The sequence below is a fragment of the Phoenix dactylifera genome, chromosome 18 (assembly GCF_051530095.1).
Source record: "Phoenix dactylifera cultivar Ajwa chromosome 18, Ajwa_hap1_PhDact_Kaust_v1.1, whole genome shotgun sequence".
In the NCBI taxonomy this organism is placed as follows: Eukaryota; Viridiplantae; Streptophyta; class Magnoliopsida; order Arecales; family Arecaceae; genus Phoenix; species Phoenix dactylifera.
Window position 1 is genome coordinate 14,930,624 of NC_143207.1, and position 143,881 is coordinate 15,074,504.

General features: G+C 41.9%; 7 protein-coding genes and 1 pseudogene across 9 annotated transcripts; 5 read left to right on the forward strand and 3 right to left on the reverse strand.

The window, feature by feature from the left end:
* The first annotated feature begins 1,034 nt into the window (after window positions 1–1,034).
* Window positions 1,035–13,192, forward strand: IAR1 (ZIP metal ion transporter family). 2 transcript variants are annotated; one of them, XM_039131470.3, is made up of 12 exons: window positions 1,035–1,372; window positions 1,505–1,968; window positions 2,144–2,227; window positions 2,316–2,365; window positions 3,918–3,969; window positions 6,266–6,370; window positions 7,178–7,431; window positions 10,320–10,466; window positions 10,569–10,676; window positions 12,533–12,634; window positions 12,719–12,763; window positions 12,847–13,192. In XM_039131470.3, exons 2-12 carry the CDS (start codon window positions 1,509–1,511, stop codon window positions 12,997–12,999), a joined length of 1,560 nt encoding a protein of 519 aa, XP_038987398.3. In that variant the 5' UTR covers window positions 1,035–1,372; window positions 1,505–1,508; the 3' UTR covers window positions 13,000–13,192. The 2 variants fall into 2 exon arrangements, with proteins under 2 accessions (XP_038987398.3, XP_089784469.1); XM_089928343.1 differs by having other exon boundaries at window positions 1,035–1,968.
* Window positions 13,193–14,152: 960 nt separating this feature from the next.
* Window positions 14,153–21,221, reverse strand: LOC103706787 (uncharacterized). 2 transcript variants are annotated; one of them, XM_026804536.3, is made up of 3 exons: window positions 21,081–21,221; window positions 20,563–20,754; window positions 14,153–14,660 (listed from the first exon to the last, which is right to left on the reverse strand). In XM_026804536.3, the coding sequence occupies exons 1-3, from the start codon at window positions 21,138–21,140 to the stop codon at window positions 14,442–14,444; spliced, it is 471 nt and encodes a 156-aa protein (XP_026660337.2). In that variant the 5' UTR covers window positions 21,141–21,221; the 3' UTR covers window positions 14,153–14,441. The 2 variants fall into 2 exon arrangements, with proteins under 2 accessions (XP_026660337.2, XP_026660338.2); XM_026804537.4 differs by lacking the exon at window positions 21,081–21,221 and adding an exon at window positions 20,877–21,045 and having other exon boundaries at window positions 14,186–14,660.
* A 2,908-nt stretch (window positions 21,222–24,129) lies between these two features.
* LOC103706786 (flavonoid 3',5'-hydroxylase-like) lies at window positions 24,130–27,650 on the reverse strand. The gene is made up of 2 exons (XM_008791012.6): window positions 26,697–27,650; window positions 24,130–25,045 (listed from the first exon to the last, which is right to left on the reverse strand). Exons 1-2 carry the CDS (start codon window positions 27,591–27,593, stop codon window positions 24,419–24,421), a joined length of 1,524 nt encoding a protein of 507 aa, XP_008789234.2. The 5' UTR covers window positions 27,594–27,650; the 3' UTR covers window positions 24,130–24,418.
* Window positions 27,651–50,741: 23,091 nt separating this feature from the next.
* LOC103706785 (homeobox-leucine zipper protein ROC8-like) lies at window positions 50,742–54,971 on the forward strand. Its single transcript, XM_008791010.6, has 10 exons — window positions 50,742–51,448; window positions 51,536–51,653; window positions 51,793–51,981; window positions 52,256–52,714; window positions 52,795–52,896; window positions 52,984–53,193; window positions 53,282–53,462; window positions 53,538–53,806; window positions 53,899–53,988; window positions 54,083–54,971. Exons 1-10 carry the CDS (start codon window positions 51,354–51,356, stop codon window positions 54,461–54,463), a joined length of 2,094 nt encoding a protein of 697 aa, XP_008789232.4. The 5' UTR covers window positions 50,742–51,353; the 3' UTR covers window positions 54,464–54,971.
* A 9,366-nt stretch (window positions 54,972–64,337) lies between these two features.
* Window positions 64,338–66,820, forward strand: LOC149750951 (uncharacterized; annotated as a pseudogene).
* A 348-nt stretch (window positions 66,821–67,168) lies between these two features.
* On the forward strand, window positions 67,169–68,877 carry LOC103706784 (protein Barley B recombinant). The gene is made up of 2 exons (XM_008791008.6): window positions 67,169–67,282; window positions 67,656–68,877. Exon 2 carries the CDS (start codon window positions 67,772–67,774, stop codon window positions 68,585–68,587), a length of 816 nt encoding a protein of 271 aa, XP_008789230.3. The 5' UTR covers window positions 67,169–67,282; window positions 67,656–67,771; the 3' UTR covers window positions 68,588–68,877.
* Window positions 68,878–81,501: 12,624 nt separating this feature from the next.
* On the reverse strand, window positions 81,502–84,235 carry LOC103706783 (zinc finger protein SHOOT GRAVITROPISM 5). Its single transcript, XM_008791007.6, has 3 exons — window positions 83,655–84,235; window positions 83,146–83,545; window positions 81,502–82,493 (listed from the first exon to the last, which is right to left on the reverse strand). The coding sequence occupies exons 1-3, from the start codon at window positions 83,794–83,796 to the stop codon at window positions 81,761–81,763; spliced, it is 1,275 nt and encodes a 424-aa protein (XP_008789229.4). The 5' UTR covers window positions 83,797–84,235; the 3' UTR covers window positions 81,502–81,760.
* A 25,781-nt stretch (window positions 84,236–110,016) lies between these two features.
* LOC103706781 (non-functional NADPH-dependent codeinone reductase 2-like) lies at window positions 110,017–116,309 on the forward strand. Its single transcript, XM_008791005.6, has 4 exons — window positions 110,017–110,434; window positions 114,989–115,232; window positions 115,306–115,485; window positions 115,958–116,309. The coding sequence occupies exons 1-4, from the start codon at window positions 110,124–110,126 to the stop codon at window positions 116,180–116,182; spliced, it is 960 nt and encodes a 319-aa protein (XP_008789227.4). The 5' UTR covers window positions 110,017–110,123; the 3' UTR covers window positions 116,183–116,309.
* Window positions 116,310–143,881: the final 27,572 nt, after the last annotated feature.

Consider the following 143,881-nt stretch of genomic DNA (forward strand, 5'->3'; position numbering starts at 1 on the left):
CTCGTACAGCTAGGGTATCAACATGTAATGTTAGCTTAAATGCTAATGTATCCCTGTACCTGTTGATACCTGTCTTCTATGTGGCGGAATTGAAAGGCTAATATTAGCTTAATAAGGTGAGGTGGCTAAAGACTTAACTAAGTCACTTTCAATGGTCCCAAAAATAGGTGCAAAAATTGCTCAAGTATTGAAACCTTTTTTTTTTCTTTCTTTTTGCTTAGGCAGGCATATCACAGTACATGAGTACGGAGACACCCAATAAAGTCAGAATACAATATATCATGGAGAGTCATAGGCAGCTCTCCCTCCTGCATCCACAAAATGCCGCCTGAGTGACTGGCCACGTAAGAGGCCATCCAATCCTCGACCCCATTAGCCTCCCTATAAACATGTCTGGCCAGAAAGGCGTCCCCATCTCTACCCATGGCCCAAATGTCTCGGAGTAGGGGATTGTCCCATCTTAACACCCTCGGACTCTCTTGGATCTACCCTATAATAGTGGCCGAGTCACCTTCCATAATAATGGAGCGAGCCTGCAACACTGACCGCGCATATCGAAGGCTCTCCCATTTTCAAGCTGAGGGCTTGAAACTGGGGAGTATTGGAGCCTTTCAAATTATCCTACTTAAGACTAAAAATTTACCGGTCTTGGAATAAGTATATAAGAGAGTGATTGGTTAATATTTGAGCCAAACTGGATCTGGTTTGATCATAGTTTGACTAGAGTCAATTGACTGGTCAATAAGGCTAAACTTATAACTCGACGGGGTCACCTAATTTGAAAGCTATTTGCTTTAGTTGAGGTAATTCAGGTTGGGGGTGGTGTTTACATGATTCAACCTAGGGTTAGAGAAATGTTGGATGTAAGTGCTAGGTTTTTTTTTCCCTCGAAGTATATCTATCTAAGGGGACCCCCAAAAGCGAAAAATACTAGATAGATCTATCTCATAGTAAAGATGGGATAAATTTAACTCCTTGATCACTTTGTTTCTTTTGTTTTTGTATATCTTTCTCAATTTATCTCATTAATCTCCAAACTACAAGTCTACAACCAAACAAAATCTTCCATTGATACTGTAGATACCAACAAATCTTATGAGGTGTACAAGAGATAGCTAAAAGATGGTTCAGCAATTATTGAAGTATCCACTTTGGAGCAGAACGCCATTTCTGCTTTCCGCTCGCCCCACCAAAAGATGCTTCCTCCTCCTCTACTCCGCTCCGCTTCCGCACCTTCGCCGAGTGTTCATACCCTCACCTCCCCGGTGAGGCGGTAACCCCAAGACAGCGCCCCTTCGTCCCCGAGCCTCTGTCAGAATCTGAAGACGCGGAAAGATTCCGAAGCCCGAGGCTTCCGTCCTTCTGACTCATAGTACGAACCCTCGACAACAAGTCCTGCTCATATTTCTTTAATTCCTTGTTTTTTTTTTCCTTTTTTTTCTCCTCTCACAGAAAAATTAGAAAATAATTAATTTTCATTTCCATAAAACCCTAAATAAATGAGATGGATGTGGTCACCTTCGGAGTCATTGTGGGCATCGTCGTCCTCTTCTTCGTCGTGGTCTTCTTCGTCACCATCGAGGGCGTTTGCCGCCAGTCCTCCAGTTAAAACCCCTCCTAATCAAATGCTTTCCTCCTTTCCGTCCCGGCGGCGCTACCTCCTCCTTCTTCTCGTCATCTCCGCCGCCGCGGCCCCTCTCGTCGCCGCTCACGGGGAGCACTCGCCGGCCTGCCCCTTCTCCACCCCCGCCGGATCCGACCGCGAGGACCACCATCACCATCACAACCACGACCATGACCACCTTCACCTCCATGATCATCACTTTGAACACCGGCGGGAGATGCGGTCGGCCATGCTGCCGGAGGAGCTGGCTGAGGAGGAGGATCTGATGCTCGAGGGATTCGATCACCACCACCACCACCACCATCATGATCATGGTGATCGTCGTAACGAGCTGTCACCAATAGGTGAATTTCTGTGACTTTTATGATTCTAATTGATAGATTGAGTTGGTGGTTTTCTAAATTTTGTTCTTTTTAGGGGTTTTTTTTTTCAAATGTTGATTTTTATGGTTCTCTGGACTAATTGAGTCAGTAGTTTTTAATTGATATTTGTTTTATGATTCATGGGGCGGGGGCGAAGGTATATGGGTGCGGGCGATGGGGTGCTCGTTGCTGGTGAGCTTGGCGTCCCTGATCTGCCTCGCGATCTTGCCGGTGATATTACGTGAGTAGTCTGATACCAATTGATGTGTGTTTGGTGTTGTTCATTGTTAACGCCATTTTTGAAGAGTTTTGTTTCTGAGTTCTTGCAGTGCAGGGGAAGCCGTCCAAGAGTTTGGTGGATTCTCTGGCTGTTTTTGGGGTAATTAAATTGTCAAATTGTTTTCTGATTAGTCTGTGTTTTTTATTTTGTATCATGGAAAACCGATGCACATGAGCTACATTTTATCGTGGAAAACAACCCCTCTATGATTCAAAGAATTATTTTTCATTTGGATTTTGGAATTATTTGGTGGCAGCACGCTGAAGATTTTACTACATGCCAGTTGCATACTGTTAGCTGGAAAAATATTGGTTAATTTGAGATTTGATAGTAGGTCTTGTGTTCTTCTCCATTTTTTCAATATTATAGGAATGTTTCTGTCCATATTCTCAGTGTTTACGTCTAATGTTAACCTTGGAACAGAAAAACACATGTAAAATAGACATATTTCATTCTTTGGCTGTAGTACCCTAGTCAGTTTAAGTTTTTAGGCTGTCAACTTTCGGTATTAAGAGGCTAACACTTATTGATGAATTACATGCTCTTCTCTCATAATATTCACTACAAACAATGAGCTTAGTGATTTTGCAGTGTAGATGGTGTGTATATGTAGGAACTTATAAGTACAATACAAACATTTTGTGTTGGATTGTGGTCATTGAAAATGTGCCTTGGTATTATTAAAAATTAGTTCACTAATTTATAAATGGAAAGTTCATGGTTTGTGTGGACTTGAAATAAATTCTTGGTGATATATGTGATAATGTGAGGTACAGCTGTATAGCAATGAATCAGACCAGTGGACAATAGAGAGGAGAGAGAGCCTTAGATGCATGTTGGATGGATCAAGACTGGTTAGGGGGGCTTGAAGATGGAAACCAAGATTTTCCAGCTTGGTTGGTGGAGGACCAATTCGGTAGACTGAAGGCATGTGATGGGCTTCTATATCTTTGTTTTAGCTTTGTTTTAGAAATTAAGTACTTTTAACCTATGTGCATGTAAGTGCATTGTCATGGTTGGTCAGGATTTTTAGAGATCATTGAAAGGAAGGTATGGATTGATGATATTTAAATTTTTTACTTGAGCATGTCAAATTGTATTATGCAATACCAAGTCATTAGGTTTTTATCTTATCCAAATCAAAGAGCTTGTGTTTCTCCCCTTAATGGCCTTGTTCAAATGGCGTATTGAGAGTCTTGTGCGTTGTGCTGTCTTCTTTACCCATCTTAAGAGACACAATTCCATTATGCCTTTTTTCCCTAATAATGTTGATTTTGCTACCGATGTCAAATTTGATGTCTCACAGGTTCTATTTTTGAAAGAATAAAATTTGAAGAACTCTGATTACTTTAATGGTTTATGGCATCATCATAGTTAATAATAAAGCTCTGTTATAGTATTCAAAGACCTTTAGTTAATGCTGGAACAAATTCTCCAAGTGCTTGAAATAACAGAACTTACAGCAGATACTATCATGCTTCTGGGAAAAAAAGGCTCGGGTTGGTTAAGATTGATTTTGTGTACAATCAGAAGTTAAAGTCTTATTGTTTTGTGGAATGGTATGTTATAATATGTTTGAAGTTTTATTTGTAAGTAGTTTCCATGAGAACTAGTAGTTGCTTTCTTAGCTTTGAGTTATATTTTTTTTTAGGCAGGGGCAATGCTAGGCGATGCTTTTCTTCATCAGCTGCCACATGCTTTTGGTATGATATCTGATACGTATATTGTATACCAGATTTCTTGTTGAATTTCTTTTACTTCCCCTTTTAAAGTAGGATTTGTTATACTGCTTTATTTTGTGGTGCCCCCTCATTAAGATTTTATTGATCTGATTATATTCTCCTTGATATTTTATTGCTCTAGTGAGGGTTAAGAGAGTGAGAGGGTCAGTTAGCACATCTTCACTTGTAATAAATTAAAAGAAAAGAGTAAATCATGTTATATTGCTTGCTATATGCTGCACATACATCCACAAAATAAAATTCCTGAAGCTCAGATGGTACCTCATATTGTTTGTTTAGTTATTCCTCATACCTCTTTCAACATTTTGAAATACTTTTCTGATACTCATAACAGAATTCTACATTATGAATGTCCATCCTTAAGGTTTCATTATCCAATTATAAAATCCTTACATTAACATGTTGTAAGATATAGATCCAAAGTGGACTATCCAAAAAGTTAATTAGACTTAGACACTGTGATTAATCTTATCAGTATTAAGATAAATGCATCGAGGGTGACCTTTTTAAATGTGGCAAAGGAATTCTTCTATTAGGATTTTACACTAGTTTGATAGCCAGAAAGTATTGTTAAAATTTGTATCATTTTCAATTAGTAGATTAACTTCAATTCAACTAAATAGTATAGTTTATGGCTGTTATATTTTTAGGAATTGTATTTACTGCACTTGGCCATCTGAAAATTTCTTTTAATCAAAGCAAAAACACAAGGTCAAGGCTCTGGCAAATTGGACAACCAAAATATGCTAAAGAATCTCTATCGTTCAAGCTTAGAAAAAGAAGTTGCTTTTGTTTTCTTTTATTTATGCCTTTAGTAGAAGTATTATGCATAAGAATTATCATCTAAAATGTTTTTCATTGTTGACTAGTATTTCCAGAAATTACTATGCTTAGCATGAGGCATGTTGAGATGTTAGTTCATTAGAGCCTGTTTGGACAATGAGTACCACTGTCTCTGCTTGTCTACCAACAGATCTTTGACTTCCCTTTGTGGTAGGGAGTAAAAGGAAGAGTTGGAAGCATCTATGTGGAACCCTAATTTTTAAGGATACTGAAATGCTCTGAAAAGGTGACTTTCGCTGTCCTCAGGAATCTGCCAAACAGTCCCTTAAATATTGTGTAACACCTGATAATATAAGTAGATGAGTTAAAGTTAATTGACTTTTAGAATAAGTTACCTGAAACATTGCTGGGGCTTTTGAACAGTTTCCTGGATTAGATTAAGTTTGTTTCCTGGGTTACTTGGGCAGATTGACATGCAAGTTACACCAAGGCCCATCTCACTTTTATCAAATATAAGATCATCCAAATCGGTCAAATTCTTCAACAAGTCATGTACTAGCCAGTTTGCCTCCATGGTATTCTATCACATTGACATCCCTCCACAAACTCTTTTACCAAATAAATTATTTCATGGTCTCCAGAACTAATATGATTTTAGGATTCACGTCAACCATCTTACCTAAAGACTCCTTGACCACTTTACACTTTATTGCCCATTTCCGTGGATGGTACTCTTTGTCATTATTCCTTTTATCCCTTTCTAGATGGAATGCTTGTGAAATTTCGTGCGCTCGTTAGCCAACTGAGCTGTATAGGTCCTAAAAGATAATGAGGACTATGTGTTGGAAATCTAGCAGGAATTGTTTAGAAGCTTATCCTTCCTTGTTACTTGTGAAAAATAAAATTGAAATCAGAGATACTCCAGTTTAAAGCTAAATTTCACTTTACTTGGTAAAAGGATCATAAACCAGCAGGATAAGACTATTTCTTATGTGGTCTCATTACTCCTGGATTCTTATACAAGCTTGATGTATTGAAACCCATTTACCAATACATGATTATGCCCAGATAATTGGTTGGTACTTGTAGTAATCAATTGTATTATGTTAATATCTTCTGAAAGATTTCATCTAAGATTTATAGTTAAAAATACATTCATTTATTTGATTTCTATTTACCAGTTTCTTTCTCAAATTGCTTTTTGACAACATACCAAAATACCTAATTGCCTTTTTTACTGATATCAAAAAGAATACAAATGTCAATTAAAGTTTCTTTGCTTTTGTCTACCTCTTAATTATGCTACAGATTTTATCACGTCCGATTTATTGTTTATTGAATAAGTGCAGATCTATTTGTCGTACTTAATAAGTTTTGTAATGCTACTGCTATTGTGCAAATCTATGTTGTTTTTCTCTTGTGATCTGTTTATGGATGATCTATGTTCTAATCTGCTCTTGTGGCATTCTTTCAGGTGGACAGCATTCTCATTCACATGAGCATCATGAACATCATCTTGAACATGGGCATTCACATTCTCATTCTTTAGAAGATCTTTCTGTTGGATTATCCATTTTGTGTAAGTATAAAAGTATAAATTATGAATGCTTTTGATGTGTTTATTTGGTATCACAATTCTGTTTCAGTTTCTTCTGGTCTAGCAAGCATTCTCTTGTTGTAGTAATGAGATTTTGACCCTGAGAATTAGTGATTTTGACCTGTTTTGATGTGATAACTGAACTGCAACCTACTGAAAATGATAAACAAACTCAGACATAAAATTCTTTCACATTGAGGTCCTTTTTTAAATCTATTGGGTTCTGAATCTGACCATAAATTGTAACTATTGGATTAATTACTGTCATGGTTCATAGTACCATTTTCAATATCAATACTGATACTGTTCTGCTATAGTATCGGTGTGGGTCAGTTCGTGGTACTAACACCAAATATGTCCCCTGTATTGAGTGTCGGCTTGTTACTGATATAGTACAGTAATGCCCCATATGGAAGTATGGTCCAGACGGCGAGCCATGGTTACTGTACACACGAACTATTTGTGTTATTCTGAAAGATCCTCTTATAGCCATACTTGCTAAAATGTGCCCACTGGATGAAGGCAAGCCATCACATCTGTATGTGCTCTAATTTTCAGAGATGAACTCAATCCTGCCTTGCTATGTTACGGTGCTTATGCATTTTTTCTGATCTTTTAGAAGTTATTTCTATATTTATAATGTTCCTTGATTTAAAAGGAAACAAAGTTTCTGGCATTCGTTTCACAAACTTACTTTTGTCAGAAAAACATGAAATATCTTATGGTAGATTATTCTAGTTGACTATACATTCTAACAGTTATTGTCTCCATTGTATACTTGTATTGCAGGTGGAATTGTACTTTTTTTCCTCGTAGAAAAGGTCGTAAGATATGTGGAAGATAATTCTGTAAAAGGAGCTTATGGGATGGGGCATGGACACCACCACCACCACCATAAACACCATGACAAACTGAAAGATGACAGTGAGAATCATGATGACTCAAATTCGAAGCTTGATGAACCAAAGGACACATTAAATGATGCACATCATGGCTGCCAAAATGATGAAAATCACACCGAACATGAAACCCTTCTTCGGAAGGTATAACAGATACTGATGGAAAAACATCTTCATTTGTTCATGTCATGCATGACACTAACTCTTTAATGTTCCAAGCAAATAAGTTATGTTTTTCTATTTTCTTGAAATGTTGTTAGAACTACCATGCATGCTTTTTCTATTAGCTTGTGTAGGTATCTCTCACCTACTTGCAGGGTGAACCACGATTCCCTACCCCTTAATGCAGCGGCCCTACATACTGGCTGGCCCACTGTGGTGGACAAAGTCATGGTTCACACCACCTGTAGGTCTGGCACACATCTTAAAATAAATTTACTATACTTGTGGCATTTGTATTTAATTTTTGTGTTACTCGATAACTACATCAGCGCTGGAGTAACAGTTGTTGTAAATATCGATTTGTTTCCACGTTGTACTATACGCATGTCATTCTTATTTATATTTTTGTACATGTCTGTTACTTGATAACTACATCAGCACTAGAGTAGTGGTTGTTGTAAATATGGGTTTGTTTTCCACCCTTTAGAGTGCTCTTTTGCATCGTTGCAGCGCATTCAGCATACCCAAGGTCACTTGATGGTAGAACTTGAAATTGACTTTCTAGATTGAGCAAAATAGCTTCAAAGACGCTATCATCAATCTCCAGCATGCTAGATTTGAGCATTCAAGGGACATTTTGTATTGATCTCATTCTTGTGCAGCATCTATCAGATCATTCTTGAATTTTCACTAGTGATCGACTTGTCAATCCCCATGATAAATTAACTAGACCATTGAGTGTAGATCAGTAACTTATGAAGGGTCCAAGTCTAGAGTTAATTTGCCAAGTGTTGTCTTTTCTGTGAATCAAATCTTTGTCATCTTGCTGGTGACCAATGCTTGCTGAGGTTTCTCCTTATCTTCCTGTCAACTGACCAACCATTCAAGCCAACTTTATGATGGCTTGTTACTCCGATTGAAGATTCTTTGACCAGATTGTGGCCGCCCAAAAGTTGTTGTTAGCTTTGTAGCAAATCTAGTTTTTATTCTCCTATTATTTGGGTTCTGCTGCTCCAACTCAACTTCTTTGCGAACAAGATAATTTCCTCCCACATTTGCAAGCTTCGTACTTATATCACACAAATTTGTGAATTCTCATCACCTTGTTCCTTGCTCAAGTTCTTCTTTCTTTGGTATATTCGCTGGGCCATTTTCTTCTTTCTTTGGTACTTTTGCTGGACCATCAATTGCTCATTCATATTTTATTTAGTTTCTACATTCAGAGCTATCCTTGATGCTAATTGGATTGGGGATCGTACTAATTAGTGCCCTACTAATATTTTCTATCTTCTAAGGAAGTACCATCATCTCTTGAAAGCACACGAAAGCTTAACATTGGCAGTGGCTCACATCATTTGCTTCATTACCTCCTCGACTTTGATATCCCATTTGCTACTACTCATCTGCTCATTACCATGATAATGAGAGTTATGTAGATTCACGGCTATTTAATTTCCACAAAGGACTAAATCACATTGGGAGTGCCCGTCACTCTGTAACATTTATGTCTAGCTACATATAACTTCCCCACACTCAATCATCTGAGTACCTGACTACTTTTCATGAAATTGTACTGCCACACTTTTGAGAATCTAATGATAAACACTTGGGCATTGTTTCTTTAACATCAAAAGTGCTCACTTATAGTGGGGGTTAGTGTTGCATTGATAAAGATGTTACATCTATCCCCTGCTCTAATCAAGCATCTTTTATTGCTATATCTAGCAAGTAAGACAAAAATGCCATTATGCTATTTTTAGGTTCGTCACTTTCTAAATTTATGTTCTTTGTTTTTTTTACCCATGGAGCATAAACAGTTCATGAACATATGATGAAGCAAAGACAGCTACCCAATAACTAAATCTTAGTTATTGTATTATATTTGATGTTATTATATAAAAGCACTTCTTATGTTCTCCTCATCCCAATCTTTTGTCAAGAGCACTTCTTCCCTGCTCTTGCACCCTAGTCCCAGATACAGCGTAATTAATCTATACATTTTCTACATGTCCAGTACTCGTAACATGAGAGGGACAAGTTCATTATAGTTGTTATACAGGCTTCTCAGAGTTATGCATTTTGTACACATATATAGCACTTAAACACCACATGGGAGAGCCATAGCCCACTGTGACTTCTTAATATAGTTTATTTTCCCCTTAACTATATTTTATTGTTTCTCTGGTCCAATATCAGTGCTATTTATTTTAGTCTTCAAGTCATGTAGCACATACATCTTGCAGGTTGTATCATTCATGTGTCTTACCATTGAAAATGGAACCACTAAAAGCTTACTGTCAGCAAGGCTGTTACATAAACTCACAAATCAAAACTAAATTCCATTAGCAATTTTTATCTTCAAATAGTTTCACTTTAAACAGCAAACATTTTATTTCTAGTAAATGAAGACAGACTGAACTGAAAGCTGCAATACACGCTTTTTTTTAAAGAAAAATAGTGGAGTGCCACCTTCCAGGATTGAAACCTCTCCCCAGTGAATCTGAGAGTTGTGTCAGCTGATGAACTGAAGTCCCATTAGCTATTAAATAATTCGAATAATGAGCTATTTAGCATTTACTTGCAAAATTTGTCAACTGATGAACTGTTATATTATGAATTTTTCCTGGTAGCATATCTGCAAAACATTGACAAGCTGCCTTAAGTAATTATAAACCAAATGCTGCTGAAAGACATGTAAAATTGGTTTAAATTGTTAAATCATATGATGTTCTTTAAGATGTAGCATAAATGCATGACACAGGATTCTCTTAATGTATTTCTTTCATCATTTTTATATCTAGTACAGTTTAAATATTTAAATAAATAATCTTGATATATGCAAAGTGAATGTTTACTGCTTATCTGAACAGCGAGCCACGCGTAGTGGTGCTACAAATGATGATAAAGAGGATCTAAATGCTGGAAATGGTCTTACAACAAAGAAGTCATCCTTGAACAGTACAGCTCCACCATCAAATTTGGTGTTTGGCTACCTGAATCTTTTTTCTGATGGTGTTGTGAGTTTATGTTCTATATTAAGTCATCATATTGATAAAATATTCAGATCTTCGCTTGGGTATAATTTTAAAATTCAATCACAACCTATGTGAATACTCCAGCACAACTTTACCGATGGAATGGCTTTGGGAAGTGCATTTTTACTTCATGGCTCAGTTGGAGGGTGGTCTAGAACATTATTTCTGCTTGCACATGAGCTTCCTCAAGAGGTTTTTTCCTTCCTTATATTCCTTTACTTTTAACAACTTGTTGCAATGATTATGAGTTAATGCTTTGCAGATAATCTTAATGATAATTCAATTCGAAAGTTGCAATAATTTTTTTTGTGCCTTTATGGATAAAGAAAGAATAACCATGTGATAGTGACGATAGCAATTGGAATTATTACATGTTAGTATTCAAATGCATCTTGCTTTGTTGACAATTCACGTGACTGTAAATTTTGATTTCATTTGGAATGCTTGTTGCTTCTTAATGATGTTTCTTCAATTTTCTGTCCTTCACTTATATTTATGATTATGTGCAGTAATAAATGCTAGGATTTGGAATGCAAATTTCAGAATAGTGTTCCATTTTTTTTTTATAGCTGGTGCTAATTTTTTATGATATACCTATGTTGTGGGCATGAATTTGGGTACATGTAACTGTTGACAATGGAAATTTGACAAACATGTACTAAAATAAGCAACCAATCTGCTCATTATGGCAAGCTAGTATATGTGCAAATAGAGCATTCTTACCCAATTAAGTCACCGATATATTTAGAAATCCATGCACAGAAGCACAGCAGATAATTTAGAAATTTTGATATATTTGATGGTAACTGAACAAGCACACCACCAAAAGTGGGATTCACGTAAAAGAGAAAAGTTCAAGAAGTGATCCCTTTGTACTTAGTCAATCTTTATCAGCGAAAAGGAAATCAGCAAAGATTTAGTTTAAAACCTTATGTTTTTCAGTGCGCCTCAATCTGTCTCATCTAGAAAATAAATAAGATGGAAAATGCAAATCCAAAAGAAAACACAAGCTCATAGCCATAACCATATTCGTCAAGCCCAGTCCCGGCTATTTGGAATTGGCTTCGGGATCCTTATTCATCAAGTTCCTATTTAAGGCCACCTTTGGGGTTATTTCAAGATTTTTCATATATTTTTTCACTTCCATCCATGTTATACCTTAGGTCTTCTCCTCCGTTTTCTAAATCCTTAAATATAAATTAAAGTACCCTCCAACTAGAGCCCCTTGAATCTTTATTCTACATGCCCATACCATGTCAATTTATTCTTTGTCAATCTGTCCTTAATTTATGGTATTCCTATAGCTCCTCTAATATACTTGATTCACACAATCTTTCCTAATTTTACCATGAGCCCATTCTTGGCATTCTTATTTTCTGCTACACTCAACTTATTTTAGCCCTCTTAATTGCCCAGCTTTTGAGCCGTACAACGTTGCATTCCTTAATATCGTTCTATGGAATCTCTTTAAGTTGCCAAAATATACATCAATCACACGACATCCTAGCTCTATTTCTATACATATATTTTCATCCATTGCTCGTTTATTTCTTATTGCGGATCCTTGATAATGAGATTGATTATTTTGTGGTGTCATGTCTATCGATCTTAACTAGGACCTCATTTTGCATTTCTGTTCGTTTTAAAATTGCATTTCATCTACCATGTCTTTCTTCTACTAATATGTAAGCTCTTATACTCTAAAGTTTTATTCTAAAAATCTAATTTAGCATTCAATGTTCTTTTTATCCACCAACAATATATAATCTGCAAATAATGTACACTATGGTCCATTTTTCTGAATGATAGTAATAAGTTCATCTATGATTAGCATAAAAAATATGGATTTAGTGTTGATCCTTGGTGCAAGCCTGTGATTGTTGGAAATTCACTTAATGTAGCCCAAATTAGTGAATTCTCCATGCATATGTCCTTAATGATTTCAATGCGCCATCTATATGTTACATTCACAAATAGGGTATCCAAGTCATTAATCATGTTTATCCTATCGTGCTGAGGTTGATGTCAGCTTGCTTTCTTGTTGTAAGGTTGGTGACTTTGGAATCTTGGTGAGATCAGGATTCTCTGTGTCCAAAGCTCTCTTCTTCAATTTCCTCTCGGCATTAGTAGCACTGGCTGGAACTGCATTGGTGAGCTCACTATTTTCTTTTCGTTTTAGGAATAATGATTCATGTGAAACAAAATCTTACTTAATGTTTCTGAATTTTCTGCAGGCTCTGGTTTTGGGGAAAGATCCAGGACAGTCTTCTTTGATCGAGGTAAAATTTCCTGCCACTTCAACCGTACAGATTGTTTTGCTGCTGGACGTATATTAATAATGCCACTCGTTTGTCTTTTTCAGGGATTTACTGCTGGTGGTTTCATATATATAGCAGTTGCAGGCGTCCTCCCACAGATGAATGATGGAAAGACAACGTTCAGAAGCACTGCAACTCAGTTAACTTCTCTAATGTTGGGAATGGCCGTTGCCCTTTGTATCTCCCTCATCGAGTGATCGTGTTCCTCCATAGTTCTCATGTTAAAATCTAAAACTATTTAGTGTTATCATATTTTATTCGTACGAGATATAAAATGAATGGAAGTTTCCGTTGCCTTGATGCAATCATACAAGCTTCAGCTTTATGTAAAACTATTTAGTGTGATCATATTTTATTTGTGCAAGATATAAAATGAATAGAAGTTTCGGATGCCTGGATGCAAAAATTCTGGCTGGAGCAGAGGACACCTCTGGTTCTGTTTGTACTGAGGCTCTGTTGATGCTGGGTAGGATGCACTTCAACTGTTCTTTTGTAGGGATCCATCAGAGAATGCCAACTTCTGACTAAAAATCCGTTTGTAATCTTGCTTTGTCAGCATCCATGCTTTGTTTGCGTACAAAGTTATAACAGCAGCATGATTCAAGTTCAAGTTCTTGATTCTCTCACAGATTTACAAACATAAAAGCTGGATTTTTCCCTTTGTTTTGATTTGCAAAAACTGCCAAATAGGACCACCAAATATACCTTCTTTGCTTGCAATGGAAAGTTTAACTCCACTGTTTTCTTGCCCTATGCAATCTGCCGCGAGAGAGAGAGAGAGAGAGAGAGAGAGAGACCCTTTATTGGTATTAACATAGGGTGAATTAGACGTTTTGATATTTCTTTTGGGATTCCATTAACTTAAGAAACTCATGTTTCCTTAAGGCATGGGCAATAATAAAGTTTAGGTCAGCTTTTAACAGCCAATAATATCATCCATGGCGAGAAGGAAAAACTAATTCTTCAAACCTGCGCACCAAAGCTAACATCATGCCCAGTTCTGGGGTAACCCAGAAATCTTACACGAAAAGGTGAATTATTTATTATTATATAAATAATAACTCCCTTCTCTGTGACTGTTAAGTGCAAGATTGAAAATTCAAGTTTTCTAGCATTCATTATTTATGTATATAATTTTTTATTTTTATTAAAAATCAAATAACTTCACAGCTAATTGATCTAGTGTATGCATAATGTCTATAGCTAATTATTACAGCCACAATTGGAAGGTATGGTAGAGATTTTGATAAATTAATAATTAGACAAACTAAGGACCACACAGGACAGTAAAGAAGCAAGATGTCTATACAAAGAGGAAATCAGCCATGCTGCAGGTCCAACACCTAGACATCATCCCACAAGAAACGTTGGAAGCCAATTAAGTCATTATTTGAAGTTTAAACTGGGGCTTGTATCAACTATAGCAATACACTTCAGTAACCAATACAATGAGCTATAATGATTAATGCTTTACAAGTAGGCTGATTTTTCCCAAACAAGCCTTTTTGTCAATAATTTGTATTATTTATACACCAACACTGAAACCTTAGATGAATATATTCTGCCAGTACACAATATACTCAAAACTCCTTGTTGGGACCAATCATTTGTGGGCAAAAAGTCGACTGCATGCTCTTTGTCAAGCTTGAAACTCTTTACATTGTTGAAACACCTGAAAAATATTGGAGTGTGGACTCCTGAACGATGAGGGGAGAGCAGGATCTCGAGCAATGGAGTGATGCCTCTTGCGATCGGTTTCTGCTGGAGACTGTTCCGCTGTGCCTTCTTCATTTGCTGCTAATGATTCTGTTTTCTTCCATAAACTTTCTGCCGACGGCTGCTTCAATATGCCTCCAACCTTGAGAAGAAATATGCATTATTATTCAAATGTCAGCAAATATTAAGGTTTCAAAACTCAGTCTCCGTTTCAGTCTCCCAGGTAAAGTTAAGGTATTTTTAGCAGTTATGCTGAGTATTGGAGTTCTGCTCAAAAAAAAATATACATACATATATATATATATATAATCCAAAAAATAGAAAATAAGAGAAAATTAGAAGAAATTAAAGCAAGATACTTCACATCATCATTTTGGTATTTTAGTTATCGAGGAACATAAATTGTATAATTTGTTTAGTCAAGTCCCTTCAATACGCTTCATGTATTGCTTCAAGCTCAAACATGCGTGCCTGAAAATATTGTTATAAATTGAATAAGAGTTGGATATTTGCAGAACTTCTCCCCATTTTCAAATATTTAAGAAATAGGATGAATGAAGAGTATTCGCTAGAGTCTTCTTGGATAAGAATTTGGAACTCAAGTTATTTTGAAGCACAGCGTTGATGGAATCATGCCACTTAGAGATGATTGATCAGTCAACAAGAACAAAATTGATTTGGTAGCTCCTTGAGGTATAACTGTAAAACAATTCCATTCACTAACAAAATCCATTACAATGTTAAACTATAACCGTGCTTTCACTAGATACCATAAACACTAAAAACTATATAAGATAGTCAACCTTTTACTCAAATATATTAACTTCTTAATTGTCTTAGAGACAGATAATGAAACTTAGGATATTCGCGTACTTAGAGATAAGAATTTGGAACTCAAGTTATTTTGAAGCACAGCGTTGATGGAATCATGCCACTTAGAGATGATTGATCAGTCAACAAGAACAAAATTGATTTGGTAGCTCCTTGAGGTATAACTGTAAAACAATTCCATTCACTAACAAAATCCATTACAATGTTAAACTATAACCGTGCTTTCACTAGATACCATAAACACTAAAAACTATATAAGATAGTCAACCTTTTACTCAAATATATTAACTTCTTAATTGTCTTAGAGACAGATAATGAAACTTAGGATATTCGCGTACTTAGTACTGTAGCTCAACAAGACAGATTAGAAGTTGTCAAATGCCTAATATGCGCAAAGAATGTTTTTTTATTAGGAACATCCTTTGTTTAAAATTTGCTCATGATCCAATTAGAAGGATGTTTAAGATTTGCTCTTTCGTTCATAGAGAAAAATCGCATGCATCTTACTCTTTTGATGCCCTAAAAAGTCCATTATGTAAACTTATTAACTAACCTCTCCTAAACTTGAGTCCAATTAGGAGTCATGTATCTTGTTCCACACTTACTAACTGCATGTTTGGTATTGCTTCTGCTTTAGAAGCTAGGTTTTCTAGCTTCTCCAATAAGTGCTTTTTTGACATGTTCTTGAAGAAGCACTATTCAAATAATGTCAGCATACAATTATTTTCACTAGAAAGTTCTTTTTTGCTTTAAAAAATTGCAAAAGCACTTTTTTAAGCAATAGAAAGACACCAAATACCCCGCGGAATTGTAGCAAAAGCAGTTCATACTGCAGATCATGAACAGTAAGGAACCCCTTTATTTGATTCAAAATATTCTTCATAAAATACCCCTAAACTAAATTAAACCCACAGGAATACTGAATTGAATTTGAACCATTCAAGCAACTTTAGGCTTTGATTTGCCCCTCCAAAGCACCAATCGGATGGAAGTGGATCGGATGGAAGTGGTCGAGGTACACCTTCATAAATTGATGACAATGTGATTTCAGCCCTCCGTTGCTCGGATGAACGATCCGAAATCCTATTAGGCTGATTCTTCCATCTATTCATCTTCCATTAGGCCATAAAATCCTCTCTTCAACAGAAAATAAAATGTTAAGGTAATTAGCCCAATATAAAAAGTCGAGGTCATTTGTATAGAGTGGCACTCGACACATACATACATGGGACGCAAACTAGGCAGCAAATTGGTTAGCAGGTTTGGAAGTGCTAGAATAAAAGATGAAAATCATTTCGACCTATGATAATTTTATACACTTTCTAGTTCTAAAGGACTTTGGAAGAATTTAATCCAGAAAAAGAACTCTAGGATCTTGCTGATGCTGGAGCATGGGCTAATATCCAAGCCATGACACCACAGTTGGACATGATTTGGAGCCTAAGAGTTAATTAGATACTTCAAACTTTGTTTCATTATTGAGATCATGGTGTAAGAGACAATTTTACAGAGGGATGCAAAGGAAGTTATTTTGGCCTACTCTACAATTTAACGAATACGGTCGAGTGTTAGGAAAAGGATTCTCAAGTTCATAGTTGATCCTAAATTAAGATCCACTTTTGTTGTCAAAGGAAAATTAGATGAGGAAAGAAGTGAGAAATTAGAAAATAAAGAAAGAAGATCGAACAAAATAAGGCACGATAGAGGAGGGGATACAAAAAAAGGACAAGAGGCGTATTCTGACAAAAAAATATAATTCCTCAATTAACATATAAATAACTCATATAGTTCATAAATGTAAACCTTTTTTTTTAAATCTGTTCCCATTTTCTATTTACATGGCTCATTGTAACATAAGGACCAAACAACTAGAACTAAAAAGAGTAACATGAGGACCAAGTAACTTGTGGGCCTAGTACATTCTTGGCCAAGTAATTTAAAAACTAATTTAGTCACCAATTTACTCGAATCTTAGCTATATAAGGGCTAACCTAATGACTAGGACTTCGACTCAAGATTAAACAAATGTACTCTATAAAGAAATATATACAATCAAATGTATCATCAAATTGTTTTGATGTTCAAAACAATCCATTGATTCTATCATCAAAACAATTGATGCACCCCACAATTGGATGAGGGCTTAAATCATGATAATAGAGATTGTGACACACAATCCAGACCCATTGATTTACCATATGCTTCTATTGCATGAATCTCATCTTGAAGATATTAATGTCATTCAACACTTGATCCACCTTTGGATCTCCAAGATTTGACATTGGAATCCCACACAAAAATTCCTTGTGGTCATACCATTAGTTGGTTGTTTGTGTCCCCTTGAATGGCAACCATTTGATTGCTGATAAATTATGAATCTGGTATTCATGGATGTCAAGTCATTGTGAGTAAGCCCAAAGTCCTGCCACCCACATTGATGAAGAATCTTATGCTTGAAATCTAACTTGTATGATGACATCATGAAAAAAAGGATCAACCAAACGAGAAAAAAAAGGAGATCAAGGAAAAGAAAAGATGAATAAAGTAGTTTCGTGTGGCACAAGTTATATGATGCTGATTCAAGCCTTCATCAAAACTATTTCATGGACCAAATTTGTTCATGTATTAAGTCATTAGATTACTTAACCCTTAGGTAACTTAACCTCTAATTCAAGGTCTGGTATTTCAGTACCGGTTATCATGCCGGTTAGGGATCGATTGATATGATACCAGACCGCACCTATTGGTTCAGTACTTGTAAGACATTATTGGCTTTTTTATTTTTAAGGATTATTTTAAGATTTATGGATGGATAGGTCATGATTTTAAGGATGTTTTTAATAGTATTTTGTCATATTAGTCCTAAGAGACCATATAATTGCATAATGGATGCAATTGTCATAATTAACATAGATAATGCATATTTTCTAGTTTGAAAAATATATAAAATTGATTTGAATTATAACATACCTATCGATATATAGTTCCTAGTGGAGTGTCTATGCCGCTCATCGATATCAAGATCCCGTTCATAATTGAGGCCTTGGATGATTCCAACCATACATTGTGCCCACTCTTGTGGCGTGTCTCTACCTACACCCATAATTTGAACCTCCTCTAGATAGCCACCCTCCACCCTCATTCTACGTTGGCCATCCCAATTGAGGGAAGATTGCGGTAGCAAATCTGACCCATGATCTAGCTAAGACTATGAAGGATATCAGCTACTCGAATATAATATCACAAATATAGGATATGCATACGGACCATACCCTAATTGTGCAGAATAGGATCCAATATACAATGAAGATTTCGACATGGGGCCCCACTCCACATGCCATGTCATGAGCCACCTCAAGAAGCTCATCTCCTATATGTTGTTGTATCCTCATCGACCTTCTAACTTGCACTCTAGTGCATATCTTGTGCGGCATGAGTGAACCGTAACTTATCAGTGACTCGACAAAAATCAAGAAGCTGTGAGTAGATCCCCACCATGTACATTGCTACTTCACTGGCCACCAAATGCACCATTACTCAGACCATCATCATCATCATTTCTTGTGTCGTGAGACAATCTGCCCAACTCGTCATCCAAGACCGTAGTGGTCTTCAAATCCCAGTAAATAAGCTCCTCATCAACTCTCTCCAATAGATTTGCAATTTTCCTTTGATTTATTTTCGCTTTCTTGCTGCTCTAAGAAACTTTGTTTACTTTTCCTATTTGTCCTTGCCTGCCTGGTTGTACTAGGTGGCTCAACTAGGCCCACGACCCTGATATATCCTATGTTCTTACCATGATGACCTTTTCTTAGCATCTTCCTATCATATCTCAAGGAGGATGTTTAAGAAATGGAGCCTTATGATCTCGATTGGCTCCTCCCGATCTCTGTTATTGCTTTTACTACTAGGCATTGGTTGGTTGTGAGCACTCCAAGTGTCACTTTGCCCATTGCTTACATTCACCCCAGCCTCCTTTGCAATGATACTAGTTGGTCGAGAAGCAATCTTAGCTCGTCAAGCTTTGGCTGCTATTGCTAGTCCTCAAGCCAATCAATCATGGAATCCTAGCTTGCCCTTTCTAGATTGTAATTTAGAAACTTGAGATTCAATTCCAAGTGAGATTGTTTATGACAAACTACTCTTTGTTTCTCACTTAGATGCCCACATCTTATCTATTAAAGAAACATTTTGCTGGTTTAAAGTTCTTTCATCAAAATAGTATTCCTAGTTGGGGTCCACAATGCACCAAGTATAGCTTTGATACCACCAAGCAAAGGAATACATGGAATAGTGAAATAGAGAACATCATTGTCTTCTCCCTAGATAATTGCACCCTTAAGTCCAAAATCTCTCTCTCAAACTCCAAAAAAGATGAATAAAAATAGCAAAACTACTTGAAATTCTTAGGATAGTTGATATGAAAAATTGTAACATCTCATCATCATCCATGTTCGCATGCCTTCTTATGATTTTAGACTGAAATCGCAATATAATACCGATCCAAGCTTAATTGCAAGCTGTAGCAATCTATTACCAGCTTGCCAGTTTCCTAACTAACAGGACTCAACCTAGACCAGGGCCACTGAAACTAACAAGTCGATGTAGTATTAATTTTTTCCCCCTAATGTGCAGGACACACCTAAATTCCAAGCAAGAAAAATGATTCCAAGTAAATCCTAACCTCGACGGTCCCACATCATCATAATTCTAGACTCCATTCAAATTTTAGGTCCCCTGATTAAGAAAAGCCCAAGGCAAAGACTTTCCTGTTTGAGTACCCTTTATATTCTATAAAATCTTGAAAAATTTATGTGACAGTCTCGTATTTATCACTTCCAGATGAACATATACGAGTCCCAGTATCATTTGAATTCGCCATAATCCAAGTCTATTAAAAAAAAAAAAAAATTCAATATCTCATGCATACGGGGAAAGACTTTCCTGTTTGAGTACCCTTTATATTCTATAAAATCTTGAAAAATTTATTGGACAGTCTCATATTTATCACTTCCAGATGAACATATACGAGTCCCAGTATCATTTGAATTCGCCATAATCCAATTCTATTAAAAAAAATAAAAAAAAAAATCAATATCTCATGCATACGGGCAAACAACATGCCATCATACCATTAATCAGGGAATTTTATAGATAAATACAGTCACAAATAGCAAAAAAAAGGTCTCTATTAGGACACGTTAGCCGCTTACATTCAGAAGGGAAGAATCGGGCATTGGCCATTTCGCAGGTGGGTCCTCGTCCGGAGGCTCGAGCGGGTGATCTACCGGCTTGAACTCTGCATAGATCTCCACCACCACATCGTCTTCTTCCCTCCCAGCATCACCATGGACATCGATTTCATTGGTCCCAGCTTCCTCTGCAATCTGCCCTTCCTTCTTGTCCTAAAACTCAAAATAAACCCAAAACAGACTAAGAAACCCCATTTCTATCACTACAAATCCACGGGGAAAAACATCAAATGACAAGATAATAGAAGTCAACAACCCCAAAAGGGATCTCTTACTAAACCATCCTCACACGGATGCCCCATCAACACAAGCTACCAGCTTCATCAAAGCCCAAAGAAGTGAGAAGGGAAAGCAAATAAAAGAGAAAAACAGAACAGAAAACAAAAAAGAGAAGCAGAGAAATCAACGGAGGAATAGAGAACAGAGGAAAGCTTTTTGTTTTTATGCAGGAAGGAGAGCAAAAGGGAAAGAAGTGGTACCAGAAGAGAGGGTTGGGGTCTCGTCATATAGCCTTGGAAGCGTGCTACGATCCCTACCATTTCTCCTTCTCTTTTCCTCCTTTCTCTGCACCTCTCTGCAGGTCTCTCACCAACCACTGCCACCTTTTTTAAAGGAGGCCCAAGAGACGTTTGGCTTATTGATATCGAATTCACAACGGCTACTTTTTGTTTTTTTATTCTTGTTTTTTTTTTGGTCGTGGGATCCACTTAAAGGCCGGCTTTTTGTCTTTAACATCGCCGCCGTCCAAATCAATCAAATCGATCCGGCTACATTTGGCGCGGAAGCGAAAGATTTTAAGAACCTTTTTTGGTTGGTGCCTAATCTCGCGACGTTGAGACGCGTTTGCCCTCGCTTAATTTGCGGGTGATGCGTAGGTCACCAGGAAATAGACTCAACCAAGGACTTCTCGAAATGCGCAAAATGAGCCGCTTCAAAAGTTTTAAGGGTGCGTGCTTGGGTGTGGCTGTGAGAAGGGCGTAATTTATGCCAAATAATTGGTAATACCTTCCGCCCCCCGACATCTTTGGCAGGGAGGAGATAGCTTAGGTCGCAACCAGCTCAAGCACATCACAAATTCTGCTTATATTTGAATTTAATCAGAAAATAAAATGAAAGTCCAATCCACTAAGATATATCTCCAAAAGTAAAAATAATTTATTTAAAATATAAATATATTTAGTATCTTCAATTATTTTTATAAATATAAATATCGTGATGATGATGGTATTTTTATAAATATAAATATAGCGATGATGATGATGATGGCAAGTAGCAGCAGCACATGAGTGGTGGTAGGTAGCAGCAGCACGTGAGTGATGGTAGGTAGCAGCAGCACGTGAATGGTGGTAGCAATAACAATAATGATAGAGGCATCGAAAATATGGTGCTTGCGGCAAAATTAAGAGCGGTATTATGGCAAAAACAATGGTACCGTACAAGTCGCAATGACGTGGCAAGGTGGTGGGGTGGCTGTAGCAATAATTATAGCGAAGGTGGCGGCATTGTTTAGTTCTACATCAGTTGTGCACTGAGTAAATTTTACATACTTATACCAGACCAATGATCACAAATAACATCTTTTGGCTAACTTTTTTGGATGAGGTCCTAGATTGTTATAAGTAATATCATAGTAGATCCAATCAATAGCCCATGTGGATTTAGAAACACTACAGTACACACTCATTTGGATTGATCATAGATTAATTATAATATTTATGATTGGATTTGAATAGATTTGGATCTTTAGTCTGGCAAGAATACCAGAGCTTAAACGAAGGGATCGAGTATGTTAGACCTGTGCAGACATATGTTTAATTTTATATCGATTATGCACTACATAGATTTTGAATATTTATAATACAATATCAATGAGCCCAAATAACATCTTCTAGCTAGCTTTTTTTAGATGAGGTATTCCAATTCAGAAATACTTAAATGTCATGTTAGGGAGGCAAGGATACCATATGAATATGGATGCATGGCACTGCCTACACTCTTCCATCAAGCACGTCACTTGGTTGTAGCTTTCGGAAGATGCGACGGGATCATTAGCGTAAGGTATTTTGTCATTTTCTGAATTGTGGGCACGAAGATATGTCCTCACGGGAGCCTCACTTCCATTCTAATGAATGTTCCAAACCAACCAGTTCCAAATTTGACAACATGAAGCTTAATTTTCCAAACACAAGCGCATGATGATCAATTATGATTCTAAATTTGATGAGGTTAGCAATGATGGTGGTAGGTAGCAGCAGCACGTGAGTGGTGGTAGCAATAACAATAATAATGGGGCATCGAAAATAGGGTGCTAGCGGCAATAATAAAAGTGGTATTGTGGCAAAAGTAATGGAACCGTACAAGTCACAACGATGTGGCAAGGTGGTGGGATGGCAGTAGTAATAATTATAGCGAAGATGGCGGCAGTGTTTAGTTCTACATCGGCTATGCACTGAATCAATTTTGGATACTTATATAAGACCAATGATCACACATAACATCTTTTGGCTAATTTTTTTGGATGAGATCCTAGGTTGTTATAAATAGTATCATAGCAGATCCGATCAATAGCCCATGTGGACTAAAAAATACCACAGTACGCGCTCATTTGGATTGACCATAGATTAATTATGGTATTTATGATTGGATTTGAATAGATTTAGATTCTTAGTCTGGTAAAAATACTAGAGCTTAAACGAAGGAAGTATGTTAGGACCTATGCAGGCATATATTTAATCTTGCATCGGGTATGCACTAGGTAGATCTTAAATATTTATATAATATCAATGAATACAAATAATACCGTTCAAGTCGCTTTTTTGGATGGGGTAATTGAGTTGTCACGGCATCAATTTAAAAATATTTAAATTTCATATTAGAGAGACAAGGACACCAATTGAATATGGATGGCACTGCCTGCACTCTTCTATCAAGCACATGACACTTGGTTGCAGCTTTCGGAAGATGACATAGGGTCATTAATTAGCATAAGGTATTTTGTCAATTTCTGAATATTGGGCATGAAGATATGTCCTCACGTGAGCCTCACTCCCATTCTAATAAACGTTACAAACCAAGTAGTTCCAAATTTGATAACATGAAGCTTAATTCTCCAAACACAAGCGCATGATGATCAATTACGATTGTAAATTTGATCAGGTTAGCAATAATGGTGGTAGGTAGCAGCAGCACGTGAGTGATGGTAGCAATAACAATAATGATGGAGCATCGAAAATATGGTGCTGGCGACAATGATAGAAGTGGTATTGTGGCAAAAGCAATGGGGTCGTACAAGTCACAACAAGATGGGAAGGTGGTGGGGTGGCAGTGGCAATAATTATTAGCGAAGGTGGCGGCAGTGTTTAGTTCTACATTGACTATGTACTGAGTAAATTTTGGATACTTATATATCAGCAGTGTCTTATCTCACTCTCATTCTAATAAATGTTCCAAACCAAGCAGTTCCAAATTTGATAACACGAAGCTTAATTCTCCAAACACAAGCACATGATGATCAATTACAATTGCAAATTTGATGAGGTTTATGGTGACCATAAAACATAATTTATTTCTTTCACAACTCCATCTACATGATATGGTTGAAGCAGAAAGTAGATGGTAGGAGAGGTCCATACGTATGCAAAGAAGTCATACACGTATTTATTGTTCCATTTCACATTAATAGCAGCCAAAAGTGAGATAAGAGAGGCTCCATATCTGAATTCATATTTGCGAAGCCAATCACCATATCCTAATAATCCGAATACCATTGACGCTGACCCAGTACCTGCATCAAAAAGGTGATAACGTTATACCTTCGTCAATGGTATGCACTGGGTGCTAAACGCGGGGTAGCGAAAGCAGTGATCGGATTAGCTTTCTGAAGTGCAAGACCAGCAGACTCTTCCATGTCGACCTCCACTCCATCAGGCATCTTCCAATCAAATGCGTGTATCAACGTGCCCAAGATGGACTGCACAAAGAGCATCCCCAGATACTTTCCAGCACAAATCCTCCTCCCAGCTCCGAAAGGTATCAACTCAAAGTCAGTGCCTTTCACGTCTATTTTGGCAATATTGCCACTCAAGAACCTCTCGGGATTAAACTCGAGAGGGTTCTCCCATACATCAGGGTCCCTTCCAATGGCATATATATTAACTAAAAGCCTTGTTCCTTCAGGGATGTAGTAACCATCAATCTCGCAGGGTTGGTTGGATATATGAGGGAGGTTTAGTGGTGTAGTCGCGTGCTTCCGGAGAACTTCCTTGCATATTGCTTGAAGGTATGGGAGCTTTGGGATGTCAGATTCTTCGAGCATGCGGTCTCTGCCAATTACTTCGTCCAGCTCGAGCTGTGCACGCTTGAGCTTCGAAGGGTTCTTTAACAATTCAGTAAACGCCCACTCAATCGTTATCGAGGATGTATCCGTTCCCGCGATAAACATATCCTGATGGCAACGTAAATTGTCAGATGGGAACTCTGAAAACGTGCATGGACGTGCAGCCACAAAACATTATAAGCATGAAACAGTAGATAACATGATGATATATAATAATAACAAGGGTGCAGGCCGCTCGCTGCGAGGGCCTTGCAATTAGTGTGTTGTTTGCACCGTAGAGTACGATCGATGGCTATCAAATAAGATGCGCTGCATAACATATAAAAAAAATATAAATATATAAATAAATCTATCTCATCCTATTGGTTTAAGTTTTTGGAACAAGTGGTGATTTTAATATGGTATCAAAGCAGAGGCACTCTTTAACGCCATTATTAAAAATTCCATATGTTAGGCTCACCTATTAAAGAAAAGTCCGATCATATATGATAGGGAGTATAAGAAAATATAAAATATATAAATAAATCTATCTCATCCTATTAGTTTAAGTTTTTAGAACAAGTGGTAATTTTAATATGGTATCAGAGTAGAGACACTCTTTAACTCCATTATTAAAAATTTTACATGTTGGGCTCACCTATTAAAAAAAAGTCCAACCCATATATGAGAGAGAGTATAAGAAAATATAAAATATATAAATAAATTTATCTCATCCTATTAATTTAAGTTTTTGGAACAAGTGGTGATTTTAATATGATATTAGAGCAGAGGTTCTGAATTCGAACTCTGTGTCCGCACTCTTTAACTTTATTATTAAAAATTTCATATGTTGGGCTCACCCATTAAAGAAAAGTCCGACCCACATGTCAGGAGAAGTATAAAAAAATTAAAATATATAAATAATTCTATCTCATTCTATTGGTTTAAGTTTTTGGAACAAGTGGTGATTTTAATATGGTATCAAATCAGAGGCACTCTTTAACGCCATTATTAAAAATTCCACATGTTGGGCTCACCTATTAAAAAAAAGTCCGACTCATATATGAGAGAGAGAGTATAAGAAAATATAAAATATATAAATAAATCTATCTCATCCTATTGATTTAAGTTTTTGGAACAAGTGGTGATTTTAATATGGTATTAGAGCAGAGGTTCTGAATTCGAACTCTGTGTCCGCACTCTTTAACTTTATTATTAAAAATTTCATATGTTGGGCTCACCCATTAAAGAAAAGTCCGACCCACATGTCAGGAGAAGTATAAAAAAATTAAAATATATAAATAATTCTATCTCATCCTATTAGTTTAAGTTCTTGGAACAAGTGGTGATTTTAATATGGTATCAAAGCAGAGGCACTCTTTAACACCGCTATTAAAAATCCCACATGTTAGGCTCACCTATTAAACAAAAGTCTGACTCATATATGAGAGGAAGTATAAGAAAATATAAAATATATAAATAAATCTATCTCATCCTATTAGTTTAAGTTTTTGGGACAAGTGGTGATTTGAAGATGAAACAGTAGATAATATAATTATATATAATAATAACAAGGGTGCAGGCCACTCGCTACGAGTGGTTTTAGTGTGTTGTTTACATTGCAGAGTATTATTATATGATCGATGGCCATCAAACAAAATACGTTGTTTATGATATGTAAAGGTATCTTATTTGATGGTCATCTAGATTGTGACGGCGCTGTTTATCCAGCGCTGCACGGCACTCTAATGCTTAAGATTGGAGCAATTTCATATCATACCACAATAAGTCCCTTGATGTTGACATCTGACAGCATCTCCGCACCTTTCGAGGATTTGATATTGGCCAGGAGATGATCCACGAAATCCTGCTTCCCTTCACGCTGGCCGGCGGTCTCGGCGTGCTCCCTGAGCATCCGAGTCATGAGCGCGTCGAACTTTTTGTGCAGGGTCTTCAGGCGACGCTCTATACCATTCACGTCGAGCCACTTCATGGACGGTATGAAGTCCGCTATGTTGGTCAACCCCGACAGCTTCATCACCTCCAAGACCATGCTCTTGAACTCGCTCGACTCGGCCCCGTCCGAGTCGAACACCCGGCGGCTCAGTATGGCGAGCCCCAGTATGTTGGCCAGACCCTGCATGACCATCCCGTGGACCTCGACCGGCTTGCCGTGGCGGTTCAGGTTGAGGATGCCTTGGACCATGCGGTTCAACTCGGACCGGCGGGCGGAGGACCACTGGGAGACGGCGCCGGGGCCGAGGAGGTGGACGCTGGAGAGTCTGCGGAGGAGCTTCCAGCGAGGGCCGTAGTCGGCCCAGACGAGGTCTTCGCCGGCGTAGCCGACGTTGCGGGCGGCGTTGTTGATGGGCCGGTCGGCGAACTGGACGTCGAGGGTGTGCAGGAAGGCGCGGGCGACGGCCGGGGAGGAGGCGACGGCGAAGCCGCGAGTGCCGAGCTTGAGGTACATGATGGGGCCGTAGCGCTTGGCGAGGTTGGCGAGGGCGGAGTGGGGGAGGGGGCTGAGGAGGGGGAGTGCGCCGAGGAGAGGCCAGCCACGGGGGCCTGGGGGTAGCGGGAGGGGCGGTGCGGCGCGGAGCCGGCGGTGGACGAGGAAGAGGATAAGGACGAGGGGGAAGAGGAAGGTGGTCGCAATGGAGAGGATGTCCATGGTCATGGTGAAAGAAAGGAACAGGGTAGAAGAAGCGTGATGGGAGTGGGTTGAGAGAAGAGCAAGGGTAAGAATAAATAGGGACGCTATTGGGTCGGGTCGGGTCGGGTCAAATATCTTTTTAACTTGGATCCGGATCTACTAGGTGGTAGAGGTCTAGAATATAATCCAAATTCTATCCATCCAAGTTAGGATTCAACCCACGGCAAGATAGAATCTTAGTTGACTTTTGGGATGGGACCGAAAAGGTCCTAATTGGGGGGCATTGTTTGAAAAGCTTAATTTCATCAGCATCTAAAAATTATTTATGAGTAATGTAATTTTAAAATACAACCAATAAGTTTTGTAACAAAAAATACGGAAATTAAGATATGAAGATAAAACTGTACATTATTTTTTTTGCTGAAAACTATATATTATTTTCAGTAAAATTATAGGATTTAGATGTAGGTTGAGTTGGATACGTCAAATTCAAACATGTGTGTGGGCACGCGCTCATGCATAGTACATCAAATTGGAACTACAACTTGATTTAGTATTGTGCACCGGTGTGTACATGTGTGTGTGCATACGTGTGTGTGCATGTTTGTATGTTGGACATAGAAAGTTACATGACTGTGTCCTTTTCTTTTGTTAGTTCTAGCTGCCCATTTGTTCATCGACAACGTTGTTAACCAGTACAATTGTTTTAAAGACCAGCTATATCCGGTTTTAACTAGAAATACCCAATTTTATTATTAAAAAAAGAAATATCTAATGGCAAGTATAATAATCAACAAGAATAGAAGGATTTTTTGGTTTCTACTCTGTGTGCCACATGCCTATATATATAGTTCTACTTAATCAATATCGAAAAGGAAGTATTCCAACCCAGTTGTTGCACTACACTTTGTCCAACTCCAATTTTGCCATGCTGCACTCTATCCATCTCTCGCCCCTCTATAAGGATGGCAATTTACTCTACTCTATCAGATACTCGATCCAAACGGACCCTAATGGAGCAGGTTTTACCAGATCTACAGCTGATCCAAGTAACGGTAAAACTTATCTCAAATCTCAACTTAGATATATATAACTTTTTACAAATTGTCTCTCCATTATCTATCCAATTCGCTCCGCTAGACAGAAAGATTAAACAAATAAAAAAATTTCACGCTATGATGCTTAGTTGCTTATTTTTTATATCTCCGATACTTATTTTGTTTAATATTATGTGAAGTATTAAAATTTATTTTTATTTTTTCATTCATTAAATTTATATATTAAAAAAAATTAAGCTTTACTCAATCCAATCTATCTAACCCTTCTTGTTTTAACTGACCCAGGACCTGTTATCCATTCTGCAATAAGAACAAATATGGATATGAACAGTGGTCTATCCATTCTGTTGCCATTCCTGAATCGTCTCGAGAGACGCCGGTGCACGTAGCTATCATCTCATCTTCCTGAATCGGTCTTGGGGTTACGCACCGCCGTGACCGCGCGTGCACCACTTCAACCACGCAACCCCTCCATTGATGTCATCGCCTCCCGGGTCTAGTCTTGGTGGCCGCCGGCGACCGCCGCGGGAGATGCTCCATTTCGGATCGACCGCAGCAAAATTCTCAGTAAAGTAATGTTTTTTTTCCATCAAGATACGCGTGCATCAAATCAGCTAAAAAAAGCATTTAGCAAGCTGCTTACGGGAGTTACTTTTTCCTTATTAAATTATTCCAAGATATATGCATGCATGGCTTTCTCTAGTCAACTAGATTTTTTTGTAACTACTATAACGGTCAATAACGTGCAACATTCGGAGGGGACCGTCGTAAATAGATTGTGGCGGTCTTGGTCAAACCTTGGGATGATGCCGTTTCTGGGCTGGACTGATAAAATTCTGTCTTACTTACGTGAGGTGAAGTGAGCTTTGTAGAATATATATCGCTCCTTGAATTCTAGGTTTTGTTCTTCTTGAGCCCTGGTCAGAGTGGTGCAGTGGTCTATTCACGGGAGCCATGCTCTTCTTGCACCTGTGATCTCGGCATGCACTCTATTTTCAAGGCTTGTCTCTGATTTCAAAAGGATATGATGTTGGATGCATGGGATAAGTCAATAACTTAAGGGAATTGAGTTTGGAATTGGATTATAGTATTATGACAGTTTTTTTTTGGCGTCGAGTATGGTACTTTGGACATTTGGTGGTTCCCAAGTCCATGCGACCAAATGAATCAGGCATTGTGTAGCTACGTAAGTATATGAGACTCTTGGGGAAAACTTGATGAATAGGTGATTAAGATGGCTAAGCAAGTTATGATACAAAACAACCTCAATAAATAAATTACTATTTTGTATTGATTCAGGATCGGATGCATAGATCATTCCAAGAAAAGTATATCTGGTCATGTCTCGATTGGATCTAGAAGGCTATTGTTGCACTCGTGTCACACATGATATAACTTTTGTAGGGCATAACTTTCCAAAACAACTTTTGCTTTGAACAATCAAGGGGTCAAGGATATAACATACATAAGAAAACCTACATGAAAACAAGAAAGAAGACTTCCAAAAAAGTGATAGAAACATTGAGTTTGGATCCTATTTGATTACCAGACTGGTCTAGTTTGATCGCCTACTATTGCATTGCAATAAAGGCTTGCAATTAAATTGGACCTCTACAGTTTAAATATGAAGTGTATATATAGGATCCAAACTCAGATAAGTTTGATCCGTGCATAATGTGACAGTCAAAAAATGCAACAATCTATTATTTGTTTTAAGCATATTCAAAATACTGAAGTGGCAATTACAAAAAATATTGTGATACGGATAATAGGAGTTGTTCTATTAAAGTTTACAATAACTACACCAATATAAACCTCTAGCAGCAGAAAAAAATCTACCGCTAGAAATCCTAAAATTGCTGCTAAATAGTTATAGCGACAGAGTGCAAAAAAAAATTCAGCTCTTTCAGCTATTGCTACTAAAATTTTGGTATTACAAATTATTCGTTTATTTTTTATTACTACAAGTCTACGAATTCTTTTAGCACTAATTATTTTTGCCGCTATATGCAATTTATTGATTAAACCCAATAATTCATGCCGATGTATCTTCTTGCAAATAGGTCACTCATTTGACCAACCTACTTTTTCCTTAACATACGCATTGCATGGTACGCATAACAATGTCTACTCTTTCATGAACACCTTTTCTCTGCTATTGCTTGTACCAAACAATGTTGCGTAGATCATTGTTGCACTTGTATCACACATGATATAACTTTCGTAGGGAATAACTTTCCAAACAACTTTTGCTTTGAATAGTCAAGGTGCCAAGGATATAATATACATTAACTTAAGAAAACCTACATGAAAATAAGAAAGAAGGCTTCCCAAAAAGTGATAGTAGAGAATCAATATGCACAGAAAATTATAATCCATTATTGATTAAATAACTAATAGGGATTGCCTAGATAGTTCTAAACCAAGTAGATATCATTTTAGGAAGGCTTGGATTAGGTGTAGAAGGATGATAGAAACATATTGAGTCTGGATCCTATCGATTTACCAAACTAGTCTAGTTTGATCACCTACTATTGCCTTCAATAAAGGCTCACAATTAAATTGGACCTCTACAATTTAAATATGAAGTATATATATTGGATCCAAACTAAGATAAATTTGATCTGTACATAATGTGGCATTCAAAGAATGCAACATTCTATTATTTGTCTTAAGCATATTCAAGACACTGAAGTGACAATTACAACAAATATTGTGATATGGCTAATAGGAGTTGTTCTATTAAAGTTTACTATAACTACACTAGTATAAACTTCTAGCAGTAGAAAAAAATCTACCACCAGAAATCCTAAAATTGCTGCTAAATAGTTACAGCGACACGACAGAGTGGAAAAAAAGAAATTAGCCTTTTCAGCCATTGCCACTAAAATTTTGGTATTGCAAATTGTTCATTTATTTTTTACTGCTATAAGTCAACATATTCTTTTAGCCCTAATTATTTGCGCCGCTAAATGCAATTTATTGATCAAACCCAATAATTCATGCCGACGAATCTTCTTGCAAATAGGTCACTCACTTGACCAACCTACTTTTTCCTTAATATGCGCATTGCATGGTATGCATGACAATGTCTACTCTTTCATGAACACTTTTTTCTCTGCTATTGCTTATGCCAAACAATGTTGCACCAACATGACTATTGAGATTAACTTTCCACAAACAAGATAATGATGATTACGAGGACTGTAGAAGGTTCGATGTTCTGTAAATTTGTTATGACTTATGGTGACCATCATGCATCATCCACGTCTATCATTACTCTCGGGATATGATTTAGAAGGAAATAGATTCTAAGATAGCTCCATATTTATACAAAGGTCATACATGAATGTATGTAGATACATAGATCGTATTGTTGTAGTCAAACGTGACATAAGATATCCATGCAAGTTGACATATGAGGCTGCACGTCGCAATCCATATTGATAATACAAAGCCATATTTAATATCAGGAAGATCGAGCGATCGATGAGAAAGGTGATGAGTTAATGTTAGATTAGCAATTACCTAGACTGAAGAAAATGCGTATATCGTGAACTACATATTGCAGTGAGGAACTTAAATTAAGTACTGACTTGTTAACCAAAGCAGTAACGGGCACAATCTTCTGAAGCACAAGGCCTGGTGCCTTTTCCATGTCAACCTCCTTTCCATCAGGTATCATCCAATCAAATGAGTGCAACAATGTGCCTAAGATGTCCTGCACCAAGAGGATCCCCCGTCTTTTACCAACACAAATCCTTCTCCCAGCTCCCAATGGAATTAGCTCGAAGTCAGTGCCTTGTAGGTCTATATTGGCACCCTGACCACTTAAGAACCTGTCACTTAAGAAGCTTTCATATGTCAGGGTCCCTCCCAAAGGCCCAGAGTTCCTTTAGGAATGTAGAAACCATCAACTTTGAATGTAGTATATAGGGTGCATCAGAAGTACTTCTTCGCATATTGCTTGAAGGTATGGAAGCTTCGTGTAAATACCCGACCAGATGGGCCAACTGGGACCATAGCCGGCAGCCCACCTGAAGATCCAACCTTTGTATCCTAAGGAAGGAGGAGCCTGCGAGGCGGTTATAACCACCTAACAGCTGCGGATACGGCCGATCTTTCCCCCCTCTTTCCCAAAGCAGGCTATAAAAGCCAAAGGAATTCTTCACTAAGGCGTCGTTCCCTCCTCAATACCTCTTTTCTTCATGCTTTCAGCGGTGGCAGAGCTCTCCGAATCCACCGTCGAGCCGTCGGAGGAAGCGGCACAAGCCACCGGAAGAAGCTCCCCATCTCCTCCTTGGAGCTAGGTAAACCATAAACTCTCTCTCCTTTCAGGATTTATACCACATTTAGCTTAGAGCTAGGATATCGGTAAAATAACAAACAGAGAATGAAGGAATGAAAATAGAAGAAGAAAAGGAAGGGTAGGAATAAGATGCAGTGGAGGAAGGGGGGAGATCTCACTCGTGATCGGCCGTGATCTGACATTGGCCAAAGATCTTTCTCCTTCACCCAATCATGGCTTTTTCCTCTTCAATCAAAACCCTAGGTCTAAAATCCTAAAATGCATGCATACATACCATGGAAGGGTCCTCGGCTCATGCAAATCCGGTTTCCATGGGTGGAACCGGTTTGATCTCAGCCAGAGATGACTGGAGAAGAAGAAGGTGAAGAGGATTCTTCCATCCTCCGATCGTGGACGCCATCGGGTTGACCATGGGTGGCAGTCGTAGAGCCGGCCGTGGGCTGTGCGGGCATCATGGGTATGGTCGCACACCCTGCGTTCACCACCGGCTTCGGCCGGTTCCTTCTTCTCGATGGGTGCCGTGCCCCATCTCCTCCACCGGAGGTGGAGAAGGAGAGCGGCCAACCGGGCGGCGGCTGCAGGTTGGGCCGCAGCCGCTGTAGGCGTCGCTGGTTGGCCGCAACGCCAGCTTCGGGCCAGCCTCCACCCGAGCGCTCCATCGAGCCTCCTTGCCTCACGGGAGGAGAGTAGAAGAGGAGGGGGAGGAGCTCGGGAAAGAAAGAAGAAGGAAGGAGAAGAAGGTTCGGGGAGGAAGGAGAAGAAAGAAAAGAAAAAGAAGAAAGAAAAGAAGGGAAGGGAAGGTTTGGGAATGAAGAAGAGGGAAGAAAGAAAAGAAAAAGAAGAAAGAAAAGAAAAAGAAGAAAGAAAAGAAAAGAAAAGAAAAAGGAGAAAGAAAAATAAAATAAAAGTTGTTGTGGGCCGTATTGGGCCTGATTTCGGAGTGGGCTTCAAATAAATTTAGCTTTAGAAGCCCGAGGCTGGGCTAGGCTCTGGTTCGAGCCCAACATTCTTAAACTCAGAATTAACTGAACCAGTATACAATTGACCCAGGCCTGAACCAGTAATTGGGTCAGATCTGAACCAGTATGCAATTGACTCAGACTTAAACCAGTAATTGGGTCAAATCGAGCCTGTATGCAATTGACCCAGACCTGAACCAGAAATTAGGTCAGATCTGAACCAGAATGCAATTGACCTAGGCCTGAACCAGAAATTAAATTAGGCTATGGGCCCGAAAATGAAATTGAGTCCTATGGATAGGCTGTAAATGACTTTAAGATTATAAATAAATAGAAATTAAATGTGCAAGTGACATGTAATTTAATGATCTTGTTAGGTATTGGAGAATTGATATTTGGTGAGCAAATTAAAGTAAGTAACCTGTCTTAATCTTATTATGGATCATATATCATGTTTTATAAGATGAAAAAGTATTATTTATGTAATTGGAATTGGGTATATGAATTGTGGAAAAAGTAAGTAATCCTGATATAATCTTATGTTTTATCAAATACTTGTGACTACTCGATTATGAAATTGTATATGATTATTTATGTTTTCACAAAATTAGGATCAAGCATGTGTTAGCAAATGATTACATGATTTTGGATACATGGCATCCATCATGATTATTATTATTATATTATGTATACATGATTATGATGATGTAGAAAGATGCATGGAAAAATAAAGTTTTCAGCATGATCATGAATTTTTCAGCATGATGCCATTATTCACTTTCCAATGGATCGATGAGAAAAGATTTATGAAAAGCATGATATAATTTAAAGAACTCTCAGATTGCTATGTACGACCCCCGCCAGTGGGTAACAGTAACTAGGCATACGACCCCAGCCAGTGGGTAAAAGTAACTTGGCTTTACGACCCCCGCCAGTGGGTAATAGTAACTGGAAGATGACCTTGCAGTGGTAAAGGCTTTGCCGTGGGAATAAGAGCGGCCATAGCTACACTACAATCTAAGAGTATGAATTTCAAAATATGGAATAATGGCAAATGTTTATGATGCATAAATGACAAATGTTTTATGATGCATAAATGGCAAATATTTATGATGCATAGTCATATTAATGAAGTTGCATGAATGGACTTACATAGTTTTATGACTGGTTAGATCATATGAAATGTTTACTGTTACCAGCACAGATTTCAAAGCAAGAATAATGATAACACAGATTTCAAAGCATGAATAATGATAAGTACGGATTTGAAAGGAAGAATAATGACGAGTACGGTTTTCAAAGCATGAAATAAAGACAAAAGTGTTACGTTTGATTTGATTATAAGTTGTATGAACTGCTTACTTTGTTACAACCGTCAGTTTCTTAAAATAATGCACTAGCATGAAAAATATTATGCTTGATATGATAAGATTATGCATGATACTTACTGAGCTTTATAGCTCATACCAACTTATTTATATTCTTACAGATGAATAGGAGATGCTAGAAACAAGGAGCGCGACATGCTTCAGGGTTATGGGGAAAAGAAAATTGAAATATTAATTGTTGCTATTTTTAGATGATTTGTAATCAATCTTTTACTGATGAAACATTTGATGACATTCAAGAATATAATTGTTCATAATTGATTTGAAGTTTTAAAGTGGCTGCGTGTTATTATGTGTTTAATTTTGCAATAGCACGGCCGTGTCACAATCCGAATTCGGGGCGTGACATTTGATGGTATCAGAGCAATAAGTTTAACCATGATTTAAAACTTTAAAACTAATCATGGAAATGGGTAGCTAAGTTAGCTTTCACATAATTGGAATAACAATAATAATAATATAAAATAAAATAATAAAATAATAATTTTGGTTTATATTGTCTTAGGTGACAATGAGCAACAAAAAGAAGAAATGTAGGTTTAATACAAGCCATTCTAGAGACATGATTGTGACAGAAAAACTATCAAAGCCTAGGTTAAGATCATTGTGAATTGTGATTGGAAAACTACCAGAGCTTAGGTTAAGATCACATAGGATTGTGACAAAATTAGAATCAAAGAATAAATTTAAGATCACTAGGGTTTGCAACAAAAATATATCATAGCTTAAGGTTATGATCACTTGGGACATGATAAAAGTAGTAAAATTACATTCAGTGCTTAAGTGAAAGATCACTAAGCATTGTAAGTACCGGGTTTGGTATTCGATGAGTACGGAGGTACTAGATATGATGTTTTTGATCATGATGAGAGATGTTTGACCTAAGATTACTATAGGAAGTTTAACCATGGCATAGCGGTTATACCATGTTCGGATGTTGGTTAAACGACTCGAAAGTTTAAAATTGATATGGAATTGGAGGTGAATATTAGAGTGTGATTTATACATGGATTGGTCATAGAATTGGAATGAGCCAAGAAGGATTTTTTTTTTTAATATAGTATTATAAAGGATTGTTCTTCGAGGTTAAATCCGTATGTGGATTATAATTGGTATTGGCATACTTGGATATTGCAAATAGTTGTATTCTATTGGTGGATTAAATTCCTAAGGCCATAAAGTATGCATATTGATTGGGGAATTCTATTTATTTGAATTTTCATGTTTGGATTGGATTATTAGATCTTTTTCATAATTATTGCTCACTATTGGATGTGTTAGTTTAACCTAAAGTTTAGGTTTATGATTTGACAAGAGATCTTTGTTTTTGAGTGGAGACTTCAATTTTGAAGATTGTAAGGTCTTGGTGAAATCATCAATTAATTTTAATTATTGCTTTTGGATCCAAATAATAGATCTTATTCATGTTTATTAGGGACTGTATAATGTATATGAAATTTCAATTCAAAGTTTGGAATTATAAGTTGATCTAGGGTCTTTTGTCAATATTGTTGAGGTTATTGTTAAAACCTAAATTTACATGAAGAATTTGAATTTTAGAGACCTACGTGGTTACGATGGAAGATATTCCTAAGATAAAGGTTGATCATTGAATCATGGGCAAAGTTAAGAGAAGAAAGAGGATTACAGATGATGAAAAGTATTTGATGCTAATGCTCTCACCTAATTTCATTAAGCCAATTGTGATTTCTGCGTGGAATTAATCATGAGCAATTAATTTATTGGACAAAGAATTATGGCACCTAAATTCAAGGTTGGAAAGTCGACCTTATTTGAAAGGAAGATCAATTTAGATTGTTTAACCGAATTGCTAAGGAAATCCAGGGTTAATTAAACCTGGATATTTTGGATTCTCAAGCGGTGGTAGGGATCATGTAGTAGCCTTAAACTTAACTAATGGCTTGAGGGTTAGCTATAGTGAGTACGTTCTAAACAAATGGAGGATAAAGACATATAGAGATTTTGCTCTAGTTCTACTTGAAAACTTGAAATTTGGATTTTCTTAGTCCTAGTGCAAAGTGATATTTCGGTCATAAATAATATAGTGGCTTTAGAATATTTAATGGGTTAGATCAGAGTTGTGCAGCGCAAACCTGGGTGGAATGTTAGATTTATTTAGGAATTAAGGTATGTAAAGTTTCGAGGACGAAATTTCTTTTAAGGAGGGAAGAATGTAAATACCGGACCAGATGGGCTAACTGGGACCATAGCCGGCGGCCCATCTGGAGATCCAACCTTGGTATCTTAAGGAAGGAGGAGCCTGCGAGGCGGTTATAACCACCTAACAGCTACGGATACGGCCGATCTTTCCCCCCTCTTTCCCAAAGCAGGCTATAAAAGCCAAAGGAATTCTTCACTAAGGCGTCGTTCCCTCCTCAATACCTCTTTTCTTCATGCTTTCAGCAGTGGCAAAGCTCTCCGAATCCACCGTCGAGCCGTCGGAGGAAGCGGCACAAGCCACCGGAAGAAGCTCCCCATCTCCTCCTTGGAGCTTGGTAAACCCATAAACTCTCTCTCCTTTCAGGATTTATACCACATTTAGCTTAGAGCTAGGGTATCGGTAAAATAACAAACAGAGAATGAAGGAATTAAAATAGAAGAAGAAAAGGAAGGGTAGGAATAAGATGCAGTGGAGGAAGGGGGGAGATCTCACTCGTGATCGGCCGTGATTTGACACTGGCCAAAGATCTTTCTCCTTCACCCGATCATGGCTTTTTCCTCTTCAATCAAAACCTTAGGTCTAAAATCCTAAAATGCATACATACCATGGAAGGGTCCTCGGCTCATGCAAATCCGGTTCCCATGGGTGGAACCGGTTTGATCTCAGCCGGAGGTGACCGGAGAAGAAGAAGGTGAAGAGGATTCTTCCATCCTCCGATCGTGGACGCCATCGGGTTGACCATGGGTGGCAGTCGTAGAGCCGGCCGTGGGCTGTGCGGGCATCATGGGTATGGTCGCACACCCTGCGTTCACCACCAGCTTCAGCCGGTTCCTTCTTCTCGATGGGTGCCGTGCCCCATCTCCTGCAGGTTGGGCCGCAGCCGCTGTAGGTGCCGCTGGTTGGCCGCGGCGCCAGCTTTGGGCCAGCCTCCGCCCGAGCGCTCCATCGAGCCTCCTTGCCTCATGGGAGGAGAGTAGAAGAGGAGGGGGAGGAGCTCGGGAAAGAAAGAAGAAGGAAGGAGAAGAAGGTTTGGGAAGGAAGGAGAAGAAAGAAAAGAAAAAGAAGAAAGAAAAGAAGGGAAGGGAAGGTTCGGGAACGAAGAAGAGGGAAGAAAGAAAAGAAAAAGAAGAAAGAAAAGAAAAGAAAAGAAAAAGGAGAAAGAAAAATAAAATAAAAGTTGTTGTGGGCCATATTGGGCCTGATTTCGGAGTGGGCTTCAAATAAATTTAGCTTTAGAAGCCCGAGGCCGGGCTAGGCCCTGGTTCGAGCCCAACATTCTTAAACCCAGAATTAACTGAACCAGTATATAATTGACCCAGGCCTGAACCAGTAATTGGGTCAGATCTGAACCAGTATGTAATTGACTCAGATTTAAACCAGTAATTGGGTCAAATCGAGCCTGTATGCAATTGACCCAGACCTAAACCAGAAATTAGGTCAGATCTGAACCAGAATACAATTGACCCAGGCCTGAACCAGAAATTAAATTAGGCTATGGGCCCGAAAATGAAATTGAGTCCTATGGATGGGTTGTAAATGACTTTAAGATTATAAATAAATATAAATTAAATGTGCAAGTGACATATAATTTAATGATCTTGTTAGGTATTGGAGAATTGGCATTTGATGAGCAAATTAAAGTACGTAACCTGTCTTAATCTTATTATGGATCATATATCATGTTTTATAAGATGAAAAAGTATTATTTATGCAATTGGAATTGGGTATATGAATTGTGAAAAAAGTAAGCAACCCTGATATAATCTTATGTTTTATCAAATACTTGTGACTACTCGATTATGAAATTGTATATAATTATTTATGTTTTCACAAAATTAGGATCAAGCATGTGTTAGCAAATGATTACATGATTTTGGATACATAGCATCATGATTATTATTATTATATTATGTACACATGATTATGATGATGTAGAAAGATGCATGGAAAAATAAAGTTTTCAGTATGATCATGAATTTTTCAGCATGATGCCATTATTCAGTTTCCAATGGATCGTTGAGAAAAGATTTATGAAAAGCATGATATGTTTTAAAGAACTCTCAGATTGCTATGTACGACCCCCGCCAGAGGGTAACAGTAACTAGGCATACGACTCCAGCCAGTGGATAAAAGTAACTTGGCTTTACGACCCCTGCCAGTGGGTAATAGTAACTGGAAGATGACCCTGTAGTGGTAAAGGTCTTGCCGTGGGAATAAGAGCGGCCATAGCTACACTACAATCTGAGAGTATGAATTTCAAAGTATGGAATAATGACAAATGTTTATGATGCATAAATGACAAATGTTTTATGATGCATAAATGACAAATGTTTTATGATGCATAGTCATATTAATGAAGTTGCATGAATGGACTTGCATAGTTTTATGACTGGTTGGATCATATGAAATGTTTACTTTGTTACCAGCACAGATTTCAAAGCAAGAATAATGATAGCACAGATTTCAAAGCATGAATAATGATAAGTACGGATTTTAAAGGAAGAATAATGACGAGTATGGTTTTCAAAGCATGAAATAAAGACAAAAGTGTTACGTTTGATCTGATTATAAGTTGTATGAACTGCTTATTTTGTTACAACCGTTAGTTTCTAAAATAATGCACTAGTATGAAAAATATTATGCTTGATCTGATAAGATTATGCATGATACTTACTGAGCTTTATAGCTCACACCAATTAATTTATATTCTTACAGATGAATAGGAGATGTTAGAAATAAGGAGCGCGACATGCTTCAGGGTTATAGGGAAAAGAAAAATAAAATATTAATTGTTGCTATTTTTAGATGATTTGTAATCAATCTTTTACTGATGAAATATTTGATGACATTCAAGAATATAATTGTTCATAATTGATTTGAAGTTTTAAAGTGGCTGCATGTTATTTTGTGTTTAATTTTGCAATAGCACGGCCGTGTTACGATCCGAATTCGGGGCGTGACACTTTGGTATGTTGGATTCTTCGAGCTTGCGGTCTCTGCCAATTACATTGTCGAATTTCAGTTGTGCACGCTTGAGGATGGAATGCTTCTCCAACAATTCAGCAAACGCCCATTCGATTGCAACTGAGGATGTGTCTGCTCCAGCGATGAACATATCCTGAAATGTAATTAAGTTTTTCCATAAAATATGCTCAGTTGCAAATATCATAAATCACTGGCAGGACTTGTATAAAATATATTTATGCTTTTATTACAAATGGTATATAGTCCTTAAGCATTCTTTGGAATTTGTTTTTCTTTCTTTTCGTTTCCTTTTTCTTGGGGCTAGACGTGTTATGATGTTTAAACCTATATATCATAGGTACTTTAGGCCAGGATTGATGAAATGTTGTCTTCCTGCTTCTGAAAACCTAAAGGTTTGCTTGGCTATTCATTTCTATAATACTAGGCTGAAAATCTTGCAGAAATTAAGCTTGTTGGCCCATCTAGCTTTTATTTTCTAAGAATTTGTCCAAACCTAGCATAGATTCTAACCTTGGTGTGCATGAAGAAAAGAAGAAACCTTTTTCACGGAATTGGTGCTGGATGAGTTTGGTTGATACAGGCCATGCTTAAGAAGATTGATTTACATGGTCACCATTATGAGATATAAAAGAAGTCTTGGCTTATATTGCTGGGCAATCTCGACAGTATTCACTGTTTTTGCTGACTTGGATGCTGGAATATTTATTTCAGCACTTTATGTCCGTGTCGCATGATCTATTTCTTTTGCCACAACTAATTAAATCCTTCAAAGTACATACTCCTTTAGGTACCATCGAGTCCAGCCACGCCAAAATCAGACACCACACCCTCTTGTTTGAGATTTCGTGCCAGTATGGTTTTAGAACTGGCGTTTCAATATATTCTATAATCAAATGTTATGCAAAACTTAACTCATCAGTACATTATAGACCTGACCCATATCGTTTTGGGAATGGAGGTGGCCATGATTGGGGTCAAGCCAGCTTTGTGTCATGTGAGTCTACATGGGCTCGAACCTAGCCCGACTTGACCCACTATTTGGTCAAACATATTTAATGCCAACTTATTCCACAAGGTCCGCGCAACCAACCCGAACATGACTTGTTTAACCCTCAACGCCCGATTGAAGAAGACAAGGTTAAGAATTTCCAAATTTCATTATTATATATATATATATATGAGTAATTTAAAAATAGCAGATCATATTTAATAGTTCGAATCATCAATTTGGAACTCTCAACATCTGATTTAATATGAGCGGTGACCTTGATGGAAATGCCTCATGTGGAACATGCAAACAGCAAACTGTAAAACGCTGTGGGACCTGAGGCTCACTGGAGATTACCATTAGATATGCTTTGATAGGGGAACCAGACACTGTCCCGTTCAGTAACCAACCCCAACTGAAGAGGATGAGGATCCCATGGGAGTCCAAAAGGATGGGGACAGAGACCTACGCCCATGCCAAAGCGAGTCCTTTGGTGTTGGCATCAAACCGCGCCACCTCACCCACCTTGTTCTTGTTACTAGCCACGAGGTAATCGACGAAGACCGGCCTTTCCCACCTACTGGCCCGCCGCGCCCTCGTGCGCGCCCCCAGCATCCGAGCGAGTCATCAGCGTGTCGAACCTTTTGTGCAGCCTGCTCTTGAGCTCGCCCGACTCGCCGTCAGCTCCGCGCCGAACACCCGCCGGCTCAAGCCCCAGTATATTATGTACTATATTGCGGAGCTCAGGTAGCTTGAGAGAGTATCACTTTTGCGAGACGTATTCTAAAAACTAACAATATCTTTTTGGAAGAGACTACAGTGATCGAATGAATCCGAGATAACAAGTAGAGGGGCGATGGCCATCCATTGCTCAGAGATATCCACATGATAGCGAGAAATTATGCCTCATTTTAGATTGTTTATGTGTATCGAGAACAAACAGAACTGCAGATTGCGTCATCTTCTTCACGGCTCACTACTCTATGGGCTGCATTTATACTAAAGAAGTGTGAGCAGCCGTTGTACCAAAAAAAATTATAATATAGGGTTAATAAAAAAATAAAATTTTAAGATGAAAAAATCTCTCATCCATTATCCACAACAAAAAAACAAATTAAAGCACGGTCAGAGCTCTCCAAAAGTTGTGCAACTGAAAAGAAAAAACAAAGCAAAAACGGGAAGAAGATCATCTAAGCATAGAAAAGAACGTTAGCGAATAGATGCCCATCACTAGAGATATAGGAATTTAGAGAAACTATTAAATCCTTCGCTTCCTCTTCTTCTAATTTGGACTTGGCTATTGAACTTGTTTCGGATTCAGGAACGAAAAGATGTAGGTCTGTGAACCTTGGAAGGAATAATAATGAAAAGATTCAATTTCAACAAAACAAATGTAAATATTTATTAGATAGCAACAAAGGTCTTCTTTGTTTCCCGAAAAGCAAGGAAAATTTATCAGCCAAGCATATCATTATTATCCGCAGAATCATTGACAGACATTGTTGGACAAATATCATCATCCTATTATTTGGATGTGCGGCAAATGCCACACGTTTAACATGCTATGCATGAATTTTGACGTAAATGGCATCCATATGTACCTCACTTATACTACCCCTGTCGACTTACGTGGTTTGCAAAGGAAAATTTTGTATTCACCAACTAGCATCTCAACTCATTTTATTGCAGACGCATGTAAATAAGGAGTTATATATAGGGACTAGCCATTTATTTGTTAGTTATATATGGTAATTATTAAAATTTTTATTATAAAAAATAATTAATTCTTCAAGTTTAGAGATACGGACTATTAGGTCAACACAAATCAGCCAAGGTTGAGCCAAGCCAGATCTGAATCTAACCTTTGTAGATGGAGTTTGGCTCGGGACTGAATACTTTAGATTAAACAGAGCTGGGCTAGGCCGGGAACAGTCCAATTCACAACCTAGTCGACTCAGGTTGACCTTGAGCTAACCCATTGACATCCCTACCAATCAAGACCGTCAGTGGAATATAGGTGATGGCCTTGATTGAAATGCCCCCCATGGAACATGGAAACAGCATATACTGGGACACTCTGAGGGCCATTCAAGAATACCTTCAGACCGGCTTTGATGGAGGAACCGGGCCTATCCCCCAGCCGGAGAGGACGAGGATCCCAAAGCTTTAAACGACAGTTGAAAGCAGATTGAAGACCAAAACGAGTCCCTCGCTGTTTGTGAGGATCCGTGCGAGCGTGTGTTTAGTTTTACATCAGCTATTTACCGAGGAGATCTTGGGTACTTATACAGGATCGAGGAACCCAAATAATAACTTCCGGCTAGCCATTTTGGGTGAGGTCCTAGGTTATTACAAATGGTATCAGAGCCGACTCGGCCCATAACCTATATGAACTAGGAAACACTATAGTACGGATCCATTAGTGCTGACAATGAGCCTATCGTGGCATTTGTCATTAGATTTGAATGGATTTGAACCCTTCTTGACGAGGACGTCGGGCTTGAATGGGGGAAATATACGAGGATCCGCGCAAGCGTGTGTTTAGTCCTACATCGGTTATTTGCCGAGGAGATCTTGGGTACTTATACAGGATCGAGGAACTTAAATAATAACTTTCGGCTAGCCATTTTGGGTGAAATTCTGGGTTGTTACAATGTTGGTATCAAACACCACCAACCTCACCCTCCGAGCTCTTAGTACTGGCCAAGAGATGATCCATGAAGTCCCGCCTTCCATCCCGCTCGCGGAGATGAGGTCCTGGCTACCGTAGGAGATGTTGCCGGTGGCGGCGTTGAGGGGGAGGTCGAGGGTGTGGAGGAAGGCGCGTGTGGCCGCAGGGGAGGAGGCGATGGCGAAGTCGAGGGTGGTGAGCTTGAGGTACATTATGGGGCCATGGTGCTAATAATATTTTTCCATCTATAGAATTCGTGTCCGCTAAAACAAAGCAAAAATAGGAGCAGGATGAGGCCCAGAACTGTTGAGACGGGGATTCATTGAGCATATTTGGCTTATTATATTTGGTTGGACAGGAATGCTGGCCTGTTCGAGGGCAGAAGATTACCCCCGAGGATGGTGGTGGATAGAGCCATATGTCATGTGAGGGAGATCACCACAGCTGCTGCGAAGTTCTCTTCTGGGATGGCTAGGGACATCTGGGGTACTCTTCCCGCTGTTACAACGCCCAGGTTTGCTTTTGTTTCTTGGGTACCTCCACATCTCAAAGTGAACTTCGATGGTAGTATGTCGGTGGACGGGCTGTCCGGAAATGTTGGTTTTGTGATCAGAGATCATCTCGGAAGGATGATAGCAGCTGGTGGCTGTCGCACGCCTGGACTTATTGCTGTTGGGATGGAGCTGCGGGCAGCTTGGGAGGGGATATCCTATGCAAGGCAGGTACTTGGTGCTGAGCGTATATGCCTTGAAGGGGACTCCTTTGTGGTGATTGACTGGGTTCGGGGAGTGGACAGATATAGTGATGATCATCCTCTTATCTGTGATACTCGTAGTTTGGCTCAGGAGCTGAGCAACTTTCAGGCATTACATGTATTTCGAAAGGCGAACAGCGCAACAGACTGGATTGCCTCATTAGTTTCCTGGCACTCTGGAAGATCATATGGATATCTATAAGAGATATACCTTCTACTTTATACTCTTTACTTTCTTATGATATGGCTGGATGTACTCACATTAGAGCTATATAAAATGTCGTTTTTATCCAAAAAAAAAAAAAGAAGAAGGAATAAACATACGTAGGGAAAACTTTTAGCGAATGCATGGCTATTACAATTTAGAAAAATTATTTACCATTCTTCTCTTCCTTTTCTCATCCAGGTTTGGGCTTAGATATTAAACGTCTATCAGATTCAGAAGGAAAAAAGATGTAGGTCGTTGAAGCTCGGAAGTAATAACAATGAAAATACTCCATTCCGAAAAAAAACAATGAAAGATTCCTCAGATGTCAGCGAAGGTCTGCTTTGCTTTCTGAAAAGCAAGGAAAACTTATCAGCTAATCGTATCATTATTATCGGCTGGCAGAGGGAAGTAGATAGATTGTAAAATTATTGAGAATTAGTTGGAGCGGCAAATTAAGCTTGCAAAATCTAATCCAAATCTAATAAAAATCCACCAAGGTACTATGGGCTGTAATTTTATGTTTCACTGCCAAACTCCAGACCATAATTGGTAAAAACCAAAGATTCAGTGGGCAAATAACATACACAATTGAGCTTCGATCAGATCAAGCTTAGCTTGAAATCATTTGTTTGTAATTATTTCGACCTCAATTACAGGTGTATATTCACTTGTTCACAAATTATCAAAATTTAAATAATCGTTGTCATCTAGCTATTATTTTGCTATAGCCATTGTTATATAATGAACATATTGGTCATTATTTCATGTACCTCATTTATAATCAATATAATATTTTAAAAAAAAATTATACTAGCTTAAAATATTATTTTATTTGTGAACAATGACGAAATAAAATTACATTATTATCTTACATCTATCAAATTTATTTTCATGCAAAAAAGAAAATGGATGCCCTAGTCATGTTTAAAATAACAACCTTAAAACAATTCTATAGTGGGGAGCAGCTACTTTATACATAGCAATGTTTATTTAAATAATAACAACTATGTGATAATCATTAATTGTTCCATTCTATTCATAAAATGATTGGCCGTTATATTTTAGAAAGAATGATCAATTGTTTAATATTTATATTTTTTACTCTATAAATCAAGAAGTGTTTCGCTGGCGAACCGGATTGCACTACTCAAACTTCCATAGGAAAACTTTAGGTCTCTCAAATGCTAGCAGATAGAAGAGGAACTATTCCAAACAATATTACCAATATAGCGTGACGCAGGAGAAGAAATCCATGTTGCATTCATGATAGACATGCAATGCTCGAAACAATGATTTTTGTAAAACAAATCAAAATTTCATGCTAGCCAAAAAAATGAAACTTTTGTACAGTTAAAAATATTTTTTTTTATTTAGCCAATAATTCAGATAAATAATACATTATACCTACAAGTAGACCTGACCACGGTTCGGTTCTAACCGAGGAACCGGACCAGAACCGAACAGGAAAGAACCGGACCGGAACCGAAACCGTGTCTCACGGTTCTTAACCGAACCGGAACCTTGAGGAATACGGTTCGGTTAAGGTTCCAGGTTTGATGGAACCGGAACCGGCAGCTCGGTTCCGGTTCGAACCGAAAAAAACGACTATTTTATCCCCAACACTATATATACCTCTCCAAATCAATTTTTTCACCACACCACTCAATCTTCCAATCTCTCTCTCTTAATTTTTCACTCTCTCAATTATTCAATTTATTCCAATTCTCTACACATTCCATAACCTTCTCATATTTTCATTTTTCCCAATCCAATTATCAAAAATGCCTTCCTCCCGCTCAAATAAAGGCAAGAAAATATATGTCCCAAACCCAAATTCTTGGGATCCAAATTACCGACCCCCTCTATTGATGAGTAAATAATAAAATGAGGTACAAATTATCATTTTGTATTAATTACACAATCTATTTGTATTTAAAATTTGTTTCCAAATTAATTACACAATCTATTTTTTTTCAAAATTTTATAACCGGAACCGTCTAGAACCGGAACCGAAACCGACGGTTCTAGAACCGGAACCGAACCGACTATTTTCGGTTCCGGTTAAGATTTTAGATTTTTGTGGAACCAGAACCGGCGGTTCCGGAACCGTGGTCAGGTCTACCTACAAGTAATGCTTGCTGTAACTCTCACTCTCACTCTCGCGCTCTTTCTTATTAGTGAACGAAGAGGTAAAGCCCCACATTTATGTGCCTGACAATAAGGCATAAGACATCAACTATCAAATCGTGCTTTATAACCCCATAAGGTCCACAGTCCGTACATAAATAACTCTACCAAAGCAGTTCTGGTAGACAACAATTGCTATAGATGTTTAACGATCAATAATGGAATCCTATGGGAGTCCTTAGCAATGATATGATGATGTTTTCTTAATATATAGCATAAGAGGGTCAATAAATGCCTAAAACTACATAAGTCTTGGGGTATATATCTCAGAAACACCGAATTGCAACAATGATCCTAGCGAATCTAGTAATTGACAATAGATGCTATTGAGATTTCATCTATATTGTCCGTCCAATTGGCCACTAAAGTATTATATCATTAAAGAAACACAATTTGAGATACAAATTTAAGAACCATTTTCTAATTCTAAGATAAAAATAGTTAAGGTTCCAATTTGCCCTAAATTTTTCGGTCTGTGATCGAAAATCTTTTTTTTTTTTTTCAATAGAACGAGAAGGGAAGTTACACGTGGGATTATAAAGTCGCCAAAACCTTGTAACAAACTTCTCGAATCACCAATTGTAACATCCAGATACCAAAGAAGCTCTCCCTCATACATCATCATTCGGAGTAATGTTCTTCGCTACCCTACATTCAAATATTGATACCTGCAATTGGTTCTAAAGATATTCGCCTGATATAACTTTTACTTGGATTACATCCATTCTTGAGTTAATGAATTTTTCTTTTTAACTATTATTAGTTTAGGGTTAAATTGGTCTACCAACTGTGCGGTGAATCTGGTCCAACTAATCATTCCTCCGAAGAGTTTAGAAATAAGAGTAACTCTTCGTACGAATGTTACCAAAACTTCATGTCAGACAGGCGCATGTGACTGCACGTGCTATCAACGACATCCAGATCTCGGCCCGGTGTCACACAGCCACGTGTCCACCTAATCCTCCTGCCGGCGTGATGACGGTTCCCCGCTTCCGTGACGCTCCGCGCCGCCAACCCCTGTCATTCGTAAAAATGTTGGGGGTATTATGGGAAGAGAGGCCGCCATTGATGCTTTCGGACTCTCGCCACCAACTCCGCAAAGCCCGAGTTATTGGCACTTCGTACGGTCGCCCTGACCACGGCTGCCACCTTTCCTCACTATATTTTTTCTACAAGATGTATATAAAAAAAGATTTTTAAGTTATTTCTTTGATCAAAATAAATTGTTTTTAGTCCTGGTGGGAAAAGCATAAGATCTACGAGAGGCTTCTTGGATAGATTGAGGTGAGGCCAGGGCACAGAGATTGAGAGACTAAAAAAGGAAAGGAAGGTGGTTGACTCTTCCACTTCTCTCAACTCAGTTCCGTGGCCAGTGGGTCCATTTGACCTTTTGAAAGTTTTTATGTCTGTTCCCAAGATGCCCACTTTGTGTTGGTCGTGGTCCATGTTACCTCCCATGAGCCAACAAATCAGACAACCAAAAAGCTTACAACACTGACCTTTTTTTAACCTGGAGCACGAGTGAAGGAGGGAGCAAGGCTGATCCAGATTTGCCCTTTTTTTTTTTTTTTTGGATACTTCCAACTTAGCTATCTTAAAGTAAACTTTGATGGCAGTAGATCAGTGGATGGTGCGACTAGAGAGGTTGAATTTGTAATCAGGAACCACTGTGGTAAGATGCTTGCTGCAGAAGGATGGCGTACACCAGGGCTTACAGTAGATGGGGCAGAGTTGCGGGGCAGCCTAAGAGGATTTATCCTATGCCAGGCAGGTGCTTGGTGGCGAGCGGGTGTACCTCGAGGGAGACTCATCAGTGGTGATTGACTGGATCCGGAGGGCGGACAGATATGGTGATGGTCATTCCCTTATCCGGAAGACTTGCAGGATGGCTCACTTGATGGGCGGTTTTCAAGCGGCTCACGTGTTTAGGAAGGCAAACAGGACCCCAAACTAGGTCGCCTCTTTTGTCGTCCGGTACTCCGAAGATTTTTTGTGGACATCTGCATCATGTTAGACTTATATGAATGAGTAGCCATTTCTACCAACAAAAAAAAAAGAAAAAAAAGGAGGGTGCAAGGCGTCCGGAATGTGTTGTTTTTCAAATTTTTTTTAAATATATATGTATTAGAATTATATAAATCATCTATCCTAGCATGAAAGCAAATGATCATTACCTGAGAGGTATATCATACTTATATAAACTTCTCATTGTGTTATATCATGTCATGGAGCACCGTAGAGTTCTTAGATATCGATACAATGGTTCCCGTTGCTTAGTAGCTATCATTGGAATTATGCAACTAAAGCGAATTATCGCTAAAGATAAGTCCACCTTCATGTTTTATTGGAACTTTATTGTCAATAATAAGTAGTCAATTTAGGATACATTATTGATAATTACCTATGATGAACTTTATTTGATGCAGCATTTAAATTTGCTCTTGAGTTGTTAATTGATATTATTGATGAATTAAAAAAGATGCTACGCTATCAACCATTAGAACGGTTGGTAGCTTTTTTAATATCTTTGATTAATTAGACAAGCAACAATTCAACATATAATCATATACAGTTGAAATATCCTTAAATCCCTAGATATTAAGTTGGTAACACAATGATAGGTTTGCGAGGGGGTTAATGTAGGTCTTAATTCACACTAACTTAAATCCAAGCTCGATAAATTTGGATTTCGTATCTCGAGCAGATCTAACCGATCATTTGATGGGTCACGACTACCTCCAAGTTCAGAGGCTGAATCCAATTTATACTTATTTTGTTGTTGGGTTTGTAATCCTGCCTGTATGGAAACAAGAGATTCCAAATAAAGTTTAGTATATCTTAGGACAACCTTTATCTTTCCAATGCAGGCGTGCTCCAGGTTTCCTGGTGGTGCTCTTCCCACAACAAACTACAATGGACAATAGCAACTTACACCAGAAGACAGGAAAATAGTCCATTTAAGAACAAAATCAGACAAGTACATGCCTGTTTAAAAGCTCAATAGTAGATCCAAAACCTTTGGAATTTACCCGGCCAGTAATTAGAACTTGGATCCCACACCCGATACTGGCATATTAGCTTCAAGTTTAATCGTGCTGTTTCATCGAAAAAATGACTTAAAATCTTTCAGATTTTTACTTGGGATAGAATTTGTATCTTTTATCGGGGAGAAGAATTTTTTTTGTTTACACGAATCCCCATTTGGATTGTGTAAAGGAAATCGAGGCTCAAAATGCTTTGAGATCTGCAAAGGTATAATTGATCCAATGGTGGATGCTGTGAAAGAAGATCAACTAAGCAAAGACACAACCCGGACACTTCAACCCAAACATGATCCATGGTCCATGGATGGATTCAACGGGGAGCGATGGAACTAAATGAAGCTCGGTGGATGCTGATCTTTGAGAAGGATCCGAATCCAATATTCGACCCGGTTATGGCACGGCCCGCCTTAATGGCGCTGCAGCTGTACCAAACCAAGACAGCAAGGAGAGAGAGATAGAGAGAGGAGGGAGGCTTGTGGAGAAAGGGGAGAGAGAGAGATGAGCGCAGGCCCTCGAAGCAAGAGCAAGATTTAAAAGCACCGGCTTTTAAATCGCGTCGGTTACCACCCCCCTTCTCTCTCTCTCTCTCTCTCTCTCTCTCTCTCTCACAGGGGAGAAGGGAACTAATAGGACGAGGTCCAGAAGCTCGGGAGGGGAAGAGAGAGAGAGAGAGAGAGAGAGAGGAGAGAGAGGGGGTGGGGAGGGGATTGGCTCGCTATTAATTCAGGGACCAGGTCTGGAAATTTTTTTTGCCTTAATAGGGGGGTGAATCCGCCCGGATTGTTGCCGCTATTTCCGACGCGCCCCGGCGGTTTCCGGAATCGTCTCCGTGCACTCGCACCCCCGCCCCGCTCCCGGATTACTCCAAACCTGGCAAAGAGGAGGAGTTGGAGAGGAAGGAGTAGAAGTTTGAAGTGGAGACTGGAAAGGCGTCGCCTTTTTGGGTTTTATACTGTGGATAGCTCGTTGATGTAGAATTTGGAAGGGTAGGAGTAGAAGAGTACATATATAGAGAGAGGATAGAGAGAGAGAGGAGTTGGAAGAGAGGAGAATGGATTCGGGGGACGACCCAGATGCCTCGGACGGGCAGAGGAAGAAGAAGCGTTACCACCGTCACACCCCTCGCCAGATTCAGCAGCTCGAAGCGTATACTCTGTTTCCTTTCGTCCTCCTTCTTCTTTCTCAAAGATTGAATTTTGATGGGTTTTTTTTCGTTATTTCGATGGTATTTAGGGTGTTCAAGGAATGCCCACATCCAGACGAGAAGCAGAGAATGCAGCTGAGCAGAGATTTGGGGCTGGAGCCACGGCAGATCAAGTTCTGGTTCCAGAACAGAAGGACCCAGATGAAGGCAAGCCCCCTTTTTTTTGTCTCTCTCTTTCTTCTTCCCTTCTTTTGGGCTTTTTCGTTTGGAAGTGCAGTGGGGCGAGAGAAACCAAAAAGGAGGCACTTTTGGGTGGTTTCGCTGATCTGGTCTGGTGGTTTGGCAGGCCCAGCACGAGAGGGCCGACAACTGCTCCCTCCGCGCGGAGAACGACAAGATCCGGTGCGAGAACATCGCCATGAGGGAGGCGCTCAGGAACATCATCTGCCCCTCCTGCGGCGGCCCGCCGGTCACTGAGGACTCCTACTTCGACGAGCAGAAGCTTCGGCTGGAGAACGCTCGGCTGAAAGAAGAGGTAGCCGCTATCAGTCCTCTTTCTTCCAAAACAAAGGAAAAAAAAAATATTCTGCGAACAGTTCACCATGCCTTAGATTTAACGTGATAGTAATGTTTGCATCGATTGAATTCTTTTTGTCTGAAGACCCCCCAAGAAATGTACTAGTTTTATTGGATGACCTTATTTCCATTTATCATTTCATTTCGATGTCGACGATGTTGATGAAGGAACAAGTTGTTGTAGTTTCCATCAATATGATTCAGTTTTGCTCTTTTGATTCATGTTGTTGCAGCTCGATCGGGTTTCGAGCGTTGCATCCAAGTACCTAGGCAGGCCTATCACACAACTTCCCCCAGTTCAGCCAGTGCCCACGTCTTCATTAGATTTATCAGTTGGAGGTTTCGGTAGTCCGGCGCTTGGCCCTTCCCTTGATCTTGATCTCCTAGCTGGGAGCTCTTCTGCAGTGCCTTTTCCATTCCCGACCGCAGTGTCCGATATTGAGAAGCCTATTATGGCAAACTTGGCTACCAATGCGATGGAAGAGCTGATCAGGCTAGTGCAGACTGATGAACCCCTGTGGATGAAACCTGGACGTGATAGAAGGGAGGTCCTTAATCTCGAAACATACGGTAGGATCTTTCCCAAGCTCGGGCACCAGTTCAAGAGTCCTGATATCCGCATCGAGGCCTCGAGGGATTCAGGACTGGTGTTCATGAATGCTGTGGCGTTGGTTGATTTGTTTATGGATTCAGTAAGCTCCTGTGCTTAGTTAATTATACTCGTAACCTTTCAGTTATCTGGTGTTTGGAGTAAGATTCCTTCTTGTTGCAGAGCAAGTGGGTGGAGTTCTTTCCTACGATTGTCACCAAGGCAAGAACCTTAGAAGTCCTCGCAACAGGAATGGCAGGAACTAGGAGTGGATCTTTACTTCTGGTAGTCAACTTAATTAAGTTCATGTTCTCTTGCTTGTAATCCATTGCAGGTTTTTTTATGGCACTCATCTACTTTGAAACGATACAGATGTATGAAGAGATGCAGGTTCTTTCACCCGTTGTGCCCACACGTGAGCTCTGCTTCCTGCGCTACTGTCAGCAAATCGAGCAGGGCTCATGGGCTATAGCTGATGTTTCAGTAGAGTTATCCAGAGAGAATCAGTTTGCGCCTTCGTCCCGTTCATGGAGGCTTCCTTCTGGCTGCTTAATTCAGGAAATGCCCAATGGCTACTCCAAGGTGATTTTTACGTGCAACTTGTTCTTATTTGCTGGAATTTGTGTCAACTTCATAGTCATAGAGAGATAAGTGCGAAATTTTGATCCAGGTGACCTGGGTGGAGCACATGGAAGTTGAAGAGAAGACTCCCGTTCACCGCCTCTACAGGGATCTTGTGGATAGCGGGGAGGCATTCGGAGCGCAGCGATGGCTCGCCACTCTACAGAGAATGTGTGAAAGATTTGCATGTCTAATGGCCGCCGGTGCTTCCACGAGGGACCTAGGAGGAGGTAATGCATCGAGTACTCTAATAGTCTTAGAAGCTAAGAACTTTATTGTGATGCTGAATTCGAAAATGCCTTCAGTGATTCCCTCGCATGAGGGCAGGCGGAGCATGATGAAGCTCTCCCAGAGGATGATCAACAATTTCTGCGCTAGTTTAAGTGCATCCAATGGAAACCGTTGGACGACGCTCTCAGGACTAAATGATGTAGGAGTTCGAGTCACAGTTCACAAGAGCACCAATCTTGGCCAGCCTAATGGAGTCGTCCTCAGCGCGGCAACCTCTATATGGTTACCAATGTCATCCGAGAGGGTCTTCAGTTTCTTCAAAGATGAACATTCCCGAGCTCAGGTCCTACCTTCAACTATTAGATCAGTTTCCTGTTCATACTCTTAATTAATCTTAAAACCACATATTGACTGATATTTGCACATCTTCTTCAGTGGGATGTTCTTTCCAGTGGGAATTCAGTGCAAGAGGTTGCTCGCATCATTAACGGTTCGCATCCAGGGAACTGCATTTCTCTCCTTCGTGTGAGTTTCTGCTAATTTCTTGGTTGTTTTGTATTGATGTAGTTAGTTTTTTTATGGCTTGGGATGTGAACTTATAATATGATTGAACAAACAGGCTCTCAATGCCAGCCAGAACAGCATGCTGATACTCCAGGAGAGCTGCACTGATGCCTCGGGCTCGCTTGTGGTCTCCGCCCCGATCGACCTTCCGGCCATCAACATTGTAATGAGTGGTGAGGATCCATCCTACATTCCCCTCTTGCCATCAGGGTTCACCATATTAGCCGACGGCCGTCCCGGGGGAGGTGGAGGGGCTACGACGAGCTCGAACCCAATGGGAGGCTCCTCGGGGTCTCTGATCACAGTGGCATTTCAGATCCTTGTAAGCAGCCTTCCTTCTGCGAAGCTCAACGTAGAGTCGGTGACAACAGTCAATAATCTCATTAGCACCACTGTGCAGCAAATAAAGGCTGCCTTGAATTGCCCCAGTGGCTGATGGTCTGAAGAGGCTTCAGAAGCTCTCCCCCACAACCCCAACCCCCCCCCACCACCACCCTTCCTTAACTGCAACATACCAGATGGGCTCAGAGGGCTCTTGATGTGGGCGTTCAAGAGGAGGTTTAATGGAGGCTATCTTTTGGTTGGTTGGGCGCTTGAATGCTCTCATCAAGAGCTGGAACTGGAGCTGGAACTGCTGCTGATGCTGATGCCAGTCTCATAACAACTTCAAAGATTTTTACAAGGAGTCAAGCCATATTTACATTTAGGAAGCCTTTAAAGAGGGAGTCAAGAACGCACCATACTCGTCCCTTTCCTTGCTGTCATAACTCAGCTTTGAGGCCTTTTCTTTTCCTTTCTTTTGATTTTTATTTGTTCATTCCCCCCCTATCCCTTCTCTCATTCTCACTCTCAACTCCATGCAGCAAGGGTAAAATGGTTCGGGTATTGACTTCTCTCCATTATTATTCACTCATGAACATTCATTTGAAGATAGAGTTCCTAAAGTCGGAGCAAGTGTTTAATTTTATCTCTCATTATTGATTTGCTAACTCATAGCCCGTAGTTTTAAACATGGTAACGAAGAACCGAGTTAAACAAAATGTTGCACTCAAAATTCGAACAGGAGGGAGGCCTTCAATCACTCGAGATCTCAGACAAATCGCTAAACTCGAAATTATTTTGCGAGGTTAATTCATCAAGTGAAATAAAAAGCTTGTCTAGCTTTAGCTATAAACTTTGCTAATACTGCAGGAATATTCAATTAAGCTTGCAGCTACTTAACTTGATTTATTTGGTTTCATATATTCTTGTTCCATATGCTAATAAATGGATATAGTTTTGGGCATCGAAGTTGATGAACTTGGAGTTTAAAGATGTTGCTCCCTATATTTCAACAGTGGATGAGAATCTTCAATTGTAGGCTGTCTCTTCTGCTTCTTTTGCTGTCTAGTTCATGAAAGCCCCACCAGTTGTTTGCTTATGATAGGGCCTATAATTAACTTGATATTATTTTGGGTGGGTGATGCTAATCTTCCTTTTTGAGGAGAATTAAAAGTTCTGCTAGCTTTAGTTATGTGCTTGGTTATTGCTACTTGGGGTGGTTGGATATTCTGCCAATGATGTCACTTTTGCTCTGCCATCTCTCTGCTGCTTTGAAGCTTCTGGTCCCTCTTCCATTAAGACCCATGCATTGCTACCATAAATTTTCAGAATCCAGTACAGAACAATTACTACTGAATAAGTTGGTCACTTCATTGTTATTGTTGTTGCTGGCATCATTGTCATCTCTGCACATAATATATCTCTAAGTCAACATTTACATCAATGAGGGAAAGAAAAGGAATTATGTCTGCATTATCACACGAGAAGGCCTCATCTCAAATTTAATTATCTGAGGCCAAGTTCTCATGAATCCTTTCCTCATGCATGTGTTCCTATTCAATGATGTGTTCTTCTTTAATGCATGAATTTTCTTTTCCTCCAAACATATAAATTCTTTGGTAGGTAAGATCAAGTAAAGAATTTTGCAGGGAAGTTTGTAGCATGTCATAATTAAGAACTATTAGTCCTAGGCTTGTGGAAGGCACATCAAGAGACAGGTGGCTGCTGATCATGTAGAAAAACATCCATGGATGCAATCACATTGATGGACTCCTACTATTAGTTGGTGAACTCTAACTTCTCCAAATAAGCAAGAACTAGAAGTAACCGCAGGGGATATGATTGTAGGGTCTCATAAATATGGATATGGCAGTGATTTAGTGCAGATAGATAGATAGAATTTCATCTACCATGGATGAAGGATGAAGCAATAGAGTTAGGTCATTTGTTGTAATGGATAAAAAAAAAATGGTAGCAACTGCCATGAGCATGCAAGTAAATGGTTCAAAAGAAAGGTATATAGCAACTTGATGTACACACTCACCTTGCGTTCATGGAATGTAGAAGGGCATTAAAAGAAGCATATTTGTTAGAAAAAAATAATGTTTATCATGGGACTAATGGATGATTAGCTCTAGCATTTGCTATGAATATTAAAAATAGGGCTATGAAAAATGGTATGCTTGCAGAAGATTTGGGGAGTCAGACAATGTTAGAGATCTTTTTTTTTTGTTTTAACTATCTTATGGGACATAGGGACTGGTTCAAGTATTTTGCACTTTAATAGCTGCAAAGAGGCATGCTCCCATTTTGTCATTCCATGGTACTTTTAAATAATATTTTCTTTCTTGCATTTGCACCTCAGGTCTACAGGCCTTTATGCCAATAATGTTAAGGTGAACATGACAAGACTAGTAGTCCTAAGAGAATTTGTGAAGTATCTATTTCATGCCTATTGCTTTTCTGAGCACAGACTTTAAATCATGGAAGTGGGGGCCAATAAATGTTAGGACTTTGGGAGTTTCAAGTTTTGACCTACCATGAAGCCTGCACTACCATCTTGGAAATGTAAAGAGGTCATGAAATGTTTGAAGTGGATCTCTACCCCCTATTGGAGTGAACTGGTCCACATATTTGTTGCAGACATGGATCTGATAGCATGGGCTGGTCAAATTTTGCCTATGCCAAATTCAGTCTTAATCAATAAAGTATTCAATTTATGAAGGGACTAGGTTGGACAATAAATTCATTCAATCGAATCCAAGCTTGTTACATCCCAAAGTGCCTAAATTGAAAGTAACTAAGGTTGAGATGGATTAGGTTAAATTTGCCGGAAACCATTTCCGAGCTTATCATGACAATGGTGTATAATTCTGATCAAGTTTAGAGGGCGACAGCTTCAAAGCCCAAACATAAACATGTAAGTTGAAATTTGGCAGATTTGGACTGATTGAGATTGAACCTAGATCTAATTAGAACATGAAATTTGGTTGATGTTTAATCGAATAATTCTATGGGATCCAAACCATGCACCTAATTTCTTCATGATATGTAGGCCATGTCCGGTACCATTTTTTTCTCCATTTTTGTAAACAGAAATACGAAATCTAATGCAGAAAATATGTTAATTATTCTGTTTCTATTTTTTCTAACTTTTTTTTAAGTGGGTTTTTAGCTCTCTCTCTTATCCCCTCTGCTTGACCTCTCCATAATCTTGGCCTCTCCCGTATAGTCGATGGCCATCATCAGCCTCCTCTACTAGACCCATCTCCTCCCCCTTCTTTCTCGCCTCCTCCATCATTAGTGATCTTCCTACTAGTGATGATGACAACATTGGCTACCGGCCCTGCGGCCATGACTACAATCTTCCTACTAGTGATGATGACAACATTGACTAGTCTTGAAGGGTTTTTTTTTTTAAAAAAAAAAAACAAAGTACAAGGGGTTGATCACAAGTATTTTGGTTGTCAACCAACCTCCAGACCCATGCTAGTATATCTTAGCTGACCTAGAATGTGGTTTGAGTAGAGCCAAATTAAAGTAAATCCACTTTTCCAGCCATGCCACTTATGGGTCCAACTACGAGAAACGGATGCAATCAGGCCAAATCTCAAAACTTTATTCAAGATGCAGTATGAATGGGTTCATAACATTCAGATTCGGACGGATGCAGGTGGACAGATGTTAAGCTTGCATTTAAATGCTTGACCTCCTGAGGCTGAGGTGGCATATGTCAGGAATGACCTTAGAGTTCGAAGAAAAATAGTTCTTAGTAAATGAATGTTTTGTTACTGAAAAATGAGAGGATTTATAGCGTAAGACTCCAATTTTAGCCCTCTTCTCCTTTTATTATTTATTATTATTGCACCTCTTTATGTTTTTCTCTGATCGATCTTGTTTGCTAATTAACAAGGCCAAGTTTTATCGATAATGGAAGGAGCCACTCTTGTATGGAAATGTAAATCTACACCTACCCCACTCTAACTAGGTCTGAGCCCAGCCTAGGCCTTGGACACCACTAGGGCTCGCAATATTATAGCATGTTCAGACATATTTGGTTGAAAGGAGTTGGACTCTGAAATAGAAATGAGAGTGAGTGACTTCCATTCCAGCCATTTACTTGGGACAAGTTTATTTTCATTCCGATTTTAGAAAAAAAAAGAGAATATCCCAATCCTTCAAAATCTAATTCTTATTCTTCCCTAATATTCAAATTCCATGCCAGTAAAGATGACCATTTCCTTTTTCATTCCAATTTATTACGATTTCGATTCCAATTCTAATTCCGATTGCTAACTAAACACACCTTATATGAAATGAAGGCCAACACCTTATATGCAAACTAAAACCCAGTCTCTCGTCAATAAATGACAGGCCATAGCAACCGAACTTAAATTCGGGAGTAATTACCAAGGCTAAGTGGGTGATGCCTTTCACCACTTTGATGGTGCTTCTCCATATAGAATTAGTGGAAATCTATAATAATATTAATGCAAGTTTCAAACTTTACTATGGTTGGTTTCTCTCTCCCTCTCTCTTCTTTTTCGTAACTAAGATAGAAAAACCAAACTAAGATTTTAGATCAAGTGAGTGGGATTTAAACCCAATCATCAATATTAGCACTCTATAATTTACCAATAGATGCTCTCTTACTATGGTAGGATTTGTTGGATTTAAGTGTTGATGAAGAGTGCAGCCACATTTGTTACATTCGTGCGCGCACACGCGTGTGTGAGAGAGAATTGACCTTTAATTATAATTTTTCTCCTTTCTTTCGAGAATTATGTCCTTTTCTATTTTGAATCAGACTCACCTATAATCTACTAAATTTTAAGCCGACTACTAATCATCATAAAAATTAAATTAGTTTAAACTATAACTAGTTTAACATAATGTTAGCTTCAAAATGAGTGCTTACATATCTTAGTTGCTCAAAGTTGGTTCCAAACTGGAGCTTAATTTCATGGCTCATATAAATAACTAAGACTTAATTTACGTCTTTTGGAAGGCAATCAAGTTGCTTGACCTAAGTATTGATTAAATCCCAGATCCCATCATTTGCTAAAAATAAATATTGATTAAATCCAAAGTCTAGGATTGCTTATTTTTCATGCCTCAAACGAGACTGACCAAGGTGTAGATTATATGAGTGCTTTTTAGTTGAATTGAACCCGTCTATATCTTTAAATGTCTCGAATTAAGGCTCCAGTTCAACATATCAGATCCAACTAGGTCTTGCTTACCTAGACTAAATCTGATTTATAGAATAGGGCCTAGATTACCAAGTTGACCTAGATAAACTTATTTAACCAAATCAATTCTACTATAAATTAAACTTCATAATTAAACTGTCTTTAAAAAAAGGAGTCTTGAATCAATGTTTTAAAACCCTAGTGTTGATGATACCAGAAAAGTGGCCCAGTTATAGATCATCGATTCAATATTATAAACATGTGAATAAAAATTATATGAATTTCAATAGCAATAGATCATGGAGTGAGTGAGATGAAGCCATAACAATCATATCCCATTCTCTAATTTATTGGAAATCAAAATCAACCAAAGGAAGAGAGAGAGAGAGAGAGAGAGAGAGAGAGAGAGAGAGAGAGAGAGAGAGAGAGAGCACTTGCTCTCATGAAGTCCTAAGGTCCAAATGTGAACCGTGCATTCTTGCTCAAATAGTTGTAAAATGAGATTAAAATGGAGAAGAAAAAGAGGAGAGAGGTTGAGGAAGGTTGCTGGAATTCTTTGTTTCAGATTTTTTCCTTTCCAGTTTTGTGAACCATGATCTTATAAACAGCCTACCACAACTGTTTAGGCAGCTGTCAAAACTATAGCTCAAATAAACCAGCAAACCCATACTTTCATGCTTTAAGGCGAGCCTTTTAATGGATGAGATTTACGAATTTTGTAAAATCAATGTAAGATTTACCAATCTTTGTCTTGAAACTAAGTTTTGTCGTACCGGTACCAGACCCCATACCGGTGCCACACTAGCATGGTGTTTATATAGTATGAATTTTTTTGGCGTATTATGGTTGAAACATAGACTTGGTTAAAACATATTAAAACTAATTAACCAACAATTAAAATGATCAAATGCGTTGAGTACGTAAGCTTACTATTATGCAGTGAGTGTTGAACTTGGATATTTAGTATTTGGAACTAGCTATTATTCAATTGATGCATGATTAGCTGGCTAAGATTCAAAATAATAGGTTAATCCGATGGTGTAAGAGTTTGGGAAGTGCTTAAAGTGAGCTCAAGGGGAGTGGGTTTGTGAAATATGAGTTTCAATACTAGACATTGGACGAGTCAAAAGTGGGCGTCTAGATATGGTAGAAGTGATATGATTAACTTGGGTCAAATATGATTTTACGTGATCAGTTAATTATATTTAACTATATGTAATTTTGTTCTATCATCGCCCGATATGGTTAACAATGGGGATGTTAAACCAATCATGATCACTTTCAACCAGTGTTTGGAGCTCATTTATCTAGACCAGACCTTATCATAGCCAGTTCATGAGTTTCAGGTTTAATTTAGGTTCAATTGCAAGTCGACTAGAATACCTAGGGCTAGTTTTAGAATTCTTCTCCAATTCTTGAAATTTTACCTTAACCTTGCTGGTACATAGATGTATTATGTCTCAAAACTCATACTTTATTTCTCACACCAGCATAACAAGCCCTCCTCTCCTCCATGCCTCCAATGTCAGGACCATCCCCATCAAGCTCCTCATCACCATCCTTCCCCTGTCATCTCCTGCTCAAGCCATCTGTAACCCTCTTTAATATTTCTCACTCTCCTACTATAGATGAAGCTTAATTTCTATTATTGTGCTTGCTGCATTCTCTTTAATCATCCTTTCTTCATAGTTCATATCATCGAAAACAAGCATAGGTATGATCAATTTTGGAACACCGTGATGAAATGGCTGAGGGAGTGAGAGAATGGTTAGGCTAGAGTTTATGGTTAAAAGTTGAGGTCCTGAAATATATTTATTTTTGTTTTTTCTCCCTCACCTGAATTAGGAAGGCAATTGGGTGATTCAACATGAGCAGTTTGAGTGGTTTAATCATCTGCATTGATAGACTTAACAGACGTTAAAGTATTCCGAGCATAGCTTTAATCCGACTTGTAGATGCTTGAGAGTGACGAGTCGAGTAAGTTGACCTACCCAAGTTTTCAAAATTTGCTTTCTATGTATGAGAAGCAACTCTGATCATGAAGTCGATTCTTGATTATGAGATATGAAAATTTGAGTTAGATTAATTATTGGACTTGTGTACAATATAAATTCTTTGAAGCGTACCATCTACATAACTTCATGATTTTTGAAGCCAAATGGTAGTTTAGTTGATAATTTTTTTTGAGATAGTGGCTTTGTGAGTCACCATGTTTCAAAACTATATCCACTTGCTAGCTTTGTGAGTCAAATCTTTTAATGCTAGTAAATGATCGCATCAACATTTTATGCCACATTATTTCTTATATATCTTATACTAATAACTATTGCTTTATCTTACTACAATGTGAGCATATTTTTTCACATTTTCCTATCTTTTTCTTTAGTAAGGGCCACACATACTCTCATTAATGTTAAGCTCTAAATTACCTTCAATTGAGACCTCATGGATTGCAATATTTAAGTCTCCTTCCTATACAAACAAACATTGGCAAAATGACATGAACAAAATATGAATAAAATTTTCTCAATTAGAACAGGATGCAACTATTACTTGATTTAGGCAATATGTGAACCTGAGAAACATAATATCATTTTAGGATGGTTTTCTAGTTGTACTTTTATCCTGGCTATAAGGTATGATCAAAAAAAATATTTACATATAATAAAATGAAGGCGGGCAATTGTGATTCTATGCATGCATAAAAGCTTTGAATGAATTATAGGATATAGTTTTAAAATTGGTTGGATAATATGCATATGGCTTCTTTTGCTAGTTCATTATATTTAAAATTTATTACATTAATCAAAATAATTACTTGACAACATGTTATATGAACATTATTTCTAATATTAGAAAATTTAAACTGCATCAATTTTACGAGAAAACTTAAGACATTAATACATCAATTTGGCTACAATGACCCTAAAACTCATTCATAATCGATATATGAAATAGGATCATTTTTTATCATATTTTGCTCATTTATGTAAAATAAGGAAGTCATATCAATTTAATATCATTGGTTGTTTTGCCTTCCAAGTAGTATACTTCCTCCATTGGCCACATACAGTGCATATGGAAGGAAACATGGGTGGGGAAGGACCAGCCAGTTGCAAAACCAAAAAGATTAGAGAGGATGAACAACATGTTCATGTGGGAGTGGAAACAATTCTTTCAGAAGGTATTACCAACTAAAAAACCAAACACCAATGGATGTCTGGTGAGAATTTGCATTGCATATTAACAAAATAAAAAAAAATGCCATACTTCCTCAAAGGAGAATAGAATTAGAGAATCATATTATTTTCTTATTCTTTGTTGAGATTGACCAAAAAGGAAAACATTTTTTTTTTTTTTTTTGTTGAAGCTGGTCTTGGAGAGCCCATAGAGAGTTCCAAAATGAAATGGTGCAACAAGCCCTAGCCCACACTAGGACCAGGCCCTCCATCCCTCCACAAGCAGGGGCGGCCCAAGCCTTAGGCGACCTAGGCGGTCGCCCAAGGCCCCGGCTCGAGAGAAGGCCCCGCGACGGGCGACGGCATCCTACGCTCTACGCCTCTACCCTCCCAGCTCACGAAATATAGGTTCTACTAGCTAGCTACAGACTACAGCCGCAGCCCGCAGGATGGCAGGAGCCAACGGCTACCTCGACAAGACGCGGGTCGCCGGGTGCTCCACTGTCCACAGTCCACTCGGACCACTCCTCCTCAATGGCTTAATCCGATCCCATATTCCCATCGGCCATGATGCCATCGCCCATCATTCCTCTCTGCCCTCTGGCTCTCTTTAAAATCCTCATCCTGCAGCTCTGCTTCCTCCTCATCCGCATCCTCTGGCTACTTCTGCAGCTCTGCTTCCTCCTCCTCTGCTCCTCATTCCTATTTCCTCAAACCTCTTCTACTCTGTAACTCTGTTCGACTGTTCCGTGAAGGTGTGACCGTGTGACTGCCTGCCGGCTGCCGCCTGGGTCGTCTACTCGTCTCCTCCTCGCCTCCCCCCGTGTGGCCGCGCCTCCGCCAGTCCGCCTCCCCGCCTCCTCGGGCCCCGGCATCCCGCGAGGCCGCGACCGTCCCCGCCTCCCCGGCATCCAGCCATCCAGGCTCCTCGGCTCCTCGGCTCCTTGCCTCCCTCCCGCCTCTCGGGCCCCCGGCTCTCGTGAGGCCGTGACCCCGTCGCCCGTCGGCCCGTCCGGCTCAATCCAGCGAGCCGGCGAGTTCGTCTCCTCCGCCTGAGCGCCTCCCAGTCCCCGGACCCCGCCTGTGACACCATCAGGCCGTCAGTCCGTGAGCCGTGACCTCCTCCGCTCCTCGCCCGCCCCCGGCCCCGGCTCCCGTGAGGCGTGAGGCCGTGATCCCGTGACGGCACGGCAGATGGCGTGACCTCCTCGCCTCCCTCGCCGGCCCCGGCTCCCGTTGTCCCGTGAAGCAGTAGAGGCCCGGCCGTCCCCTCACCCTCAGCCCTCCCGTCCGTATCACTGAGAGACTGTCAGTCTGTGACACTGACAGTGACTCAGTGAGTCAGTGGGTTACTGGGTAGTGGGCCTAGTCACTGTAGCACAAGTGCACAACATATGGTGTGATCCTTCTAACCCCCTTTTGTTGTTTGATTATATTTTCAACATCCAGTGTTTAATTTCCCTAATTTTATTGCAATTTCTATAATTTTGTTACAATTTTTCTCTTCTATTTTTTCTCTTTTATATTTAATTTGTTTGTAGTAATTATCTTAATTGTTTTGTTTACTAATATAATTTTTATATTCAAATGTCTAATAGAAAATATGAATGTGGATATGAAAAACTTAAAAAAAAAAAAATCGAAAAACTCATTCAATCTCAAAAAGGAGCTCTAGATAAATTTGTTATGACAAACAAACAAAACACTACATCAAGTTCAACTCAGGAATTAACAACAAAACAAGCACCTGAAATAGAGCTAAAAGATGACATGAAAGGAATGAAACAAAATGAGATTGACAACCATATTCATGGTGAAGAACATAATGAGAAATTAGATGAAGATAGGATAAATAAGAATAGTGTAGAGCTTAATGAAATTAGTTCTATTTCTACAAATATATACGATCCTGGTCAATGGAAGCAAATCGATACAAGGTTGAGAGATCTATTAGTAGAAAGAGGTCCAATTAGAGATTATGATCTTCATTTTCCTAAGGATGAAAATAATAGGCACTTCTCTACGCTACATTACATTCGTAAATTACCTAATGGTGAAAAATATGATAGAAGATGGTTAGTGTATTCGAAGGATTTGGATAGAGTATATTGTTTTTGTTGTAAATTATTTGATTCAACACCTAACACGAGTCACTTAGTCAATGAAGGAACTAGGAATTGGAAAAATCTAGGTATTATGATCAAAAGTCATGAAATAACTGATGAACATATTACTAGCATGAATAAATGGATTAATTTAGAAGTGAGATTATTGAAAAATAAGACAATTGATAAAAGTCTCCAAGAACAAATAAACCAAGAGAAAGATCATTGGAAAAAAGTATTATTGAGAATTATTGCTGTCGTAAAAAATCTTGCAAAAAATAATTTAGCATTTCGGGGAAAGAATGAAAAGATCTATCAAAGCAATAATGGAAATTTTTTAAGTCTTATTGAAATGATTGCAGAATTTGATCCAGTAATGCAAGAACATATTCGACGTATTCAACATGGTGAAATTCACAATCATTATTTAGGTCATAAGATTCAAAATGAATTGATTCAAATGTTAGCATCTGAAATTAAAACTATAATAATTAAAAAGATTAAAGAAGCAAAATACTTTTCTGTAATACTTGATTGCACTCCTGATGCAAGCCATCAAGAACAAATGACCCTAGTTTTAAGATGTGTAGATACTTCAACAAGTCCAGTAAAAATAGAAGAATATTTTTTAGAATTTTTAGAAGTAGATGATACCTCTGAAAAAGGCCTTTTTGTTGCACTTATAAATATAATAGAAAAATATAAACTTGATATTAATGATATAAGAGGACAAGGGTATGACAACGGGTCTAATATGAAAGGAAAACATCAAGGTGTATAAAAAAGATTATTAGATATAAATTCTAGAGCATTTTACACACCATGTGGATGTCATAACTTAAATTTAGTATTATGTGATACTGCTAACTCATGTCCTAAGGCTATATCTTTTTTTGGAGTAATACAACGAATTTATACCTTATTTTCTTCTTCTACAAAACGATGGAAAATTTTACAAGATAATGTATCTACATTAACTCTTAAACCTTTGTCACAGACATGTTGGGAAAGTCGTATTGAAAGTGTCAAAGCAATTAAACATCAAGCTCCTAAAATAAGAGATGCATTAGTTCAATTAGCGGAAACTAGTGAAGATCCTAAAATAAAGGGTGAGGCTATATGTTTGGCTACATATGAGATTGAAAATTTTGAATTCTTGTTAGGCATGAATATATGGTACGATATATTGTTTGCTGTTAATTCAGTTAGTAAGAACTTACAATCTGAAGACATGCATATTGATGTTGCTATAGATCAATTAAAAAATCTTCTTTCTTATTTGAAAAGTTATAGGGAAAATGGATTCATGAATGCTTTGAATTCATCTAAAGAAATTGCAAATGAAATGGAAATAGAACCTATATTTCGTGAAAAACGTGTGATCCGTAGAAAAAAACAATTTGATGAAAATAGTAATGATGAAACAACAAGATCAGCTGAAGAATCTTTTAGAATTGATTACTTTTTATATATAGTAGATCAAGCTATTTCTTCAATTCAAAATAGGTTTGAACAATTCACCATATATGAAGATGTTTTTGGTTTTTTGTTTAATTTTAGAAAGTTAAAATCTTTGAATGAAGAGAATTTGAAAAAGTGTTGTCTTAATCTTGAAAACTTTTTAAAGCACGGTGAATATTCTGATATTGATGGTCTTGATCTGTTTTCGGAGTTAAATGTTTTAAAAGAAGTTTTACAAATAGAAACTAGTACCCCTATTGATACTTTAAGTTTTATTAAAAAAACAGATTCTTTTCCAAATGCATTCATTGCTTATAGGATATTGTTGACAATACCTGTAACAGTTGCTTCTGCTGAAAGAAGTTTTTCAAAATTAAAGTTGATAAAAACTTATTTGCGGTCAACTATGTCACAAGAAAGATTAAATGGATTAGCTATATTATCGATTGAAAATAATATTTTAATGAATCTTGAGTACAAAAGTTTGATTAGTAATTTTGTATCTCAAAAAGCTAGACGGATTATTTTTAAATAATTTTTTAAAGTATTTTATACTTATTAAAAATTTATTATTATTATTATTATTTTAAAAAAGGCCTCATTTAGTGAGTTCGCCCTAGGCTCCCAAATGCATTGGGCCGTCCCTGTCCACAAGGGATAGAACAATGCAAAAATAAATCAAGATAAAACAAACATACCTCTCAATTGCAAGCAATGGATATGCATGGAAGAGAAGGGAGGTAGGGCAAACTTGTTTCTTTCTTACCTTTTTAATTCCAAAGGCCCACCTTTATCCATCTAGATCCAAAAAAAAGAAAAAAAATTCAGAAAAGAAAAATATTATAAAAAGATAATATAAAAGTATAAAAAATGGATATATTTAGTTGTAGTAAAGTCTCATATATGGAAGAAATCTATCTTACCCCTTTCCTTCTTTCCCATCTCCATCGGTCATCGGACCGCCGCCGAGAACCCTAGAGGGCCAGCTCCTACCAAAGTAAGTACTTCGATTGTATTCCTCCTTCACCTCCTCCCTCTATCAACCATTTTTTACTGTCGTCTTTCCATTTCCCCTTGCCGATTTCTATAGTTCTTTTGTTTTGCTTGTAGATTCTAAAAACCATCTGCTTGAAACCCTAAAAGCTTCAATCTTTCCTTTCCCATTCGAAAAAAGCCGTCTTTAGGGTTTCTTTTGGTGAAAAATCTGACGATACCCCAGTTCTCGTAGTTTTGGATTTTCTTTTCCCCTTGTTGGTAGGGTTTGTGTCAAAAAAAAAAAGATCCCTCCTTTTTAGTAATTTTCTTCAGTTTTGCTTGATTTGGTTTGATTTCTCTGAGCTTTGACTATTTTGGTGTAATGGGTTTTCTAGATTTTGGCCAGAAGAAGGCAATGTGGTAGATGGATTGATCGGTTTTGGTAAAGACGTATTTCTTTTTTTGGGTCCCCTTTGTGATTGCTTCGGTAGTTCGACCCACCGCTGCCTTTATGGATGATAATGGGGGACTGGGTATGCGGAATTGGGCCTACTATGAGCAGCCCTTGAAGAGAAATTTAGGGCTGCAGCTCATGTCATCGGTGGCTGAGCGCAATGCCGCGAAGCCGCTCCTCCCCAATGGGGGGTTCTTCCACCGTGACTGCAGCATGCCCGAGCCGCCTGTGGCGATGGAGTTTGCGAGGGATGGTTGGATCGGCCACCGGGAGAACAAGATGGTCCACATGATGCCTCTGAATCCCAATTACTCAGTCCTGCCTGATGCCCATGGAGCGCAGGCCTTCCCGATGCTGCAGCCGCCCGAGCCACCCAAAGAGGACAAGATCCCACTGATGGATGATCCTGGAAGCAGAAAGGAGGCACCTTTGAAGAAGAAGGCCCAGGCTAAGGCACCAAAGCCAAAGAAACCCAAGAAAGTTACTGCCGCTAGGAACGAGACGAGCAATGGCTCAGTTTCGCGGGGGAGGAATGTTAGGAAGAGCTTGGATGTTGTTATTAATGGGATTGACTTGGATATCTCTGGGATTCCCACTCCGGTTTGCTCCTGCACAGGTGCTCGCCAGCAGTGCTATCGGTGGGGTGTTGGAGGTTGGCAGTCTGCATGCTGTACTACCAGCATTTCGATGTACCCACTGCCTATGAGCACGAAGAGGCGGGGAGCACGTATTGCAGGGCGAAAGATGAGCCAAGGGGCATTTAAGAAGGTGTTGGAGAAGCTTGCGGGAGAAGGATATAACCTCTCTAACCCAATTGACTTGAAGAATTACTGGGCCAAGCATGGAACCAACAAGTTTGTGACGATCAGGTAAAGATGTACAATGTTAGTAAGCTTAAGTAGGACTACAGCTCTGCATTTGGTTTGTTCTTCCCATGTATATAAGTCTATCACCTTCTGCAGTGGCTGTCTGGGTAGTTTGCAGCTCTGATGTTTCTTTCTTAGCCATTAACATGCTTTTTTAGGTTTGGACATTTCGGTTAGGTGGCTGTGTTGTTTCTTGTCCTTTCTTTACAAGTTGTAGTTTTAAGAAAAACATCGCTATCTGTTTGGATGGCACTTCAATTAATAGACAAAAAGTCCTTGTCACGTTTTTTGGTTTCACCATATTATGTTTTCTTTTGAATTTAACTTTTTTGTGAATGTGCTTATCATGGGTTCCATAAGCGTAACATATGCAGGTTGTATCATATTGTCATACGTGCCTGAGAAAAACTACAAAATTCTTTTCTTTTGGTGACCAAGCTGGTACTAATATTGCATCCATCATTTTGTCGTTCTGCTTAAGATACAACTCCCTTGATTTTGTTTGTTTTCACAAAGTCAATTATATTTCTACACATATAGGCATAGTTCTTTAGGGAAACTTCCATTTCTATTAATCAATCATGCTAAGTATATGAATTACTGGAATTACATGAACAGTCCAACCATCATGTCGTGGTCAAGAATTGTAGTTATATTCATTGGTTTTACTTGTTTTAAATTCTAAAATATTTCCTTCTTTCCCCATTTCATCTGTTAGTATCAGTCATTATCGAGGAGCTCCTTTATTTTTCCATGAAGCTTCTCTAGTGAGAATGTTCTATGATGGATTTTTATTGGCGCTCAGTTTCTTGTCTTATGATGGGATTTTCTTGCCTAAGAATATTGATAACATGCTCAACCTTTTGTTGAATAGAGTTCTTTCTTGGATATCAATTGTGTGCCCAATTTCTCCTGCACAGCGATAGGTTAATTGCTGCTGTATTGGTAACATGAGTTGCTTTCAGTGACAAAGGTTAATGAAATTAGTATGACTGCGTAGAAATCCATTATGCAGTATTAATATGGGCACTTTGGGAAAAATGGTGGTAACTGGTGAAAATTGTTTATTAAGCTCGCCGATACATTTCTAAGGAAAAAGTCACACAGCTTGTCTAGTTTATGGAGCTACACAATATAATTTTTGCAGCTTGAATGGATGAACAATTTTTTTTAAGATAAAAATAAAATGCTTGTCCCTGGTTTATGTAGCTGATATTACTAGGAAGATATAAGAAAAATTATGTTCGTCCTACGACCTCCTAACAAAACCAAGAAGATTGTTGAATAGAAATAAACACCATATAGCTGGCCAAGCAGTCCCTTGTTTATCTCTAGCAAAGAATTTGAAAATATGCCTATAGTGCCCTCGAATACTCTTCCTTGCTTTATTTTCTCTAATATCTAGCCCTTGTGTTATTTGGTACTGGAGCTTGAAGCATCTGTGTTGACCAAATAAACACTGTATTAAGATATAAAATATATTAAGAGAGTCTTTGTGTTTTTTTTTTTTGGTTATTCAACATATCTAATGTTAAATCCAATATTCTCAGATTTAGAATTTATTGTATCTTTTATTTCGAGTTAAATTGAAATTAGATTAAATCACCCTTCAAAAACCTGAAGTTGATTTTACATCTATTACAAAATATATTATATATATTAAATACATATTATTTAAAAAATATATATTACAATATATATTATAGCAACTAGAGTTGAATGGTGGCACATCTGCTTATCTCTGTTTGGCTCTCATCAAGAAATTTTCTTTCTTAGAAATATAAATTCTCCCATGCTGAGAAGAGTTTTGACAGATTGGCTTTGACTTAATTGGTGAATTATCTTCATCTCGTTGTTGTCTTTTGTTTCTTAGTAAGACTTTGTGTAAGAATTAGTGCTCTTCTGTGTGGAATGAATGTCTGTTTTGTTAGAAATAATGGATGGCTAATTAGTATATGAAAGATGTTTCACTATTTTCTCATTTAGGAGATTGCCAAGGAATCATAATGATGGATGCAACGTATTATAATCGTCTCCTCTTGTTTTAGACAAGATGAAGCTAATGTTTTATAGTCTCAGTCTCTTCGAGGGTCAACTTTTGGGTGAATCTCTTAAAGTGTTTATTCGTGGAACTCTCACCAGCAAGGGTGTTCTTGAAAGAGGTTGCCTTGGTATGACAAATTGAACTGCACTACCTATTACCACCTTTGTTTGCTGGCCTAGTAGTATTATCCCCTAGTTTGCCAAGATATTGTCCTCGTGACCTCTTAGTACTTCTCATTCCCCCACAGCATTGTCATAAGAGGAAGAAAGCAGTAGCCAAGAATACAACCTCCCGATATTGAAAGCATATAAGTTCTTCTTCACCTTGTTTTCTTTCTCATATCCATTTAGTCATGTTCGCCCTTTTGTATTTTCATCAGGTTTTACACCTCAAATAATGCTAGTCAGGAACTAGAATGTTGTCATAACTTCTCATTCCAGAGTTCCATCTGGCTTGCCTTATATGCTGTCTGTAATGTAAAATAAGCTATATCAACCTATACACAAATCTTACACGCCAGGGTTATAGACATCTGGACTCATCAACTTCTCTAGGAGTTCATTGATGTTGTTTTCTTCATGGTGATGCTTTTGAAACTTTAAGAGCAAGTTCTGCTGATACTTTGTGGGAGGCATTCCTCCTTTCAAGCATGTTTATATAGTCCCTTCTTATCTTTGCCAAACTATTGTTTTGCTTCCTAGTGATGATTAAATTTTCATTGTTATACAACACATTCCAACCCTCTGTGAGCTAATAAAATCATAACCATAACCACCAAGCCTTTTCCCAATTTTTTCTAGTTGGCTTTGTGGATCCTCACCTGCGAAGCATTCCTATTTAGGGCACTCCGATGTAACAGTGGACACCTTAACATTCATCAAATACCGGATTTGGAACCAGTTCATAGTTTATCATGTCTTTCATGAACCTGCCTTTTTTTCGCTGAAGTTATTCACTTAGCTCCACACATCGCCTGCTGAGTATGGTTCATTTATTAAGCCTATTGGTCCTGTCACACCACTGAAGATATTACGATGATTCCTGAAAATGCCTCTTTATCATACCTAGTCCTAAAATTCATTTTGCTTTCCTAATTCTTGAAGCTCATCTTTAGCAATCTACAGGCGTCAGAAGTTAAAAACTCTTCTTAGCCGTCCTCCACCTACGTCATTTGGGGTTGTCTATTTGTTTAATCCTCTTCAACATTTTGTTCTCCTGGAGATCTGAACCTCCGTTTATTTGATCCTGTTAAACTTAATCTTGGCTGGAATTTTCCAGTGTAAGATATTCTATCTGTTTCAGTTCGTACTTGAATTGCTAATAAAATATATTCTTATGTCTTTTTCCTCTATCCAAGATGATAAAATAGCATAAGACTGCTCTCGAATTGGGAAATCTGCAAACTGCTGTCTAGGAAACTGAAAGTCAGGAATGATTTAGAATTATTTGATAAATGAATTTTAATTTGTATGCACTTCAAAATATCTAGATCAGGACCCATGGTTTGGGTTCTCTGAACCAGAAAAGAGGCCAAATATTTGGTTTATCCTGTTAAAGCTGACACATGATTACATCAGATTCATTTTAGTTTGCTTTAAAAGGGAATGCTTAACATATCACTGACCTGATGATTGAGTACTGGGGACAACTTACATGTGTGGGAGGAGGCTAGGATTTGTTGTACAAGACATCACCCAAGATTTTAAACTACTTGTTTCTTCTTGCCCCTTTTATTCACTCCAGCTGAATTTGTTTAAAACATAATTCAGCATTAAAGGATAACTAGGATCGATGCGTGCGATGTCGATTGTGTTGATGGAATGGAGGTAGATGAAAGGAGTGAGACAAGAAGGTCTTGATTCTGCTTTGGTCAATCTGGCATGAAGGAATTTCTCCTCTATTCACTTAGGAGTGGTTTTTCCTTCAGCTCCTTTCGGCCATCAGCACTCTGATTCATAATCCGTCTTGAGTTCAAACCCCATATCATGAATTGTACTTGAAGTAGCCTAAGATTGGTAGGCTAGGGCTTATTTGGCCAACTTATGATGAAACACTGAAAACATTGTAATTGTATACTATAACCAATTTGATTACTAAAGTTAATCTTTTTATTAAAAATCTATTTTAGACCAAAGTACCCTAGTATTTGCATGTTAAGAATTTATAGGCCACTAATTTTATCTTTTGTTGTGCTGCGTTTATGGCACTTCTCTAGCTCATACACACATATCTATATTATAGTAGAGCAACTGTGTCAAATCACCAGGCCTACAAAGCCATTTTTCAAGAGCCATGAAGTGGCTAGCATGGGATATTTGACATCAAATTCATTCTGTTAATGCAATATCTATAACATTTAAAGCTTCATGCTAAGTTTGTAGAATAATATTCTTCATGTGAGCCATGTCAAAATGCAACAGGCTGTTCTTTTAGCCATCCTTGCAATGTTATTTCTTGTTTTAATGGCTGATAACTATTAGTCAGAACAGTCATCATTAAGTCCACAGAGTGGTTGCTATTATTTCCATTAAAATGTGAAGGGGTTCCATTATTTGGGCATATCAGCATACGAAGGGAGATGGTATGGAGGAACAGACCACTATGGTCACCAACGAACTAAAATTATAGTTTGCCGATCCAGTTTCCACAATGTTGCAACAAAATATGAGTATTTTATCTTTTGTTTCATGTACGCCTATTTCAAAGTCAGTCCAACCCTACTTGACCCAATTAACTTGACTTGAGAACCCACTCAATCTAACTCAATAATTGCTAACAAAAAGATGTAATTATAGAATACAGGGGTTCACTCGGATTATCTCAATTGATTTAGAAAGATTACCTCCAAATTTAACTCGTCAAAGATGGAATACGAATCTCGTCTTTCTTCGTTATGGTGCTTCTTCATATACTATGGTTCATCTTTGATTTGGGCTAGGTTGGAAGAAAAGACAAGCTACATTCAGGTTGGGTCAGGTTCACAGGAGAGCTGGTCAAATGGTTGAGCCTTCAACCCAAATCCAAAATGTATTTATATCTGAACCAGCTAACCAATATACAAGCTCAGACCGATCCAATTTGCTCTTAGTATTTAGACTTGTTCATGGGATGAACAGCCTGCTCAAGCCTGAAGCATTTCGGATGGGCCTGAATTTTAACGCCGACGGGCCGTGCCAGGTCTGACATGTGAGCCCACCCGTGAAATAGGCCGGACTTGGGTTTAGGTTTGCTTGGCTCAAGACCGGCCCAAGATTGAAATGTGAGGATTTGGTGGATTTCGTCTGCAGCCAGTGCCAACAATTTGCAGTCCTGGAGGATCTGGTGGAGGTGACGCTAAGGACGAGATTTTTAACATCATCTGTAAGATTGAGCAGAAGATTCTCTGGTCGTTCCAACCTAGAGGTAGGGTTCGAAAAATTGTGGCTGGACAACTCTTGAAGCTGCCGCATTAAGATCAAGTCAGCTGAGCGCAAGATCGGCGACCAGGTTGCTGAGAAATGGATGGCAATAATGATCGCCCTCATCGGCCTTGTTTGCTATGCCAAGTGCATCTTTTATCCATTATTGAGGTCGAAATCTGCTAGAAAATTTAGCTTCTCGATGATGGATCTTTCCATCCCCATTGACTTTCGATGTCCGATCTCACTTGAGGTGATGCGGGATCCTATTGTGGGGGCAAGTGAGCATACATGATTGAGAGTCCATCAACCGGTGGATTGTCCAGGAGCAGACCGAGGCCTAGCCTGAAAGCTCGAAGATTGATAAGTAGCGGGCTCGGGCTTGGGAAGTAGGCTCAAAGGCAGGTCCTCGGCTTGACTAAAGAAAATGGTACTTTGTATCGAGCCCGACCTTAACCCAGCCTAGCCTGCCTATTGGGTTGGTCTATTAGTAGTCTCTACCCGGGATAGGGGTTGTATCGTTCACGCAAAAGAAGGATTCACTTCCATTGGCATGAATCTACCATTGGATCACAAGCATTCAAATACCGATATATGCCTGTTCATAACATAGCATTACTCGTGGAAATCTTGAACCAGCTTTAAATTGAGGCTTTGCCTGAATGCACTGATATTATGAGACCGTTGGGCCTGAAAGGTTTAAAGGGTGATGAAACCTGACTCGACCCAACCCAGATCTGCTCGCTCAGGCTTGGGCCAATTGTTTTATTTTATGTTGTTTAATTTTCTTGTTAATTACCCAGGTTTTGAATAGGTTGCATATGGAAACTTTGATTCAACCCATCCATCAATAGCTCTCTCTCTTGTGATTGGTGGGTCATTTCATCAAAAGTTGGTCGGGATGTTGATAGAAATGAGTGTAGCAAAGGGGTTGGGTGATGTAATGCAGAGTAGGTCACATGTCAATCAGGTCATGTTGGGTCTTGAAACTTGACCTATAGATGGGTTTGGATTGAGTCAGAATCCATTAATTGTTGAACCAAATTAGGTATGGATCAAGAGTACACTGTTCCTGCTTTAACTTGAACATCTGAATCTTATTAATTCTGGTAGATTGGCAGGAATGAATTTACTGTTGTGTTTACTGTTGTGGTTTTAAATAACAGTGTTATAATAGGGCTATCTCCAAATAAATTATTGTGATAAATAACACAGAAAATTATAATGGCCGTTATTTTTCATTATTTCCTTTTTTGGCATTATTACTGACTGTTGTGATGTAAATAATGATAATTATTTTTATTTACATTTTTAAAGAAAATAATATTTTTCAAAATTTATTTTTTGTAATCTCAAAATTAAAATTCCTTCTAGATGTAATTGCATGGTCCGAATAATGACTATATTTTATTTAATAAAAAACGAAGGGAAAGATAACACCTTTCTCTATATTGTCATTATTTTTTATTATAATATTATTAAAATAGTCATTTATTTTCATAATTGTTTCAATATTAAATTTGAAATGTTGGTTCTTTAATAATGAACAGCCACTACAACCACTATAACGGTCAATAATGTACAATTTTGGTGGAGATTTATTTTAATCAGATATGCGCTACTTAAAATCTCGATTTTGCTACTGCGAAAATAGGGGAGCAGAGCATCCTCCATCCAAAGAACTTGTGCCGTGGACACAAGTTTGGCTTCGTATCATTATTATTAATAATTGTGAAGTCATTAGGGATACCTATTTTTCTCCTATGTAAGCATGAAAAAATAACATATATTTGACTCGGATTTTTTGGTTTTAGAAATGCCCAAATTTGAACTTTGGATGCAAGCTGAGCTTGTAGCGCTTTCAGCGGCTAGGTGCTGAGACAGTTGTTTTTTTTTGCCTAAAAATGGTAGTATCATACGTAATATGTACAGATACAGCTAAGAAAATCAAAAGGCAGTACATCACGGAGAGCACAGGGCAACTCTGCCTCACCCACCTAGAGGTGGTCCCCCGAGTGGTTGGTAACAAAGGAAGCCACCCAGTCGGCGGCCCTGTTGGCTTCTCTAAACATGCGCTTCGCCTGGAGCACCATCCCACCAGAAACTATAGCCTAGATATCTCTCAGTAGTGGGTGGTAATCACCGACCTCTCCGGAAACCTACTGGATCCATTCAATAACCATCGTAGAGTCACCCTCCAGAAGGACCTTTCTCCCCCGCAGGGCACACTGAACGTAGCACAATCCAGCCCAGGCCACTCTTAACTCCGCCCCCGGTACCGAGGCATCAAACAAGTGGCAGCCCTCAGCAGCATTCACCCTGAAGTACGGGCCCCTAACAACAAAGCCTGCGCCCACCCCTCTTGCCTCCCTCGAGGATGCATCCATCGAAATTGACCTTGACGAAACTCGAAAGTAGGGGCTCCCTGGTACGTTCCATGAGCAGATGAGGAGCTCCAGATATCCCGAGCTGTCGAAGGTCTATCCGACCGGATCGCCTAAAGAGCCTCCACCGCCAGAAGTCGCGACCTCTCCACCACTGTACCTGGTGGGGGGCAGCTCTTTCCAAAGATCCAGGCATTCCTTGCAAACCAAATCTGATAAACAGTATAGGTTGCCCAAACTGCCTCCGGTCTGGACTACAAGGCCCCGGCTAAACGTTGAAGAACCTGTAGAAAGGACGCCACATGAGACCAGAGCACCGTAGGAAACCCCGCCCGCCTCCAGACCCTCCTCGCCCGGTGGCACTGGAAGATAGCATGGTCCAGCGTCTCATCACTTTGACACCTCAGGCACCGGGGTTGGATACCCATACCTCTCCCATACAGCAGAAGTCTCGTCGGAAGTCTGCCTTAAGCGACCTTCCATAGGAATAAGGCCACTCTAGGGTGCAGACCAAACCGCCAAATCCAGCCAAAGTCCACCCCCACCTGCCCTCCATCCTGGACAATAAAGCAAACGTCGGCTACGCCGACTCTGAACCTGCAGGAAGAGCTTTATACTCGGACATCAGGGCAAGGGTGCCCCGAAAGTGGTAGCGACCGAATCTGCTCTGCAAGTGGCTCTCCGCATAACTCATATATCCGGTGGGTATCCCATCCCCCACTGCCGGAAAGGAGTAGATCACATACTCGTAGTCCATCCCCAGCCTTAGCACTGACTAGGGTAGGCCATCGCCGCAACAGGAGCTCATCCACCCAAGCATCCTCTACCAAGTCCATCCTCTAGCCATCACCAATCAACCATCTACATCTCCAGAGGACCATAGGCACAAACCTGTGAATCTCGCGCCACATAGGTGAAGCCCTCCGACCCCCAGACGGGGTCCCACCACTCCTAAAGGGGCCATACCGGGCGACAATCCACCGACTCCAAAAAGACTGAGGCTCCAAAAGAACTCTGGCAGCATGCCGGGCGATCAACGCCTCCCTCCTAGTCAACAAAGACTGGATACTCAGCCCCCCACTCTAGTCGGTTGGCAAATCGACGCCCAAACCACCAGATGCACCCCCTGTCTACCACCCTACGATCTCCAAATAAAATCCCGAGCCAACCTCTCAATCTTTGACAACACCATCTTGTGAATAGCGGTGTTCGACATCAGGTAGACATGCATAGAATAGAGAACAGACCTGACAAGGATGACTCTACCCATCATGGAGAGCGAGGCTGCCATCCAACCCTCCAACCTCTGTTGCACCTGGTGCTCCATATTCTGACAGTTCGAGATCCACAACCTCCTCCCCATGATAGGGACACTCAGATAGCTCCATAGTCCAACATGCTCTCGCATGCTAAGAAAACTCCTGATCTCCTATCGCACCCGCACCTCAGTCTTCGGGCTAAAGGCAATGGTTGATTTTAGGAGATTCACCCTCTGACCAGAAGCCTGACAGTAATCCTCCAGAACCCCCCGAAGAACAATGATGTCCCTAGGCCTGGCCCTAGCCAGAAGAAGGCAATCATCTGCGAAAAGGAGATAAGTAATCGGCGGGGCACCAAGCACCAGGACATAGGCCTCCAATGCTTGCTCCCCACACGCCTGTCATAAAGCACGAGACAAGACATCAACGCAGATAATAAAAAAATATGGGGATACGGGATAACCCTGACGCAACCCAATGGACGACCGGAAGAAGGGAGGTGGCGTGCCGTTAACCAAAATGGTGAAGGACGGCCCCTGCACACACCCCATGACCCGTGAGATCTAGGTCTCGTGGAAGCCGAAGCTCGACAGTGCTCTGCGCAAGAAGGACCATCAGACTCTGTCATAGGCTCGCTCCATATCGAGCTTTAATGCCATGTAACACTGTTGCTGTGGAGCTCGCTGCATATCCCACATCATCTCCTGGGTTATCATGATATTGTCGAGAAAGCTTCGACCACCAACAAATGCCTCCTGCTCCGGGCAAACAAGATGGAGAAGGATAGGCTGCATCCTACCTACCAAGATCTTTGCCACCACCTTGTAAAGGGTGGTGCAAAGGCTAATGGGTCTATAGTGGCTGGGCTCAGTCGCATCACGTCACTTCGGGATCAGGATGACAAAGGTGGCCTTCCACTCATCTACCATAACTGCCGAGCTGAAGAATAACTGGATTGCCTCCACCACAGCTCTCCCAACAATACTCTAGTATCTCTTGAAGAAAAAAAGAGAAAAACCATTAGGCCTGGGGGCTTTGTCCTCCCCCAGGGCCCAAACGGCCCTCCTGATCTCAACCTCCAACACCTCCTCAACCAGCATAGCATTCTCCGATGACCCCACCTCTATGTCCAGGCGCGGGAAGACAACTCCGCTATCCAACTCCTCCTCCTCAGACCATCTTGCTCGAAAAAGATCAAACAAGAGGCGTCAGATCGAGCTTCCTCCTCCACTGAAGACCCCATGTCATCCCACAATGATCTAATCATGCTCCCCTGCCGCCTGATAATGGTAGACCTGTAGAAGAAATGGGTGTTCCTATCCCCCTCTTGCAACTACTGGACCCTATAAATCAGGTGTGACAACCTATAAACATCAAACTATAGCCTTCTAACTTAATGAGGTTAAATTTGGTCATGTTTTCTATTATAGAAAGTTAACAATTGACAGTTTCCACACAAGCCCAATCCTAATTAGATATGTAATCGTTAAATTCCATTAGGTCAAGTTGGGTGCAGTTTAACTTGCCTCTTTGCAGTCTTAGTCGCTACTAAATAATTTTTTCATTCCTCCTAGTGTTTAAAATGACATTTGCTTTGGCTCTTGTTGATATCATTAATTTTTTTAAAGTTGAGTTATATCATTTTTTTTTTTGATTGATCGGTTGCTTTACAAAGTCCTTAAGTAAATACATCCACTCACATTAAGCATCAAAATATTTGAGAAATAGCTCGATAAAATAGAAAAAGTCTCACACCGCTTCAATCTAGTATGCTTTGCTATATAGGAAGGCCTCCAATCAGCCAACTTATTAGCCTCCCAGAAGATATGCCTAATAGTATTGTGTGGACCCATATGAGTGTGTTTAGTCCCACATCAGTTATTCGCCGAGGAGATCTTAGATATTTATATAGGACTAAACCTCAAAAATACCTTCCGACTAGCCATTTTGGATGAGGTTCCGGATTCTTACAAATGGCATCAAGGGATAATTGGGTATCTGGTTATGCAATCCTCTAGTAATTTAAAATATAATTGTTCTAGAGATCTCCCTCCAAAATAATGTAAATCCGCTCATAAAATAATGATAGCATATACTAAATCCTTCCACACAGTTCTCGTTAATTCAGCCAATGGAACTTCGTATCGAATAGAGATGAGCTACCGTAAGTGCCGACTTAGAGTTCCGAATAATAAAATCTACACTAATATGACCTAGATTCTTCGTACTACCATCGAAGTTGATTTTCAGAAAATTAAAGTGTGGTCGTTTTCCAGATTTTTCTAATACCCATCAATCCCTCCGACGATCTAACCTGCATGAATCTAGAGGCATGTTGTAGAGCTCTTAATCCTATCATTCATTTCATATTTAGGTGTCATGGCAGTTCCTTTTGAAGAAATATTCTTTTATAAATATGTTATATCAAATATGAGATCATTGATGAATTTTCTAATCCGAAAATTCTCAAACTAACCGATATAGGATTTTGCTAGGCTAGGATTTGGTATTTAGGCTGCTTATGCCGTAGGGAAAAGCCCACCAACATCCATTCATACTTTTACAATGAAAAGACGTACACTTGTTCATATATTTCCTCGCTACTTGTCCTACATTACACAGGCCATATCAACCCCTTCCTTAACGCAAGCAAGGTCTAGTGAGACAAGAAGAGAGGAAGCCAAAGGAAAAGGCTAACATCGACCACACTCCAAGCCCCCGCAGCAAGGAAAGGCCTGCCGGGTCCTGGCCTGCTTCCTCTCGGAACCCAAAGGTACTGCCACGCCCTTCCGAGCGCCAGCGGCCAGAGGCCAGCCCACACGATAAGAGTCAGCAGCGCATTCACCTCGGTGAAGAAGAAAAGGTTAAAAAGAAGAGAAAGGAGGAGACTGTTTAATTTAGAGAGAGAGAGAGAGAGCACGTTGGCCGAGGAAAGCAACGAGGACGAAGAAGACCCATCGGATTAATGCAAAGGGAGACCGAGTTCCCTGCCCTGGTTTTCTGGCTGTAGCTCATGCTTCGGTTCTGGTGGCGAAGGGGTTCGGGCAGCGCAAGTCCACAAGGAAGTTCCGCACGTTAAAGGCAACCAGTATGATGTCTCAGCTCTTTATGGGAAGGATGCCGGACTCCGGTTTGACCACCCGCATCCTGCCGCTCTGAACCTCTTTCACACAAATAGAGATGCTGGTGGCACTGAAAACCATGTTATCTGATATTTTTTGTACACGATATCTTTGTGTAAATCGGATGTGCGAGAGAAATGTTATCATATATATATTTGTATGAGAAGAGAACAAAAGCACTGAAAAGTACCTTGGCAGTAGACCCTTCACCGCAAACTCCTCTCTCTCTCTCTCTCTCTCTCTCTCTCACATTGTGGACTGGTACTCTGATAGTGGTATGGCTGCAGTTTCCACTGTTGTGATGGTGGTTAAGACTTTTATGATCATTAGTGCATTTGGGTCCGTGCCCAGTTCAATGTTATTTGCATTCTCCCACCCCCACTCTCGCTCTAAGGAAGTTGCAGCAAGGAAGGGTTGCAAGAAAACATGGTATCTCGTTTTAGAGAAAGCAAGAGATAAGCTTTTCCAATAAAAAAAAACAGGAAGGGGAAAAGAAGAGAACCAAGGGCAACCATCAACCGGATTGTCTAATCTCCTTCCATGTTTCATTTTATTTTATTTTATTTTGCTTTTTTGATGAAGGCTAAATAATTGTCGGGTCATGACGGCATAAAAGCACGGATTTGCCGTTTTAAATAGTTGATTAGAGAGCTGGTCAGCATAGGTATTTAGACATACAGACATTCTTATAGAGAGAGATAGGGAGAGTTCGAGTTTGCATGTGGATTTTTCTTATATTCTTCGGTAATCTTTGAAATTACAAGCACACACTAAGAGATTCCAAGATGAAAAAAAAGGCTAAACCATCATAAAATCATCATAGCCAAATGAATAAAGGAAAGGGGGACAAAAAAACATTGCATGTCACAATACCCCCTTGCAATTTTGAAAATTGAAACACCACCATACCTAATTACATCACTAAATATAGTCATCAAGAGAAGGAGATTTGGATTGAAAGAGATATTGGCAGCTATGTGCTAGAAATCTTTTGCTGCTGGTTTTGGTCATCATTCTCCTCCTCACCTTCGGTCACCACTGACGACATATAGCTTGCTACTAGAGAATTCTCATCAGAAGCCACAATAGGCTTAGCCTGGAACTGCTGCTTGCATGCATAGCATGTAATCTGGAGCAGTGTCGAGTTGATCTGCTTCACGGCATGGTCCCGAAGGGCGTGCGCTCTATTAAGCTCCGCGTGTGCTTGATGCCTTATTCTTTTAGCATTTGCGAATTCTTGCTCAGCCAATTCTATCTGCCGCTTGGCCTGCTGCCTCGCCTCGTCCGCCAATGCCTTCTCCGCCATTGCTAGCCTCAGCTGCTCTCTTGCCTCCTCCTTGAGCCTCATGGTTGCCAATCCTGGCTCCTCTGGAGGTGGCCGATCGCCGCCGAGGCCGATGGAGAGCTGCAGTTTGGTGGCTTGTGCCTCTTCGGAGGTAGGGGGGAGAGCGGAAGAGGGGAGGCTTGCGGGCTTGGTATTGGATGGGGGCAGAAGCTGGAGCTCAATGTTGTGGGTGCCGGGCGTGGGTGAGGGACTTTGATCAGAGTGGAGGAAGATGGTGGCGGGATTCGGCATTTGTAGACCAGGCCACCGTGGTTTGCTGAAGTTGGTGCCAGTTGAGAGGCATGCAGGCTGGAGCGTCCCAAGCTCGACTCTGGCTCGGCCGCCATTGCATGCATCTTGGTGCTCTATGAAGCTCTCCACCCTGTGATGATTAAAATTGATGCCAAAGTGGAAGTGTTTCAATGGCCTGATTTGCTAATTAGTATATTCTGGCGGACAAATGCTAGAACTAGAGAAAGGGGCTGGCCATGGAAGGAGATGAAGGGTTTAGACTATTTTAGGGTCATAAAGTCTTGGATCTAAGATTTGCATATCATGAGAAGAATATAACAAAAGACAAGAAGATGATCCAAGACCACTCAATGCGTGAAAGTTTGGGCTCCGGGTTGATGGACAATAAATGGGACTGAAACCAGAAGCAAATACGAAAGCAACCAATGGAAGCAGGTCTTGGGAATTGTGTCCTGATCTCTCAAGTGCCCAATGCCTACCTTGCTTCTTTCTAATCAAAGCACTACTCAAAGGACTTGATGCTAAAGAAAATAAAACTTCACTCCTCGGAAATCAAGGTCTATCTTTACTTCTTCTTTTTTTTTCTAGAAAAAAAAATCAGCTATTGTTAGCAAAACAATCCAGCTTGGGACTCAATTTGATTCCATCATAAACTCTATCTACCTCTACTTCTTTTTTTTTGTTTGTTTTGAAGGCAAAATAAACGAAACAAGTTCTAAACTTGCAATTGAAAAAAATTGTTGCTGGATCCTGATGAGAAGCGAGTTGAAGAAATTTGTCACCTGGAAAAGACACGGCCACAGTCGCAGGAATGGCCGCGGGTGCCGCAGGTCTTGAGGTGGGCCTTGTAGTCGGACTGGACGGCGTAGGCCTTGGAGCACCTTGCGCAAACCCACTGCCGGTGGTTGCTGTGCTTGCGCCGGAAGTGCTTCTTGATGCCGACGAGGTCCCCGAGGGCGTGGCACGGGTCGTGGTGCAGGCAGCTCGGCTCCGGGCACACGAAGACCCGCTTCCGCACCTCCGCCGCCTCCCGCTTCAGCAGCTTCCACGGCACCTTGTGCCGCCGCCGGTGCATCTGCAGGTTCTGGTCCCGCTGGAACCCCTGGTTGCAGATCTCACACACATATCGATCCGACTCCAGCAACGTCCTCGGCGACAACGATATCACCTCGGCGTCGGGGTCTAACATTCCCCACCCAATCAGCCCACCAAAACATGATAATTCTTCATGAAAAATAATAATACACAGCAGCAGCTAGCGACCATCGCCATATGTTTGTTTTATTCCTACCTGGAGTGCCGGCCGGCCTTCTCTTCTTCTTTCCGGTGTTGACACCGTGCAAGGAAGGGAAGGGTTGAGGGCCGATGGAGGAGTTGGAGGAGGTGTTGATGCTGAGAGGTTGCGGCGGAGCCGGTGAAGGAGAGCCTATCATGGGTGATGCTCCTCCACTCTTCCTTCTTCTATCTATATACCTAGGTGAATTCAAATCTATGGCGTCTTCTTTCTATGGGAACCTACGTACCTCATTCATGGAATAGGGAATGGATCTGTTAATCTTCAGCGATATAAGGGTGAAGGGAAACAGATAAAGTGGAGAGAATACAGCTAGAGGTGGAAGAAAAGGTCCATCTAGGAATATATTTTTTTGGGGGGGAGTGAGTAGTTTGCAGCACTCTCGAACACACATAGGAAGGCAGCTTTCTAATAGCTTTAGGTTTAGCAGCCTTCTTTGGGATTTTATGGGGTGGTGTTGAGGCTGGAGTTGTTCTTGTGAGGGTCCGAGGGTGCTGATATACTGCTAATAAATAAAACATTTTCAGAGAGAGGGAGAGAGAGAGAGAGACGAGATGGCTTGAAACTTGAGCCCACCACAAAGAGAGGCATGGAGACAGAGAAAAAGCAACCCCACAAGGAAACAAAACCCCTCATAATTTCATCACTTGCCCATCAGTAAATTGCATGCATTAATTGAGACCTGTCCCCAAATACACGTGAGTTACCTTTTGTCCCTCAAACTCTCTCCAACCTTCAGTGCTACGAGTAGGCTACAGCTAGAATGCTGCAACGACCGGTTCTATTCTCTCCTCTATTTCCATATATACGGAAGAGTATATACTTGATGTTTGTATGAGCGTTTCGAATACGAGGGAGGAGTTGCTCCATCTGCGTGCGTTACTCTCATATAATAAATGCAACCACATGTCTCGCCTCCTCCTGGCCTACGTACTCCGTTGCTTTAATAAAACGTTTCAGTTGAGGAAAAGAAAGGAATTATTGTTCTTGGTATCTATAGGTATCTCCCATCAAATCTCTCTCTCTCTCTCTCTCTCGCACTTCTATCTTGCTGGAGTTTGGAAATCCTTGGGAAATTGGCTTAAAATGATTCCTAGGACGCAGTCATGGCCCATAACAAGTTTTTTCCCCCCCGGTCTTTGGAAGTATATAGCAATTTGCCGAAGGGGAAAATTCCTTTAATATATTCTGAGAATAGTTTAGATGTCTTTCAGCACTTTGCACCAAATGAAGCCTAATTGGCTGTTGTTGAATAATGGACATGATTTAAACATCGGCCGTCGTTATGTAATATTTTTGAGTGAATCATGTAGGAAAGAATGGCATTAGAGATGCTTTCAAAAGTGATATGCTACTTGGGGAAATAAAAGCACAAAAACTGTAGTACTTATAAATTTTAAACATCTTAAAAGATGATTCGCAGACCAAAATTGCAGTTTTAGTGAATTATTATCTCTCTCTCTCTCTCTCTCTCTTCCTTTTTTTTGATGAAAAGGGAGGCAATTAAGCCACCCGTCTTCTATTAGATAATGCAAGCATAATGAAGGAACAATTACAAGAGGAGAGGAGGTAATGTAAGTATAACCCATAATAGTCAAGGCTTTCCCTAGGTTTTCCAAGAAAAAATAGAGATGCCCTCGAGGCATTTGTTAAGAACAATGCTCTCATTGCATTCAATAACATGGTACAATCAGATTGGAAGTTCAAAAAAAAAAATTCTCAATGGATTTGGCTATATATATATATATATATATATATATACACTTGGTATCTAACCTCTCTATTAAACGAACTATGAATGAATAGCTCTTTTATGGGCAAGAATGGAGCTCAAAAACTTTCACCTGGTGGTGATCACAACTGGATTCCTTCTGAAGAAAGAGAGAAGGTGGCAAGCGACCCGGACACCAGCACTGTGTGTCATGTTTGGTGGCTGCTGGGTGTGAAAAAAGAAGCTTAGGACCCACGGAAGCTCATGCCATTATTCTTCCACCTCATGCCACCGGCTGGATTAACTTAAACCCAAAGGAGGCTACTTTTTGGTAAAAATCCCCCATGCTTTACAAAAGATAATAAACACAACACCTTGCACCATTTGTTAAGACTAGACAGGCAAGCTCATTGGTTGAATCGGCGGTGCGGTTTGATCGGAGATAGCCTTTACAATCTCATGTTGCATGGCGAAATGATTTAAATGGCCTTTCGGCGGAAAGATAAGCTATACTCCATTTTGGTGTGTTTAGTGTGGCTTGTTCTTGTAAATTATTTGGTTGTATGGGATATAGTCTATATATTCGCCTAGTTCTTCAACATGATAGGTGGATTTAGCACTTTATCCACATCTTTATTTTCAATATTTAATGTGTAAAAGTGGGATACTTCAGTACAGAATATCCTGCTAGAAAGGCTCTCTTCATCAACTAGCTCCTCTAATGGGTATTTTTCCCGCAAATGACCTAATTTCATTGGTAAATTGCAATGAGTGCTCAAAATAAGACTAGATAGTTTAACTATGCATCCCTAACTGTTAAGTATCAGTGGCTTCGAGCTAGATTAATTTTTTCAAAGCGGGATAACAGATTTGAACTTGTGGTTTGAAAGAATTCACAACTCAGGCTGTTAATATTGAAAAACTTTAGTTGTTGTGGGATCAATATTGCTGAACTGGAGAGTACAGTTCAATCACTCACCATCCCCATGTCCGTCATTAGCCGGTGATCGAATGGGTCGGCTAGTACGTAGCTGCCCATTCAATCACCTGCGACCGGTTGATGCACAGATAGAACTAAATGCTTCGCGTCAAATGCAAATTTTGAATCTTCTGCACAAAATAGTTGTAGCTTGTAAAAGGTTCATGTTTCTTTTTGAGCTTTCTAGTATGTAAAATTAGCCTCAATATCGACAATAAGAGGCCTACATATTTTTTATGTTCAAATGATCAATGGTTTACATAATACTCTTCTGTAGACAAACAAAACTCCACTAGTCTGTTCTTATTTCGGTTCATATAGTACTTTTCATTAGTTGTATAATTTATCATAATATCCATGATAAGGAACCTAGCTAGACAAATCCGTTGGTCAAATAACGAAGTAAGGTTTATATAATAGTTGTGTAGACAAACAAAAATATACTCGTTTGTTCTTTCTGAATCTGCCATGAAATTGAAGTCTTGTCATTATATATATAAGCATTTAGGATTAGAGTCGCGTTTACTTTGATTTAGTAATCAAGGAAAGGTTGGCCATTGTGTATGTAAGCTGGTATTCTGGTTTGTTTATTAGGTTGGGGGAATGGGGTCATGATGGAAGGGGGATCTCAACACATGCATCCTTGCAAAGAGAATGCTGCCGGCAATCATCCATCCTAAGCTTTCTCGACCCCGAATCTAATCATGGCCTCTTAAATTTAGCCAAAATCTTACTTCTCATCTTCTCACGGCATTTTCTTAAGCTTGATCTCTTGTTGCTTTTCTGCAACCTTGCTGTTAGATGACTTGGACTATGCCACATCTTTATCTATTTTATCTTGGGTCATGATTTAGAGAGTCGCGGAAGCACGTTGGTTGCTTTAGCTTTGGCGATTGCAGCACCTCACTTTGCAATAACAAGTGGACCTACTGAGTGTAAAGACTGGAAAAGCTAAAAACATTGAGAGCGACAAGAATGATAAATGCAGACCCAAGATTTTCTCTTTTTTTTTTGCTTGCAGCCATTACGACCACAAATCATCTCTTGGCTACAATTATGATCCCAAAGGCAATTAGAATATTCGGGCTGCTAACAATTGAGAGGCTTTGAAAATTGCTGTTTGAGAATGGGACATATTCTGAAATCATATGGTCAAATTGAGCAAATTAAATGTCCTGAAAAAGTGCTAGCTTTTTCCTTTTTTTTTTTTTAACAGAATGTATCATGTTTGGACATGATAGTGATCTTAAAAAAGGTTCAAAGTTCCCAGCTTATTAAAGGATCAAGTTCGATTCTAGTTGATCCTACTTTAACTTCTTTTTTGTAAGAGAAGATACTATAAAATAAAACTTGCATACTCCCAATACTAGCCAGTAACTGCACTCCCTCTTCAACAATTTTGCCAAACAATCCCTCTTGGGAAGCCAATAAATGAATGGCTGTTGTTTATGATGTTCTAGAGAGAGAAATGAATATTTGTATCTGATTAAGAAAGAGTAGATCTAAGACCCTTATTTAAGTATATCACTATCACGGATAAACAATTAAAAAAATATATTTAGTCTCAACTATTTATATACTGGTCAATGAATCACAATGTAAATTTACTTATGTTAATCTAATTGTAATAAATGGTAGAATCCTCTTAGATGAATGAGTTTTCATGTTCCAAATATTTAACTCCTCTTGTTGTTGGAGATTAGGTTGGGTTGATCATATTGCCTAAGTTTCAGGTTGGAGGTATTGTAATTTTACAGCACTGAAAATATATTATACATTTTGATATTAATTAAGTCACTAATACTAATTTGCTTTATTTTTGCTCTTGTTTTCTTCTTGGTGTTTAGGACGCCAGCAGCAGAATGGTAATAGATTGTTGGATATTAAGGATAAAAATACTCGTTACTCTTTAAATTTCCTTTCCGTAGGTCCCTAATCCATTTTTTTAATTTATTCTTGAAACTTAAACTCTCAGCTTCTCTTAGCTTAATTTTCTTCTCATCTCTTAGACTAAAGTTCTTTCATGGGCACCCGACACCAATATCTAGAGGATTAGTGTCAGGTTGAGAGGTTACAGTAAACATCAGTGCAATCAGTTGTTTATAGCCAGATTTATGTTCCATGATCGATCTCATTTGACAGAGAAAAGTTAAAGAGACGGCAATTGATTTCAAAGAGGTAAGAAGACAAAGAACACTTCAATATACAAAAATCCGGTATGCAGTCCGCGACCATCAAATTAGCTACAGTGCTGCTCGTAGGAGAGCTTTTTCTTTCTTTTTTTTGGCAGCAGACATAGGAGCCTTTGGAAAACAGCTTTTAAGAGATCACAGTTTAAAATGAAAGAAAAGTACTAGCAAGCTGTTGCGTAACTTTTAAAAGGAAACCAGCAAGAACTTTCCTTCTTTTTTTTTAGGCTTCCATCTTTTGCTTCTATGGGACTATCTACGGATAAGGGCAAAAAACTACGGATATCTATACAATTTGTCTTGCTTCCCTGTACCGATCTGGCATTTTATGATAGCTTTCGGATGCTCTTGCTCTCTTCTGCCGTCTACCCCACCGGAGGGTCCAATTCCCGTGGAAATGATTCAAGGCGTTGGCCATGCGGCTGAGGGGCAGAATGGAGCTAGGGTTGCGACAATAAGAGAGGAAATATTGACGATTGTGATCCCTGTATGATAAGCGTATACTTATATACATGTAGTTGACTCATTTCTTTTGTTCATGTATTTTATTTAAAAATATCAATACATTTATGTTCTTAAATACATACTCTTCCCTATATACATAATGTGATCTGACTAAGAGGGTAAGAACATATCTATTGGGGTAAATTTTCAACCCTAGCTTCTGAACCAAATTTACAGAGATGAGTTCTTATGGCTACCAACGTTTGTGATTGCACTAATAATGCTATGCTTTATCAAGATCTATAGGTAGAAGATACTCCTCCAAGTTTGCTCTAGTTGTTTGCCATTAGCATCACCTTCGAGGTTTCTTCCTTCCTTTCTTTCTTTTTTTTTCCCTCAAGATTGGCAACTCCTCAAATTTAGTCATCTTGATGGTAATATTCCCTATTCTCCTAGTATTTTAACTTTCCCTTCTGGTGCAGCTTTGGATAAAGTTTCTAACAGTTTTTTTTATGGATTAGTGATAGCATATGATCAAAATAAGCATTTTGTGCAGTTTTGATATGCTTCCTACCTCTTCTTTTGTATCAAGATCTTAGCTCTAGTTCTTCGACTTCTCACATTTCCTACCTTTCCTCGACTTGTTTCTCTCCTCAACTCCTATATATGACCGTTATGCTACCTTCATCGACGCATTTAACAATAAAAAGCCTCAGCTTCTTCTCGATATTCTCATGAAGATTTTTAATGTAATTCATGAAAAATGCATAATCATCGATAAAGATTGCCAAAGAAATAGCTCACTTATGGAACTTGCTGATTATTTTTATATAATTTACTTAAGGTACTGCTAGTTAAACCATCGATCTTCCCTGTACTTGATAGCCTATTTGTTTCTTAATTAAATTTTTGAATCTTCCCCATGCTTGATAGCCTATTTGCTTCTTAATTAAATTTTTGAACTTTCTTCATATCATGTTACACATCATTATTCTACATCTGATAATAGCATATGGCTAGATAGTTTCATGTAGGTAAAAACAATTTTTGGAGATTGATGTAACCGTAGATGATAAAATAAATCTCTGATTGATCGAACCAATTGTCCAACTTCTCAATATCGACAGATCTATCAACTTAGATATGTCAATTCATATATTTACTTTGAAAGGCTAAAGTGGAGGGTTTCGAGTACCCATGTGTTGATCTTATTCTTCTCTAGTTGGCTAATAGTCATCTTCAAACACAAGAAACATCTTTGTAATAGAAGTTATAGGTATTGTTGGAGACATCAACCGAGTTGCAAGCCCGATGAGTTGGGCAAGCCTCTATTTACTTTCTTTCGACCAATATGTACAAATCTAAGGTACAAGCCTCTATTTATATAAGGTCCACCTCCTAATTTAGGTTACATTCCTCTCCTAGTTGGAGCTGAATTTTTCTAAAAAAAAAAATTTCATAAATTCAAATTTAGGAAGAAGTTATTTCAGCTCCTACATTGACTTTATCTTCTATCGTATTACCAAGTTTATCTCAAATTGGAAGTTATGACCATCTGAAATTTTGATTTGTGATTAAGTCCCGTATGTGGTGAATCTTGATTCTAAAACCAATCCAAACCTCCCCGAGATACCCTAGCTGATCCATAATAGTATGGAGATTTAGTCCTGGATGTTATGAAATGATTGCAAAGTTAGATAATGTTAGATAATTTGATAATTGAATCCAATTGAATATCTTGAAAGGCAAATAATCCAATAACTAATAGCTTATCAGATTGAGTTTGGATGTGGCTGCTACACATCCAAACTAGTAATTAAATAGATAGTTTGATAACAATTTTCATGCATAGATATATAGATATATATGTCAACATTAGTATTTCATACTCGAATTTTGCTGATAAATGTTGTGTACTATCATTTGGATTCATGTATAAGCTATCAATCTAAAATAAACAGAATGTAAAATTTCTCTCCTTTAATTTTAGTTCCTACCAAATGAAACTATTCATAATTATAGCAAATGGAAATGTTCTTGAAAATAAGAATACTTATTAGCTTAATTGCTCTACATTAAATGATTTTTCATTAGAAATAGAGATTTTAGAGTGAAATATCAATGGAAATGATTTTTATATTTAAAATAGAGCTAGTAGATATCTGATTTTATATATGATCCCAAATCTAACCCAATAAGGAAAGATCTTAATTGAAAAGCAAACTTAATTTTCTTATTCGTGATTACGCAAAACTATGAATAAAACTTACTTGAAAGTTTAACTTCCCCAAGTGAATCCTACCAATTGTCTTTTGAAGAAAGATGTCTCCATTACTTAAACATCCATTGGTTGAGGATCTTCCCTGAGAACTTGGTTGTTCTTGCCTCTACATATTGTAGTATTCCATATTATAACAGAGTCATAAAAGTTGAAGCTGGACTATTGCCTTTCATAGGAAGAAAATCTTTTTTGATTATAAGTAAACCTCAACAATTCTGATATTTATTTTTATTAAATAATATTTTCTCTTATAGTAAAAAAAAAGAACATAAGAACATTATTTCTCATGTATTACAAAAGATAATGCATCTAAAAAATCATTGCATAATCGCATAAACTAATCAAATATGAAAAATTGATCCGACTAAATGCCAATTGTAATATTGATGGTTGCAACTTACATAACTAAGCCTAAACCTAGAGACCTTACTAATCGTCTACCCTAGGCCCTAGCCATTAGGATTCAACAATTTATCACATAATATTAATTGTCAGATTTAGGGCTTTTCCATCTCTCCTTAAATTCTAGCCTTTAGACCACTTCCTCTCCTTCTGTAAAGACCACCATATTCTATTGCTAAACCATGAAAAATCGAGATAGAAGATACAAAGGGAAAGGTTAGAAAGCCTAGAAGAGACTTTACAAAAGTCTATCCAAAGATCGTAGACTTCTTTTATCCCATATCAACTTGTACATCTATCCAATATCAAAGCCTTATTCCCACCACTCATACCTAGCTTCTTGCGACTGAGACAAGGAGAGAAAGTGGTGACTACAAGAAAGTATCAGATATTTTTCATCTTTTGCTTTCTTGAAGCCCTAGCGAAAAAAAGATAAAAGCAATCTTCTATCTCTATGACCTTCTTATGTAAGGGGTGGTAGGGTGTCTTTTTAAGTCCTTCCCCATCATTAGTATAGAACTAAATATATTTTCTTTATCTCTCATAAGTTTTCTAGCTTTTTTAGAAGGCTTGGTGACGAGTTCTCTAATATCTACACACCCTTGGCGTAACCCGTAAGACCCTAAAATGTATCGTGCATGCATATATAAGCTTGGAGAGTGTCTCTATTTGCATATCAATCCATGTAAGTCTATTCAGTTATGCATATGATAATTATATTACTCGAATCCTTTTTTTTTTTGAGAAATGATTAGGCATTTTCCAAGCGCTTTCATTCAAACAATGAATGAATGGCAAAGTAAATACAAAGAAGAATGGAGTAAAAACAAAAGCATAGATAAGAGGGGGAAATAAAGAGAAAATAAGAGTTGGAAGAGGCTTATGAAAATAAGTTTATTCAATTTGTTTTGAACTGGGATTCCTTCATTATCATTGAGTCATGTCCAAATGATTGCTGAAGATCTATCTATGCTTGTTTGTTTTTTTTTTTAACCCCCTCTAAGGGATACGAAACTATTGAATCGAGCTTCAGTATTTCATGGTATAATACAATGGATTAAGAATATGGCAGGTAACAAAGCCAAGCGTGAAACAGCTACCATGGAAGCTAACAAAAGGGGAAGCCTTTAAAGATTTGGCCCGCCCGACAAAATCATTGCATACATACACTCGCTTTCCCTTCCAATGGACGAGTCAAAGACACCATTGACTCCTGTTTGACTTTGTCTTCACCCCCGTTAAAAAAAGACAACAGCCAATAAAGCGTATGGATTTTTTGTTTCTTTTCACTTTTCACCTTTTTATCTTCCACCACTATCTTCCACCCATCGGCGCACCTCACGTGAGCGTCCGCGCACAAACACGTGGCCACTAAGTCGACAGCCTCAAGTGGTGGGCCACCCACCTGTTCGACACCCACTCCTACGGCCTCCCGCTGCCACCATCCACGTGCGAGATCCATGCACATCGCATAAAGTGTATGCTGCTCCTTCCCACGTGCGACCCTGCTGTATGAGTGACGGCTCCTTTGACGCCTCAAGAAAAGAGCACCATGTGGACCGCATGATCATCCACATCTTGCTTTGAGATCTGTGCAGTGAATGATCCAACGTGGATGCGGAAAAACAAAAGTACCTTTGGTTCCAATGAAGGTTACAGGTTCAGGTTGCATCTGTCATGCGAACAAATTACAGGTTGAATCACACTCTGCATAGATCTTATACAACTTCTGTTCGAAGCATACAACGGCGATGCATGTTTACATGTGAAATTGTTTTCAATTTTAGTTTAAGCCGTGGACAAAGAGGTTGATATAACTTTTTTAAAGACTACTAATTGATAATAATTTTATTACCATTGCAAAACATAAGAGATGCCAATGCTGCCATGAATCCCAATCAACCGAACCAAGGCTTCTCCAAACCTATATCACTACGTGATTGGCTTTGGGATGTATATATGTATAATATGATCGCTACTGTTGCTGGAAATTGGACCCGGGGGCCGCCGCGAAGCCGGGGAAGGAGGAGCTCCGCTGTTGCAGGAGGCGGACGGCGGTGCGCCGGCTTGCTGCGTCCTCCGCCGCGGGGGGTGTGCGAGCGTCCGAAGAGGGGTGGTGCGTCCAGTCCTGTCCTGTCCTGCAAAAAAGCCGGTGGCCGGGCTCCCCGGCGCCGGCCCTCCGATGCCTAAGTCAGAGGGGACCAGTATGTGGAGAGAGCAGGGAAGAGAGTATATGGGGAAGACAGCAAGAACATTTGGATAAGATAAAGAAGACGAAGAGGATGATGTCCTCAATTGCGTCTGTGCTTCCCCGGCGGGTTCAGTCCCGGGGATCTGTTTCCGTTTTTGTTTCTTCCTCCCGTCCCCCTCCTCTTTCCTCCCAGGTTCCCTTTTATAGAAGGGCATTATGTTACCTGGGAGGTGACAGGGGAATTTGTCTTCTTTTGTGATAATTGGGCACGATTTGGCCCATTAATGGCGTAGTGGAGAATAAGGCCGAATCATACCGGAGTCAGGGAGTTGTCCCGGTTGATCGGACCTGTTGGGGTGGTTGAACCGCCGGCCGTGGTGGGCCTGGGGTTCGTAGATGGCAGGCGCATTGATTGCTGAGTGAACCGGCGGTCAGGGAGAGCCATACGCTTTGATGGTTCAGTGATCCGGAGATCATCTTGAGCCGTGTTCATTTAATGACTGAGTGCATCGGAGGCCTGAGGGGGTCTCATGCATTAATGATAGGGTGTGCCGAATGCCTGCGGAGATCTTGTGCCTTAATGACTTGGGGATGGCGGCAGATTGAAGTGGAGTCATATATTTAGTTGTCAGATCCTTTGGAGGGTTAGGCGGAGATTGGATATTTGGCCAAGGCATGGGCTCGGCGGGGTTGCCTTTCTGGTCGGCGCTCTCTGGTCTCGGCTCTCTGGTCTCGGCCTTCTGTGCTCGGCCTTCTGTGCTCGGCCTTCTGTGGTCGGCAGCCTTCTGTGCTCGGCAGCCTTCTGTGCTCGGCTTTCTGTGCTCGGCAGCATTCTGTGCTCGGCCTGCTGTGCTCGGCTCGGCCTATGAGCTCGATCACTTAGAAGAGCCCGATCACTTGGATGAGCTCGAGAGCGGAAGAGCCCGATCACTTGGATGAGCTCGAGAGCGGACGGATTTGGGTGCTATAATTGCATTTGTGGGGTGGTCCATTTTTCCACCAACACTACCCCCCGACTTTCGAGTTCGAGTTGCCTTTTGGCTCGGACGAAGGAAGTAGTCCAGTCGTCGATCATCCTGTAATATAGCCAAATATATATGGAGATGTGCGTGCCAAGCAGGATGTACCTTTCATGCAGTTATAGTGCTTTAGGTCGACTCAGCGGCCTTCTTTGGCTTGTGGTCAACTCAGCAGGGTGCCCCCACTCAGATCGGGGCGTGTTGTCGTAGGAGGCGTCGAATGGCGTTGAAAGGCGTCGAATGGCGTTGAATGTCGTCGAATGGCGTCGAAATGTCGTCGAATGGCGTCGAAGTGTCGTCGAATGGCGTCGAAGTGTCGTCGAATGTCGTCGAATGGCGTCGAATGGCGTCGAAGTGTCGTCGAATGGCGTCGAAGTGTCGTCGAATGGCGTCGAAGTGGTGTCGAATGTCGTCGAAGTGGCGTCGAATGGCGTCGAGTGTCGTCGAGTGTCGTCGAGTGGCGTCGAAGTGTCGTCGAATGTCGTCGAAGTGTCGTCGAATGACGTCGAAGTGGCGTCGAAGTGGCGTCGAATGGCGTCGAAGTGTCGTCGAATGGCGTCGAAGTGGTGTCGAATGTCGTCGAAGTGGCGTCGAATGGCATCGAGTGTCGTCGAGTGTCGTCGGGTGTCGTGGAGTGGCGTCGAAGTGTCGTCGAATGTCGTCGAAGTGTCGTCGAATGACGTCGAAGTGGCGTCGAATGGCGTCGAATGTCGTCGAATAGCGTCGAAGTGTCGTCGAATGGCGTCGAAGTGTCGTCGAATGGAGTCGAGTGTCGTCGAGTCGGCGTCCCGAGCTTAGCTAGAGCATCATTGGAGACGCATACAGGAGACGGACTTCGTCCGTTGGCGATCGTGCGCCCTATTCGGGGTGACGTTGGTCGTTTTTTGGATTCTCCGACCTGAAAATAGATAAAATATTGAAATTATTTGAAGCCAAAGTGGCGTCCTGTACCTTTTGGAGATATTTTGATGGCTTCCGAGCTTCGAAGTCCCTCAGGCCTTGGCTCAGCACCGGCCTTCTTTGGCTCAATTTTCTGGGAGGTGTTCTGCATTCGGGCTTCTGAGCTCGGGCTTCGGAGCTTGGCAGCCTTCTGAGCTCGGCGGCCTTTGGTGCTCGGCCTTCTGAGCTCGGCGGCCTTCGGAGCTCGGCAGCCTTCTGGACCATGAAAGGATTTAGCTTCATAGTACTTTCTTGGGGTAGAATCTTCTATGAATCTAGCCAGAGGAGCGCTCATCCTTTGGAAGGCATACAAAATAAGGCATCAGCCGAGCTTTCATGATGTACTAAAATCCTTTTTTAAAACCTTGCAATGATGAGGGAAATAGCTACAGCGTCGTCATAAAGAGGGCTCAACACCCTTTTGGTCTTCATCAGAAAAGGAGATGTGACTTTCACAGAGCACAGATGCTTTGAGGAAGCTCTTTTTTCCGAGCTCGGAGCTTCTGGTGCCTCTAGTTGCCCGCCCTCTGATGGTATTGATGATGCCCGTGAGAGGTCAGTTGTCATTCTGCTCCTTATGCGGCACTGGATTTTGTTCCTCGGGCTCTCTCCTGTAGGCATGATCACGGACAAAATAACTCAACCGACCTCGGCGGACAAGTGCCTCGATCTCATCACGAAGCTCGTAGCAATCCTCCGTATCATGGCCGCGATCTCGGTGGAAGCGGCAGTACTTTTTCAAGTGCTTCCGCGACTCTGTCGGACGCATTCTCAATGGAGGTCGGAGGTAGCCCCGACCCTCAATCTCCATGAGGATTTCTGCTCGGGTGGATGTGAGAGGAGTGTATGTCTGAAATTTTTGGAGGGGAGGCCCCGGTCGAGCTAGGCTCTTGGGCCAAGGAGGCTCTTTCTCATGCCAGGGGAATCTGCTACTTGGTTGGGAGTGCTCCTGGTGCTTCTTCTGCATCTTGGCAGGTCGTTTGGCTTCCTCCCGCCGAGAGGCCATGGCTTCCTCAGCCTTGGCGTACTTGCAAGCTCGGGCCAACATTTCGGTGAGGTCCGCAGGGAAGTTCTTCTCGATAGAGAAGAGGAACCTGTAAGACCGGGCTCCAGTCTTTAGTGCCGACATGGCGATTGACTGGTCCAGCTCTCGGACTTTCCATGTTGCGGCAGTAAACCGATCCAAGTACTCCTTGAAGGACTCTCCCTCCTCTTGTTTGATGTCAAGGAGGGAGTCCGACGTCCGCCGCTGGGGCTGGCTAGCGGCAAAATTACCGGCAAACTGTCTGCCGAGCTGCTCAAAGGAGGAGACAGTACTCGGCTTCAGCCCGGTGAACCAAAGCCGGGCCGGTCCTCGGAGCGTTGCTGGAAAGGCTTTGCACATCATGGCCTCCGAGGCTCCTTGTAGGGCCATTAAGACCCGATAACTTTCCAGGTGGTCGAGGGGGTCGGCCCTGCCGTTGTAAGGCTCCACCTGGGGCATCTTGAACCGCGGCGGAACTGGTTCGTCATCAATTTGCTGGGAGAAAGGGGACTTTGTGGTGAACTCAAAGTCACCATCACGTCCCGGTTTCCTTCCATGGAGTGCCTGGATCTGGCGCTCCAGCTCCTCGACCTTCTTGTCGAGTTCATCATTCTGGGGGATCGCTGCAGCAGTTCGTTCGAGCGCAGGTTGCCCTGGAACCGATTCAGCTTCTGAAGGTTGTGGCCAGCCTCCGTGGCCTCTGGCTGGGTGCTCTCTCCAGAGGGAGGCCTGGACTTGGGAGTCCTGACCTCGAAGGGGAAGTCCGCTTGTAGGAGGCTCCGGTTGAACTGGGGCCGGAGGAGGCGGTGCCGTTGGGATGCCCCTGGGCTGCAGGCTTTGGACAGCGGTAGCCAAGGCCTGCACCTGTTGTACCAGGGCATCGAACTGCTCCGGCCGAACTTGATGAACTGACTCGGTCGGAGGTGATGAGTTTCGGACGGAACGCTCCGGGCTAGGTGGAGGACGTCGAGAGGCATTGGAAGCCCCTTTGCTTCTTAGCTTCATGACAGCGAACTCGGACCCTTCCTCTAGCGCCAACTGTTGCTGGAAATTGGACCCGGGGGCCGCCGCGAAGCCGGGGAAGGAGGAGCTCCGCTGCTGCAGGAGGCGGACGGCGGTGCGCCGGCTTGCTGCGTCCTCCGCCGCGGGGGGTGTGCGAGCGTCCGAAGAGGGGTGGTGCGTCCAGTCTTGTCCTGTCCTGCAAAAAAGCCGGTGGCCGGGCTCCCCGGCGCCGGCCCTCCGATGCCTAAGTCAGAGGGGACCAGTATGTGGAGAGAGCAGGGAAGAGAGTATATGGGGAAGACAGCAAGAACATTTGGATAAGATAAAGAAGACGAAGAGGATGATGTCCTCAATTGCGTCTGTGCTTCCCCGGCGGGTTCAGTCCCGGGGATCTGTTTCCGTTTTTGTTTCTTCCTCCCCTCCCCTTCCTCTTTCCTCCCAGGTTTCCTTTTATAGAAGGGCATTATGTTACCTGGGAGGTGACAGGGGAATTTGTCTTCTTTTGTGATAATTGGGCACGATTTGGCCCATTAATGGCGTAGTGGAGAATAAGGCCGAATCATACCGGAATCAGGGAGTTGTCACGGTTGATCGGACCTGTTGGGGTGGTTGAACCGCCGGCCGTGGTGGGCCTGGGGTTCGTAGATGGCAGGCGCATTGATTGCTGAGTGAACCGGCGGTCAGGGAGAGCCATACGCTTTGATGGTTCAGTGATCCGGAGATCATCTTGAGCCGTGTTCATTTAATGACTGAGTGCATCGGAGGCCTGAGGGGGTCTCATGCATTAATGATAGGGTGTGCCGAATGCCTGCGGAGATCTTGTGCCTTAATGACTTGGGGATGGCGGCAGATTGAAGTGGAGTCATATATTTAGTTGTCAGATCCTTTGGAGGGTTAGGCGGAGATTGGATATTTGGCCAAGGCATGGGCTCGGCGGGGTTGCCTTTCTGGTCGGCGCTCTCTGGTCTCGGCTCTCTGGTCTCGGCCTTCTGTGCTCGGCCTTCTGTGCTCGACCTTCTGTGGTCGGCAGCCTTCTGTGCTCGGCAGCCTTCTGTGCTCGGCTTTCTGTGCTCGGCAGCATTCTGTGCTCGACCTGCTGTGCTCGGCTCGGCCTATGAGCTCGATCACTTAGAAGAGCCCGATCACTTGGATGAGCTCGAGAGCGGAAGAGCCCGATCACTTGGATGAGCTCGAGAGCGGACGGATTTGGGTGCTATAATTGCATTTGTGGGGTGATCCATTTTTCCACCAACAGCTACTATTAATCCAGATGACAAAGAAAGTATATACCATCACATGTGAATTCACCAACTAACAACTTTACAAGCATCACACTGCAAACAATACCAGTCCCATGCTTAGTTTTCCATCAACATATCCCATGTTTAGCCATCTGATTTTCTCATGTAGATGATGATCATGCACGCATAAGAAAAAGTGATGCTCTGGTGGCACCATGACAGAAGCACGCCATGGATAGGATGATGGCACTTATCCTCCTCCATTCTATGGTCGAGTTATGGCCATTTTTTTCCTCCTACTCTGATATTGATATAGTCAGTAGAATCAAGAGCTACAATCTAGTATAACTGTAAAGTAGAGATCTTTGATGTGTTTAAGATTTTATTAAAGTGTTATACTGTATAGGAGGCGATCCAGTTGGGCCGTGACCATTTCAAAGTTCAAAGTTCAAAATCCTATGGAAAAAATACCGTTGACAAAGTACACTCGTATGTATGTATATAATTCGACGTTCCCAAAGCAGCGAAGCTCCTACAGCCGTCGACGCGCTTTGTCCCATCTGGGCACGCAAAGACAAAAGGAACCGTCCGACACGTGGCGAACGTCAGGGGCTTTAGTGAGTGGAAGACCAAAGCGGGACCCATCTCAGTTTGCGTTCCAGTTGGCAGACGGCAAAGATAAGGATCCCCTCTTCGATGGACCACCAATCACAAGGCTGGCATCAAATCTCATAATTAACAAGAGACCTTCCTCTTTCGGCTCTTCTGCAGGCCTGCACCCGATCGAGACTGTCCATTGGCTGGGCCACCTCCACATCTTAGTGTTCGGCAATTGTAGCCGTCCGATCCATTTCGCAATCTGGCTTTTGTGCCCGTCAATCTCTCAAATTATTTTTATTCCCTTAGCCATGTTATGTTATCTAGCGGACGTACTATATTTAAACAGGAGATTAGAGTTCAAATTTTGGCCCTTCTATTAGTCTGTATCTTGCTAGTCTTTGTAAGAGTGGTCGTGCCGGTGCATCATCGATATGCGCCGGTTTGATTCGATTGGGACCGATCGATAGATGGGCCAAGTCCAAAGCCTAATGTCGGATGATCATAGCCGTCCGGTGCGAACAACAATTTGGCTTGTGTCCAACGAGCTCTCGCATTATTTTTGTTCTTCAACTAGTAGTGATGTTAGCCAAAGCATATGTTATAACGCATGTTCCAAGAAAAGAGTCACAAGACTTAGGGGCTAATCTATCTAATAGTTTGTAGATGCAATGGTGGGCCTCCACTTGTTTGAGGTCCATGAAAAACTTTAATATAAGAATAAGTTTATAGAAGGGGCCGGGTCAGAAATCAAGCTGATTGTTATGGCTTATACGATTTTTCCATCTAATAGAAGCTGATCCATGAGGATAATGGAAAACAGGACACATCCAGCTGCTGTTGATCTATAGTACACCAATTGGAAAAAAGTTATAAGGTACTATAAATTGCCTTCTCAACCGGCGAGGAAGCATAGCAAGTGATTGATGAATGGTCAGAGGGGCAGCGACCCATTACAGCAACACTATAGAATATGAAGTATATATGTAAAAAAAAATTGGAGAAGGAAGAACAAACATTAGTATTGGAGATCATTTATTTAGTAATCATTAAGCATGATCTATCTTTGTTTAATGATCTCGACAGATTGTTATGGTCATGGACCACAAGCATCATGTATCTATTGTCAGGTGGAATTTGCACCCGTTGTAATATGAGTTTTGCTTGTGAAAATATTTGATAGAGGGAGTTAAACATTCAACTTTTAATAATGACGATGTTGATGGTGATGATAACAACCAACATGGAGAATAATTTTCCAATCAAAATGTATTATCTACACCCGCAAACAATTGAAAAATAGTGAGAACAGTGAATTGCGACTGAATAGTGATTTAGTTAGTTGGTTCTCCTCTCTTAAGGAAAAAATTATTGCCTACATTGTGTGCACAGCATGGCATGCATGCAGCTAATCGCAACAGCTGGACGAGTGTAGTGTAGGCAATAATTTCTTCTCTTGAGGGAAGATCTAGGGTTTGGACACTTGTGGTGGCATATTACCACCATATTGCTCCCTCCCCCCCAAGTCACCTCCATTTACTTATTAAATAGAGATTAGATTAATTTGTTTATTTTTTATATGTATGCATACATATATAGTTTAAGAAAATGCTTTTAAAATTATATAAAAAAAGACACTTGAGAAAAAACAAAATATGTTGGTAATTCTTTTAAAAAAATAGCGCATAGCTTACATGGAGGCCAATTTTGGCTAGAAAACTCAATTTCGGCTTATATGTTTGCATTATTTCCTTTGGACAATGAATTTATTTTACCTAATATTGGAAGAGAACATGAATTTAATAACATTAAAGCTAATTAACTCATTATAGAACCAACCCAAATCCAATATATGATTATGCAAGTCATCTTGAAGTTCTTAATTTAAATCCAAACCTCAACAAAGTTAAATTTAAGCATATCATTAATAAATCCATTGGCACCAATAGGTAGAAAATGAAAAACACATCAATATTATTTGTCACCAAATATCAAATAGAAAAAGAATGCATTTTTTTGAAGCTTTGTTGTTGAAGTGTTACGCATAACACTATGATTAGCTTATAGTCAGCTCCGAAAGTGCTCGTGCTGCAACAAATATTGCCTAGGTCTTCACACTCCTCTATTGAAACTTTAGCATCCTCACTAGGCTAAGGATCTAAACTCAAACACAATTACAAACAATCCAATAACAATCACCATAATCGACTCACGGTCCATCCTAAAAAGACCGACATTTTTTTATATTTCTTAGTCCTACATAAATACCTAAGTTCTACCCAATATACAGCTGATGTGGAACTAAATACATGCATGTATAGATCCTCACATACTTTCTCTATTAAAATCCTGGTATCCTTACATAAGCTAAAGATCCAATCTCAAACATATTTACAAACAATCTTATCATAATCACTACGGTCTACTTTTGGTTAACCCTAAAAGGACTTGAGATGTGGTGTCCATGGATCGGGCCCGTTTTGATACAATTTATAATAACTCAAGAATCTCACCTAAAAAAGCTAGGCAAAAGTTATATTTTGGATTTTTAGTCCTAGATAAATATCTAAAATTTTTCTAGTGCATAATTGATATGAAACTAAACATATGTCTGTACATATTTTTCTAGTCCTATATTGATTGCATGCTAAAAAAATCTTGAATGCTTACATAGTGCAAACGAATCCAGAGCAAAATTTTTAGATAGCATTTTTAGGAGTCATAACAATTGCACAAAGGGGTGCGGGGGGAAAGAGAGAGCAAGCGAGAGAGAGAGAGACGATTGTGCGAGAGGTTGCATAAAGTTTGACACACGTTTAGAGTTTTACCTGAGTCAAAAGTGATCTTGGTTAGATACATAAGCAACTCTTAACACAGCCAAAATTTCAAATACTTTATTAATAGAACGGGAAATCTTAACCACTGCCTTCTGAAAAATGGACAGCTATAGAAAAAAAAGGGAAAGAATATGTATCAAGTAATACTTTTTTCTTCCCCTAAACAACTATAAGATGGGGAAGAAACCTGGCCAAAATCAGGCAAGGGCAGGACGCAGAATCATGTCACTGGTATCAATACCCAGTGACTTCAAACAACCGAGCCATTTGGCAGCCTCGGGGCCTTTTTTCTTAAAAAAAACTAAGATTTTTATCTACTCATGTAATAACCCATTCAAAGTGGCCAATCTAGTTAGAATGGCCAGTCCAAGGAATCGCCATCCATGTCTACTTACCCACTTCATAGTTCCAATGGTAATAAGATAATTATACTTTGACCATCTTTTTGTGACCATAGTCATTTCTATGAGATTATATCAGCGTTTCACATCAACCACCATTAAGAACTTACTTTGAGTTCAGCCATATCAAATAGGCCGACTTTAAGATGTGGCTTCTTGCAGTCCCAAATTCCAAGAACTTTTAAAACAACATCAAAGATAGAGCAATCAACAACGCAAGCCATGTCATACAAGTACGGTTTTGTAATAATTTGTTGCACCCATCATCATTGTCATTACTAGGAAAATTGACACAGAGAATTTAATCTATCAAAAAAAGAGGGCATATTTAAAAGTCCATGCTACAAGGTTATCTCACAGTGCTAGAAAGCACATAACTGCTAGCTACTCTAGGCAGGGGGCTATTGAAGAATGTGAGGGCAATAATGCCGAGGCAGATGAATAGTGAGCAGTTAGTAGGAAATTTTTTCGTTTAATGTTCTTCATTGCCTTCCCTTAGGGTGCCCATATATTCATAGCAGTATGGCCCTATAAATTGCCAAAATTTAATTATGACCCCATAAAGACTTCTCTAAAACCTATAGAAATGATATAGGAGTGGACACCAATCCATGTGAGCCTCATATATAAGGCAAAGATCTTAAGGGCTTTGCAAAAGTGAGCAAGACCTTATAAGGTGCTTCAGGCCGGCCTGCCCCATTGCACTGTGACCACAGGAGACATAGAGGGACAAGGTCTTTGACACATTACTCCCTTCTTTTATCGATGCGTTGCCCTCGCCACAGTATCGTCATACCTTTTTTCATGCCTTCAGACTACCACCTCCTCATTAACCACCACTGCTTCCCATAATTTGCTCTCTCTCCCCATCAAAGATATCATGATTCATGAATCCATGTCATAAAAAAGAGGACAAGACAACTAAGACCAATGGGTCTAAAAGCATCTAGATCTAGTGGACAGAGTGTTCTCTTCTTTTCCCCTTTGCTGTATCTTTACTAGCCCTCCCCTCCTTCCTCTCTTCTTTTGGTTGACGAGTCCCTTTTTGGATGAGCCACCAGTCCATGTGCTCCCATCACCCTCACTCGTGGTGGTGTATCATTTTACATGAAAGACAACAAGATAAAACAAAAGAGAGAGAGAGAGAGAGAGAGAGAGAGAGAGAGAGAGAGAGAGAGAGAGAGAGAGGTAGCATGTCACACTGAGAAGAGTTGGATAAGAACTGAGAAGGGTCTTGTTACAACGCAAAAGTTATTTCTGAGTGTGACAGAGACAAATGGAGGTGCTCCCAGGAGAAAGAAGGATCTAAAGGAGGCCTTGCGGTACAAGGGCTCAAATAGTAGCATATGGGGGGTGGTTGTTTGCTTTTCTACAAAGCTGGAACCAAATCATTCAAGGAGGTTGGGGATCCTTCTATTTAGGCATCTGGGTCCATGAGCTCCATGGCAGCTGCATCTGTGCGAGGCTTGGTAGGAGCTCCTTTTCTAAAAGGCCTTGTGAGACAATAAAGGAGCCTCAACCAAGCCATGTGACGCCCCTACCTATAATATGGAAAAGTCAAAACATTGGAATTTTTGGGACGAGCTTCTCCTTTCTCTAAAGGAGCCCCACCTTGGGTCGCTCATGAGTCTAATAGCTTCTGAATCACTTAAAAACATGTCCTTTGCGTGGGACGTGGGGACGAGGAACCACCCTCCTTTCAGGGACTCAATGTAGGACTCCCGGCCCGCTCCAGTCCTCCGAAAGTTGCCTTTTGGGCTGCTAGTCGGTATAACCCATCCTCATAATTCCTTCCTTTCTTCGTTTTCTTTTCCTTTTTGCTTCCATTGTAATTGTTTTTGGATGTGCAGGCATGTGCTCATGCTCGTGCATGTCTGCAGTATGTGCACATGAATTCATGCATGTGCTTTCTGCGCATGTGTGCATGCATGTGTCTGCTTTGTTCCGTGTGTTCAAGATACTATAATTATAATCTACATGGAAACATTTCTTTTCTTTTCTTTTTTTTGTCTCTCTCTCTCTCTTTCCTCTTTTTTTGTTTTGGTTTCATTGTGCGCGTGCCTTCATCCGCTTCTATGTGCATGTGTGCATGCATGCTTGCGCAACGCATGTTTTCTTCTGAAGCATATCGTTTATTATACTCCGATATATTCAAAATGATATATGATGCATGATATAAATACAAATATACCGGTGGCTATCATTGGCCTATGCTCTTTGAGGATGTCCTTGTTTAATACAACATGTCTCTCATTATCTGCAGCCTTGTAATCTGGAATCCGACCCTCATCTTCGCATGACCGACCGGTGCCAATCCATCTAAGATTAGGAAGCACACTTGAAATGTCTTCCTAGCATGAGCATTCCAAAACTATGGTCACTGGATTCACCATTCCAAATTACAATGTTCGTTCCCACTGTGTGGTTTCCAAGTGATTTGAGCACGTAGTCAAGCAAAACCATGCCACCAATGTAGGCTCTAGCAGCATCCCTGACCTCTAGCCTTGTCCCCCATTTGAACTCGGTCATTTTTATGGGCTTCGACAATCACCTGAGCTGCCATCTCTCCTCCTGGCACTATAAAAAAAATAGAATATGCCGACTGTAACTTGCCGACGCTAGAAAGAAACGTCGGTAATTTGGCTATTGTGCCAAAATTTACCAATATTTTTTATTAGCATCAATAGTCGAGCTTTCAATTCAATCATGAAGTGGAATACGTCGCCTAGAGTTCGAAGTGTATGTGGCTGCAGACTCTCGGATATTTAGCAACTATCATTGAGATTTCATGACCAGAGCAGGCAAAGTTTAAAAGGCAGAGTGGAAGGGATTGCAAGGCTTCAAGAGATTGTTGGTACATTTGTTGAGCGATTCCATAGCTTCCTTGGCCAAATTTGTAGCCCCAGTGTCCAAACCAGGACTCACCATAGGCCACCCCATGGAATAATCTCAGCTCCATGGTTTCCCTTCCTTGCCTTGTCGATTAAACTCATTTTCCTTCAAAAAACAGAATAGTAGATCAAAAATTTTGTTCAGTTTTTTTGTCTGAAAATCATCACAGAATGTCTATGACATTTCCTAGAACTGAATTTAGTAACAGTACGAAATTGCAACTAGGCCAATCTATATTGAACATGCATTTCATTAAGGCCACAAGTTTTACACACAGGCTACATGGCAAATCGAAGCTCTGAAACTGGAAGGAGGGCAAACTTATTGTTCACTCTCTGTCTTCATCTGATTGTGATTTCTAAACTTATTCTGGTACCACATGATGAAGCTCAAGGACATGGTTTCTGAAACTTATGGGCCTACACAGAGAAAACAAAACGTCCTTCTTTGGGCTCGGTTAGGTTGGCTTTTGATGGATTGAAGTTTGTGGAATATCTTCTTTCGCCTTTCTTACAGCTGGTAGCTTCATTTCTCCTCCTTTAGTGAGAAATTAAGTTGGGCATGTAGCTTAAATTGTAGAGCGTTCGATTTGCATGCGAGACATGGTTCGACATCCCGCATCTTTAATTGACAATTGGACCAAATTATGGACAGCTATTTTAATAAGGTATTGTCTTTCTCTCATGTTTAAAGACATACAAACATAATAATTATATGGTGAAATTATCTCCATTTAATTATACAAAACACAATCAAATATAATTTTTTGTCACTGATTTATACAATCTTTTTCCATATGTTCTCTGCATAATTATGTCCAGATTCTACATGAAAGTTGAGATGTTCAAGTATCTTTTTACAAAATTTCAGTTGCCAAAAGAAATGCAAGCACATATGTATTCAATGTCATTTCCATTTTGTCCTTCAAGGTTCATTCAGAAGTCCAGACAGCAAGACCTTTCTTTTTAAATTCCCTTATTAATGTATTATGATTTTATACTTATGTTTTGAATTCCTCCTCTTAATTCGAATGGAAAAGGAGAGAAATGTACGCTACCTTACTTGTAATGTGGTGCATATTCGATCCCATGAATCTAGTGTCTGTCTGAGTTGCCTGTCTCCTTTGTGATTAGGGATACGGTTGTATGAGCCTATAGAATAGATCCTGTTCAAGTAAGGTCGTCTTTAAATCTAGTATTTGGTGTCTGGTAACAAAATTATAGCCTCCTTCAAGGCCATTGATCCAAAGCAGATGCCCAAAACCAATTGAATAAATTACTCCATACATCAAGTGGCCTTAAAGTCTTGTGATTTGATTCGCTTTCTTTAGTCCTTTTTTTTTTGCTAAAAAGGAAAGTATCATACCAAACGAATACAAATACAATCAAGAGACTCAAAATACAAAATATCTCGAAGAGTACTAGGCAACTCCGCATCACCCGCCTATAGGTGTCTTCCTGAGTGGTCAGCAACAAACTTCGCTTTCTTTAGTCCTTCACAGTTAAACTTGGTGTTTAAAACCTCAGCTCCTGACAAAGGGAAATCTCTTGCTGCAGATCAAATGGTGACCCCAACCTAGGGAGTAAATCATTTTTCCAGTGAGTACTATACAAGTAAATTTCCTCGAAAAGATTATACTAGAAGTGAATGTTTTGATTCCATTGAAAAAATAAATGCTTGTATTTTTCCAGATGTCCTTGCCAAGTGAATTTTTTTATGAAATGGCCTTTCATGTATGTTAATTATAAAAGTACAACAACTAAAGCAGCTGATTGGGTGACTTTTTATATAGTCGACGGTAGTGAATCCAAGCTATTGGAGTTCTTCTCTATTTTATCAGGTTATCCTTGAGATATTTTGATGATTGATGCAAATAATTGTATTTATTCAAGAACTTTGTGAAGCAGTCGGGCCACTAAAAAAATAAAAAGTGAAACAACAAAATTTTAATTTATAGTTAGTTTTCATAATGTTGACTAAGTTTTGTAAACTTTAGTCCATGGACGATGATCCGAATTTTCATAATTCACTAGCAACTTTTTTTTTCATTTTCCTTTCGAGCCAAAGCTTTTAGATCTACAGGGTTTCATGTAACGGATGTAAGCCAAATCAGTCAGGGACCCAACAAGCAGCTTGGTAGAGTTGTACAGGGAAAAGTCTCCATACGAGTGCATGAAGAGAGAACGAGTCTCACGAACTGATCTTGAGGTGGCAGAAAGCCTACTAATATGGCTCTTTTTTTGATGAAAAAGCCTACTAAATAACCAAAAAGTATAATAAGAATTGTCTAAATGTGTTCAAAAAACTGGGAATTAAGAATATTATCTAGTTAACTGGGAAATATATACCAAGAAAAAGTTCACCTAACATTAATTGGTTAGTAACTGAGTCCTGAAATGACACAACATGTTCGGTTGGTGGGTCTGAGCTTCAAGTTTAGTGATTCTCATGCATTTCTACGTTACTTCTCTTCATATTCTTCTCCACAGTATTAGATTACATAGATAGTTTTGCTCCTATCATTGTCCATATCAATTTTGGAACTCATAACTGAGATTTGATATCTAAATATTTCAAATTGAGGTGTATAAATTTAAGACAGCAAAGATGCCCATAAGAAAGTACCGCAGAACGACAATGGTGATATTGTTAGTAAAGTGACATTCCAACCACTTCTTCCACAATGGACCATCTTAAAATTGTTGGAGGTTGGTGATGGAGTTCAAGTTGAAATAATCGAAACTTCATTTCCTCATGATCAGAAGCCTCCGGGCTTCAATGTCCTCTTGGCATGTACCATGGAAGAGGGTTGGCTGTCCAGGCTCACAGAAGGATTCAAACCTATAGATTTGGTCCCTTCATTTTCTCTTTCTTGAACCTCCAAGTTTGACATGCATCTTTGCCATTGTTAAGATCCTATCTAAAAACCCGGGCTTTTAGATAGAATCTAAGCATAATACCAAATCCGCGGATTCTGCTTGCTTACCGAAATCTCCATGCTCCCACTTACTAATCCACGTGTCGGCCCTCATTCCACTTACTGATCCACTAACAAGTGATAAAGGCTTGTAGCTAGCTATTATTGGGAGTGTCATCAATTTCTCCATGGTCTCTAATATAATCTCGACAATGGGGAGATGAGAAAGATGAACGATTCCTTGGCTAATTGAGTGTTAGGAAGTTATTAGTTTGATGAAGCATCCTATAGGAGGTGATTATTATTCAAATTAGGAGAATAAGATTGCATAGAAGAACTGAGTGGAAGAGTCTCAATCTGGATTGTGCATTCAGAGTCTCGAAGCGGTTTAATTTGAGAAAAAAATTGTCTTTGTTTGCATGGTCACAAGATTGAATCTAGGAGAAAAAGTCCAAAGTTTATTAAAAGTGGAACCATGTTTTAGGAGTTGCTACGTCATAATTACAGTAGAGATGCACTGGGCTAGGCTCATGGGCTTGAGCTTTATTTATATAGTCTTTAATGATCTCAGATTGGGCTTGGTCCAGACTTTCGTGAGCCTCAGCCCAGCATCCTAAGGAAACGTATTCTTTATTTTATTATATTTTTGAGGTAGAATGGGAAGCTAAAACTACGAGTACGATAGGCTTTTATTAGGATGGATCAAAATACTAGCTGTGCTGTATTGTGCTGGCATCGTGGCGAATTCTAATTGGATGGTGCTTCTGGTGAGTTGTGATTAGCCTCGATGCATGTTAACAACAATAAATTGAGCTTAGCTTCGCCAAGGTCTTACCAAATAAAAGTTTCTCCAGTCGGGTCTTCTCAAGTAATATGTTGAGAAATAATGATCCCACATCATATAAGTTAATTTTTTGTGGTGTTTATATACTCATGGACTCATCTAATTAGTGTCCCGATTTTTTTGTTTATATTTTTAGATAGGATAACCAAATGGTTCCGAACATGATTTGGATGAAAATAAAAGGGACTTATCTTTAAGAATTAAAACATAAACTTACGAATTAGCATACAATCTACTTATTTATTGAGAAGTTCTGATTCATCGGCGACCAATACCTGGCGCGCAAAACGGAAAGCCACCAAAGCCGTTGACCAATTTAGCAGAATCAAAAAAAATCCAGCTGTATGACGCCACTCCTGACGCCTTGCTGACGGCGTGAGTCCTCGTTGGACTCGATTTAATTAAGTCCCGTTACATACGACAAGCCAGGAGTCAACCATCGAGCAAGCACCGATCTATATTCTTCAGTCTTTCTTAACAAATACGTGAGAAGGTTTCCTTCCTCCATTAATTTGCACGAGAGAGAGAGAGAGAAAGAGAGAGGGAGAGGAAGAAGATGGGAGGAATTCCGGAGGTGGCGCTGAGCTCCGGAGGCCGATCCATGCCGGTCATCGGCATGGGCACGGCCTCGTACCCGCCGGCCTCGGAGGAGGCCTTCCACTCGGCGATGCTGGAGGCGATCGGCCTCGGCTACCGCCACTTCGACACGGCGTCGATCTACGGCACCGAGCAGCGCCTCGGCAGGGCCATCGCTGAAGCCATCCAGCTGGGCCTCGTCAGGAGGGAGGAGCTCTTCATCACGTCCAAGTTGTGGGGCACCGACGCCTACCGCGACCGTGTCGTCCCTGCTCTCCGGGAGTCGCTGAGGTAATACTAAAACTTCTTATAATTCTCTTTTTGTGCCGTTTGTTTCAAAACGGGTCTAGCTCGACAAGAGCAAGACCAGAGTTCTTGGGGCCGCAGCCCGCATGTTGCTTTTGGGTAGATTATTGGAGATGTGAGAACCATGAGCCTCACCAAATAATAAATAAGGAAACAAAAGCAACTATGAGCTTAAAACTGTGTTAAAAAAAATTAAAAATTTATTTCTTATGTTTTAAAAAAAAATGGCAATAAAAATATGTTTGGTAGTTGATGCTGTTTTTTTTTAATTTTTTCACAACAAAAAAATAGAAAAGCATGTTTAGTAAGCCAAATTTGGGAGTGCTTTTTACCATAATAGATATTAGGCGTGGGGTGGAGGACGCATAAGATACACCATGAAATGCAGGTAGATAACTGCAAAACGAACGCTGATGAGAGCAGCGTAGCTCTTAATATCATATACTTCCCTGTCCCTCCCACTACCATGATGTGGGATGTTATTGTTGTTGTAGTCGATATCATGCTCAGAACCCACAATCTGGGTCGATCATGTGACACGGTTGCATAAATCATAGAGTGATGTTCTAAAGATCATTCAAGACCTAAAATAAATAAATTTTTAATAACTCCAGAAATTTAAATCAATGGTTAATAGCCAAATAATTCAACTAAATAGATCCAGCATAATCAAATAATCAAACTTATTTAATTACAAAATTGTTGAATAATCATTTGGTATCAGAAAATAGACTAACCAACTAATGACTTCATCCCTTAAACTCCATGCCCAACCCAATATTCCTCCCCTAGGAACAAATAAAATCTTAATTGATCCAACTGACTCTCGACTTCTGTGTAAAACCTAACCATCTAGCGAAATGAGATCTGCTCATTCCGATGCTGAATATCGAAAGCTTGACCTTTCTTTTAGCCAAACAAACGTTTGTGACGTCTGTCCTACGACTTTGAAATAAAAAAAAGATGGTGTGAACTTTGCAGCCCAGTAAGAATTCCTATAACCCTACATCAATATCATAATATAATTTGAAAATAGCAAATAAACAATACCAGAGTGGAAACATAAATCATGAAATCTTATATCAAGCATCGATTTTAACTCAAACCGTTATATATTCATATAACATACATTGTGTATCATCACAAATCCATCACAAATATTCTTAGTGATTCCATATGGCTTATCATCTCTCATTAATGGTATCCAAATCAATCAACAATTACCTTTAGTTTTGGACTAACCTTAACCATGCTCCAGCCCATGATTGGCAAGCTCAAATATCATAGTTCTGCCCGTAAAAGGGCTATCAACAATACTATATTTTTGTCATGGTGTTCCATCCATGATGACACATTCTTACCTGTGACTGACAAAGCTATCTACATTCTCATGTTTCTGCCTATGACGAAGCTATCCATAGTTTAAGATAGCTAGTCCAAACACCTCTTTCTTAACAATCAATTTATTAAATCTCATTCATGCCAAGTAAATATAATATGATATTATATTTCTCTCAAAATTTCAAGCAGCTGGTATCATATTCCAAAGCATCTGAAAAAGCCATCAATAAGTGATACGTGAATACAATAAAGAACATATAAACAATCGTATTGGTAATCATGCACCAACAATAATGAGCCATGTGAAACCAAAACTAAGCAGTGCACAAATGAACATTGTATAAATACAAGTGATCATATCCAGAGATTCTTGCCTCGCAAGGTATTCTGCTGAACACCTTCTTACCTAGATGATTACTCACCTGTAGACTCAGATCTCATCATCAAAATAATCATGATCATTCATAAATTATGGCAGATGATCATAACAAGATTGGTCTAGAACTTCTCTCACAGTTGCATAACATCGGCCTAGGACTCTTCCTAGGGTCAATTGTCATCTTGGATTTACCTAGATGTCTGAACCCTTTATTAGTCCTAAGATATCTAGAGAGAGAAAGAGAAAAAGTAGAGAGAAAGCATGATGAAGAGAGAGAAAGAGAGAAGAGAGAAATCAAATAGATCCCACAGTGTCTCTTCTAAAAAGAGAGGAAGGAAAGCTCCAGGGCCGACCACATGCATGGCGGGGACGGCTGTAGCAATTATGCATGGCGGCAGTAGTCAGCTAAACGAAAAGAAAAAGAAAAAGAAAAATAGGAGAGGCCCTATTCTTTGAAATCCAACGGCTGGCCAAGGCTAAACAAGCCTCAAATGGTTGCTTTGAGAGAGAGAATAAAAAAGGAAGAAGGATTTGAGCTTCGCCTCAACTCTGATGAGATCCTATGCCCGAGTCGATGGAAAACCCAAGAAAATCTCCACGAAAGATATCGAAATTGCAGATCTAATCAAGGGATTTTCAAAAATCAATGCTAGAGAGGAGGTGGGGCCTTTCTTTTTTAGCCAAAACCACGTGTTTAAAGAAGGAAAAACAGAGCCCTAGCTAAATCACTCCGCTTGACGAAATTGGAGAAGAAGAAGGACTCCTTTTAGGAGTCCGCTTCTTTTGTCTCGTGTGCGAGTCACATGAAATGGATTTTTTTTTACTTTTTCGATCTCGCCCTAAGATTCATGCTGGCTTCCCCATGCATGGGTTGGTCAATGGACTGAGCCCTAATGGGTTGATTTAGTTATTTTCATCATTGGTTGAGAAGCCACTATTGATTGTTAGGAGGTAGGGTAGAAGAGGGGGGAGGGAGGGTAGAGGGAGAAACTTTTTTAGTGAAGTGGGTGGGGTGGAGGCGATAAGGTAGTAATCACCGAGGGCTGAAGAGATAATAAATAATTGCCGAGACTCGATTTGATTTCATATCCCAAAAGGTTATTTTAAAAATAATAGAAATAAAAAAAATTATTTTGACTTTTTATAAATTGTTGTAGTTACTTTAAAATAAAAAATAAAAATAAGAAAACTAGAAATCTTGCTTGCACTAGGCTTCGCAAAAAAAGTGATACCAAACAGAGCCAAACCATATGTTTTTGCTCATTTATTTATCATTTGCTTAGGCTAATGGTTATCATATTGCTAGTGAAAAAGAGAAGTACTTCTAATCATAAGCCCAACCAAATTTGTTATGTTTGTTTCTGTCGCTGCTGAGAATCAGCCTAACCAAGGAGCTGAGTTGGCTGAACTACTAGAGTGCTTGGATGATGGGCTATTCATATCATGAAGGTCAACCAAAGATCATGATCTATATCTAAAATGATGATTTGATGGTTGCTGCACATGGATGGTAATGGCTATGATGTTGATCGCTCCCGAGGTGGCGTTGAAGGATGGAGACTTGCTCGGACCTTCGCTTCGATGCTAGATCCAATCTAAAATGACAAAGATAGAAAAATCATCTTGTCGAAGAGTGTCTAGCGGAAGACTCTTCAATGCCTAAACCAGATAGACTCTCAGGGAGCGATAAAAGTATTATGAGAGTGGCAGAGTGGCAGTGCAAAGGAATTAAAAGCTCAAGAGCACTTACCTAGAACATCCTCTAGGAGTTGTTTATACCAAGGAGGGTTGGCGCCTGTCACCAAAAAAACGGACATGCGGCTTGACTGTTTTGGTAACCAATCGTGCGTCCTGAAGATCACACGTGGGCTTTTCGTCAACACATCTCGCTCGTTCGTCATGTGGTTATGAAAATCGTTCACAATCGTGGCCGAGCCGTTGCCAGTTGGAGAAGAATTTGAAATTTGAGAGACTCTCCACGCATGATCAGCCATATGGGAGGCTTTGATTGGTTGGTCGAAGACTTCCCGGCAAGTTCTCATTGATTTACCTGTTACGTCGGCTGGGGTCCGTTCCAAAGCATATCTTTTTTTTTTCAGATCATTTATACGCGACTCAAAATCTTGGGCAAGAGAGGACTAGTGAGTGAGACCGGGGGAAGAGAACTGAGATCCATGAGAAAGAGAACCAAAGAAAAAGGTAAGAGAGGATTAGAGAGCGAGACTAGGTGAAAGAGAGAGCCTGAGAGACATGACTGAGAGAAGAACAGAGAGGTCGTAAAAGAGGGACGTCCGCATCCTGCCGTTTCCATTTGAGTTTTCATTATCTCGTAGGATAAGTTAGTCTGAATTAGGATTTTGATTTGTCATAAAAGACCTCAAAATTGGAAGGACTTTCATATACTTTGCCAATATTAGTCAGTAGCTTCTTTTTTTTTTTTGATGATAAACTATTAATCAGTAACTAGTATATCTGGTTAGCAAGTTCAAAGCAGAGATCTAAACCGTTACTCTCAAAATCATGGACGACTCCGACAAAAAAAATTGTATGGAAGCAAAACTTCCTTTTTCCTTTTGTAATTGTTTTGGTGAATTCTCTAGTTTATCATTCAGAATTGGTTTTCTATCGTCAGAATCTTACCTAGAGATATTGGTATTTTATGTCGACCTCTACAACCATAGAAAATAGGTTGCTGGTGCAATCTTTGCTCTTAAATATTTGTATATTTCTATTCAACTTCTTTGATTTATCCCTATTTAATTTTACGTATTTGATATTTTATTACATGCAAACTGTAATCTTTTGGTTTCATTTTGTAGGAACCTTCAACTAGATTATCTTGACCTCTATCTGGTGCATTGGCCTTTTAGTCTGAAACCAACAGGATTTAAGTTTCCGATCAACAAAGACGACATCATTCCGATTGATCTAAAGTCTGTTTGGGAGGCAATGCAGGAATGCCAGAGGCTAGGCCTTGCAAAGTCAATTGGAGTCAGCAATTTTTCTTGCAAGAAGTTAGAGCATGTTCTCTCGGTGGCCGCGATCCCACCTGCCGTCAATCAGGTTTGGAATTTTTTTTGGATTTAAAGACGTATCGAATCGCATGGTTTAAGAATTATGCATGTAATTTTGTCAGGTGGAAATGCATCCCGTTTGGCAGCAGAAGAAGTTGATGAATTTTTGCAAGGACAAGGGAATCCAGGTTTGTGCTTACTCGCCACTGGGAGCAAATGGAACACCATGGGGGACAAACCAAGTCATGGAATGTGATGTGTTAAAAAAGATAGCCCTGGCCAAAGGAAAATCCACAGCTCAGGTAGGTCTCTCCACCACCCCCTTCAACCCAATGCCCTCCTAAATTGTCAGCTAAATACCCTTTAATACTCTTTAATCAAAGTTAAGGTCATCAGTTGAATTGTAAAGAACATCTCTTAGTCCCCATCTTGTATTAGCTTGCTAAAGAAATTGATATCTCCATCCTTTTCTTACTGAATCTCTAATGCACCATTTTTTGGTTGCTGAATTCCTACTGCACCTTGTCATGTTTCAAAGAAAAATCATCTGAATTGGCTATCGGATATGGCGAGAATGATGATATAGGGACCATTTCCCATATGCGAAACATGATAGGATCATTTTTAGAGCTGTATGATCCAAATTCAGATTGTTGTTTTATTCACCTTTTCTTGTTGGTTACTTCCAGGAATTCAGACTATTAAACCCTAAACCCCAGTTGGGTATCATCCATCATTGACCCATCTATTGCATTTTGGTGGCCATTCTCGCAGGTCGCTTTGAGGTGGATTTTCGAGCAAGGTGCAGGTATGGTCGTTAAGAGCTTTAAGGAGGAGAGAATGAAGGAAAATATTGACATATTTGATTGGGAGATCAGCAAGGAAGAGTTGCATGAAATTAGTCAAATTCCACAACGTAAGGGAGTTTCAGGAGAAGAATTTGTCTCTGCTCATGGTCCTTTCAAGTCACTAGATGAGTTATGGGATGGTGAAATTTAATGAGAGTTATTAAGCAAAGGATTGCAAGCATGTAATATATACTATGGTTTTTAGTTGTACGTTCCTTCATCTGCTCTTTTGAAGCCATATGAAACGTATCTCTCATAATGTTGTGATCTATTGTGTTCGTCTAAAGATATTTTTTTTTCTTTATTTCTATTAAATGGGAGATTTTTTTCTAAGAAATTTCATCTTTGCTATGATCATTTTTAGTCCTAGACAAGTTATACATTGGATGTTGAGATCTTAAAGACAATTGTTTATTAGTTATATATAGCAGTCTCTGCTCTACATGCATGCACTCATCTTTAATAAATACACAATGGTATTGCTCTTGTTGTCTCTCGTAAAATATTGGAAAACAAAGGAGTTGCAGAAGTCAAGAACAAAAATACCGTAATCAAGTCAGTGGATAAGTAGAAAAAATAAATTTATGAGGATTATAGACATTTATGTTTCTTCCCGCTAGCATCGATCACACATGTCCAACACTAGTGACACTTGTATAATTTTTACTAGCTAAAATCTAAAATAAAAAAACCCTGCAGTCATAATTAATGATCATCACCACCCAAGCTCCAAGCAAATCCAATGATCTTCTTAGCATAAGTTACAAATTGGAACTCACCCAATTGGGATAGGGATTGTTTGAATTAGCTAAAATCTTTCAGGTTCAAATATAGCGATTTAGACTGCAAACATTAGGTATGCTAAGAGTCTCTAAATCCCCTGCTCTCCAGGATGGGCATGGTTGTAGGTCAACTCAAGAACCGAATTGAACTAGTTTTAGTGGATAGTTTTGTTCGGGCTTAGGTATAGATAGGTTCAATTCTGGTTCTTATTTTAAGAAATTTAATTGAATAAGTTTTGTTATTGGTTGAAGGGCTGAGTAAGCCAAACCACATAAATACACATATATATAATTTTTCTATAGGTGAGTTTGACTATACATTTAATCCTTTGAAGGATCTTCCAAATTGGAGATTCACATTGTTGATATGATTTACACCATTAAAAGCTAAATATTGTATATTTTGCTAATTTCTAATGTATACAACAAGTTGTTAGAAAAATTAAGAGCTCGAATGATATAAGATTATATTTTTCTATAATATAATTATCAAATTCTATTGTGTTGCCCAGATAGACAACCCAAGAGGGGGGGGTGAATTGGGTTTTTAAATTAACTTGAATATTTAAAACTTTGTGGATGATTAATTTAAAACTATAGCAAGTTGTTTAATTAAAGCTAAGTGCTGTGAGTAGTGTCCGGGGAAGAAGATGAGAGACAATGCACTACAAACACAAAGTTTTATAGTGGTTCGGAGCTAACCCTTGCTCCTACGTCCACTCCCCAAGTGTCACTTGGGAATTTCACTATAACCCCCTTGGATTACAGCCGGTTGTTTTGCAAGCTCACAACCAAACTTGTTGTTTTACGAGCTCACAACGAACTCGGTCGGTTTTTCCAGGCTCACCGACTAGAACCAAACCCCGATTGTTTTCCCGGGCTCACAATCAAACCCTTACACACGTTGGTTTTAACTTGGCTCACCAACCAACCTTAAACCCCTTGATTCAATCCCCCGATTGAATCAAGTAAATACAAGAGATAGAAGAAAACAGAAAATAGCTTCTCAAAAAGCAGATTTAAAACAATATAATCGTAAAGGAGTTAGAAGCCCTCAAACGCTTTTAAGCTGGTGAAGAGGTATGGCTTCTGGAACTCCGGTCTCCTCTTGAAAGAGTGGTCGACTTGAATGCAGGAGGAGGAAGCTTTGATTGTTGGGAAGAAGTTGTTGGAGCAGTAAATGCAGATCTCTCCTTTTTCGTTTAAGAGCACTTGGAGAGCTTGAAAACTTGAATGCTTGGAGTGGAATGTCTATTCTCTGCCTTGCTACAGTCCTCTGTGGCTATTTAAGCCAACCCCCACGGAAACTAGCCGTTACTCTGCTTTTTCTGGCCGTTCTGCACACTCTGCGCAGCCTGACAATATGACCGTTGGTGGGTTGGAGTCGACTCGCGCGATCAGGAGTCGACTCACGCTTTTCCGGAGTCGACTCGGCAACTGTTCCAAATTTGAATAAAAGTTGCCGTCTTGACCTGGAGTCGACTCGCCAACTTCTGGAGCTGACGTGGCAATTTTGGAGTCGGCTCATCCACTGAAGTCCGTGGATCCAAATTTGAATTTTGTCCACTCGAGTCGACTCGACTGTCCTGGGAGTCGACTCGAATCTCAGAGCCCGAACTTCCGATTCTCTGTCTTTTGGCTCATCCAGTCTTGGAGTCGACTCGAACTTCCTTGGAGTCGACTCGGCTCTCAGTTTCCGAAAGTTGGTCTTCTGCCTTTTGACGTGAAGCTTGTCTCGGAGTCGACTCGAGCTGTCTGTGAGTCGACTCGAATCTCAGAGGCAGTAACATGGTCTTCTGTCTGTTGATGGTCGCTCAGTCTCGGAGTCGACTCGCGTACTGCGGGAGTCGACTCGAATCTCAGAGTCCGAAAATCGTTCTCTGACTTTTTCTTTGTGTTCCTCTGAGAGTCGACTCTTACCTTCTTTGGAGTCGATCTGCCAACCATCGGAGTCGACTCGCGTTCCACTGGAGTCGACTCGAATCTCAGACCCGAAAACTGCTCTCTGACTTTTCTTTGTGTTTCTCTTGGAGTCGACTCTTACTACCCTGGAGTCGACTCGTTGAACATTGGAGTCGACTCGCGCACTTCGGGAGTCGACTCGTTGACAGTTTCTGAGTTGAAGCTTTCTGTCCTTCTGTCTGTTCTCAGTCGGAGTCGACTCGTACTGATCTGGAGTCGACTCGAGCTCGTGCCAGTGAACTTGATACGCTTGGAGTCGACTCGTGATACTCGGGAGTCGACTCGAGTCTCAGACATTGGTTCATGCAGACTTCTTAACTTATCCAAAATACTATGAACCAAGTCTAGAAACACTTGGACAGGATTTTCACTGAAACACTCAATTGAATTCATTAGTAATCACAAGATATACTCAAATGCTTTGAGCTCATCAAAATCAAATGGGGTTTTAATCAATCACTCCACAATCTCCCCCTTTTTGATGATGACAAAACTTTGAGTATATGTAAAATGAATTGCTCATAAAACAATGAAGTAAAATCCATAAATGAATTCAAATGTCTGATAATTTAATTTATCCAAGTTTGAAAGGAGTGAAACATTAAATTTCGGAGTTAAAGCTCCCCCTTTCATTTGGAATTATATAAGCCTTCATATTATGCAATCAATTGTTCGGCTTATATGTCATTAATGATTTAGCTTGATTAAAATTCAGATTCTCCCCCTCAACATATGCATTCAACTATGTTTTGATTCTCTGAATTTCCTTTTAATGCTTTGAAGTTTTTGAACTGAATTTTATCTTTTTAGAGGGAAAATCTATCAATTTGTTCTTGAGTAGGATTCAGCTAATCTCCGAATATCCCTTGAATAGATTCTGGAGATTACTCCATTAGGAGCCCCAAAAGAGAGATAATGAGCCTCGAGGTACCGAATCCACTTAGAACAAATTTGTGTGTGTTATTAAGAGTTTATCTTTTTATTTATTTCCATTGATTTCTTTTACATATTTTTTCATATTTCTCTCCTTTTTACATATTTTATACATATTTCTCCCCCTTTTTGTCATCATACCAAAAAGGAGGTAATCACACACAATCAATGGCACAACCAATCATCAAATGGCACATAATTGAAGATAAAAATGTCTACTCATTGTATTGATATGAATGTGAATACATGTGAGAATACAATAAGTAAAGCAAAGCAAGACAAAACACAACTCAAACACATCTATGTCCTCCTCGAGGATGAAGCTCCCCCTCTCGAGGATGCATCTCCTCCTCTGGAGGGTGTGGCTCCTCCTCTCGAGGATGTGGCACCTCCTCTGGAGGATGGTGCTCCTCCTCTCAATCGGCTCTGCTCCATGAGGAGGGTGACTGCATCTGTCACATGTCCGAGCTGCGTGATAATAGACGTGGTGGCTCTGCTATGTGTAGTGGAGAGCTCTGTCACCGACGCCTGAAGCCCAGTCACCGATGTCTGTAGTGCGTCCAGCTTGTCGATGAGTACATTCGACAAGCGCTCGGCCCCCTCAGTGGTGGTGTGCATGTCACGACCTATCTCCTCTCGCATCTGTCGAGTGGAGCTCGTGACCTCACTCATGCTGTGGAACTGGGCCTGGACCAAACTCCGGATATTGTAGATCTCTTCCCGTACATGAGCCGTCATGTCAGTCACGGCTGTCAAGGAAGGGACCAGGGCAGAGGAAGTGGGCGCGGAAGAGGGAGCAGGCACCGAGCCGCGGATCTCCCGAAGCAGCTCGTCCTTCAGATCTCGGACGATCTCCTGCCGCAGCTCCCGGAGCTGCTCTGTATCAATACGGACCTCCATAGATGGTGGAACTGAGGAGGAAGGTCCGGCAGAGGTGGTAGGAGCAGGAGGAGTGGATGGGAGGTCTGGATGGTCTGGAAGGTCTGGGTAGTCTGAATCTGGCTCAGGACTGGGTGATGGTCTGGTGGTCTGAGCAGTGAGAGTGGACTTCCTAACCCAGATCCCTTCTCTCTTCCGAAACCCCATCCTGTGCATAGTCCCCGTACATAAGCGATCAGTCCATCGCAAGGCACGAGAGGGTTCCCTCTCAGGAATGGAAATCTCGTACTGCCTAAAAAGAAGAGTGAATAACATCCCGTATGGGAGTGAGAGCCTAGGTCTATCTAGGGGCTCACACATATACCTATAAATGAGCTTTGGGAAGTTGATCGGGGTGTCCTGAAGGATATAAGACATAATAGCTAAGTCCCTCTCATTCACAAAATCAAATCTCCCTGTCTTAGGGAAGATGGACCTGGACAGAATGCTCAAAAGGATTCTCACTTCAATAGGAAGTGAGCTAGCAGATACCTCATCTAGGGGGGACTGAGGTGGATGCCCTAAGACGACCGTAAGGGCCGCAACTCTATCCTCAGGGTGTGCGGGAGCCACCCCTACTAATGGAAGGTGAAGGATATGGGCAATGAGGTCCTCTGTGACACGCAACGGGACACCTACTACCGTGCCCTCGATACCTCCATCTCTCCGATGGACGGTACTGTAAAACTCTTGAACTAGGCCAGGATAGGTGGGAAGATCCAAGGTGAGGAAGTACTCTAGGCCCTGGGCTCTAAGCCTATCGCCTATGGTGAACCCCTCCCGGGAGAGATAGTCGAAATCGACAAACCTCCCGGAGGTGACGGCCTTCCCGGCCAACGGCCTAACGAGAACCACCCTAGGCGGGGAACGATCCGGAGGTGGTTGCCTCGCGGGATCGTGCCGCGCCTTGGAGCGCCGCTCGGGACCGGCCTCGGGACGGGACCTCTTCCTAACGACGGTCTTACGAGGCATCTTGACCTAAACGGGAAGAAAAATACCTAGAGGACGGTGAAGGACCGACAGAGGAAGCTCGGGACGGACCGGAAATGACCTAAGAACGGACGGAAACTCAATGTCCGGCGAAGAATCGACGAAAAAAGGGCTTGGAGACGATCGGGGATGACCTAGGAGTCGGCTCTAGGGCTTTGTGAACAGTGGCGGCTTGAGGAAAAGTGTTTGCGAAACGACAACCCTAGGGTTAAAAAGTCGAATTCCGACTGCGAGTCGACTCCCCTGAGTCGCGAGTCGACTCGACCTCGAGTCGACTCCAGAATATGCGCGAGTCGACTCTCTGTTAGCGCATGTAGACTTCGTGTCGACTCCCGACATTGTGCGAGTCGACTCCCCCTCAGCTGCCAACTTTGCGAGTCGACTCCCGCAAATGTGCGAGTCGACTCCCCCTTAGGAGCCGGCTCTGAAACTTACTCGAGTCGTCTCTAACCTTGGCACGCACCTAAAAACCATGCCATAATCGTGCCAAATGAGGGAAAATCAGCTAATTAAGGACTGATTTGATGATCACTGTATAGAAACTCTATTTTAACCTCATTCTAATCATCAAAATCAATTAATCTAGTGAAAAACTCCCACTAGGATGGATCAATCACTCCTAATCCCCTTCTAAGCACACTAAACCTCTCTTTACTTAGGGGTTTTGTAAAAATGTCTGCTAATTGATTATCAGTACACACAAATTGGAGTGACACATCACCATTCAATACATGATCTCTTATGAAGTGATGTCTTATCTCAATGTGTTTAGTTCTTGAGTGTTGAATTGGATTTTTAGTGAGATTTATGGCACTTGTGTTATCACAATTAATGGGGATTTTATCTTGTTTAATGCCATAATCTTCTAATTGTTGTTTAATCCATAAGATTTGAGCACAACAACTCCCGGCTGCAACATATTCAGCTTCTGCAGTGGATAATGCAACCGAGTTTTGTTTCTTGCTAAACCATGAGATTAGGTTTTCTCCTAGAAATTGACAGGACCCGCTGGTACTTTTTCTATCCAGCTTACATCCAGCGAAGTCTGAATCTGTGTACCCTATTAAGTTTAGGCTAGATTCTTTAGAGTACCACAGCCCTATGTTCTTAGTTCCAATTAAGTATTTAAAGATTCTCTTAACTGCAGCTAGGTGTGATTCTTTAGGATTAGCCTGATATCTAGCACACATGCACACACTAAACATAATATCAGGCCTACTTGCAGTAAGATACAGTAAAGAACCTATCATACCTCTATAAAGTTTTTGATCTACAGATTTACCTGATTCATCTTGGTCTAACTTGCATGATGAGCTCATGGGGGTGCTGATTGACTTGTTTCCCTCCATATCAAACTTCTTGAGCATCTCCTTGATATATTTTGCTTGATTGATGAAGATGCCTCCTTCAGATTGTTTGATTTGAAGCCCGAGGAAGTAGTTCAGCTCTCCCATCATGCTCATCTCAAACTCACTCTGCATCAAATCAGCAAATTCCTCGCAGAGGCGATTGTTAGTAGCACCGAAAATGATATCATCAACATAAATCTGTACTAATAACATATCCTTATTTTTCTTTTTCAGAAATAATGTTGTATCTACATTTCCCCTAGAGAATTCATGTTCTAATAGGAATTTACTAAGTCTCTCATACCATGCTCTAGGTGCTTGTTTTAGTCCATAAAGTGCTTTGTTCAGTTTATACACATGATTAGGGTATTGATGATTTTCAAAACCAGGAGGTTGTTCTACATACACCTCCTCATTAATAAACCCATTTAGAAAAGCACTCTTTACATCCATTTGATATAGTTTGAAGTCCTTAGAGCATGCATATGCTAATAGAAGTCTAATTGCCTCAAGTCTAGCTACGGGAGCAAAGGTTTCATCAAAATCTATGCCTTCTTCTTGATTATAACCCTTTGCTACTAGTCTAGCCTTATTCCTTATAACAATTCCATTTTCATCTAGCTTATTTTTATATATCCATTTAGTACCTATAATTGGATATTCAGAAGGTCTCTCCACTAGATCCCAAACCTTGTTTCTAGTAAATTGATTTAGTTCTTCTTGCATTGCATTTATCCAATTTACATCATTTTCGGCTTCTTCTATATGTTTGGGCTCAAAGTGTGAAACAAAAGCTAGATGATTATTCAAATTTCTAAGGGATGCTCTAGTCCTAACCGGTTGTGATGGATCATCTAGAATTAGTTCCTTAGGATGCCCGTGAGCATACCTCCAAGCTTTAGCTAGCCCATGATCCACTATAGGCTCTTGGTTTGACGATTCTCCTTCAATCAACTTTTGATTATCATCTTGTAATCCCATCTCATCTATCTTTTCTTCAAGTATTTCAATATCATCATCAAAATTAACCTTCTTACTAGATGAGATGTCACTAGAGTCATCAAAAACAACATATATAGATTCTTCTATAACTAGGGTTCTTTTATTAAAGATTCTATAGGCTTTACTAGTTGTAGAATAACCTAGGAATATTCCTTCATCAGATTTAGGATCAAATTTCCCTAGATTATCTTTCCCATTATTATGTACAAAACACCTACATCCAAAAACATGAAAATAGTTAACTTTTGGTTTTCTGTTTTTCCACAGTTCATAAGGTGTTTTCTTTATAATGGGTCTTAATAAAACTCTATTTAATATATGGCAAGAAGTATTAATGGCTTCTCCCCAAAAGTACTTAGGGAGGTTACTTTCACATAACATCGTTCTAGCCATTTCCTCTAGAGTTCTATTCTTCCTTTCCACAACTCCATTTTGTTGTGGTGTCCTAGGTGCAGAAAAATTATGGGTTATCCCCTTTTTACTACAAAATTCGTCAAATAATTGATTTTCGAATTCGGTACCATGGTCACTTCTAATGGCTATGACTGAAGACTCTCTAGCATTTGTTACTTCCTTATGGAATTTTTTAAACATAGAAAATGCTTGATCCTTATGTGCTAGGAACATGACCCATGTGTACCTAGAGTAATCATCTACTATAACAAGACCATATTTATTTCCACCTAGACTTGTTGTTCTAGTTGGACCAAATAGGTCCATGTGTAATAATTCTAGAGACCTAGAGGTAGAGACACATTTTATGGATTTAAAGGAGTTCCTAGATTGTTTGCCAAATTGACATGCTTCACATATTTTGTTCTTTTCAAATTTTAATTTTGGCAAACCTATCACGGAGTCTCTTTTAACTAATTTAGTTATTGTGTCCATGCTTGCATGACCTAACTTACGGTGCCATAACCAACTAGCATCATTATCTTTAGTTTCATTTACAACTAGACATTGGTTATGTTTTGCAAGATCTTCTAGGTCTACAACATATACATTTCCACGTCTAATCCCTTTAAAAACTAAGCTATTATCATTAGGATTTGTTATAATACATAGTGATGGTTTAAACATAACATCATATCCTTTATCACATAATTGACTGATGCTTAACAAGTTATGCTTAAGACCATCAACATATCTGACATTATCTATAAAAGTAGAAGGGGTGATTTGAACTTTACCAATACCAATGATGTGACCTTGGTTGTTGTCTCCAAACGTCACAGCACCTCCCTTCTTAGCTTCAAGGGTGAAAAATTGGTCTTTATCACCCGTCATGTGCCTTGAGCAGCCACTATCCAAATACCAGCTGTTACGGGGGAACTAAGCCGCCATGCTCCACGTGACCGGCACGCGCGCCCATGAAGACTACGGCTGTCCTTTGATCCAGCAATCCGACCCCGAGTCGGACATCTTCGGCTCCACAGCCCGACCTCGAGTCGGCTGCCCTTCGATCCAGCAGTCCGGCCCCGAGTCGGACATCTTCGGCTTCGCGGCCCGACCCCGAGTCGGCTGCCCCTTAATCTAGCAATCCGACCCCAAGTCGGATATCCTCAGCACCGCAGCCCGACCCCGGGTCGGCTGCCCCCTGATCCAGCACTCCGACCCCGAGTCGGAGATCTCTTGATAACGACAGGCTGCTTCCCAGAGGCACGCCGAGGCCTCCTGCTCCACTACTCCCTGCAACGGCTGTATCCGATGCTGTTCCACGATCTCCTGTATCAGCCGTACAAAGCGGAACTCCACTACGCCCTGTCATGGCCGTACCCAGCGCTGCTCCACGACGCCCTGTAACGGCCATGTCAGTGGCCACTCCGCCGCGCCCACGATGACAAACCCCCCTCAGAGACCCCCCAGCCAGGTATATATGCGGCTGGGGGGAGAAGGGGGGGTAAGCAATATCTTCCAGAGCACTCTCTTGCTTGCGATTATTATCTCTCCTTCTCCTCCAATCTCCTCTGACTTGATCGTCGGAGGGCCCCCACTACCCCAGTGGTGGTGCGAGGCTTGCTCGCAGGTTTCTCGGTGGAAGGTGGAGCGTAACCAACACCAACCAAGACAACTCAGACGGAACCCCGTTCACACCGCTGTGTCAATCGTTCTCGGTTTGGACCACCAGCAACAGTTGGCGCTAGAAGGAGGGCCTGATCTCAGATCGATCGTAATGGCACGGCGAGGTGGTCGTGGAGCTTCCAATGCCTCCGGTCGCGGGGCCTCTCGCGCCTCCGGCCGGGAGGCCGCTGCGTCTCCAACACATTCTCAGCAACACTCCACCATTCCACCCCCCATTCAGATGGTCGAAGCCGCTCAGTTCGACCAGTTAGCCCAGCAGGTTCGCACCCTCGCGGAGGTAGTGCAGAACCTGCAGGGTGTGATGTCTCGAGCGCCACAGCGGGCCCAGGAGCCGCTGCCCCCCGAGCGCTCACCTGTCTTCCTCAACCCGCGCTCCTTCCTCTCCCATGGGGAGGAGCGCCGGCGCGAGGAAGGTTCTCGAGCACGGTCCATTCTACCAGGACCTTCTCATCGAAGCTGCGCGGGGTACGAGAGGCGGACCCGGGCGCGTTCTCCGACCCCCCAGTCCTCGAGGGGCCCGCACTCCAGTCGGTCCCCCTCGCGCCGCTCCTTGTCTCCCACCCACCGGTCGCGCTCCCTGGACCGGCGGGTGGACGATCTCCACAGACAACTCCAGGTCCTGAAGGGCCACTCCAAAGATCTCTTCGCCGACTTGGAGATCTCCTCCCAACCGGCGCTTACCTCGAGGATCCTGCGGACTCCAAATCCGCCGGGATTCAAAATGCCGGCGATCGAGCCCTATGACGGGGCGGCGGACCCGCGGGATCACGTGGAGAGTTTCAGGACTCTTATGCTCCTCCATGGAGCATCAGATCCCCTCCTCTGCAAGGCCTTCCCGGCGACCCTCCGTGGCCCAGCCAGGGCGTGGTTCGCCGGCCTGGAGGCTGACTCTATCCAGTCCTTTGACCAGTTCACTCGCCTCTTCATCAGCCATTTCGCCGTCAGTAGCCGGCGGCGATTGGTTTCCGACTCCCTCTTTGATGTCCGGCAAAACGAGGGAGAAAGCCTGCGGGATTACCTTACCCGCTTCAACAAGGCTACATTGGAGGTCCGGAACCTGAGCCAGGAGGTGGCTCTCTCAGCCCTGAAGCGTGGCTTCCGGAAGGGCAGACTCACCTTCTCCCTGGACAAACGCCTGCCGCGGAGCTTCCCGGAGCTGTTGTCTCGGGTGAACCAGTATGCAGACGCCGAGGAGGCAGCCGCGCACCGGAACAAGGAGGCCGCCGAGGCCCCTCTAAAGCTCGGAAAGAAAATGCGAAAAGAGGCACCCCAGAGGAGGAGCCCGACGCCTCAACATCGGCGCAGAAGCCCGTCACCGGCGAGGAACCACGGCGCCCCACGCCCTCGTTCTCCGCACCGACGCTTCAACCGGTACACCCCACTCCTGGCCCCCCGGGCCCAGATCCTTATGGAGGTCAAGGGGCGGGAGAACCTCCCGGTCCCGAGGCAGATGAAGAAAATCCCTGGGAGGAGGCCCTCTCGAGCGTACTGTGAGTACCACCGAGACCACGGCCACGACACCGAAGACTGCCTCCAGCTTCGGGACGAGATCGAGGCTCTCATCCGCCGAGGGCGTCTCGGTCGATATGTAAACGACCGACGTCCCCCCGCAGACCCGCGCCCGTCCGACCCGGCCCCTCAGGAGCCTCGGGAGCAGAATCGACCCGTCGCGGGCGTGATCCACACCATCACTGGGGGCTGCTCTCGGCCTGTGAGGAACGCAGGGGGCTCGGTGGAAGCATCAGGGGTGGCCGTCGCGAAGAGGCAGCGGGTCGGAAATGTAATCACTTTTTGTGATGAGGATGTAAAGGGGGTTCAGACCCCCCATGATGATGCCATGGTGATCTCCCTCACTATGGCGAACTATGATGTAAGGCGTGTTCTTGTGGATAGTGGAAGCTCAGCTGATATTTTGTTTTACGAGGCCTTCCAAAAGATGAGCTTGTCCCGACAAGTGTTGCACAAAACATCCACCCCCCTCATAGGATTCACTGGAGACGCTATCTCGGCCGAAGGTGTCGTTGAGCTGCCTGTGACTGCGGGCGTTGCACCCGCAGAAGCCACGGTGCGGCTCGGGTTCTTGGTCGTCCGTGTTCCCTCGGCCTACAACGCTATCCTCGGACGACCCGGACTGAACGCCCTTCGCGCGGTAGTCTCTACATACCATTTGCTAATGCGGTTCCCCACGGCGGCCAGGATTGGAGAGGTCCGAGGTGACCAACCGACCGCACGGCAATGTTTCCTAGCAACTCTCAAAGGGAAGAAGCCCGTGGAGGCCCTAAGCGTCGAGTCCCTTGACGCCAGAGACGAGGTGGCTTTGCGGCACGGGGAGCCGGCCGAGGGTGTGATCGAAGTTCCCCTTGAGGAGGGTCGCCCGGATCGTACGGTCCGGGTCGGTGCCAACCTCGACTCGGAAGCTCGGCTCAGGTTAGTGGAATTCCTCCGAGCCAATGCTGATGTATTTGCCTGGTCGGCGGCCGATGTACCCGGGATCGACCCGGAGGTCATTTCTCACGCCCTCAACGTCGACCCGACCCACCGACCAGTAAAGCAGAAGAAGAGACACTGTGCCCCGGATCGGATCCGGGTGGTCGACCAGGAGGTAGACAAACTCTTGGATGCAGGCTTCATAAGGGAGGTGAGCTACCCCGAGTGGCTGGCAAACGTCGTACTTGTCCGGAAGGCGAGCGGGAAGTGGAGGATGTGCGTCGACTACACCGACCTGAACAAGGCGTGCCCCAAGGATAGCTTTCCGCTTCCACGGATAGACCAACTGGTCGACGCGACTTCCGGCTATCAGCTGCTGTCTTTCATGGACGCCTTCTCCGGCTACAACCAAATAATGATGGCTCCACAGGACGAGGAGAAAACTGCCTTTATAACAGACCGGGGGCTGTACTGTTACAAGGTAATGCCCTTTGGTCTGAAGAATGCTGGCGCCACTTACCAGCGCCTCGTCAATAAAATCTTCAAGGAGCAGATTGGCCGGAACATGGAGGTGTACGTGGACGATATGCTGGTGAAGAGTCGCCATGCAGACCAGCACATTGCGGATCTGGAGGAGACTTTCGCCACCTTGCGGAAGTTTCGCGTGAAGCTGAACCCAGCGAAGTGCGCCTTTGGTGCTTCGGCCGGGAGGTTCCTCGGTTTCATTGTCAACCAGCGGGGGATCGAGGCCAACCCGGACAAAATCAAGGCCATCCAAGATATGTCCCCTCCAACCAAAGTGAAGGAGGTTCAGGAGCTCGCTGGAAGGGTCGCCGCGCTCGGACGATTTGTGGCAAAATCGGCCGAACGCTGCCAACCGTTCTTCAAGGTGTTGAAGCGTCCGAAAGACTTCCTTTGGACGGCCGAATGTCAAGTGGCATTCGACCAACTCAAGGAGTACTTGGCGTCTCCTCCCCTGCTGTCCAAGCCGCAAGAGGGGGAGATGCTCTACCTCTATCTGGCGGTCTCCCCAACCGCAGTCAGTGCAGTACTGGTTCGGGAAGAGGCAAAGCTCCAGAAGCCTATGTACTACATCAGCCGGGTCCTACGGGATGCCGAGACGCGGTATGCGAAGGCGGAAAAGATCGCCTTCGCGCTGCTCACTGCGGCCAGGAGGCTTCGCCCCTATTTCCAGGCTCATCCTGTCACCCTCTTGACCGATCAACCACTGCGGCAGATCCTCAGCAATCCTGAGAATGCGGGACGGCTGGTGAAGTGGGCAGTAGAACTTGGTGAGTTCGACATCCGCTACCAGCCCCGACCCGCCATCAAGGCCCAGGTGCTTGCGGACTTCCTCGCTGAGTGCACTGTGCAGGAGGCGGAACCTAGGCCGCCGGAAACACCCAGCCTCGACCTCCCAATCTGGACGCTTCACATTGATGGGTCGTCGAACCCCGAAGGTGGAGGGGCCGGGCTGGTCCTTACCAGTCCCGATGGAGTGATAGCCGAGTATGCCTTGAGGTTATAGGTTTCTCACCTCCGGAATAACAAAACCAAAACCAGGTGTTTGACTTCTCCAATCACATGTCTTATTAAGCATTTGGATGAATACACGGGAAGCCCAGAGACCTCATTTGGCATTGTGCGGCTTCCACTCTTGTTCCTATTCTCCGATTCCGAATCTGCCTTGTCCGGTCTGTTTATTAGTGAAAGCGCAATCACAACTGTCTCACGAAAGAAGGGTCTCAAGTAGTGTGTTCATGGTCACTCCAAAGATAGGATTTGCAGATGCATTCTAACGCTCTAAAGAGCCCGAAAGACTTATTCCGTTTTTCACATCAGCTCCAAACTCCCGAAATCCAAGCAAGGATCAAAGAAGTTCGAGACAAGACCATTTTTTTTTTCGTTGGTTCCAAACCAGTTTTGGTCTAGGCATAAATGGAGTCTTGAGCTTCCCTATCGTAGGTGTCAAATGTGGGTGGAAATAAAGGCATCAAGTATGTGGAAGTGGGATATCGCGAATCGAGATGTGGATGAAGTCATTGAGTCATGTCCAATCCGAGATGTGCGAGTGAGATATCGCGAGTCGAGATGCCTCTAATCCTTTAGTAGCGAGTGTGAGCACCATTATTGGAATTGGAGTCTCTCTTTCAAGCCCGCACATAATGGACAGCGTGGGAATACCTACAATAGGGGACAGCCCATAGACCACAGGAATCCATACCCTCGCGGAAAGCAGTGAGGTGAGGATAAATACAATGAAAAGGAAAGCGCGGATAACCTTGTGAAGGCACGCAAAGAAAGTAAAGCTTAGTTCGAATGAATAGAGAGGAAAGCGATCTAGTTCAATTGGTAAGCTAAGTCTCCGGAGTATATATGTACGGATTTCCAGTGACCAACAACGAGGCGGAATACGAGGCCCTAGTCACAGGACTCAAACTCACCAAGGAGCTCGGCATCCGGCGTTTGAAGGTCTTCACCGACTCCCAGCTGGTGGTCGGGCAGGTCCGAGGGGAGTTCGAGGCTCGGAGCCCGACCATGCAGAGCTATGTCTGGAAGGTGCAAGCACTCATTCCCGACCTCGGCAGTGTTGACATTCAGCAGGTCCCAAGAAGCGAAAATGCCAGGGCCGACAGGCTGTCCCGCTTGGTGGGCGCAGACGCGCACAACTTGTCGAGTGCGATCTACCTGGAGACCCTGGATGCCCCGAGCATCGGCGAGGCCGGAGCGGTGATGGCGATTGATCCGGAGCCATCTTGGATGGGCCCGCTCGTCGCCTACCTCGCCGAAGGAATCCTCCCAGAGGACGAAGATCAAGCTCGGCGACTCGTCATGAAGTCCGCCCACTACGTACTCTATGAAGGGAGGCTGTATCGGACCTCGTTCACCGCCTCCCTCTTAAGGTGCCTCCGCCCCTCGGAAGCGGCCTACGCCCTCAGCGAAGTCCACGAAGGCATCTGCGGATCGCACCTGGGGGCTAGGTCCTTGGCGCATAAGATCATGAGGCAAGGCTATTATTGGCCTACCTTGTTGGAGGACTCAAAGGATCATGTGCGGAAATGTGACGCCTGCCAGCGCCACGCCAACGTCCAGAGAGTCCCTTCTGTCCCCTTGGCACCAATCACTGCACCCTGGCCCTTCGCCCAGTGGGGAATGGATATCCTCGGACCATTCCCCGTCGCTTCAGCTCAGCGAAAATTTTTGATTGTTGCAATCGACTACTTCACCAAGTGGGTGGAGGCAGAGCCGCTGGCCACTATCACGGAGGTGCAAGTCCGGAAGTTCGTGAAGAAGAACATCATTGTCCGATTTGGGGTACCTCGGGTCCTCATCTCGGATAATGGGCGACAGTTCGACAACAAGCATTTCCGTGACTTCTGCGAGGAGTTCGGGATCGAGCATCGGTTCACATCTGTGTCACATCTCCAAACCAACGGCGAGGCCGAGGTCACAAATCGGACAATCCTCCAAGGAATCAAAGCGCGAATCGGTCGGACGGGGCAAGCTTGGGTCGAAGAACTCGAGAATGTCCTTTGGGCGTATCGGACCACGCATCGGACCCCTACCGGGGAGACGCCTTTCAGCCTAACCTATGGCACGGAAGCCGTTGTCCCAGTGGAGCTCGAACTCCCCTCACCTCGGGTGGCCGCGCACCGACCCGAGGCCAATTCGGAACAACTCCGAGGGAACCTGGATCTCTTGGAAGAAGCGAGGGAAATGGCGCAGGTTCGGATGGCGATGTATCAGCGGAGGGTGGCCCGATATTACAACTCCAAGGTCCGACCGAAGCTTTTCAGAATCGGAGATCTGGTGCTAAGGCGAGCTAAAGCATCTCGACCTGCGGAAGGTGGGAAGCTAGCGCCAAATTGGGAAGGCCCATATAAGGTTCGCTGGGTAAACCGACCTGGCTCCTACCAGCTGGAGGCCCTAGATGGTCGAGAAATTCTAAGGAGCTGGAATTCTGCTAACCTGCGGATGTATTACCAGTAGAACGACGATGCCAGAAAGACAGTTCAAAAATGTATAACGCTTTGCATTTCAATAATTTCTGGTTACAACGGCGTGCTCGTGTGATTACAAGGAATTCCCAGGGGGGAATTAGGGTGTAAAGAAAGTAAAGAAGAGGTGGAGACTCCGAGGAGCTGAAGATCTGGGATCCCGAAACCTCCATCTGAAGCGGTTGCAATCCCGTCGGAAGTGGGTGCTTCCAACCGGAGGCGCCATCGGCGTCTCACGAAAGAGACGAAGAGCCGGCGCGGATGAAGAAGAAGTGGACGAAGGAGAAGTCCACACTGCCTCCAACCGGAGGCGCCATCCACGCCCCACGAAGAGGATGAGGAGCCGCCGCCGACGAAGCTCCCGCTGCCTCCAGAGGAACGCCACCTCCAAGGGATATTCCGGTCCTCCCCAGTGTTAGGGGAGAGAAGGAATACGAGGGGGAAGAGCATATGGAGGCGCGGTCCCGGATCAGGCGTCTGGTGCAGAGCTCAATCGGGAGGCTGAACTTCAAGGAGGGGAGATGTGATCCCGGATGAAACGCCTAGAGCGGAGTTCCGCCGGGGAGACCCTCCTTGCTGATCCCAGATGAAACGGCTAGTTGGTTGAAGTCGCGAGGGGCGCGCCTCCCGTTCCTTCGGCAGGAGTCTCTCAGCCATGCGCCAGAGAGAAGGTCCACGATCCATGGCAACTTGAACAGCTCCGGCTTGGCAGGCTCCATCGCACCTGCACCTATATTTATAGCCAAACTGCGGCCCCCCGGTCGTTCCGATACGGGTGGCTCCAATAAATGCGGGCGCATTGAATCCGGAGCCGATCCGGCTCTCAAGGCGTATCTTCCCGCGATTTCCTAAGCGTCATTCTCCTTAATCGCATTTTTTGTGCAGGACACTCCGGGTGCCCTGTACCCCTAGGTCCATGTATCTCCGCCCGCGCCCAGGCCGCATCCGCCTCGAAGAACGCACGCATCGCGGCCGCTTAACTGACACTCCTCGCAAGCAGCAACTGGCGATCCGATTTCCCAGGTAACGCATCAATTAGCGTTTAATGCCCTTCTGGTGTTCCCCAGGCAACGCTTGGAGAAGAGGAGAAACACGATCGCAGCTGGCCACGGAGAAACCCCGTCGGGCTGCAAGCGACAGGCGCATGGCCAACGAGCGGAATTTCCCGAGGCACGGCCCTCGGATGCCAGGCTAATCCGATGATCATCCCGGGAGCAGACTAGCCTGAAGCCCCAACCGGTCGCCTTGGCTTGCGCCAGCCTTGGCCGACCAACGAGCGGAATCTTCCGAGGCTCGGCCCTCGGATGCCAGGCTAACCCGATGATCATCCCGGGAGCAGACTAGCCTGAAGCCCCGACCGGTCGCCTTGGCTTGCGCCAGCCTTGGCCGACCAACGAGCGGAATCTCCCGAGGCTCGGCCCTCGGATGCCAGGCTAACCCGATGACCATCCCGGGACCAGACTAGCCTGAAGCCCCGACCGGTCGCCTCGGCTTGCGCCAGCCTTGGCCGACCAACGAGCAGAATCTTCCGAGGCTCGGCCCTCGGATGCCAGGCTAACCCGATGATCATCCCGGGAGCAGACTAGCCTGAAGCCCCGACCGGTCGCCTTGGCTTGCGCCAGCCTTGGCCGACCAACGAGCGGAATCTTCCGAGGCTCGGCCCTCGGATGCCAGGCTAACCCGATGACCATCCCGGGACCAGACTAGCCTGAAGCCCCGACCGGTCGCCTCGGCTTGCGCCAGCCTTGGCCGACCAACAAGCGGAATCTCCCGAGGCTCGGCCCTCGGATGCCAGGCTAACCCGATGACCATCCCGGGAGCAGACTAGCCTGAAGCCCCGACCGGTCGCCTCGGCTTGCGCCAGCCTTGGCCGACCAACGAGCGGAATCTCCCGAGGCTCGGCCCTCGGATGCCAGGCTAACCCGATGACCATCCCGGGACCAGACTAGCCTGAAGCCCCGACCGGTCGCCTCGGCTTGCACCAGCCTTGGCCGACCAACGAGCGGAATTTTCTGAGGCCTAACCCTCGGATGCCTGGCTTAGTGCCGGAAGAATTTCCTGAGGCCTAACCCTCGGATGCCTGGCTTAGCGCCGGAAGAATTTCCTGAGGCCTAACCCTCGGATGCCTGGCTTAGTGCCGGAAGAATTTCCTGAGGCCTAACCCTCGGATGCCTGGCTTAGTGCCGGAAGAATTTTCTGAGGCCTAACCCTCGGATGCCTGGCTTAGTGCCGGAAGAATTTCCTGAGGCCTAACCCTCGGGTGCCTGGCTTAGCGCCGGAAGAATTTCCTGAGGCCTAACCCTCGGATGCCTGGCTTAGTGCCGGAAGAATTTCCTGAGGCCTAACCCTCGGATGCCTGGCTTAGTGCCGGAAGAATTTCCTGAGGCCTAACCCTCGGGTGCCTGGCTTAGCGCCGGAAGAATTTCCTGAGGCCTAACCCTCGGATGCCTGGCTTAGTGCCGGAAGAATTTCCTGAGGCCTAACCCTCGGATGCCTGGCCTAGCGCCGGAAGAATTTCCTGAGACCTAACCCTCGGATGCCTGGCTTAGGGCCGGAAGAACTTCGAGAGTCAGGAGTCGGCAAGACGCCGCCAAGAGTTAAAAAGAAAAAAAGAGGAGGACGAAAGCGAGATGAAGAAACATTCGACTTGTATTAATTTTCATTGTTTCAGGGCCAAGGCCCATACAATTTGGCAAAATGCCGACATACAAAAAAAGAGGACAACGAAAGGTACAAGAGGTCAGCTTGGAGAAACCCCCGGGTCGGGAGTGTCGGGCTCGTCCGCAGGGGGTAGGGAGGCGGTAGGAGAATCAGCAGGCGATGGCGCCGGAGAGGAGTCGAGAAGGGAAATCCCACTCAGGTCAACTTCGGGGTACTTAGCCGACACCCTTGCCAGGCCCTCCTCGAAGCCTAAGATGAAGGATTCGGACCCCGCGTCCGACGCGTCACGGACGAACTCGTCAGACTGACGATAGGCCCGTACCGCCTCCGACATATCACAGGTGAACTCGGCGGACTGACGATAAGCCTGTACCGCCTGGCGCCCGATCTCCGCACTCTTCTCGGCCAGCGCCGCCTCTGCTCGCTCCGTAATCTGAGCCTTAGCCTCCAAGACCTTCGCCACAATCCGGTCTTCAGCCTCGGAGGAGACCCTCAGCAGATTAGCCTGAGCCTCCTTACGCTCCGCCTCGGCTGCAGTGCGAGCGGCCTCAGCTTCCTCCAGGCGCGAACGGAGCTCTTGGTCGTTCGCGCGGGACCTCTCCAAGGCTGACTCCAATTCGCCCAGTTTGGCTTCAAGAGACCGGGTTCGGTTGCGGGCGCTGTCGGCAGACCGCTGAGCCTTCTCCCACCTCTCTCGATAGTCCGCGACCTTCCGGGACTGCTTTTCAGCTCGTTCCTCCGCCTTCTTAACCCTGCTTTCGAGGCCCGAGGCGACTTTGAGTTGCTCCCGAGCTTCCAACAGTTGCTTCTCGAGGGCGGCGAAGCCGAGTGCCCGCTCTTCGGCCTCCCGGAGCCTCGCCTCGAGGTCCCCGGTCGTCCTGCCCGCCACGGCCTGGCCTCCCTCTTCCACTGCTTTCAGTCGGTCCTCGGCCTTCGCCAGAAGCCCCGCCTGTTCCTTATAGCACTCCTCTAGACGGATCATGTACTGGGCGAGCTAGGAGATAGGAAAAGTGAGGGCGTCAGGCGGAGAACAACAGAGCTAATAAATGGTGAAAAGCGGCCAGAAGAACACTCACCGACATGAGACAGACACGGCTGGCAGCCCCGACGTCAGAGACCCCCAACTCCCGGACCCGCCGACGGTCCTTCTCCAGCAGCACTGTTTCGATGAGGTTTCGGGCGCCATCGGTAGTGAAGGCCGACCCCGATTTCTCCCCGGAGCCGGATGGTGGTTCTGCAGCCTTACCCTTATCCATCGCCTGGGAAAGAGTCCTGCTGATTGTGCTCGGGGCGGGGGTCACTCCAGGAATTGATAGGGCCCCGCTCGGCCGGGGCCTCGGCGCGTCCCTCCTCGGATCATCAGGAGCCGGCTGAGTCGAAGGCCGGACCGGGGACCGATCACGCCCGACCCGTCCGTCTCGAGCGGGCTCGGATGATACCTCCGGAATAGCGGCAGTCTCACCACCGGAGGGCTGATACAGCGTCAGCTGCCGGTCCGTGCCCACGGCGTCTCCCTGATCGGTGGGCCCGGACTCGTCGGTCGGCGTCGGAGGCACCTCCTTGCGGGACTTCTTCGCCGGCGGGGCCCCGCTCGGAGGAGCTCGTTTCCTCCTCCGGACCGCTTCCAGTAGGGACGACCTACCAACAGCCGGTCCCTTGTCCGACCGCATGACGTCGTCAATCTCTGCAACAAGAACGAGATGGTCGAGGGCTGAGAAACCGAAGGAAAGAACGAGACGAAAGAGGAGAAAAGAGTCAAAAAAGAAATGGTGGCGGGCTCACGGTCGGTGGGGACCGAGCTCAGACCGACATTCACCAAGGTATCCTCGGAAATAAGGCGGGCCACCGGAGGGAGCTGGCCCTCGGCAACCAACCCCTTCAAGGCGGCCAAGCCATCGGATTCCTCCCTCGACAGTCTCGATAGGCCGATCGGGGACTTCATCGGCGTCTCCCAGGTCGCCCTGATTTCCCAAGAGGGATCTACATCGATGAAGAAGAAACGCTCCTTCCAGCCGTGAATGGAGGAAGGAGCCTCTTTGACGAGGCCGCACCCTCGCCGCGCCGCAAAGCACCACCACCCTTTGTCCTGGGGGTGGCCACTCAGGCTGTAGAACTCCCAAAAAACATTCAGAGTGGCGGGAATCTCGTGCATGCGGCAGAGAACCTGGAAGACCGTCAGGGCACGCCACGAGTTCGGCACCAGTTGCATCGGCGCAACTCTTAAACCCCGGAGTACCTGCACGACTAAGTCCGAAGGGGGAAAGCGGAACCCGGCCTGGAGAATGCCCTCATTGATGGCGATCTTCCCTGGAGGAGGATGGGACATCCTCTCCTCAGGCCCCGGGAGCGTAACGTTGCAGGCCTCGGGAAGGTGGTACCGAGCCACGAGTTTGTCTAAGTCCTCGGCGACCAGCTCCGACTTAATGCGGTCTGCTCTCACTTCGCCCATTCCTAATGGCCAATAAACCTACGGTCAGGACGGGGACAAGAAGGGGGGAAAGACCGGAACGACTGGGGTACACTAGTACAAAAGGAGAAAGTACGAAGAGCCCTAAGTAGAAGAATGGGGTAACTCACCGGAAGAGAAGGAAGAACGGCTCCGAGAGCGTCAAAGGAGAAGCAAGCGAACAGTCCGACGGCAACAACGGCAGCGCAAAGGGGAAACTCGAAAATGTCTGTAAAGAGGAAGACGGACGGGGGAGGGCCCCCGGTTAAATAGGCGGAAAGGCGGGTGATGCCTCGATGACGCCAGAGGACGCCTGGCCGCCGAAGGGTCGCTCGCGCCCCAAAGGCAAATCGACACCATTAAGGAAGGATGTCCGCCGAAATCCTCAGACTGCCAGGTCAGCAACAACCGCCATACGCCATAAAGAAGGCGGGGAGCTCGAAGCGCGCGCGCCTCTCCGAGGGATGGCGGCAATCTCGAAGCATCACTCCCTTCATCCGTTCCCTTTCTGGTTCCAGGCTCGGAAGTGGGGGGCTACTGTTACGGGGGAACTAAGCCGCCATGCTCCACGTGACCGGCACGCGCGCCCATGAAGACTACGGCTGTCCTTTGATCCAGCAATCCGACCCCGAGTCGGACATCTTCGGCTCCACAGCCCGACCTCGAGTCGGCTGCCCTTCGATCCAGCAGTCCGGCCCCGAGTCGGACATCTTCGGCTTCGCGGCCCGACCCCGAGTCGGCTGCCCCTTAATCTAGCAATCCGACCCCAAGTCGGATATCCTCAGCACCGCAGCCCGACCCCGGGTCGGCTGCCCCCTGATCCAGCACTCCGACCCCGAGTCGGAGATCTCTTGATAACGACAGGCTGCTTCCCAGAGGCACGCCGAGGCCTCCTGCTCCACTACTCCCTGCAACGGCTGTATCCGATGCTGTTCCACGATCTCCTGTATCAGCCGTACAAAGCGGAACTCCACTACGCCCTGTCATGGCCGTACCCAGCGCTGCTCCACGACGCCCTGTAACGGCCATGTCAGTGGCCACTCCGCCGCGCCCACGATGACAAACCCCCCTCAGAGACCCCCCAGCCAGGTATATATGCGGCTGGGGGGAGAAGGGGGGGTAAGCAATATCTTCCAGAGCACTCTCTTGCTTGCGATTATTATCTCTCCTTCTCCTCCAATCTCCTCTGACTTGATCGTCGGAGGGCCCCCACTACCCCAGTGGTGGTGCGAGGCTTGCTCGCAGGTTTCCCGGTGGAAGGTGGAGCGTAACCAACACCAACCAAGACAACTCAGACGGAACCCCGTTCACACCGCTGTGTCAATCGTTCTCGGTTTGGACCACCAGCAACACCAGCAATTTTTGTTGACCTTGGCTGCAAGACACTCCTACACAAGCAAATCATGTCATCTTAGGTACCCAAGTTTTCTTGGGTCCTTCATGGTTAGTCAAGTTGGTTCCTTTTGGAACCCATACCCTTTTAATCTTTCTTTTAGTTTTCCTTTTCCTATAGTCACATGCATTTGCCTTATGTCCTATATTTCCACAACAAAAACAGATCATTTTCTTAGTTTTATTTTCCCCAGCTTTGACAAAGAAGTTACTAAGAAGTTTTTGTTTATTTTTCGGTTTATACCCTAAACCCGCTTTATTAAATACGGCTCGTTGACTGTTAAGTATCATGTTTAACTTTTCAGAACTATATGTGAATTTTTCAACTAAGGGTTTGTATTTGTTAAGTTCTTTAGTTAATGTTTGATTTTCGGCTTTTAGATCATTTAGTTCTTTTGTTAGATCCTTGTTTAAGACTTGTTTATGGTTTTTGAGTTCTGAAAGTTCCTTAGTTAGTTTTTCATTATCTTTAGTTAAGGTATTAGTTTTCTTAATTAAGAGTTGGTTGCTTGTCTTAAGTTCAAGATTTTCTTTGGTAATAGCATCTTTATCCTTAATTAAAGAATCATATACGGATATAAGTTTGGTTAGTTACTTTTAGTTCCCTGTTTTTAACATTAACATCCTTATATTCAATCATTAGTTCGTTAAACGCATCATAAAGTTCATCAAATGAAAAATCATAGTGCGTATCAGAAGTTACCTCATTTTCGTTGGCCATGAAAAAAAAATTGGCCTTCTCTTCTTGTTCTTCATCCGATGATGAGGATGATGCGTCGGAGTCCGATAGGGTGGTGACAAGGGCTTTCTTCTTCTTCTTGTACTTGCTGCTCTTCTTTAGTAAGGGACACTCAGCTCGGATGTGTCCCGGCTTTTTGCACTCATAGCACCCGATCCCCTCACTTTCTCTTTCCTTACATTTGTCCTTGCGGTAGGAATTTGAGGGGCCTCTCCTTTGATGATAGGACTTCTTGTGGTTGATGAATTTCTTGAACTTGCGCACAAGAAGAGCCTCACCACCATCTTCCTCATCTTCTTCTTCTTCACTGCTGCTGCTGCAAGACAAGTCCTTGTTAGAAGAAGTAGATTTTAAAGCTATTACCTTTTTCTTATGGGAGGACTCTTCCTCGTTGTGTTGTTTCATGGTAAGCTCATGCGTCATAAGGGATCCAAGGAGCTCTTCAAGTGGAAGCTTGTTCAAGTCTTTAGCTTCTTGGATTGCCGTCACTTTAGCTTCCCACGACCTTGGTAGACACCGAAGGATTTTCCTAACAAGTTCACTGTTAGTATAGTTCTTGCCAAGGCTTTTTAGGCCATTGACAATATCAGTAAACCTAGTGAACATGCATGTAATTGTTTCGTTAGAGTCCATTTTAAATAGTTCATATTTATGAACCAAAATATTTATTTTGGACTCTTTCACTTGATTCGTGCCCTCATGGGTCACTTCAAGTCTGTCCCAAATCTCTTTTGCAGAATTGCAAGTAGAGACCCTATTGAATTCATTACGGTCTAAGGCACAATAGAAGACATTCATTGCTTTAGAGTTTAATTGTGCCTTCCTCATGTCATGTTCATCCCAGTCCATTTCTAGTTTAGGTACCTTAACACCATCTACGTATATGGATGGGATGTAGGGCCCATTTACTACAATGGACCACATCTCATAGTCTTGGGCTTGGATGAATATTCTCATTCTAGCCTTCCAGTATGAGTAGTCAGATCCATTGAAGAAAGGGGGTCTTTGGGTGGACTGACCCTCAATGTGAGAAGATCCAAATGGGGTTGTCATTTTGATCTTTTAACTCTTGAGTGGAAGAGTTTTTGGCTCTGATACCACTTGTTGCCCAGATAGACAACCCAAGAGGGGGGGGGTGAATTGGGTTTTTAAATTAACTTGAATATTTAAAACTTTGTGGATGATTAATTTAAAACTATAGCAAGTTGTTTAATTAAAGCTAAGTGCTGTGAGTAGTGTCCGGGGAAGAAGATGAGAGACAATGCACTACAAACACAAAGTTTTATAGTGGTTCGGAGCTAACCCTTGCTCCTACGTCCACTCTCCAAGTGTCACTTGGGAATTTCACTATAACCCCTTGGATTACAGCCGGTTGTTTTGCAAGCTCACAACCAAACTTGTTGTTTTACGAGCTCACAACGAACTCGGTCGGTTTTCTCAGGCTCACCGACTAGAACCAAACCCCGATTGTTTTCCCGGGCTCACAATCAAACCCTTACACACGTTGGTTTTAACTTGGCTCACCAACCAACCTTAAACCCCTTGATTCAATCCCCCGATTGAATCAAGTAAATACAAGAGATAGAAGAAAACAGAAAATAGCTTCTCAAAAAGCAGATTTAAAACAATATAATCGTAAAGGAGTTAGAAGCCCTCAAACGCTTTTAAGCTGGTGAAGAGGTATGGCTTCTGGAACTCCGGTCTCCTCTTGAAAGAGTGGTCGACTTGAATGCAGGAGGAGGAAGCTTTGATTGTTGGGAAGAAGTTGTTGGAGCAGTAAATGCAGATCTCCCCTTTTTCGTTTAAGAGCACTTGGAGAGCTTGAAAACTTGAATGCTTGGAGTGGAATGTCTATTCTCTGCCTTGCTACAGTCCTCTGTGGCTATTTAAGCCAACCCCCACGGAAACTAGCCGTTACTCTGCTTTTTCTGGCCGTTCTGCACACTCTGCGCAGCCTGACAATATGACCGTTGGTGGGTTGGAGTCGACTCGCGCGATCAGGAGTCGACTCGACTGTAGCAGGAGTCGACTCACGCTTTTCCGGAGTCGACTCGGCAACTGTTCCAAATTTGAATAAAAGTTGCCGTCTTGACTGGGAGTCGACTCGTCTTGACCTGGAGTCGACTCGCCAACTTCTGGAGCTGACGTGGCAATTTTGGAGTCGGCTCATCCACTGAAGTCCGTGGATCCAAATTTGAATTTTGTCCACTCGAGTCGACTCGACTGTCCTGGGAGTCGACTCGAATCTCAGAGCCGAACTCCCGATTCTCTGTCTTTTGGCTCATCCAGTCTTGGAGTCGACTCGAACTTCCTTGGAGTCGACTCGGCTCTCAGTTTCCGAAAGTTGGTCTTCTGCCTTTTGACGTGAAGCTTGTCTCGGAGTCGACTCGAGCTGTCTGTGAGTCGACTCGAATCTCAGAGGCAGTAACATGGTCTTCTGTCTGTTGATGGTCTCGGAGTCGACTCGCGTACTGCGGGAGTCGACTCGAATCTTAGAGTCCGAAAATCGTTCTCTGACTTTTTCTTTGTGTTCCTCTGAGAGTCGACTCTTACCTTCTTTGGAGTCGATCTGCCAACCATCGGAGTCGACTCGCGTTCCACTGGAGTCGACTCGAATCTCAGACCCGAAAACTGCTCTCTGACTTTTCTTTGTGTTTCTCTTGGAGTCGACTCTTACTACCCTGGAGTCGACTCGTTGAACATTGGAGTCGACTCGCGCACTTCGGGAGTCGACTCGTTGACAGTTTCTGAGTTGAAGCTTTCTGTCCTTCTGTCTGTTCTCAGTCGGAGTCGACTCGTACTGATCTGGAGTCGACTCGAGCTCGTGCCAGTGAACTTGATACGCTTGGAGTCGACTCGTGATACTCGGGAGTCGACTCGAGTCTCAGACATTGGTTCATGCAGACTTCTTAACTTATCCAAAATACTATGAACCAAGTCTAGAAACACTTGGACAGGATTTTCACTGAAACACTCAATTGAATTCATTAGTAATCACAAGATATACTCAAATGCTTTGAGCTCATCAAAATCAAATGGGGTTTTAATCAATCACTCCACATATTGATTTTCAACTTATACACATTTAATATATTTCCATCATGTTCAATAACATGAATTTTCAAAGTGATCTATTTTGTATTTTAGCATACTAGGACAATGGGCACCCTTTATTTTAGCATTCATATGTTGCATAGGTTAGACCCTGCTGAAAGATATAATTTTTTATTTCTAGGTCTTTTTACAAATGTAGACCATAATCAATCATATGGACCTTTAATATGGATGCTCCATCATTGATTTTGAAGTTATTAAATATATATATTTAAAAGCCGCTCGTTTTAATTATACCCAAGATTTATTATAAGTTTCTCGTAGAAGTTTCATTCTCCAAACCAATCCTGTCTTGGTTTGATTTATAATAAGATCTATGCCACCTACCAGAGATACTAAATACAATCGGGTGGTTCTATATACACCCCCCCTATTGCTCAGGACACCCCCCAAAAATTAAAAAAAAATTAAATACTCTCTACACCCCCCCCCCATTTGCTAAGGACACCCCTAAAAAATTAAAAATTCCTAAATTACCCCCCACCCTCCCCACCCCCTCACCTAAATTGCTCTCTACACCCCCCAAACCCCCCCCACCCCGCTCTTCCCCTCCAAAACACCCGCCGGCTTCTCCCTTCCGCCCAAAAAACCTCGCCTCAAGCACCTCGCCGGCGGCCAAACCCCCTCCGTCTCCCTTTGAACTGTTCCGCCCAAAGCACCTCGCCAACGCCCAAAACCCCCCCGTTCCCCCTTCTCCCTCTCGTCGCCGGCATTCTCCCGATCTCCGACCACCTCGCCGGCTTCTCCCGGAACCACCTCCCCGGCCATCTTCCGAGCAACGAGCACCTCGCCGGCGCCTCCACGACCACCTCGAGGTAGCTCCCCCCCCCCCCCCCCCCCCCCCCCCCCGCCTCCCCAAATCGTTCGACACTGGTTCTTTGAACCAGTGCCTTCGGTTCGGCCCCATGCTGCAACATGGGGCCGACCAAAATACATTGGTTCGGCCCCATGGGGCCGACCCAATGTATCTTGGTCCCCATGGGGCCGAATCCAAATTTTTTTTTTTTTTCTGTTGCTAGACTAAGGATTATTTTTATTCCCAAATTTTAGCCTAG

Bases quoted from the DNA above. Each gene is read 5' to 3' on its own strand.
- IAR1 (XM_089928343.1), top strand. From the start codon at position 1,500: ATGAGATGGATGTGGTCACCTTCGGAGTCATTGTGGGCATCGTCGTCC. The intron at 2,228-2,315 runs GTGAGTAGTCTG...GAGTTCTTGCAG, and splicing joins GATCTTGCCGGTGATATTAC to TGCAGGGGAAGCCGTCCAAG. The intron at 12,635-12,718 runs GTGAGCTCACTA...AATTTTCTGCAG, and splicing joins CACTGGCTGGAACTGCATTG to GCTCTGGTTTTGGGGAAAGA.
- LOC103706787 (XM_026804536.3), bottom strand. From the start codon at position 21,140: ATGGTAGGGATCGTAGCACGCTTCCAAGGCTATATGACGAGACCCCAA. The intron at 20,755-21,080 runs GTACCACTTCTT...TTTGAGTTTTAG, and splicing joins GACCCCAACCCTCTCTTCTG to GACAAGAAGGAAGGGCAGAT. The intron at 14,661-20,562 runs GTAAGCGGCTAA...TTTCTTCTCAAG, and splicing joins CCGATTCTTCCCTTCTGAAT to GTTGGAGGCATATTGAAGCA.
- LOC103706786 (XM_008791012.6), bottom strand. From the start codon at position 27,593: ATGACCATGGACATCCTCTCCATTGCGACCACCTTCCTCTTCCCCCTC. The intron at 25,046-26,696 runs GTATGATATGAA...CGTTGCCATCAG, and splicing joins ACATCAAGGGACTTATTGTG to GATATGTTTATCGCGGGAAC.
- LOC103706785 (XM_008791010.6), top strand. From the start codon at position 51,354: ATGGATTCGGGGGACGACCCAGATGCCTCGGACGGGCAGAGGAAGAAG. The intron at 51,449-51,535 runs GTATACTCTGTT...GATGGTATTTAG, and splicing joins CAGATTCAGCAGCTCGAAGC to GGTGTTCAAGGAATGCCCAC. The intron at 53,194-53,281 runs GTGATTTTTACG...ATTTTGATCCAG, and splicing joins TGCCCAATGGCTACTCCAAG to GTGACCTGGGTGGAGCACAT.
- LOC103706784 (XM_008791008.6), top strand. From the start codon at position 67,772: ATGGATGATAATGGGGGACTGGGTATGCGGAATTGGGCCTACTATGAG.
- LOC103706783 (XM_008791007.6), bottom strand. From the start codon at position 83,796: ATGATAGGCTCTCCTTCACCGGCTCCGCCGCAACCTCTCAGCATCAAC. The intron at 83,546-83,654 runs GTAGGAATAAAA...GGGGAATGTTAG, and splicing joins AAGGCCGGCCGGCACTCCAG to ACCCCGACGCCGAGGTGATA. The intron at 82,494-83,145 runs GTGACAAATTTC...TAATCATCACAG, and splicing joins TGTGGCCGTGTCTTTTCCAG to GGTGGAGAGCTTCATAGAGC.
- LOC103706781 (XM_008791005.6), top strand. From the start codon at position 110,124: ATGGGAGGAATTCCGGAGGTGGCGCTGAGCTCCGGAGGCCGATCCATG. The intron at 110,435-114,988 runs GTAATACTAAAA...TTCATTTTGTAG, and splicing joins GCTCTCCGGGAGTCGCTGAG to GAACCTTCAACTAGATTATC. The intron at 115,233-115,305 runs GTTTGGAATTTT...TAATTTTGTCAG, and splicing joins TCCCACCTGCCGTCAATCAG to GTGGAAATGCATCCCGTTTG.